The 144,179-nt window shown below is 43.9% G+C and overlaps 3 protein-coding genes and 1 non-coding gene across 4 annotated transcripts in view; 1 reads left to right on the top strand and 3 right to left on the bottom strand.

Annotated features, from left to right (window-relative positions):
* Positions 1–7,378, top strand: part of fbxo30a (F-box protein 30a) — a 7,604-nt gene extending 226 nt beyond the window's left edge. Inside the window, exons 2-3 of the mRNA XM_036542486.1 lie at positions 3,210–5,383; positions 6,944–7,378. Of these exons, the coding sequence (XP_036398379.1) occupies positions 3,233–5,383; positions 6,944–7,147 (2,355 nt within the window). The 5' untranslated portion in view covers positions 3,210–3,232 and the 3' untranslated portion in view covers positions 7,148–7,378. The remainder of the gene's footprint in view (positions 1–3,209; positions 5,384–6,943) is intronic.
* A 22,754-nt stretch (positions 7,379–30,132) lies between these two features.
* Positions 30,133–94,865, bottom strand: LOC118786835 (utrophin-like). The gene is made up of 21 exons (XM_036542168.1): positions 94,693–94,865; positions 72,318–72,490; positions 70,550–70,706; positions 62,455–62,584; positions 61,859–62,127; positions 61,228–61,374; positions 59,785–59,863; positions 58,395–58,455; positions 52,549–52,610; positions 50,961–51,035; positions 47,755–47,956; positions 46,817–46,902; positions 45,695–45,852; positions 43,380–43,546; positions 42,548–42,659; positions 40,451–40,587; positions 39,352–39,390; positions 38,858–38,923; positions 37,372–37,437; positions 30,490–30,684; positions 30,133–30,139 (listed from the first exon to the last, which is right to left on the bottom strand). Exons 1-21 carry the CDS (start codon positions 94,858–94,860, stop codon positions 30,133–30,135), a joined length of 2,556 nt encoding a protein of 851 aa, XP_036398061.1. The 5' UTR covers positions 94,861–94,865.
* Positions 94,866–106,638: 11,773 nt separating this feature from the next.
* trnal-uaa lies at positions 106,639–106,721 on the bottom strand. The gene has a single exon. It is a non-coding gene; the product is annotated as a tRNA-Leu (tRNA).
* Positions 106,722–111,347: 4,626 nt separating this feature from the next.
* On the bottom strand, positions 111,348–117,071 carry LOC118787216 (syntaxin-11-like). The gene is made up of 2 exons (XM_036542696.1): positions 116,900–117,071; positions 111,348–112,763 (listed from the first exon to the last, which is right to left on the bottom strand). The coding sequence occupies exon 2, from the start codon at positions 112,756–112,758 to the stop codon at positions 111,877–111,879; it is 882 nt and encodes a 293-aa protein (XP_036398589.1). The 5' UTR covers positions 112,759–112,763; positions 116,900–117,071; the 3' UTR covers positions 111,348–111,876.
* Between the last annotated feature and the right edge of the window lie 27,108 nt (positions 117,072–144,179).

Here is a 144,179-nt window from a genome sequence, read left to right on the forward strand (position 1 = left end):
TCACCCCGGTCCTTCCAGACGATCAGTCACTCCCAGCACCCGGGGGGACGGCATCTCGCCTCAAGGGTTCATTTCCAGCATCCGACGCTGAACAGGACCAGAACTTATATACTAAAAACGGGCCCAGACATCGGGCTGCGACGTCCCGGGTGGTGGCATAACTTTACGCAGCTCTTACCAAGCTAGCTAACTAGCTGAGCGGCTAAGACGCAGGGATCAGAAGTCTGGATACAGGCAAGACTTCTTTGTTTGTCCCCGTTTGCTAAAGCTAAATTAGCGATCAAGCTTCAGCAGCCAGTCAGCTAACAGTCGCAAAAGCAAGAAGACTGAAGCCTTCAGCGGAGGCCGATAAGTTGGGGCATCATTTTGAAGTTTGCGGCTGTCTAGTCCCAGCTAACGTTAGCTAGCTGTAGTTTATTAAATCAAAATGAATAAACTAATTTAATTAATAAATAGAGAGTTAGACTGATTAGCTCGCTAGCCAGGAGCAGAACTTTATTGCTGACAATTCTTCTGATTGGCTTTCAGTTTTGGTACCATTTTTAGCTAGAAAGACATTCGGTAACTATGTGCAAGATTGCTTCCAGGCATCTAATGCTGTCCTTTTAAATTAGCCAGCTAGCACTTTGCTCGCTGTATTGCTGATAACTGTCGCTCCAGGACCACCTCTTTTGCTTCTAATGCAAAGTCCCGTCGTTTTGGGTTAAAAGTAAACACAGATCTGAGATCAGCGCTATGACGGAATAGCGTCCGGCTACACCTAGCTAGTACGATAGCTACAGTTGTCAGACAGTACAGCTAATGTTACTTAAGTAGTTTATGAAATGTACTCTCAGTCAGTATATGGCACATTTAATGAGGAGTACTGGTTATCTAATGAAGTTTAAACTAGTTATCATATAACAGAATGGCTATGGGGCTGTAGCTAGGTAGCCAATTCGTTAGCTAGCTAACATTACATCAGTTTAGCCCGTACGCTTGGCTAGCTGGCTAGCTATAACGTTAGCAAGATATGAGGTCAAACACATAGGTGCTGGTGTTGGGCTGTTGCGATAAAAGGGGGCAGAATTCATGTACCGATCTTCATATAGCGAATCAGGTAGTTGTTATGTTGTTAGCTAATTAATGCACAATTTTGTGCATTACTTTATTACTGCTTAAGTAATGCACTGCGTTGACAGACATGCTTTCGCCTGATCTAATAAACGTTTGAAAGTAAGAATGACGCACTGCAGGTTGCAAAAGGTTACATGTTGATTATCCAGATAATGTTACCTGGCTTCTGTGTACATTTTCACCTGTAGCGTCATCAAAATAGTTAGCCAACATTAATTATAATAACGCCAGCCTTTTTGGAAATTTATCTTTTGTAATCTTTCCATGAACGCTGGTCCAGTATATAAAATACAGCAAGCTAGCAGTCTGTCTGAATCTTATTCCTATCCATGAGTTTTTTCTTTGGTTATATTGGGTATCAGTAACTCATTTTTTTCTTTGGGTTTCATTTATTTTGGAGATCTTTAGCTAGACAACTTATGACCATGTACACATGCACACATGATATTGGGGTAGTGGCCTGTGATTTAATAAACATCTACCAAGTATATCCAGTAATGCCTCTGCATTACTGACTCATTTGTGTCAGTTCCTGGCAAAATGCACTTCAGTCTCTGTTGTATGGGCACAGGAAATTTCACTGTATCTAAGATTTGTATTTTCAGATATGAGATATTTTTAGTATGGACAATTGGTAACTGTCATGTAGTATTATGGCTAATGTGCTTTCAAATGTTATGCTTTTTTACTTTATTTAAAAAAAAAAAAAAAAAAAAAACATTTTTTCTCATTGTAGTTTCATTTTTTAAAGTAAACATCCACTTCTGTGCTTCGGTTACCATACCCCTGAGGCATTATTTAATGCTGTGAACAGAATTACCTAACCGCCAGCCCAGAAGGCCATATTCGTAATGTCCTGAGCCTTTAACAGCATAACTGACCATGCCAGTTCAGAAGGAGTGTTGTGAAATGTTACAGGATTTCTTGGGGATTTTGCTAACGTACTTGCTGAATAAGCAGTTAAGCTCGTAACGTGGGCTGTTAGATAATGTGTGTCGTTAAAGGGTAATTTCATCAGCAAGGTAAAATTTGATACACCGTGTCGTACCTCACAGCTGAGTTGGTATCCGTGTCGAAAAACAGGGAAATGGCTTCAGAACAGAGAAATCTCCTTTTCTCTCCACACGAACGTCCCGCTCTGCATGAGAACGTGCCTTCCCTGTCTCTAATGAGAAGTAGAGACGCTGGGTTTGTCACTCCTTGACAACTAGGCAGCTTTCTGCAGACTTTGTATTAGATTGCAAAACATGTACAGATGGCTTTCCTCTGTCATTTAAGCCATTCAGTCCTTTGTGGAAATATTGATATTTCTTAAAGTTTTGAAACCAGTTGTAATTTTGACTTTGTACTTGTCCACCTCTAAAATCTGGAGTGTGCTGTAATGCTGTTTATGCCACATCTGCCTTACAGCACAGGACTAGCACATTGATGATGCACAATTTAAAGTCTATATCTACACGATAAGACACAAACCACCGTAATGCCCAAACTCCACACTGATTTAGGCCTGTGTGTTCAAGTGATGCAGTATTGTGCTGTTTAAAGTGACCTCTCACATGGGTCCTGTTTATTTATTTTTTTTTTTTCAGGTTTTTTTTCCTGTTTCTTTTTTCCTCTGCCATTTTATAAAAAAGGCAAAAATCCTAATGGTTTGGTCTAAAAATGCAGAGGGCAAACATTTGCAAGCTTCTGGAAAGACATGAGATCTATACGTGATAAAACATTTTGAAACTAGGCCTCAAGGTGTTTCTATGACATTGGATAATGGAGGAGAGCTGGACTCAGTTCAAATTTAGCCGCTTTTACCATTTGGAGTGGAGATATCACTTAATATCCCTCAAGCTGCTGTACAGGTCTTCCACTCTGAAGCATTTTTCTTTTCATTTAATCAAAGTTACTTGATTAAAGGTTACTTTAATTTTAAGAATTACATTTTTAAATTAGTAAATGCCATTAAATTGCTTCACTGTGCTTTTTTTTCCCTTGTGGCTTTGGCCACCTTGTTTTTCTTAAGAGTGTAATATCAGCAGTTTTTTTAAGATTGTAATTTATGTCTGACAACCTTATTGTTGTATTTTTCCAATATCTTACAGAATCGCTGGCTCCACCCACCAGAATGGAGGAGCCAATGGAGGAGGGCCACACCCACTGCGTAAACTGCGTGAATCGAAGGTGCATGGCCAAGCCAGAGCCTGGCGTTTCCTGTGACCTCATTGGCTGCCCCATGACCTGCGGCGCCATTTTCCACTCGTGTAAAGCGGACGAGCACTGTCTCCTGTGCCCGCTCGAGAGAGTGCCTTGCTTGAACAGCGGCTTCGGCTGCCCGTTCACGGTCGCCCGCAACAAAATCGCCGAGCATCTGGAGACGTGCCCGGCGAGCGTGGTCTGCTGCACGATGGAGTGGAACCGCTGGCCCATCGGCTACGCCGACCGCAAGTCCTACGAGAGTCTGAGCAAGGACCTGGATGTGGTAGACCAGCTGGACATGGCTCTGGCTTTGCAAGACCAGCGGATGCTGCTGGAGTCCCTTAAAGTGGCCACCATGGTGTCCCAGAGTATTTACAGTCAGGTCGCGGACAGCGCGGCCGTGCCCACAAGCGTGCCGGAGGAGGGAGCCGCCAACGGCGCGGTTGGCATGGATGCGGAATCTTACAGTGAACTTTACCAAGCCACAGTGGAGACCAGTAGGAGCTTAGCAGCAGCACTGGATATCCTCAGCAGCTCGACCAAGGAAACGGACATGGGGAACAGAAAGGTAATGGAGGAAAAGTTGAACAGAACTGAAGTGTTGCGTGACCAAGATGAGGGAGGTTTGGACTTGGAGAATGTAGAGATGAAGGAGTGTGAGGGAGACGCAGACCAGGAGCTGGGAGCTGTGGGTGGACTGGACCAGGGGGTCAGAGCAGACCCAGGGGACCAAGCTGTGGGTGTGAGAAGCACACATACAAAGCGGAATCAAAGTGATGAATATCCGGCAGACAGTGTGGACGCGGACAGTATGATGGCTCTTGCCGAGGGGGAGGAGAAGGCCCTGTGTAACGGCTTTCACTTCAGCGGGGGTCACCAAACGGGTCAAGATCAGGACCAAATGGATTTCGACCAGACAGAATTGATGCACTCCGAAACAAACGGGCCCTGTGAAACCAGGCAGCCTGAAGAAGGACCAGATCAGGATCATTCCATTCCAGCAGAGGCACAGGAGCCCTCTGGATCCCCGCTGCCAGCGGCACCGTCACCCATTCAGGCTTCCCTCCCCGACCCTCCCCCAAACAACGGCCCCCAGCAGCCGCCGGCCGACAGCGAGGACGGCTGGCCGGGCTGCAAGCTGCAGAATGTGCAGGTGCTGCGGGGCACCAGCGCGTTCATGGTGAACGGCCGCAGGGCCCTGCTGACCGACTCCTACCTGTTCCGCGCCAAGACGGAGGACAAGGCCGTGGATACTTCGGACCTGGAGGTTCCGGACGACCCGATGGGCCTGCATGGGATCGACCTGATCACGGCGGCGCTGCTCTTCTGCCTGGGCGACTCTCCCGGTGGCCGGGGCGTCTCCGACAGCCGCTTCGTGGACGGCTACCGCGTGGACTTCGGCACGCAGACCTTCTCCTTCCCCTCAGCCATCCTGGCCACCGACACCATGGTGGGCGACATCGCCTCGGCGTCGGCCTGCGACCACGCCAGCCCCCAGCTGTCCAACCCCAGCCCCTTCCACACGCTGCGGCTGGACCTGGTGCTGGAGTGCGTGGCCCGCTACCAGACCAAGCAGCGCTCCATGTTCACCTTCGTCTGCGGCCAGCTCTTCCGCCGGGACGAGTTCTCGTCGCACTTCCGGAACGTGCACGGGGACATCCACGCCGGGCTGAACGGCTGGATGGAGCAGCGCTGCCCGCTGGCGTACTACGGCTGCACGTACTCTCAGCGCCGCTTCTGCCCGTCCGCGCAGGGTTCCCGGGTCGTGCATGACCGCCACCTGCGCTCGTTCGGGGTGCGTCCGGCAGCGCCCACGCTCCCGGACGAGCCCCCGCGGGGGGCAAGCTCCGCGCCCCCGGCCCCGGCCCCGCCCGGCGACCGCCTCAGCCGCCTCCCGTTCGAGGTGCTGCAGCACGTGGCGCGGTTCCTGGACGGGTTCAGCCTGTGCCAGCTCTCCCGGGTGTCCCGCAGGATGAGAGAGGTGTGCGCCAGCCTGCTGCAGACCCGCGGCATGGTGGTGCTGCTGTGGGCCAAGAGGCAGCGGCCCGACGGGACCACATCCTGGCACATCAAGGACAAGGTCAGTTGCCGCTGCCCGATGGGCATCTGCAGTGCATTCTGGGAAATAAGCTCCAGGGAACTTGTGTCTGGTTGGGTGGATCAATCATTTCTAAATCAGCTTTGAAAGTTGCCCTTTATGGAGTGTGTGATGGAGAGTAGCCAGCTTTGCATTGCTTTACCTAAGATTTCAGTTTAAAGTTGCTAGTGAGTTTACCTGACACAAATTATGGGAGGGTTGAGGTTGATGCAGTACACAAGGGTCGAAATTTGGAAATCGATCCGACACCACCTTATAATTGTGCAAAGATGTCAGAGCCGCTGACCTTTCCATCCAGCTGCTAATCTAACTCTAAAATGTGACAGCTGTTTGCAGCAGTGGCTGTTACGGACAAACCCTGATGCTCTCAAAACCGCGTGATAAATTCCTCATCATCCGCATCTGCACACGCTCAGACTCCGTGCTTGTGTCTTCTGCGCTGTGCCTTGCTTTCTCCACAACTCTCTTGCTGTGGTTCTACAGGAACCGCTTATAGATTACAGAAGACAGCTGTCTTTGTTGCCACATTGCGTTCTCGAACAGTTATTTTCTAAACCAAAGTAACCATCTGCAATGCATTGAATTGATGCAACTGCAGTTTTAAGCCATCCATGGTTGAAATCCAGAAATCCAAAATTCGCCAGGACCAAAGTTTTTTTTCTTGATTCCTGTCCAGCTTTTTTGCGTTTAGTTTGCATTTTTGAGAAGCTTCCCTCTTTACCTCGTCCTAAGCCTGACAGAACTTTGTAAAAATGGCAGCATTGAGAGAACGGTTCCTAGGTTAGCTAAGCTAACATTTAAAGGCCTGTAATTCATGCTGGTTAAGAAGAAACATTGTAGTTTTTTAAAACTCATCCAAAAAAACCCAGATAATTTTTTTTTTTCCCCTGGGTGCCTCAAAATGTGAGATGGGCCACCTATCATCCTTGTTATCTCCCAGTGCCTTTTGCGTCTTTTAATTTTTCGGGGGGCATGCTTTGAATATCCCCTCCTCCCCGTCTGAAAGAGGATTGCATCTGGAGTTCATGCACGATGGAAGCTACCCTCTGTTTGCTGTGGTAGTGAGAAATGTACTGTACGGTGTTCAGAGCAAAAAGACAGCAGAGAGAAATATTCACTACTGCCTGAAGCAAACTAAGTTCAAAATGTAGTGCAGGCATATGAGCACAAAGCAGGCATCATCTGTTATTCAGTGCTCTGTGGCTGAAGACAGAGGGAGTTTAGACTTCATTTAATATTGTCTTTTGTAAGATGGAGAGCTCTTGTTAGTAACTTTGGATGTTTCTGAGTGATTGATGTTTGTTCTTTTTTCTTTATTCATCTCCTTTCACTTATCGTTAGTGCTGGGAGAGTAAGGCTTCTTGAACCTCAAAGTGGGCGGTGCTGTTAGTGACATACTGATTTGGACCAATGATATTGCTTTAGGAGGGAGACCGAATTCTTTTAATTGGCTGTTGAAAGTGCAGAGCAGCTCCGTCCGTTATGAGGTTTCAGGATGCCTGGGTTTCCCGCCATCGCTAATCCACGCCCTCCCCTCCCCAGGTGTGGCGGTTCAGCACGGCCTTCGGCACCGTGCAGGAGTGGAAGTTCGCCGACATCGCCAGCATGGCCGACCACCTGAAGAGGTGCCAGTTCAACACGGTGGAGCGCCGGGAGGAGGCCGTCCCGTTACCCTGCATGTGCTTCACCCGAGAGCTCACCAGGGAGGGGCGGTCCCTGCGCTCCGTCCTCAAACCAGTATTATAACAAGACGGCAGAGCCCCACCCACTACTCTCCCAGCAGGGACGAAAAACCCCACGCTAGCTCTTTGTGACATACGACACTTAACCTGATATACTACAGATTTATACAAAATACTCTATTGCTGTGTAAATAAACAGATGTTTTGATGTTAAGTTTATTTTTCTATGTAAGATTCAGTACTGTGCTGCATTGAAGTTGGAAAAGGAGCCTTAATGTATGAAAGAATACTTGACTTGCTGTACATGGATTTTTTTTTTTTTAATCATTATTGTTAATTATTTTCCTTGCAGGATCGATATCCGCACTGTCTTGCAGGGTTTGAAATTTAAGGAATTACCTGTTTTGGGTAGTTTGGTTCTTTTTTTAAATGCAAACTTTAGCTCAAACAATTTTTGTTAAGATATTGACCAAACCGAAAATATGTTCACTGAACGTCATTCGTCTCAGAATGGAAAGTGCATGTCATTATTTAACCATATCTCGTTGTCTTGCATACAGTTAAATTCTGGCAAATAAAAAGTTGAGCTCATAACCCAAGGCATTAGTGTCAGTTCATCCTCATGAAAAAGTAATGTATGTTAAAATATAAAATCCAAAATCTAAAGTTAACAAACTGATACTCCTCAGAATGTGCCACATGTATGAATATAGGTAATTATCACCATTTTCATATCTGTAGCCCTGTATATGTTGTAAAATTACTTGTAGACGCATTTTGCAATTTGACCTATATGGCATATCTGTTTGGCATGTGTTGAAAGGTATGTTTTGGATCACACTGTTTTGTCAGATACGGATTCATTACTTTTTCATAGGATACGGAGCAAACAGCTTGGGGAAACTAAGTGTCCTTGTTCCAGCAGTATGTACGGCTGCATGCACAAAGCTTGCAAGATACTCACTGTTAGGGAACATTATGCACATTTTATTCTGAGAATATTTTCTTGCGGAAGGTCCGTACAGTTACTCTAATTACTTTACTGTAATGGTAAAAAAAACATTACTGAAGAGTTTAAAAAAAAAAAAAACACCTAGCACTTTACTGTAGAAATTAAACATTTTAAGTTCACTTTTGTTGTGCACTTCTGTCAATTTGTGTACATTACGCAAAGCCAGAATGTGTTAATAATGACCTAATAAGTCCCCAGAAGCCATTTTTTTATTTGCAAATTTGGTAACATACAGTACAGTACATAGGGACAGGTGGACTAATCATTGTAGTTCTGTACGAGTGACCAATGAAACGTTGGTAGTGAGCAGGGGGATTCCCCTCCCCGAGGGACAGGCCATTTAGGGGGACAGGAAGCGCAATCTCCAGGTTGATCTCCAGGCTCAGGGCGTTGAGATGCTGGGTTTTTGCGTTGTGTGAGAGGAGGGGCCACACGCACGGCAAGGCCTCAGCGTCTGCAGCAGGGCTGTGGGGGAAAGGCAGCCACAGGCTCCTTAGCAAATGCTTTGTGATTGACAGGTATAACTCAGTCAAGGTTACCCTGTCCAGGTCTGGTCTGCTTACAGTGTTAGCGTTGTATACATGCAGATTAGCTGGCAAAAAGAGTAACTCACTCCTCTTTTCCGAAATGGAAGCTACCTCAGCAATTTGCAGACAAAATATTTCACCACTTTTTGATTAGGGCCGCCAGGCTGTAGCAAGTACGTGTCTCTCTCTGAAAGAGGCCACAAGGCCACAGTATCACACTCTTACTGCCACCTGCATTTACAGTGCATCTTTTTGCCAGTTTAATCTGCGTGACGACATCCTCAATACACCAATCAGCAGGAGTTCCCAGCAGCAGGCTTATGGCAATAACCTGGACTGAGTTGCTCTTACTTTATGAAAGCCACACCTTAATCTGTCATTTGGTTGCTATTTTGAATAAAACAGATGTAGCATCTCTGTGAATTTTTTCCTTGTTTTGTTTCCTTGTTCCTGTTTTGTGTTTGGTCCTTAATGATTACGGTGTGATGGAGACTGCAGGGAGAGCTCTGGCTTTCTTATTTCATCCTTAACGTGAACTCACTCCTCACAGGTCAAAACGAAAATCCACACACTCCTGTACGTCCTTCCATTTCCAAAAGCACAGGTGATTATCTTCCTGCTTAAACAAACCTCCCTCCAGTTATATATTAATCACTATATAACGTCTGTATAGGTTGATTCATTTTTAAACAAGTGGTAAATTTGCTCTTGATTACACAATCTCAAAATCACAGGTCATAAACATTTATAGCAATATACCTTTTTGCAAGCCGTTTTCATATTTCATTTTGTGGGGTGATGCTTACTTTAGCAGAAGGGGAGTATTAAAAAGTAATTGTCCAAGTCTAAAGGTTTGTTGCAAGGTTGTTGCAGCTGAGACAGGCAATTACTGATACATTTAGTTTGCGAGAGATTTTGCATTGACAATCTAATTAATTTTTCTAATTAGGTTTAGGTGGTCTATTTTTGTTTGGGAAGTACAGAGTGTTGAATTTGTATTCCATAAATGTTCCTAAACTATTGCTGTGCAGGTTCAGAAACTATTTGCTTTTGGGAAAGTCATGAGTAGTTAATTTGTGGTGGCACTTGATCAGTGGGGGGTGCTGTTTTTTTTTTGGCGAGAAAATCTTTCCACTTCAGACTTAACATGCAGGGAGATGAATTATTTTACTGACTTTAATAATGCTGAGTTTATTTTGGGAGATGCTTATGCAGCCAGTAATAAAACTATTTCAATACGTACTTGCCAAAATATGCTAGGTATTGTAGGTGGAGACTATGCTTAATTTCCTGTCCCAAAGAGGAGTCTGATTAATTGCTTAAATCCAAATTCAAATAAAGTAAAGAATGTATGTCAGTTAAAATGAATCTGAAATTTGTCAATACACAGAAAGCTCAAAAATGGTAATCAGAAGAATGTCGAACTTCTGTTATAATCTGAGATTATTTTAATGTGATGTAAGGTACTGTATTTGTAAGAACTTTTTGGTTTTAGATAGACATAAATAATTATTAATACCTTTTCTTTCAGAGTTGCCAAAAGAAGTTAAGCTATGACCTTTGGGTGCGTCGTGTTGCTTATATCTCAGATGATCCACAAATCCATGACAGGAGAGGAGATTAAAACTTTTTAAGACCCCAAATCGATTTCTGGACGGGCAAACTTCTGAGAGGCCATGACTAATAGGTCGCTCTTTCCACCCGACAGCCAGAGCCCTTCAAAACATCAGGCAGAAATCCTGCAGTCCAGACGAGTCTGCGCGCGTCTGGCTTAAACCCCCTTCTCTGGCATCCTCCTTCAAACGCCCGTAAATCGTTCCCCGGCACCTTCCCCCTCTTTTGAACTCGGCCCTGACTCCCGAACCGCGGCTTTAGCTTTCATTAAGATGGGAGCCGCAAGGACATCATTGGGGTTAACCAGGCTCTCGCCCAGCTGAAATTTCTGTTGAAGGAGAACCGTCATTAATAAAACCTCTCCTTCTCCTTAGTCCCCTTAATAATTTTCATTCTACCAAAGGAACCTTCACACTTTTCACAGCAGGCTATCAATCTCCTATACCCCCAAGAAAAAAAAAAAAAAAAAAAAAACGTATTCAATATTTCCTATTCCCTCTCACCTCTGATGACTCGGGCTGTAATTGGTTCCAGGGAAGGCAAACTCAGGTGACACACAGCCGATTGAGCAGTTCCAAAGGTGGGGCTCATACAGGAGAAAACCTCTCCCTCTGCCTTCATCAAGGATCGGGATCCTTTGGTGCGTGTGGTGAACAGTAAGCTGCAGCATACCTGCTCTTCCTGGCCAAATGGCGTTGGCTGTCCAGGGGCTGGCACCTGAATAACAGCTTTTGAGTTTGGGGAGGCTGGAAGGCCCTATTGTGAAGCCCGTGGCTTTTAGTCCTGATAGCTGTCTGCACCAGCCAGCTCTTGGCGGCCCCTTTCCCCTGTCACCTCTTCCGCAATTGCATTTCAGCTGAGCAGAGCTCTGTGGGAGATTCCTTGGCAGGTACGTGAGCCTTGGCTGAGCTCTGGCTCCTTGCAGAAACATCCAAGAGCAGGAAATGAAAAAGTTTTTTTGCAATTTATAGCTCTCTCTTGCGCTCAGCAGTCACTCCTGCTGTAGTCTCTATTCATTATTTGCTTCCACTTATTAATTTCTGGAATTAGTGTTACCAAAGACCTTATTTTAAACTGGTGCTGAAGTTAAAACACCTGTTGGTCAAGTAGTCCCAACCCAGAGTTACTTGTATATCTTAAAATTTTTTTTACATATTATCCGATTATACAGTTGAACGTTTACCTAGAGTAAAATAACAATGACCCTTCTGAGAATAGAACCCATAACCATCTGGTTACAAACCTTGACCACAGTGTCACAAGTGAAGCTCTATAGTCTTAACTGTGCTTATGGAAAATAAAACATTCTTTCAAAGTGAGGTGATGGCTGTGGACCAGGAGCTGATCCTTGAATCTCTCTTCATGTGTTCTTGCAATACTAATGTTCACTGGGATGAGACATTCCAGAACACCTGTCACAGGTTTAGGGGTCTATATTAGCAGAAAGGTACAGCATCAAAATGAATGGGAGGCGGATCTACTGGGACCGTTTGGCTTGGAGTCCTTTCCTACCCTCTGGAGCGGAGGGGACCGGTCCCGCAGACAGTGGAGCCCTGGATCCAGTCAGGGAGAAGGGGCATCAAGGCCAGGCAGGAGACATTGGGATGTATGGTAGTGTATGCACTTGGCTTACCTAGGCTGACTATTCAGGTTGCACAAGTTAACTTGTGGTAGGGCATGAATAGTGTTATGCTCACACTCACTGGTCTGACACTGTTGCTCATTCAACTGGAATGGATACCCTTCTGTTCCTTTGAGCAGGAAGTCTCTCTGCATAATACCGTGTGCTAAATGCATGCAATGTAATGTGATGGATGGAGGACAGAGAGCTGGAGGAAGGAGGAGAGAAGCAGGGGGCAGAAAGAGGGGAGGTGGCAGGCCACACAGCTGATGCCACAGAGGAAAGGCTGGTATGCTGTTTATGTATCATCCACTGGTTTGGTGTGGTCTGAGGAGGCTCAGTACGGATATAGGATTCCCACCCTTCTGATTCTGAATCACAGTTATTGAGCTTTCTGTCTGTTCAGACAGGTCTGTGTGCTGAGAGGGAGGGAATTGGAAGGACTGGTTTTGGGTGCTCTGCCACAGTGAGGCGCCAGAGAGCCAGGAAATGAGAAGGTAATGAAGATGAAATTCTGATTTAATCAGTACTACATCTTTATCAGGTGCAGCTGAATGCTATTTGCTTTTTATGCAGAACCATAAAGAGCAAGTTAAGAATTGTAAATGTTGGCCACACAAGCCACAAGTTAGATTTGCACCTTGTAGTGCGGGCAAGTTAATGATTGTGCTTGAAAATTGATAAACATAAATCCGATTTTTGCTTTTTATTATTAAGCAATCTGACCTTTGAACTTAGAACTTTGAACTGAAGGTAAAATGGCAGTGATGGTATCCCAGGCAACAAGCAATCAATTTGATTTAGATGTGTACATGCTATGTTAGGTGTTCCATGCTCACTGATTCAAACTTAACCTGGGGAGATTAATTCCTACTGCAATCAAAGAGAAAAAGAAAAAATGAACCAGTGGCATCTCACATATTTCTGATGCAGGATAAAAAAAACACGATCACAAACAGGCTTTTTATTTGTGGTCATGTATTTACTGTAGCCTCATTCAGGCTTTATTTTTAAGTGATATGCTGGTTTTTTTCTGTTATAAATCTTCCAGCAGGCTGTATAAGCCTGTGGCCATCTGCACTAGATGGCAATTCATCATGAAGGCCCAGTGCTTTTTCATCAAAAGCCCTGCTTCTTTTCTCAACCCTTGGACTCTTATTGTCTGTGTGCTCTCATCTGTACCAGCTCAGCTATCCTTAACTATCCTGTCCAACACATATACACATTCATGCAGGTATTCACACACACACATATTCACACACGCATTCACACAAACACACACACACACACAAACACAAACACAAACACTACAACTACAGGAAAAGTCAGAGGTAAGAAACTATATTAAACAAGTGGCAGAAGAGGTCTCCAATCATTAATCATGTAAAAACTTTTATGATTCATGCAGAAGGCAGAGAGTGGCCATCCGGTTTACACACTTTCTGTGCTTTCCCTACCAGCAGCAGCCTCAGGGCTCTCTGACAGAGCTCCAGAATTACGCCCTGCCCAGGCCCAGCAAAACAATCAGCTGCATTTAAGCAAATGAGGAAAAGTACATTCATTAAAACAATGAGACCCATAGCTCTCCTGATATTTAAGCACATCTGCTCAAAACAGCGATAAAGCTGGCTAGATGCAGACAACAATTCACCTTTAGCTGCCCTGATAAGAATGCATTACTCAGGGCCATCGCTGTCCCGTGTAAAATTAAAGCAGGACTTAACCGATCTGACTCCATTGTTGTCGTATGTTGCACATTATGGTGGAGTACGTGGCTATGGAATGATCACCACATGCTTTTTAACCCAAAGGTTAATCTTTCTCTGCATCACATTAACGCTAACGCTTACAGTGCCAATATCCCTCCGTTCATGAGCATACTGTTTACCGCGTGTGTTCTTTTGAATGGCATCTCCTGACATTTTTAATGTGAAATCTGTAGCCATTTCCTTGTGCCAGATGGTTAAGCACCATAACGATTGGCTGTACAGTCTGATAAATACAGGGGTGAAGTCCTCGCATAACCTTCACCGAGTTTCAAGCAGACACTGTATCCTCTGATTAGCACATTACAGTTGCTTATCTGACTGTCTTATCCGGAGTGATTTACAAAAGCTTATAATCTTTACATGTTATCCATTTATACATTTGGGTATTACTGAGGTAATTCACGTTAAGCACCTTGTCCAAGGGTACGAGAGCAGTGACCCACCTGGGAATCAGCAACCCCTGGGTTACAAGCCCAGCTCCTTACCACTGAGGGAAAAGTAATGCACCTAAATGCTCAAAGAATGAACCCCTCGTGTACCTGTAATTGAATTCAAAGTGCAACCAACTCTATTCCCTTTGACTTACAGTAAGGAGACATCTGTCTACTAAAAGGCAGTGTGGTAGCTTTTCCAGCTTGTATAGCTCACAGTGTGATCAACTTTGACTCTTTACAACTGGACATATAATGAAGCCATTCATATCCTTTACCTCACTAATGGCTACAACTGCAGTGTCTGACCTGTGGACTGAAGTCCAGTTTCACAGCCACTATGCCAGATTGCCAAATAACATCTGTTAAACGTCGCTCAAGGCCCCTGTGTCTCGGAGGTAGGTAATTTGTGTGAATCCCAGCAAAAGCAAACATTTTAATCAGACTAAGAGCTCTGCTTATTAAACATTAATCCTCACAATGAGCCAACAGCTTTTAAGATGGTAAAATAAAATAGCTGTGTGCTAAGGATTAAGGGCGTGCTGCTTCGGGTTGTTACTTACAAGATTTGGGTATAAACGGATCTCTTCTCTCAACGTGCGAAAGGGCCCATATTTCGGATTATTGTTCCCGTCTGAGGCCAATTCCCCCTCCCCGTGATAACAGCACGGTGACACCAGCTGTGGCAGTTTTATGAAAACGCATCCATCATCCCTTTTTATTTGATTGTCCATAAATAGTCGTTTTTCATCAGCGCTTGTGATAACCACTGAATGTGCTCTGGCTTTCAGGCAAACTTCTGTTACTTCCCGGTCACCTAACTGAGTGACAAGGCAGTCCTTTCCCCCGTGGGACGAGAGGTGACCAGGACTTGCCTTGGGGCACCTGTTTGGCTAGTGTCTGTTTGGGTTGTTTGGTTGATGCAGTATAACAAAGTTGGTCACATGGCAACAGCTCTTATCACAGTGACTGAATGAATGAATGAATAAAGGAATGAATTAATGAATGAATGTAATACTCCACTCCGAACCACTCCCCCTAAAAAAAGCAGCCTGCCTGTTGTCCTTCATGAGCTAAGAAGTCCAATCAGCCACTTCCGGCACCACACCCTCTCATATATCCACCTGCCTCTTACACAACCCGCCCACGAGGTCAGGTCCAGCGACGCCCTCTTTCCGAAAGCCTGGCTGTTGCATTATGGGAGAGCACGCTTTCTCTGCTCCGGCCCCCACGCACCTTTGGAATGCACTTACCGCTGGAGATCCGCTCAAATTGTCTCTGCTCTTTAAACAAAGGGGGCGAAAAATCCATTTCTGCTGGCTTGCCTCTACACGGGCTCCTCAAGGCCTCTCTATTGATTTCAGACGGTCGACTTCATCTTGCGCAGGCACACTTTTGAAGTAATTCACTTTAGCTGAATATCTTTGGGATTTTTTTTTTTTTACAATATTTTTCCCCTTGACTGATTTTTTTCAGATTTTAAAGGAAACAGTTTTGGAGATGAAACGGTTTGTCTCGGTGGGCGGTGCCCTCAGCCCTCCGCTGTCTTGGCTATCCCTGTAACCGGCCTACGCAGCCACTAACGACCACATTCTTTATTAAAAAAAGCCCATATTGAATGATATGATATATTTACTGCATCCTATTCATTAAGGATTACTTACGCTAGATTTTGCAGTTGATACTTTACGCAGCTTCTTGCATTTACCATGCACATACAGAGTCAGGCTGTGGACCTTATTAGGATTGTATTAATATTGCATTCTTTTCAAGTAGCTGAGGGGCTGGGCTTGTGATCTAGAGGTTTCAGGTTTGAAACCCAAGTGGGGCACTGTCACTGTACCCTTACAGAAGATACTGCACTTGGACTTAAATTACCTCCATTACCGTCCAGATCAGTAAACAGGTGTACTGTGGTGACTTGAGTTATATAGGTGTGCCTGGATAAGTATACCCACTAAGCCAACGAATAATGTAACTGGCTATACAGTTCAGTAGCACAGGACATAGTTTAGAGGTCAGAGTTCAGAGGACAAAGGTTGCATGACACTGCTGGTTCAGTACATCACGGCTGCACACGCCACAGTGATGGTGGGAAACAGAGTAACTGCCAACAGGATAGCGACATAACAGCAACTGTACAACTGTACAGATTACCTTTATCTAATCCTGTTGTTATATTGCTCATGTCTTCCCTTTTAGGATCAATGTTTATTATTATTATTACTATTATTATTATTATTGTTATTATTATTAAATAGTAGTAGTATTTTTGTTTGTTTGATGAAGATAAAGTGATAACAGAGATATGTGATTTAGCGTGTGTGCCTTTCCTTCAACTGTGTGAGAAAAAGATGAAGCGATACCAGGTAATGATCATGGAATACACGATGTAACTGGCCAGGCATTTCAGCCGTTGAGTCCTGGCAGCTTTATCACCATTACCGGGCTCTTTTACCTCCGTATTGAGATGAATGACAGGGAGGTGGTACACACACCTGGAAGTGCTGCCAGGAGAGAACGAGTTACTTAACTCAGGTGTCACTGTCATTCACTCCAGAGAAGCAGTGATTTAATCTGGCCTCAGAGTGCTTGGCAAGGCGCACTAATTCTTATGGATCTCTCATCTTCTAACTACTCAAGTGTCGAAATTATTCTGAAGGCAGCATATGGAACAATTACAACGAAGAAGAACAATTCATTGAGGAGTCCAAGTCTCTCAAAAATGTGAATAACTTTGGCAACAACTCTGGTGGTGATTGATGCTTTTTTTTTCTATTAATACTTTCACATTTTTTATTCTGAAAGTTGAACTGTTTACTCCAGAAGTGTCCCAACCCCAGAGCAGGAGCCAGAATTTGCATTGTCAATAGCATTGTCTACCCATGGTAGGTGATATGATGGCTGCTTTGCCAAACACACATTGTGTTTCAGTTGGTTTTATGCTTCTGGTGGGATGGCAGGGAAAGCCTGAACACTGCTTGCTCAAGAGCGCCCCCCTTTGCTTGTCTACACTGTAACGGCACTTTGTATATTCGGTATTGCCTCACAGATGGCTTCAGTCAGAGCAGAAATCCAGTTTGCCTTGTTTGTGTTCTGTTGTCCCTCACCTGGGAGCTCACCGAGGAGCAGCGTGAGGCCCACAGGGGCACGGCTCGGTCACACCTCGGTTACGCTCCGTTTTTCAGGATGCAGCAGACCAACCTTCCCACGGGTACGTCTGACCGGACAGCGGTCACCGAATTCACTTTCTCCGCAAGCAAATGAAGCCCCCAGGGTGCATTAGAGTAGTGTTCGTTCCTTCCCCCCTCATCATAGCATCTCACAACACTCTTCAAAGCTCGATTTAAGCATTAGATCATTACATCATTTTTTTTCAAAGTCGTATGAGGAATCTGTTTCACGCTGCATACATAATTTCCTGCCAGTGCCGTACAGAGTCAATCATGGCAATATATTTAGGATGGAGCTGCAAACCACAACGTCCAGAAAAAAATGTATTTAATGTGCGAGTGCTTACGACACGCAATCTAGAACATTTTTGTTAATCTACTAAAATTTGTTTGCTGACATATTTACAACCACTGGGGGGCGATATAGTTACAGAATACTTTTACTGTTTTATAGGCTCAGCTGAACTGAGTGAGTGGCTACCTTTAAACAAAACTGTCTTAAAAATAAGTCCATCAAATTCACTACCTTTATGTAGTTCTTAAAATAAATATGGACAACCAACAGCCCCACCTTTCCATCTAAATGTGAATTCAAAAAACAGGCACTGAGGTACGTCAGATGAGCTAGCTTTCTGTACTGTATTGCATACAAGCAAAGTGAATGAAAGGAGAGGTTAGGGGGAGCAGGTGGAGCAGTTAGCTGGCACAGTGTAGTGTGTGGACCAGGGGAAAAGCACTGAGCAGGTACTGGTGAAGAAGTTAGCAGTGAGTAGGCACTGTTGAAGAGGTTAGCATTGAACAGGCACTGTTGAAAAGGTTAGTATTGATCCGATACTGGCGATGAGGTTAGCATTGAGTAGGTACTGGCGATGAGGTTAGCATTGAGCAGGTGCTGGTGCAGTACAGTGGGCTGAGAGGAAAATAAGTGATCCCTTGCAACATGCTGTGGTTCCAGGACACAGGTCAGGTAGGTAATTAATGCAAGTTCATTAGTACACTAACAACCACGATAAGAAGACTAAAATGGTTGTTCAGCCCTCCTACACTGCACTCTACAGTCTGCCCTTTACGGAGTCCCAAAACCAACATTTTTTAAAGCATAACATCGACAAAAAGACAGTGCTGCTGGAACTAATTTTAGATTTAAAACGAGTCGTAGCTTTCTTACTTTGTTTTACAGTTTTTATTAGAATCGTTTAAGAGATGCTCCACGCAAATAGTAATGACAATGGCAAACAGAAAACGCATTGCTACGCTTGCCTTTCTCTGATCCATCCCAATTTATATCCCACCAAAGTGGTAAGACGTTGTTGAATGACTGATTTGTGTGCCGCAAAAGACTTTCATATTCACATCCACCCCTTTCCCTGTTTTCTGCCTTTTATTTATTTATTACCTGTTTTCCTCTTTATGCTCATCATTTTGAAGGTTGTTTGTGGCCACTTATCTGAACGCGCGTTCATGTGCTCTGTTTCACCCGTGAATTTTTAGAAGGCTCTCTCTTCATCGCCAGCGATCACATTAAGAACACATCAAATCATCTCTTTACACTCAGTTGCGTCTGCTTCAGCATTAGGCTACTCAAACTCCGATCCCCTCAAAATACAATGGTGCGTTACTTTGACGCGGGTGCGCATACTTGCTGTCCGGTATCTTTTCGTGTTCGGTTTTGTGGAGAAAAACTGGAATCCCGGAGCGCATACAGCTTGTCGTTCCTAGCACCAATATCAAAAGCTAACAGCACCCATACCACCTGCACAGTAGATTTCACTTAGAAACCAGTGTTTTTAACAAAGCAACCCGACTGCCATATTGATTGTACACCCGTTATAGACAGTGCCGGGAGAGGAGAGTGGATTGGGGATCTTTCCTTGTTTAACTTAACGAAAAAAGTAGGCTAATGCAAAAACAGCAGCCCTATAGGTAAAACAACAGAATGATTACTTTACTGTTGAATGCCTTCCTCCGCGGATAATGCTCACACATGAATGACATTGCGCAGCTCAGAAAGCATGTGCGAAAAGTTGTTCAAAACTAATTTCGTGATAGCGTGGAGGGTGTAAAGACCTCCTCATTAGTCATTGCTACCGCTGTAAAACCGCACGCCACTGCGCAGGTAAGCGGCCTCCATCACCTACCTCCGTCAGCAAATCCAATCCGGATCGTGGATCTCCCCGGTTCGCGAAGCCTCACGGGAAATGGAATTACGCGGAGGAATGAGTGATCCGCCGATTGCCTCGCTCAGGCGCCCCGTAACGCCGACAAGCAACGGCAGCACGGTCTCCTCCGTTTGAGGGGGACGCATTAGTTGCGGAGAATAAGTTTCAGTTTTAAGTTGAAAGTTTCAAAATATATATTATTAAATAGTTTAATTTCAGTTCTACATTTTATTATTATGTCTATTATGTATTTTATTATGATGTATTATACATTTGACCAACTTATAATTTTAATATTAATCTATATTCTGAGTGTTAATGAATAAAATATTAGATTGCTTTATCGTGGTTAATTTACAGAGTGTTTGAAGTTTAACAGGTGGCTGAGGTGATGCTGCAGATATTTGATTTATGTAGTATTTTGTACACTGAGAAACGGAAAAGCACAGAGTAACGTCTTTTCTTAATTTTGTTTCCAAATTCTTGAACCTCAGCGCGTAATTTCATCCATGCCAGGACGTAGTCTAATTCCATTTTACTGGAACAATTTTACGTCTCTGTGTCATTATGTTATTATTATATTTTTTAAGTAAGGTAAAACCGTGATTGATGTATTTGGTAGAGAAGAAATCATGTGCTAAAAATGTAGCTCAAAGGAGAAGCCATGAAACAGAGGTGCTAATAAACGTTCAACAAACAAATGAAACGGTGACATTATCTACAGAGAACAGTCAACCAAAATGAAAATTGTGACATCAATATCACAGCAAGTGACTTATTTAGTCAGAGAGAACCGCTGCTTAGAAACCATATAATTGTGAGGGAAATGTTTAATGCCTTAGAACTTTTTTTTAATTACTTTCCAAAAGTACCCAATACATGACTTACTCCGTATGCTTCATAGAAGTGAAAATATTCTTGCTCTGAAGAGAAAATCAATTATAATCCCATCTTTATCTCTTTTAAGTGAGATCACCTGAACAGAATGGAGTCTGAATAGATTAACTTCAACTGCAGAGTCCGGAAGAAGATTAATTATACATACCTGGCATAGGAAATCGAAAAGACTGTGCTTAGCCAATTTGGTTTAGACACAAACTTAATTGCGCTGACCAAACGACCAGAAGAAAGGGCCAAAGTTAGTAGCATATTCACCATTAGCTGTGTGTGCGATAACGCCACAGGCTTGTGCCACTGTACACGCTGATTGTCTTTTCCGCAATGCGCCCTTATCTTTCACAGATAACATTTTGCAAGTGTCTCAGATCACCGACAACATGCTGGAGAAAAGACAAAAGATTTGTGGAAAACCAGATGTGGCCTGAGACCTGTGCTGCACCTTTTCTCAATTTCATTTCTCTATATTAAAAAAAAAAAAAAAAAAAAAAAACTGTCTGAAGGGAACTTTTCAGACCAAGGCCAAACATTTAACAAGTAACTTGTATGGTCCTGGGCAGAGAACAATGGCGCCTCTCCTGGCAATTGATTGGCTGTCTAAGCACAAGACCCAGGTCCCTGGCAGCCAATCATTTTTCAGGTGGCTGTTGGGTGAAGTATGGGAATGTCAGCCTCTATAACAGATTACCCTGCACCTCTGAGCTCTGCTACTGAAGGATTTTTGGGCACAGTGTCAAAAAGTAATTAAATACGGACAGAGGATGGCAGTTGTATACTTTCTTTGATATTAGCATAACCGATCCACCAGTGATCAAGCCAGGGAAGAGGAAATGCAAGTGGAGCCTAATGTCATCATTTTTGCGGGAAAAAGGGAAAAGTGTAGTGTGTTCAGATTCATAGGTATAAGCTGTACAAGCTCAAGTATATCAAAGGCTTCTGCTCCACCAGGATGGCAGGCTGATGAGTCTGAGCACTGAAAGAGTTAACCCAAAGAAGGAAGCAGAAAAATGATGAATATACAGAAATAGACTGCTGGATTGTGTGAAATGCTGCACAGCCGATGCTTACTACAGCAACACTGAATTTCATTTGAACTAAAATCTATGAATAAATGATATTGGAGCAGCATTTACATTCAGGGAATCAAAGTTGGATGTTCACACACATGTTAATGTAAGGCACAGCAAAGGAATGACTCAGGGTTTTGCTGGCTGATCTGAAGTGCTTCATTTAGGTGTCTCTGCTGCAGATTAATGACTGATTTCTGCAAGTCTCATATCAAACACTGAACAAAAGAGCTCAACTTAGACTGGATTTCAGGCATACCACTGATTCCAGCAGTTTGTCCTTAAGTGTGAAAAACGAATTTAAGCAAAAGCTAAGATTATGTTCTTTACTTATGTTCTTCACTGAAAAGATTATGTTCTTTACTTATACAACAAACTTATACAACAACCAATGGTTGTGCAAGTACAGAAAAAAATGAATAAAGCTTGAAAATTGCAACTCAGACTCGAGGATATACTGTGATAAAGTGGGGTTCAACCTGGCCTGGGGTTTTATGGTCCCAGTTAAGAATAACTGTGTGTGGTTATTGGGTTTTAACACAATGTATCGTGTTGTTGTGCTTTTTTTCCTGAATTGTGACTCTGCAACAGTTAATTAAACTATGAGAAATTAAGTGGGTCAGTGACTTTAAAGACAGCAGGTACTTGTCCTACATAAAAAAACCCCTGCAGGGGTGTTTGGCTTGCAATATGAATGACTTTGAAGAATACAACCAAGAATACAAGAAAGATGACTTATCATAAAATAATTTATTCAGAGTAGCATATGGAGTGATGCCAGATGTAGTGCGATCCATCTAAACTATGTAACTAAAAATAAGTACACACTGTCATCATCCAAAGACATCAATTTAGGGGTTTGAAACAGTGCATTACACGACAGCATTGCACAGAGTGGGGTCAGAAGTCAAAGGCCGAAATGAACGTGTTCCATTCTTCTGAAACTGTGGACAGCAGTCGAAATTACGAGAAGGTACCATGCTGGTAAGGGCGTGTCTGAGGTAGCAAGGCAGTCATGGCTCTCTTCTTGTGAAATGTTTTTTCAAAAGCTAATAGGGGTTCTCCATTAAACGCCACATGAGGGTTCAGGATCATGTGACCTGTGAGGGTGGTGCAGGAGTGGAAACAGATATAATCACATGTGCAGTAGGTGTGTAATGTTAAAACAAGCAACAGTAAGCCTCTATGTTCCCAAAGCTCCAGTTACAGACTGAACACGTGCGCAAAATAATGGAACGCTATTGTTGTCCTGAAACACTATTCAACTCATTAAAAGCAACATTGGTTTTACAATTAAAAGAAGGACCATTTAGTCACGTTATTTTATCACAAATGTCCCAACACCGCATGGTTTGTGTCCGCCATCTTGGTCATTTTCACTCCAAGAAAGCATGACAAAAACAGGCAGAGGCTTGTCAGTATGACCTGTTAGAAATGGAGTGCAAACTCCGCCCACCTGGGGTGAAACAGCATATAACGGCAGGTTAAGGGAATGAAAGCATCACCTTTGGCCTCCAAAACAGGACACCAGACTGGCAGAACACCAGCCTAGTTTCTTCTTTTTTTTTTCTCCTACCCGCATCTTTGTTTTGAAATTATTTTCATAAATCTCGGCCCCCCTGCCTGGAATGACAACTTTATAGGCACAACAGGGATTTTCAAGAAGCCATTTCTATACACAACGCAGCACAGCACATTGCATACTGCACACTCAGCGAGACAGACTGTTCACTGCGACAGTGCCTTAAAGTGGCAACTTTTCATCACAAATACTATAAAAATAGACTTCAAACAGCACTGTTCTCAAGGCGCAACACACAGATTGACGGATGTGAAATATTGTTGCGATATCATACCCGGAAAGCATTATAAATATGCTTTGTCACTCACACAGGCTCAGAGAGGAGATGGCAATGGCCGCAGAAGAGGATGACTATTCACAGAGTAACAGCTCAATTTCCGGCAATTGCCTCAAAGGTGTATTAAACACCCCCCTAAACCCCCCAAACCTCCCAAAAACCCCTTCATCAGCAAATTCATACAGGTCACTTACAAACCTTTAACCGACTTGACACACCACCCCGAGTTTATAAAAATGCAGAGTTGCATAGTGCAAAACGACGTGGTGAACACCTGTCGCCTTGATCAATGTCTCTGGATCCTCAGTCAATCCCTTCATGGCCTTGTTTGCTGCCTCCTGCAGGTCCATCATTCAGGGTATATTTGAACCATGGGAAGGTCTTCACAACACAGACATGACCTAAACACAAAACACATGCACATACACACACACATTAATATATACTTCAGTATTCAGCTTATTATCATATCCCACAATGTCTGTATATTTAACACACATGCATGCTGATTTTGACATGCAAATGAAAGCAGGCCGCAGGATCTGTATTGTTTGATTAAGCCTGCTTTCACAGGAAGTAAGAGAGGATAATTATGCAAAGGATTCTGGGATTCGTTGTTTGTTGCTGTTCTTTGACGTGAGGCACTTTTATATATTTTTTTTCTTAGGAGTCTTATTCCGGGCAAAAGCAATTAATGATTTAAGATAAGTGGACAGAAATCCCTTTTTTATTTCAAAACTAAATCAGACCAGGACACATTCACACTTCACTGTAGTATTTCTGTTAAACAGGGGCAAACCGCATGATACGCTAAGCAGAAGGGATTAACAGTGTGTAAGGCAGATAAAGGCTAAAGTCACTTTCTCAAACCATTAAGAGTTCAATCATAAAAACCTCTCAAGAAGCTGTAGCGCTCAAAGCACGTTTATGCTGTTATGATGTGTGTTAAGATTAGATGAAAAACGGTAATTTCGAGAAAAACAGGGCCTTGGTAACACACTTCCAGGAAAAAATCATTACTGTGAGGCCTTCGGGATGTAGCCAAGTGTACCGCACTTCTCCCTGAAAGTAGCCTGAGGTTGCCAGTGGCGAGGTAATTTTCTTAATGCGCCCATTAATGAACCCTGTGTCAGTCCGATTCCATAAATACTTGCAGTACACGGAAAATGAATTCGGTTATCGTACGGCATTGAAAGAACAGGTCAGTGAAAAGGAAAACTTTTCGAAAACGGAGGATTTAACCCCAACCGCCAGCGCTATAAAACACACCTCATCCAGTACCGGGTTATATTGATAATATACAGTAGGGGGCGCTGTACGCAGAGCGCATTTTTTTGCACAACGTTTGATCCTGAGATTCAGGTATGGGTTGATCAACTCGGTTTCAGTTGAAAACAGACACGAATAGATAGTATGCCTTCGTATGACTAATAGATGCCATGTTTGAACCCAAGGTCCTTGGGCTAAGGAGACAGCATATCTCAACAGCTATTACCGTGTAGACCGGTGACATTACTTAGCCAGCCAATTATCTAAAAATCTGTCTACAATTTTGACATGTCTTTGATAAACTTCCAACTAAATGAAATTAATGCCATGAAATTACAGTGTTATTCAGCGCGGGGTTGGAATGGTACACCACTTGCCTTGGGAGTCAGGAGGAATGAAATAACAGATTCTTTCTAAATAAGCTAAGAAAAAACAGATTTTTTCCAAAAATAAACTAAACTATTTTGGAGGGCAAAGTCATGTCTTGCAATTCTAAAGCGAGATTCTACACATATCGGTTACATTCCATCTTGACTTAACTCCACTGAGGCACTGAGTAGTTCATTAAAATTGTTTCAGTGACACAAATTGATCTCATGTCAAATAATATTGGTAAAAAATACTAATGCTGCTTCTAATGTTATTTCTTCCAATGAAATTACATGCAAGACTTATCCGAAAAGTCTCCAAACGAAATCTCTCTAAAATAAAATATAGCCTATTGGATAAAACGTCTCGAACACTCCTACAGAGGAGTGCAGTCTTGCCAGATAATATATAACGAAATACCAAATAATATTCCCCTAAAATATATATGATAGTTAACATGATAGGGTCTTTGACAACACTTCATTGAACAAGACACTTCATTTCTTAAAAAGCACGGACCTACAAGGAACCCATTAGAAGCATACCCAGCATGTTTGCCGTTAAGGGAGTGAAAGTATTAATTTTCTCACATAGCTCAAAACCAGCGTTAATCTATATTAAACATATTTTTTGCCAAAAAGTGTAAACTTATTATATCGGAGTGTATTGCTCCTTTGAGATGTTGCGCCAGAGCTTAAGGCGGTGGTCCGTTACCAAGGCGGAGGCGCGCGGTCAGGCCGAAGTCGTCTGATCGTGAATGATAAATCTCTGCTGAGCGCCAATTAATTACTGCTCCCTTGGAGCAGAGCCGTGCAATAAAAAGTGTCAGAGCGTAATCTTTTTTTAATCTAGATGTGGCAACTCTAAAAAATGATGACTTTTCCATCTAACTGTAGACCACTGTTTTACCATTATTACTCAGTTTCTTTTCCAAGGAGTCTAACAGTAGCCGGCCTACACAGTGACATTTCACATTCGATTTAAATTTACCAAAATAATTCAAGTTAAATGCCTCCCTCAAGGTTATCACCGCAGGGAATCAAACCTCAGACCCCGCAGTTACAGACACAGGTCCACCATAGCGCTCCATTGTCACGCATAGTCTCCATAGTCACATTTTTATTGGTTGGGAAAACAGGGACTACAGCAGCTCTTGATTGGAATGTTCCGATGACAAAGTGACATTCATTGTCCTTGTCTAAACGGATTCAGTTAAATTTCAGTTAAACTCTAACCTGTTGTTCTCCGCTCTAGTGGTGGGCAGTGAGAAACCAATAGGAAAGGCAGAAAAGTTTAATAACTAACCTGGACCTTTTACCCCGAAAAATAAACAACTGAGGTTAAGTTTAAAATGATCTCTAATCTCATTGTTGCGATGACAGCAATTGAATGTAACTCGATCTCGTTGTTATAGGCAACAGATATTTCATGTAAAGTACACAAAGGCAATGGTACCACACGATTAAGTTAAGAGGAATCCACAGTCGTCGCGTGACCCTTACTGAAATTGGTCAGCTTTTAAATCACGGAAAAAAGCAGGATTAGGTCCATTATCGGTTTCAGTGCAGGGTCTCTGCCACCCCCGCTGTGCACATTGCTGATGCGAAAAGATGTGCTGCGTCTGGGTGGAAGCGAAAGCGCTATGAGCCGAACGGCCGCGCTGCTGTCAGGCGCAGTAATGACGCAGCGCTTTGAGAGGGAAACTGATAATGACGTCAGCCCGCACGCGGTTAAAAGGCTGCGCACGTCTCTCCCCTCGCGCCATTTACGAAGCCACACTCCTGAGCCCGTGGTAGAGTAGAGTACAGCAAGAAAAAGTAAACACACCGCGATGGAGAATGCTGTGCAAGCTACCACGTGTAAGGGAGTCTGAAAAGCAAAGAACTAATAATAACGCATGCATATTTCAGATTTCACCCAAGTGATAAAAATGCTTACTTCTCTTTGAACAGCTGGATATGAGCTGAAGCAATTCACACTAAGTGCTAAGCTAAAATTCACAAAAGGTATCCCATGAACCTCCTGGTTATATCTCTCTGGTAATGAGCTGAGTTGAAGAATCCCAGGTTTTCAATGCAACATTCTGTGTGAGGTACTTTATATCGCCAGTGTGAAAAATATTTGTAATCAATTTCCACTTGTGTCCTGTGGTTTTCCTTTCACAGAACCTGCGACAATAATAAGAAATAGCCCCCCAGGTAGTTTCAAGAGCCTTTTCTAAACGCACACCCCTTCTTCATGGAGATTCTGTGTTTGGCATTTACTGTGACTCAGAACAGCACCACAAAAATAATTTGATTTTGTCTCATTCAAAAACCGCCTCAAATTGAGACTATTTAAGACATATTTTCTAATGAATTTTCCTATTTTTAGATCACCTTTCTCACCCAGCACCCACGTTTTCCCTTTATGTCATCACAAAGCAATGACTTATTTTTTAACTTACATGATCATAGCTTCAGGACATGATTTGCAAAGTAAGATAATAAATGGGTGTATGTTATAGATGTGTGGGTGTATGTTATAGATGTGTCACTACAATTGATGTAAGGTCAAACAATCAGTTATGACCTTAAATCTAGGTAATACCATCATTTCCATGGTAACACAAGGGAGTTTTGAGGAATCAGAGTTACACACTTCAGGTATTGGATCAGTTAATTTTTGAACCAGAAGACATTGATGCTTGGATATCAGTTGGAATACCAGGTACTGGTGCTAAACGCAATGAGAAACAGTCATTTTCGGGACAAGGCAACAAGTTATGTTCCCTTGAAAACAGTCCAACTCCCACATTAACAAACAGACAACTTTGGTGCGCTTCATCGGTGACAGCATTGGCAGACAGCTCCAAACATCTGGAGAGTAAATTTGTTTACTGTAGGTCTGTCAGACCTGCCTGGTAAAAACAGCTGTTGGGTGGCGGGCGAGATGGCGGGGCTGTCACTGGCCCGCTTCCTTGATGGCTCAGCCTGAGATCACACCGTCTGAGAGGCAGATGCTCCGTCAGCTGCCTGCCAGCGCTAACGGCCTCACGCCCGCACCTTTCGCTGGAGTTTAAACGGCCCCACCTGCGTGGAGCGCAGAGCCAGGCTTTGATCACACCTCCCTCCCACAGCCAGTGTGAGACTCAGCTTTGCACAGCGCGAACAGAGCAATATGTGTTGTTATGTAACCGCTCTGGTTATTTTCTGGCCCTAATCCTAACCCCAACCGTTTTTACTGAGAGAAGCAAAGGCTGACCCGAGACCCGTGTTTTAGGGGGCAGAATCTGCACCCCGCTTTCGTGGAGTATGTGTAGGCTGGTGTAGTTTGTTGGGAGTTAATTCTGGACTGAAGCAGCGCGATGTTTCTCCGTTTAAGGGAGGCACACTGTATGTGATAACACATGGTCTCTATGGAGTGTTAAGTATTTGATGGGGGAGGGGGGTGGAGTATTATTTATGGTGTTAAGTATGCTGGGTTAAGAGTTGTGGTGGTGTGGGTGCAGCATCTGGTTCTCTCTATGGTGTGTTAAGATTTGTGGCAGTATGAAACAGGATCTGTCTGGCGTTCAGTAGGGTTACCTTAAATGGCAAGAGTCGCCCATTCGAAAATTATCAGCAGTTTACTTTACAATTCGCGTTTAAAATGTCATTGTAACTGGAGCTTGAAATTAATGTTAACATAAGTCATTAAGCAGTTGAAAATGAACCCCGGGGAAGGCGTTTAGTTGTGTTTAGGTTTAGTTAAGTGCTTAGGCTGTGTGTGTTTGCTTGTGGAAAGTGGTAAGGAGCAGGGCTTATAACCGAAAGGTTGCTGGTTTGATTCCCCCCCGGGTCACTGCTGCTGTACTCTTGGGTAAGGTACTCAGCCCAGCATTGCCTCAGCAAATACCCAGCTGTATAAATGGGTAACATGTATTACTCTAACCTGTGTAAATCACTCTGCATAAGAGTGTCTGCTCAATGACAGTAATGTAATGCAACGTGTGCGTGTGAAAAAGGAATGTCAGTCCAGCATATCCCTGCCCAAATGTTCAGCACCACGGACAGCTGCACAGCCCCCCCCTTCCACGGCTACCTGCAGCTCCTTCCCCATTTACACAGGTGTGTGCAATGTCACCCTCAGCTCTGTGTCCTTGGAGGGCGGGGCCGAGAACGTGACAGAGAAGCCGCGAACAGGAAGTCTGAGGCTAAGTGTGCATGACCCCGGAACGCGCACTCTCTCTCTCATCTCGCTTGGATTTGACAGGCTCCCCGCAGGGCTCGATCACCTGCAGAGATCAAAGCCCTGACAATGCTTCGCTTGCACCCCGCATTCCATGTCCGGTGGCCTCCAGCACTTCAGTTTGGAACATTTTGGACTTTTGGTTTCTTCATTTGATCCTGCAGTTGCATACATGTTACCAATTGGTTTGAGGGAACATCTGAGATAACTACAGGCTTACATGTTTGGTGTTACATGATAACATCTCCTGCAATTTTACAGGCCCACTACTGAGTTGATTTTACAAATGCCTGGCATGTTCAAACACTTTCCCTGGGTTTTATTTACTCAGTGACCCCTCAAAGGTCCTGAGCTGCAGGTGAGACTCACCTGGTGGGGGAGGCGTCTGAGCGGGCACAGCTGGAGCTCCCCCTGTGTCTCCGGGAGGTCAGGCTGTTCCAGCCTGCAGCGCCACCCCCCCGCCTCAGACTGTGGGAGGGGCTTCTGCCCCTGCACAGCCTGCAGCTGCTGCCCATGCTGGGGCTCGGTGCTCCTGCAGTATAAACAAATGCATACACACACGCACACGCACACGCACACACAGACATAGACAAGCACACACATATACACACACACACACACACACACACACACACACACACGCACACAGACATAGACAAGCACACACATATACACACACACGCACAAATACACACACAAGCAAGTACATGCATGCAAGCATACACATGAAAAACACACATGCATACATGTATACAGACAAATGCACACACACACACACACACACACACACACACACACACACACACACACACACACACAAAATAAAGCATTATCATCAGCAGAGCTATTGAGCTCTTTTAATGGAATTAGCCTGGCAACAATAACCTGGGGATACTTCAGCCATGTCTCACTAAAAGGCCATTGCCACAATGAGAAAAATAATGCACTCACTGTGGGAGATATTACTGTAGCAGCAAGGCCAGAGGGAAAGGGAGAGCTGCGTCAGATTCAGGGCAAAACTGCTGTGACTTTGAATGCTCTCATTTATCTATCTATTACCACTGAATTGAGAGTTAGCAACTGAGTATGGGCAAGGCAGAGTGTGGGTGGAGCCTATAAGCCTATGCAGACTGCTTGTGTGTGTGTATGCCTGTGTATGTGTGTGTGTGTGTGTGTGTATGCCTGTGCATGTGTGTGTGTGTGTGTGTGTGTGTATGCCTGTGCGTGTGTGTGTGTGTGTGTGTGTACGGCCGTGCATGTGTGTGTGTGTGTGTTTTGGGAGGTGGGGGGGGGGCGTTTGCAGTGGAGGTGGTATAGGTGGCCATGCTCCCTTACATTCACTGGGAAGTGAAGTTCGCATTAAGTAGTGTGAGCTCTGAGAGAGAATGTGAGAGAGGGGAGGTGCTGGTGGGCAGAATGATTGACAGTACCTCTGCTCCGCCTCCAACTGGATGCTGTGCTCCTCCCTCTCCATGTCGTGGGGGTTGGGCTGGCTGAATGATGGCTGGGGGATGTGGGTGGGGCTAAGGGGCTGGCTGCTGTCCATCTGCAGGGTGTGGGCGGGGCTGTGGGGCTGGCTGAACGGGGACTCTCCACCAATGATTCTGCAGGACAGTTCATCATCCCTGCGGAAGACACAAGAGACAGCTGTCAATTAAACCTGCACTGCGTACTGATCCAATAATCCAAAGTCAGAGTAAAACTAGCCATATTTCATATACCTGATTAAAAATGTGTGTAGATAAAAGAATGACAAAATGAACGAAGAACATGTTTAGATGGACAGACATCAGAACACATTACATTATTGGCATTTAAAAGACAAACGACAGTCCATTCCTTAAAAACACTGCTAATCTGGAAAGAATTGCTGCTAGGTGTCACTGGGGCATCTCAGGTTCCCAGGCCTCCAACAGCACATTAAATAGGGACGCACTCCATCCTTATTAATCAGAACAGGGAAATCATACACCTTCACATCAAAATGATCCTCACACCCTATTTTAAGGGCCTGTTTATGCTCTCAGAAAGTATTTACTAAAAACATTGAGTGTTATTTATTTTTTACAGTTGTTAGCAATGAATTAGCGAGTGGGTAGTAAGAATAGTCATTAAATGGTATTCGGCAATAAACATCCAATTATTTAAATATGACTGTCATAAAAATGTACCTCTCATATATTTAGATTTGTTTCAAATGAATATCAGGACCTAAAACAGATGTTTAACAGTTAAATATAATTTAGTCGCTCCCTGAAATAAAGTGTTTTAATACCAACAACCACAGTGGAAATGTTATTACTCACTTCCTTCCCACTTAAGATCTATTAAATTTTTTTTTAAAATAAGCCACAATAAATAAGTAGGACCGCATTAATTCAGTGTTTTCCGACAGCGTAAACAGGCCCTTAAGATGGTGTGACCGAAATAAATAATGTGAGAGACACTCACAGACTGTCTCGGTGGACCTCTTTGAAGTGTGTCTTATTAGTCGCGTGGGTAAATGCATGACACCTGCATGGCTGTAATTGCACACATACTGCCTATTGAGCTGATTCAAATTATTCCCACGTCCCATTGTTCACACGAGCCTGTTGTCATGTCAGTTAAAGCGAAATGCTGTCATCTGGTGCTGTGACAACAGAAAGCATCAATTAAAAAAATGGAGACGATTTGAATTATTCATTTTCACATCCCAAATTAAACCAGCAATAGCGGCCGTAATTATGCTGATTATGGTGGCTAAAATACCTATTTCTTTGTTTCAAGGGCTTTCTCTGTACATGAGCATTCGACAGATATTAAACTGGATCACATAGTTCTGTCCTCAACGAGGCAGTGAAGTTGTTTATCCTAAAATGAAAAAATGTCTCCCCATGAAAAAAACAATATTTTGAGAATATATTTTAGACAGTTTATTTTTTAGCTCAATATATTTAAAACATGTAACTTATTGCTGTTTTTTTGGTATATCAGTATATTTCTACTTTAGTTCATTATATTTTACATGTATTTCAAATATATTCTTGAGCTGAACAACATATTTGTCAGTATATTAAATATATTTAATTTCCAAATGTTACATACACTTCTCAGTGCTGGATAAGCTGTTCTGCTTGGTTTATAGAACTTTTTTTTTTTAAAAGAGTGCTTCACACACTGTAGCTCTACTGAAAACTGGCACAGAGGACCAACTCTCCCACCTCTCTTCCCAAAATAAAACGTTGACAGACATAAAGATCTCTTCGTGTTACATTTATCACCATTGTTTAAAATTAGCGTGGGACTGGGATCCCACAGCGGTTGAACAAACGGACTTCATTCCGCTCGGTTATCGGGGTTGGCAGATCAGTCGGGACTCCCTCCTCTCACAGACCGTCAGACGCCTGCGAGTTGTCTGAATGACGTCAGCAGGGTGCCACCCTATCCTCCGATGAGTGCCCCGTGTGACTCTGTGTGACTCTCGCTGAGAAAAACAGCTGCTGGCTGAGTGCGAGCGTACCGGAGGATTGCGTTCGCCTCGACTCGGCGGTCCTGCCCGCGTGCAGAGGTTGTAGCAGCGAGATGAGCCCAGTTTACAATCGGCAATTTGAAAACAGGGCTGCATGAAGCGTAAATAAGCATAAAACAACACTGCATTTATACAGCATTTTTAAGGGTTTCAGGGAGCTTTAGAGAGGGCGGGGCTGGGTGGGGGAGCGATTTGAGTTACCTCAAATGCCACCAATATGAAGCACTGACTTGAGTGCATGGAAGACGTTTTGCACCAGAATGCTCACCATACACAGCTAAGATGTAGATGAAGAGAATTATTTAGCTAGTTAAACTAGAGGATTACTAGTTGCCTAGATTCACAGCGCCTATGACATGTTTTAGGAATGCTGTTAAAATTTTAAAAAAATGCTTGAATGTGTCAGCAAATCTAGACCACAGCCTTCAGACAAAAAAAAAAACCCATGACCCTATTTAATCACACATTTTCACGAGCAACCTTTGTAAAGTGCTAACTAGAAGGATCTCTCAGTACTGATGACCTTGGCAGATCTGTCATTACACACTTTGACAGGCATTCATACACACAAGCAAAGTCCTTTTTTAAAGAACTGTGAACCATGTATGTGTTGACATTTCTGTCATTGGTGTGATTTCCTAATGCAATGTCATCAACACCTCTCTGACACACTGTCAAAACATATCCTTTCCAAAGCTCAACCACCTTCTCCATTTTAATCATGCAGTACGCGCCATTGTCCCGTAGGGGGCACCCTACCATTCCCTCAGCACTGTGATCTGAGCTCTAATGCACCAGGCAGAGAGCAGCTCCGCTCCCATTTGACGACTGACTCAGCATAACGTTGCCCCACCCACCAATCACACAACAACTAGAGATTCCAAGCGGAACATCACCTGTCAGGCTACCTCTAAAACCCACAGGCAGGAAAACTGAGTGTACCAGCAGAGACGCGGAATCAAACGAAGCTCCTAAACTTCTAGGCTAAATTTTGCGCGGAGCCGACGTGAGTCACCCATTCATGCCCCAGGGAGAAACGAAGGAGCCCATTTTTAAGACTGGCACCCCGCTCTTCCCCTGCTCCAACCGCTAAGCTGCTCCCAGCCGAGCTCGTGATGGGCCAAACAGACATCACAAGCACTGCAAACAAGCCAGGCAGTACTTCATCCTGAGAGATGCTCTCCTTCACGACTACAAAGGACTACTTATTTCACCGGCGGCGATTTTATGCGGGGGAAAGTGATGGGGCTGTCTGTCCGGGAGGCTGTATTAAATCCCATTAAACCAGTGCATTCTAGAAGCGCTCTTTTCTACACTATAGCGAAGTAATTGGCAAGTAAAAATTTCTATCAATTTGATCATTGCTATGAAATTAACACATACTTTGGTAATACTTTGGTAATACTGTCCAAATTACTAGTAGTTTCCACTTACTCAGGGGTTAATAATTTGGTAAAACACTATAATATTAACCTCGCAAAGAAATGTAGAGCAAAGTTATGCTTGCAGTGTTAAATGCTTAGAGTACTTAATTTAGTACTTAGAAACTACTAAATTCCCATATAAAAATGTACTGTGCTAATTAACTGTAGCTAATTAATGACAAATATATTACTGATGCATCCTCTAATTTATGTTTTACATTATGAAATGTATTAAAAATGTGCTTCTGTGCTTCTTATATTTCATACTGCATTACATTTTGGTAAAATTGCATCTAAAATTGTACAATTGTAAAATTGTATCTAAATCCCTTACACCCCAGTTTACATTGAAAAGTAATGGACAGATTTCTTGTCAGAATTATCTGTATATATACAATATATATATAATATGCTGTATTAATGCCACTGAGAAACCCTGGCAAACAAGCAGAGTAAACATAAGCCTTTATCAGCCAGCAGAAGGCTGTGTACAGGGGCATATGGAATGATATGTCAAATATGTCATCTCTACGATTATTCTGATGCAGTAGTGCAGTATGTTAGTAATCTCAGTCAGCATACAGAGCAGGGCTACCACTGCATCTTAGAATAAAGAGGGCAAACTCACTGATTTGCTGCTGTGACTTGAATAATTGACAGATAATTTATTAATAGCATTGTATTCTGTTTTCCTCCTGCCGTAGCAGACTCAGTACATGTATGGGGGACACTCTGTCCTCCTCTCCAGACCCCACCCCCTCCCCATGCAAGGGGAGAAGGGCTTGACTGATGTCTTTCTGGTGAAAGTCACATTCTCCCATAAGGCATCCACGTCAACTTAAAATTATTCCACAAAGGTGCTGGGTCTTATGAAAACTGGGGAAAATGATCTATCATTAATCCTACCATATATACATGAAAATGAACTTCAGCAACAGTCTTTATCAGGAAACACCATGCCTGCACCAAGTAAATGGCCCTGAAAAGGCTTTATAAATACGTGATACATCCAAGCAAACAAGTTCCCTGAGTGTTATATTCTTACCCACAGCTGCCTGTTAACATGCTCTATCAAAAGAGCACAATATGGAGCTACCAAGGAGACGCCCGGCCCACTGTTCCCACAGCCCTCTTTCCTGCTTTCGGTTTGATCCTATAAATTATATTTAGCTTACATAATTAAGTCAATAGATTAAACCCTTGATTAAAATATTTCCCATCAGCAGGTCAGGGGGAAAGAAAGCATGATGTCTTGTTATCGCGTGGGACGGAGCAGCATATCGTCTTCCCAGTAGCAGAACTGATAAGCATGAATAATACAAGCACTACGTTGTTGAATGGCATACAGGCGATACTCACAGGTGAAAACCTTTAAGGGCTAGTCTCTCTTTTTCTTTTACTCTTTCTCTCTTACCTATCTCAGTGCTTAATCTGTCCTTCTTTCTCTCTTACTTGTCTTTGTCCTTCTGAACCTGTCCTTCTCCATTTCTCTATCTCTCTCTCTCACACACACTTTCTCCATCCCCTGCTTTGTCTTTTACTGTTTGTCTAACTGTTTCTGTCTTTGCCCTGCTTTGACTCTCTTTCTCTCTCCTGCTTGGACTCTCTCTCTCTTTCATTCTCTCCGTCTCTCTCTGTCTTTCTCCTGATCTCTGAGCCTCCCCCCCTCTCTCTTTCCCTCTTCCTAAGCCCATACATGTCTCCAGGCGCAAGGCTTCTGCATAAGATTCTCACAACGGAGTCAGGGGAGAGGAGAGACAGTCATCAGCTCTGGCAGCTCGAGCGAGTGAATCCAAACTCCACTGGTCACGCAGGCCATTAAACCAATTTGCACTCAGCAGCGTGAGATGCCGACCAAGGGGGGGGGTCACAGGTGCAAATTAGCTAAAGGTAAATTTGACGATGACAAGGATGCCAACTGAATTATTTTTCCTTCTTTCCACGTAGAGTTATTCATGCGTGAATGTTTTTAACAGGATTCGCAGTGCAAGCAGAGACCCCCCCGGACCCCATTTACTAACACCGGTGCAAATGACTGCGCACGGCGACCGAGCTCACACATTCTCACCATTTCACATTCGCTAGGTGTTTGTGAAGAGTAACAATGTAAATGTCACTGCCTGCAAACCAGCCCCTACGGACAGACACTCCCTCTAACTCACACAGCGAGCAGTGAGCAAGCACACGCCAGGCCGAGGAAGGACGCACAACAACCAGCAGGGAGGGTTTGGATTCACAGAGGAAGCGAGCAGACACGTTTCCGCATTACAGCGGAGAACTATCTGCTGGCCAAAGAAACTGCAGTCTGCGATCAGCTACTAATAAGATCTGCTCAATAGGCCAAACAAAAAGAACTGTAACAGAACAGTCAAAAGACTCCCTGGCCTGAGGAGATGCACCAATGAGAAATGAGTAGCAGGAGGGGGTCCGCGCATGAGGCGCCATTAACACCCCGGCGGGGGGGCCCAGTCTGTCTGCGAAGAGCAGGTGGCAGGTACAGAGGGTATGCTAGTGATTTTGGGCTGGAATGACAAGGTATTGCATTTACATTATTGCCATTTAGCAGACACTCTTATGCAGAGTGACTTATGTAGAATATAGTTTTTACATGTTATCCATTTATGCAGCTGGATATTTACACAGGCAATTGTGGGTTAAGTACCTGGCCCAAAGGTGCAGCAGCAGTGCCCCAGTGGAGAATCGAATCAGCAACCTTTCGGTTATGAGCCCTGCTCCTTACCGCTATGCTACACTGTCACCCTACCACAGACTGTATCTCTCAACATTACCCAAGGTTTAATGTCCCATTACAGAAACAGGGGCAATAATAATAGGTTTCCTCTGACAACAAATGTACTCAGCACATGGTCTGCAGTCAAATGAGCTTTGTAAATGTGTACCATTAGAGTATTTAAGATCAGGCTCAACACAGTGCTGGATGCACCCTGCACTATTACATTACATTACTGTCAATTAGCAGATGCTCTTATCCAGAGGGACTTGTATGCGGTACGCTACAATTTTATCCATTTATACAGCTGGGTATTTGCTGGGGCAATTGGGAGTTAAGCACCTTGCCCAAGGGTTCAACAGCAGTGCCCTAGTAGGGATTCAAACCAGCAACCTTTCGGTTATGAGCTCTGCTGCTTTTAACTACACCACACTGCAGCCCACGGGAAAACAATGCCAGACAGTGGGATAAAGAGCCTGTTTTTGTCACAAACTGTTCCTAACCTATTACATTTAGTACCACTGAGGGAGAGCAGGAAGCCATGGGAGGGGTGTGGGGGCCAGGGGGTCAGGGAGCTGGGGGGGGATTTAGTCATCCACAGTCACTGATCTACACAGAAATCCTTTTTTAAATTAGACAGACTCACATGCTTCCTGTGGCAGAGCTGCTGTCTGTGGGCAGGGAGACAGTGGACCTCTCCATTTCTGCCAGTCTGTAAAAAAAGGGGCAGAGGCAAGACATATTTCTGAGGGAGCTGCATTACATATATATACGTTATTGTCATTTAGCAGACGCTCTTATTCAGAGCAACTTTACACAGGTTACCATTTTTTTTCATGTTATCCATTTATCATATAGCCCGATATTTACTGAGGCAATTGTGGGTTAAGTACCTCTCCCCAAGGGTACAACAGCAGTGCTCCAGTGGGGAATCGAACCAGCAACCTTTCGGCTACAAGCCCTGCTCCTTACCGCTACGCCTCACTGTCCCCCAAAAACGGCAAAGAGAAAGAAGAGCAAACACAGAAAGGGTAGCAGCTGAGCTGTGCGGGCGCGGCTCGGTGAGCGGTGCCGTCAGTCTGCGAGTCCCCGACGCCCCTCTCTGCGGCCGGGAGCCGTCGTGCCGGATAACCGGGAAGCAGGGAGCGGGGCTCGTTAAGCCGAGACGGCATGCAAATCCGTCCCCCACCGAGCATGCAAATGAGAATGCAAAACGCTCTGCTTGTCTGGGTTATACTCTCCGGTTTTCTTAGCTAAACACCTTGTTAAAGGACTGCATGGGGGAAGGAGAACCCCCGTGTGGGGTCTGCTGCGCCGAGCCGGCAGCTCCGCCGCACTGAACCGCTGAACAGCACGGCGCAGCCGGCTCGGGCGGAGCCTCCGTCTGTGCTGCGTAGGGGAAGAGAGGTGAGCTACTCTGCTGAGTTGCTCTTAACTGGGTCTGAGTCCTACTGAAATCTCACACTGTCAATTTCAGTTATAAAACATGCTAAAAAGCTGGTGAGGATGTAAATTTTTAGGGGGCCTTTTTATTATCAGTCTATATTTAACTCACTTTTTTTACATATCATAGAACAGAGTTATAGAGCTGGGTGTTTACCTCAGGTCTTTGGGTTTTGGCATTGTTAGGTTTGTTGGTTCGAGTGCATTATTCCACCTGGATTCAAACCTGAAATAATATTGCTCAGCGTTCTCAAAAAAGGTGTGTATATGTGACATCCTCAACACCTGCTGAGGTTATACTGAAAGAGTTATGAAGACATTCTCTAGATGAATTATGCTGACCCAGTGGGTCAGAGATAACCATTATCTCACGTGGGGCAGTTCCAAACATCTGGGTCTGTCTGTGAAGCAATCTCTGCAGTGCACAATGCATTGTGGGATGGAGTGGAGTGCATGGCCTGATGCACCAGCAGGGCAGCAGTGTGGTGAGAGAGGGTCGGGGTCACAGTAGTCAAAACGGTCAAGCCAATCAGAGCAGCCAAAGCGGTCACAGGGGTCTGGGCGGTCAGGGAGATCAGAGCAGTGAGAGTGGTCAGAGCAGCCAATGCGGTCACAGGGGTCTGGGCGGTCAGGGAGATCAGAGCAGTGAGAGTGGTCAGAGCAGTCAAAGCGGTCAGGGCGGTCCCCACCTGTTGGCATACCGCTCGATCCGGGAGTGAGTGTCATCGTGGGAAGGCAGCCGGCACTGTGAGACCCTGAGGGACAGGAAACGGTGTTGAAGAGCGCCGCTCATACAGGGTATGCTAAACCACACACAGTGTGCATAAGTATGCAATCCTCCGGCCAAAACACACAGTGCTAATAGGAATATACAACCCACTCGCTAAAAAACACACAGTGCTCACATAAATACAATCCACCGCACACTCCGAAAAACACAAAAACTGACAAGAACAAGCATGCTTCAAGGAAACACTCTCTGATCACCAAAACGCATGCCAGTCGCTAAAACATAAGCCACCGTGTGAAAACCCCCATCGCCTATGAACAGAAACACCCTGGCTTGTGAAAGCATTTTTTAAACTCCCCCACACACGCGTTTAAAGGTGTGCTTTAAGTTTTAACAAAGGGAAAGGCGCAGGAGGGACACTGGTCTGGGAGCGGGGGGATGGCAGATACTCACTCGTACTGCTCCGGACACATGCTGATGAGGGTGACGGGACTGCAAGAGAAACACAGGGGGTAAGGGGACCACAGAGCAGGACAAAGCGTTTAGGCACACTGCTCACTGGTATGGCCAGCAGGGGGCGTACTGTTCGTATATACAACAACCTATACATATTACCTGCCCTCTCCAACTGGGTGTGTCAAATACATGGAAATAATGAACTGAATGATTTTGATTCTGGCAGCTTTTTACCGGGCAGGATGCTTCGCAAAATGCAATTAAATAACTGCTGTGAAGTGAACTCCTACTAAGAAACTACTGGCACTATCTTACAAGGAGCTGACAGAGCTCTTATTATGACAAGTGGTTCATGCCACTGCTCATTAGAAAGTCACGCACACCATGAGCTCAACTACTCCAGCAATATATGGAAGTTTTCTGAGAGCTGTGATATGGTATTATTGGTATTCATGACAGCAAATATAAATGGTAGGTCTCAGTAAAATCCAATCAGCGCAATTCATTTTAATTGAATATTTTTAACTGAAACAATTTCATCACATACACAAAAACAGAGGAGAAAATATCATTGCACACCAGAGTAATGTTATTAGTCAGACAAGTACTCATTCTACAGAGAATACTGAAAACATGAAAAATATGATTGACATGCAATACATTAAGATGATAAGAAATCAGATTTCCTCACTGGTATTGGATTAACACCTGAGACCATCAGAGCCAAACAATAGATATAACATGGGATTACATTGTGTGTGTGTGTGTGTGTGTGTGTGTGTGTGTGTGTGTGTGTGTGTGTGCAGGCACGCACCTGCATTGTCAGTAATGAAAAACACAGCATGGTTTTTAAGAGCACCTAAAAATCAATGGATGTGCATATGTACTCCTGAGAGACTTCAGTTCAGTTCTTAATGACTATGGTGAATACAGTATGTAGTAAATGTCAGAATAACGTAATGTTAATAAAGAATAATAATAAAAATGATAGAAAGAAAGGAGAGGGACTGAAAGGTTAAAGGAAGGTAAGCTATCGCTCAAAGAAACCAACAAAAAGGTAAACCGAAGGAGCAACAGTGTGGCTTTCAGCGTGTACCTCTCCGTACTCTCCCCTCCCAGAATGCTTTGCACCGGAAGGTAGCCGAGGCGGGGATGCTTGGCAAAGTACTTCTTCGAGCGGAATTTGTTTTTCAACACCTTGGTGAAGTCACGCACATCTTCCCCGGAGGTCGTCTGGAACAGAAATCGACATGTTATTCTCACACTTCCAACATGACGGCTGAGGCCACCCCCAAGAACTGATCCAGGATCAGTTCACCCAATGCGGATTCCTACACCAACTGTGATATTGTAAAAAGCTAAGTCTGATCCAGGGACAGTGGTTTAGTGCATTATCTGTGTACATCAGGACTCAGCAGTGCCCGCAGTGGTCCCCAGCATTTCGGATCTGCCAATCCCCACCTCAGTTTTCCGACCTCAGCCCGACTTTAATGCCCACGCTCGCGTTCTGTTGAGTCTTTAAAGGCCACCCAGGGCTGTCCTCTGAAAAATGATCAGCACTTCCTTTACAATTATCATTTAACATGTATATCCCACTGGAGCTTGAAATTAATTTCACCATTTCGGGGGAGAAAAGTTGGTATCTGAGAGTGAGCCCCAGGGTAGGTTTGTAAGGGGGAATGTTGGGCACACACTAAGTCAATGGCCCTTTGCGAAGCTCACTTTCAAAAGCGTCCGGCCAGAGGCTCTACCCTGCTTTTCTATTTCCTAGCAGGACCACCTCGTGCTGACTTTTAAGTGGCTGCTTTTTCATCACCTCCACCGGCTGAGAACTCCATCAGAGGTGTCAAAATAAAAGCCCCCCCCCCCCCCTTGCCCCTTCATCCGCGGCGCAGATCTCTTTATCTGCCTCCCAGCTGCACTTTACCAATCTGCTTGAAGCCGGTTCCGGGTGATTTGTGCTTTATCACGCGGGGAGAGAGCCAGAGAGACTGCGCCCAAAGGCCTGTTTGAAGGAGGGAAACGCACCCAAGCGTCTGCTGCGGGTAAACAGAGACCTGTGCCTTCCTCATGCATGGCTGTGCCCGCCGTCTCAGTCTTCCTCATTTCACACATTATCATTTCATACAGATGGAGGTTTACTGATGCAAGCAAGGCTGCCTAAGGATAGAACATCAATGCCCTGACTGGGATCGGAACCTACAACATTCTGGTAACAAGCTGGGTTCCTTAAACATCACATTTCTGAGCCATATTAAAGTAATACTGTCACAAAACATTTGTCACAAAAAACATGTCGTGGCAAAATATTTTTCATTGGTAAATTGAAGTCTTCAACGAAATAAACATTGTGAATAGCACACTCGCTAGACAAACATATGAGTACCCCTGTGGAGATTATTGGAACTGGGGCTTGGGTCCCCATTTTGTGCAGTTGAGGACAGTGTGTGTTGATGAAACAAACTGAAAACAGCATCAGCTTAAAAAAGCAAAGCATATCAATGTCTCTCCCACCACCATTAAAGGATATGATATAAATATATGTACACTTCTGATTAGAACTTCATCAAGCCTCTTCAAGCTCAGACATGTTACTGAAACAAGACAACAGAATAAGATATTTCCGTGCTATTTTACACCAAGAGTGCGATGGTGTTAACTATACCACACACTTTGAGCAGCAGTGTGGTGTGATGTGAGAGAACACAATTTGTAATCACACATCAAAAGGTTCTAATTCCAAGTGGGACTGTTATTAAAAGGGAGCATAAGGTGCTCAAAACCAATGAGCACATGGATATTCGGCATTTTTTATATTAAAAGTTGCTAATTAAAACAATTATGGGTGTGTGCAACATGTGCTACACATCATATGCAATGCATTTTATCATGGGGTGTGTGCAATATTTTGTTATGTGCATTTTATTGTTGTGATTGGCACAGCTGGTGCTGTTCTATTTATATGTACTTAATTTATTGTAATTGTGAAGGCATTTTATGTGCACAGCATTGAGTCCAAGACAAATTTCCCTAAGGGGACAATAAAGTATATTGTATTGTAATTATACCAAAAACACTCCAATAGTTCAATATATTGTATAATGGAGATGGGGTGAAGACAGGGGTGGGACTGTGGGCAAGGCAGGGGAACGATTAGGAGCAGGGGTTGAGGACGGAGATTTGGGGCACTCACAGGGGTGCAGTACTCCACCATGGGAGAGCTGAGTTTGTAGCCCTTGGCGGTGCGTCCGGAGAAGAAGCAGCTCTGACAGATGTCGTAGTTGAAGTGCTTCAGGCTCCGGTACCTGAGGAAAGGGAAGGAGAGGGAAGGCTGTGGACAGCGCTTTCAACCACACACCCTTTGATTTCAGCCGCCTGGAAGGTGCTCTCCGGCACTTTAGCGTACAAAGTAGCAGACCTTCATCAAAATGTTTTCAGCTTCTAGTTTTCTTTCTGTAACTTTCACTCATGAAAAGTTTTCTTTTTATCTTTTTTTCTAGTGGTACAGCATTTGGCCCACAGTGTTTTTTCCAAGTACATGACTAATTAGTATGTGTGATGAAGTTATTTAGATATGTATCTATGTAGATACATCATTAAAATGCTTACAGGTGGGTGAAGCTTTTTGAACCTCTTAATTAATGGAGCTGTCTTTATGCTGTCAACCACCAATTTGTTTAATTTGATCGAGAACATGTTCTCCACAGCAAAACAGCCTGATTTATTCAGATTAGTGAGTCATTGATAACATGACAACTCCAGCCATTTTAGGAGCAATACACCCTCACTTACTGAAACCTTTCTGGCTTATTGAACCACCTTCCTGCTTTTCAGGGACCTGAGAACAGTTTCAGACCTGGTATCCAGCATGCAAAGCAGACCTCGGATGCAGTGCCCAAAGAGCACACTGATCCTGGATCAGTGTACCCACTCCTAATTATAACCCCAGGCACATTGTGTAAAAGGGAAATTGGTACTCTGGGCTGTAATCTGCAGACATTGGGGGGTGGGGGGGGAGCAGGTACCTGAAGCCCACGATGGGACACTCCTTGCAGATGTTGCACTTGGCCTGGTGTTTGGCTGTCTCTGCCGCCGCCACGCGGTGAAGGACCGGGAGCCACACCATGGACTGGGGCTCCAGACGCATCCACTCCACGAACTGCCCGGGTTCGAGCGCCACCCTGCTGTTCACCTTAGGGGGGCAGTCCCAGGCAGGGGACAAGATCAGATCACTGGCACATATATCAGCCACACAGAGAGAGATATGGCTCAGGTACATCCCCTCAGAGGGAGTCCTGATACTGTTCCATTCCCCAAGGACAGAGCAACATACTTCCCTGCCTGTACACTGAACCCTGTTCTCTGTTAAGCTAGAACCAGCTCCCATCCTCACGTCTTGTTTAAGTATGCCAAACACCACAAATCCATCTCAACTCAAGCCTGCCCCTCATGCTTTGTCTTTGACACAATCATATCTTCATCTGCCGGTGCTTTTTTACCCAAAAGACCTCTGTTGTCCGACTGACAAACCCCTATCATCGCAAGGTGGTAGGGTGACAATAAAATGCAACCCCAGCTCTGAATCCAATTGCGGCCGTGCCACAACCGCTTTGCTTCAGTTTTAAGTGGAGGGCAGTGATCTATATCTACGAGTCATCTCCCCCGTCAGAACTCAAATATGAGATGCTAACCTTGTTAGCACGAGGACTCCTCATAATTCAGGCGGCGCAGAGCTGCCAGCTGACACCCCCTCCTTCCCCGTTTCACCCACTCTGTTTTAGAGACGTGTCACCGGGGGTTATGGATCGATCACGACAGGTCCATAAAGCACAGGACGCGCCCTCGTCCCACGGAACATTAAATAAAACGTCCCTTGCTGTGACAGGAGAAAAACAGCGAGGCGCAGGGCCGCCGCGTCGCGCAACCCCGCACGGAAGCGCTGTCCGGGTTTATAAATGTCCCATTAAACCGTCTGACGTCCAGGACGTCAGCGCCACTTCATCAGCGGGTATTTTTAGAGCCGGCAGGGAAATTGTGCTAATTTACTGCTAATGTAATCCCCGCGCAGACTTGATAAGAATAGCTGACAAACCTCAAGAAAAAAAAGTAATTGAGTGAATTGGTGTATGTTGAGCGCAGAGGACAAAAACTGTATAAAGCTTTTTATCCTGAGATTTAGCCCTCCGGGGGCCTCTCTGCCCGCCACTCAATCTCTTGAGGAGACTCTTAGGATAACGGTCCAATTTCAGGTCACAAGTGACCGCTCTGAGTGGAACTCTTGCCTCCTGTTGCCTGAGATAGGATAGGTGAAAGTTTTTCGGAGTTTGAACATGGTCACGGCACCAGCCATAAGTACGTGCCGTAGCCCTACCTCAGGCTGCTGTACCTTCAACATGATTAGTGCAGAGTTCCTTCAGTGTTATATACGGTTTTCCCAGTTCAGTGCTGTTTGTGTGGTGTGTGATGTCTCTGTGCAGTGTTATGCTGTGTTTTTCATGTAGTATTGTTCATTTGTACATTTGGTGTCTGCTCTTCAGTGTTGTTATTATCTTCTGTGTGGTGTTGTTTGTGCGGTATCATCCTTGAGGAGTTGTTTTTGTGGTGTCGTTTGTGTGGTTTTGTTTGTGCCGTGCTGTTTGTGTGTTAGCGCTGTATCCTCTGTGCAGTGTTATTAGTGTGTTGTAGTTAGCATGTTAGCATGGTATTGTCTGAGCAGTGTCGTCGGTGCAGTGTCGTTAGCACGTTAGCGCAGGGTCGTCGGTGCAGTGTCGTTAGCACGTTAGCACAGTGTCGTCGGTGCAGTGTCGTTAGCACGATAGTGCAGTGTCGTTAGCACGGTAGCGCAGGGTCGTCGGTGCAGTGTCGTTAGCACGTTAGCACAGTGTCGTCGGTGCAGTGTCGTTAGCACGATAGTGCAGTGTCGTCGGTGCAGTGTCGTTAGCACGTTAGCGCCGTGTCGTCGGTGCAGTGTCGTTAGCACGTTAGCGCGGGGTCGTCGGTGCAGTGTCGTTAACACGTTAGCGCAGGGTCGTCGGTGCAGTGTCGTTAGCACGTTAGCACAGTGTCGTCGGTGCAGTGTCGTTAGCACGATAGTGCAGTGTCGTTAGCACGTTAGCGCCGTGTCGTCGGTGCAGTGTCGTTAGCACGTTAGCGTGGGGTCGTCGGTGCAGTGTCGTTAACACGTTAGCGCCGTGTCGTTAGCACGTTAGCGCCGTGTCGTCGGTGCAGTGTCGTTAGCACGTTAGCGCGGGGTCGTCGGTGCAGTGTCATTAGCACGTTAGCGCGGGGTCGTCGGTGCAGTGTCATTAGCACGTTAGCGCGGGGTCGTCGGTGCACATACGTGCTGGAAGCAGCTGCGGATGCTGGGCTGGACGTTGCTGCCCCCGAAGGCGGCGGCCTCCCCCAGCTGCCGGGGGATCTGCAGAGCGGCGTGTAGCAGCAGCCCCAGCCCTCGGGGGTCACATGTGCTCCCCGGCGACGCCACCTGCCGAAACAGATCTGCCAGCACACAAGGGGTTAATGTCAGACACATAGGGAGAACGTGTACACACGCACAAACACATAATGCACATACGAACACACACACAAACGCAAGCATGTACACACACACACCACACAATGCAGCCCTTTCAGATGCTCCATAACGAAGTTTCTGAACACAGAGCTTGGAAAAAATCTGTGAGATTTTCATACTGGTTTGGTAACATTTCTGCACTGACCTCAAGAAGAAACTCTGTTTTCTTCCCACGTTTGTGTTCCAAAGAAAGTAAACTGTTCTTTGCTACTTTAATCTGCTCTCTGCCCCTATCGGTTTATTTATAGAAGTATGTGGGCATAGAACTTTCAGGGCAGAAATGAACGAGGGGAGTTCTTGCTGGGGTGTATGTACCACAGGGAATAGCAAACTCGGCCTGACAGCTTCTGTCTCCACAAGTGACAGGGACTAGCCAAGCATTCAATTACACATCAAGCGAGGTCTTGCTCTCAACAGCAGTGAAATTCAGTTTTGATCGAAGGCGACTTCCCCAGCAAAATCTGATATGATTATCTTAAATGAGAAAATGGGGCCGCTAATGCAATGTCTTCATGATATAGCATTCATTAGCGTTATCTCTGACCAGACAAAAACCCAAGTATTCAGTCCGCTAACACTGATTTCGCATCCGTACTTAACTTTGCTTTTATTTTACTGCTTAATTAAATTAGCTACATACTAATGCAACACAAAAGCACACTTAGTTTAGATTTAGACTGCTTTGCCTGGAAGCATTTTTTGAAAGATTTGCAATTGTACTTGCATTTCTATTTGTCTTCCAGATATACTTGTGATTGTTCCTGAATTTTTATTCATCCTTCAGGTGCATCTGTGAGTGTGCTTACATTTGTATTTGACTTCCAGATGTATATGTGATTGCCCTTGAATTCGCATTCATCCACCAGGAGTATTTGTGATTGTACTTGCATTTGTATTTGTCCTCCAGGTGGCCCTTGGAGAGAGAGAGCAAGGCGATCTTCAAAGACAGCGCCCGAACCCTCCCACTTCGGCCCCTGTGGGTAGGCATGTGGGAGAAGAGACAGCAAGTTTGTTAAGTCTGCCACATGTAGCACTAGGATGCACTGACAGGTAGGCTCACCTCTTGCATCATAATTTGCAGTTTAGAACTCAGATTGCTTTACTTTTTTGAGTGTTCCAAAGGGCGTTTTTCAAACATCTGTGAAGCTCTTGGAAGGTTCAGCTCTAATTTGATGAAAATCCCCAACAGCACTGTTGGCATCGAATGAAGGAAGCAGCCTCATAAATAAACATGTCACTCACTCACTGATTTGGTGGCTCCCTCAACAGTGACCAGCAGTAGCAACATTTTACAACTAGAGGGCGACAAGGTAAGCAAAATAGTTGCTCAGTAGTTTGTTACGTTCTTGTATTATGATAGGGTAGGTATTTTAAATGTGTATATTCAATGACTGCTGTTATGGCCATATTCCCAATTATGCTTTGACTCCAGAGGCTTTGAATGAGATGACAGAATCTAACTTGAAAAATATAGAGATTCATCTAGAAGCTGGACACTTCACTGCCAAAGTAAACTGCATGTCCCATAGTAAAGGATATCTCTGTATTATTATATTACTGGCATTTAGCAGACACTCTCATCCAGAGCAACTTACATCAATTTTGTTTTTTTTTTTTTTTAAAAAAAAAGACATTGTTATCCATTTATACAGCTGCATATTTACTAAGGCAATTGTGGGTCAAGTACTTTGCCCAAGGGTACAGCAGCACCCCAGTCAACCTTTCGGTTAGGAGCCCTGTTACTTAACCACTATGCTACACAGCCGCCCCCCTATGCATCACCTGCGCCTCGCACATTGCAATCGGACCTTGCAGCAGGGACGTACGTGTCGTAGACGTTGAGGAGCCAGTTGAGACACATGTCCACACACAGAGGCACGTTGACCAGCTCCTTGTGGTTCCACTCCAGCAGGTCGTATATGGAGGTCAGACAGTGGATGATGTCAGGCACGCTCAGAAGCTGGCTGTTCACCATCAGTCCGTGCCGGTCGAAGACCTTCTCAGCCGTGCTCAGCTCCAGCAAGTCCACTAAGAAAAGAGGAGACGCATAACGACATTCACCTCACTTCAAGTGCCTTCCTCTCCTGCGCTCCGTCCCCCACAGGACTGACAGCTCAGAGACGCGTTCAATCACGTCTCACAAAGCACACAATTACCCACGAATTTAGATGCCTCCCTGGAGAGCACGGTAGGTATCGCATAATTACGGTACATACTGTCAATTTTGCTCATGGGGGATTCTGGGTAATTCTAATATTCTATGGATAAAAAACAAGTAGACATAAATAAGCAGATAAATTAATATGGGTGTTGAATAAAATGCATCATTAGTCATTACACGGCGTATCCCAACATGGCCTGAGACCGTCATTAGGTATGCGTGGCCTAGTTTGAGAGCTGTCGCTTTTGTAAGAGCTGAAAGTCATGCTGCTGAGAGAGGCGCTGAAAAGCGGACAGAGCTGTGCTGTCTCTGCAGCCTGGCAGCCGAAGCCTCCCACCATTTTCCCAGCAATCCTTTCACACCTGACTGCTGCCAGCAATTAATCATGTCGATCTACCCTTATAACCTTACAAGAATAATATATGGTAAAAACATGTAGGTGTTGATCCACACTTATACCCTTATGACAAGAATATAGGTCACACATTTTAAATACATCAAATATCATAATATCTATCAAAGCATATAATTTTTTTAATCATATCAGATATTGCTATCTGCTGCCATTAGTCAGTCATATGAATCCACCCTTATGACAATAATATATTGTAAAAACACACAGTCAACACATTAGTAAACATCAAAAAATCTATCAAAACATACCATATAAATCATATAAGACATTAACTCTTTCGTCTGTGCAGATTGATACATATGTTTCAAAATGACACATTATGTAAAATATTCAACAATATAAATGTACAATTACAATTTTACACATATACACAAAATGAGTCTTCCTTGTACATTTGATTTCAGATCAGCGTCGCACAAGGGTTGTAAACTGACAGATGATACTGAAACCGCACCTGAATGTTGAAGGCGAGAGGAATGAGTTTATCCACCGCCAAGAATTTCATTTATCCCCCGCTTACCGCACCTACAGCACAGGAAGCCGTATCCCGACTGCTCGCTCTCATTTATCATTCCCAACCAGACGCACATGCAAATGAGGAGTGACACAAACATGATTTAATGACTTCTGTTCAACACGCTTCCATTAGAAGTTTCTCCTCGCGAACGAGCCACAGCGCCTTTAATAAAGGCAGTAAGGTAGGATTGGCTTATTTATTTATTTTATTTTATTTTCTTAATTGGACCGTCAGCCGCTAATTGACACGGCGGTTGCCTGAGAGGCAGCGAAGCGCGTCTAATCCGCAGTTTGGTGCGGAACCGTGCCCTAATAACGCCGCGGAGTTATCGCAGCGGAGGGAGCGAACCCAACCAGGACCACATTTAAAACGCATCAATCTGCTGAAAACACAAATCTCCCACAAGTGCTGATTTATCAAACAGGAGACACAATTAGCACCGTAATTCACGCCCTACATGCATCTACCTTCAGCGAGCGCACGGGTGGTGACAGACAAATTATTCACGAGTTGTTGTGAGTTATGAAGACACAAATGTGACTTAGAGGTATTTAATGTTTCCTGTTTATTTATCAGCAGTGAACGCATTTCTACTGTACCCTAGAAAGAATTGACACGCTTGTTTTTGATGCTGCCTTTAAGTTGTGGATATCTGATTTATAAGACGGTGTTAACAGTAGCCAACTTAATCGAGTGTTTCATGGCGTCCGTATATTTAACAGTGTGAATTATAAATGTGGAAGAAAACCGTTGCCTGTAGGAAAGCAATTCTAGAAAAAAAAAGAGTGAAGCATTAAGAACTGAATATTTGATTTTTCAAGTAACAGACACATTATAATATTCAACCACGAGAAATATTCAAAGCTTTGTTCCTTCTCATCAATATACATGAAGGATTGCAAGAGAACCTAATGTAACATAAGTTATAAAACAAACGTATAAAACATAAAAGAAAAATCATAAAATTTATATCTTTACCTGAGATATGAAAGAGGCCTCTGCTAGTCATTTCTCTCTAAGGGAAGTTTATCTCCTCCATTCAGTCCTTCTTTTATTCCTTTTTCTTGTTTCTTTGGTGTTTACCGTGTGTGTGTGCGTGCGTGCGTGCGTGCGTGCGTGTGTGTGTGTGTGTGTAGATAAAGTGTTTTTGAGTCACTCAAAGAGAATGTGTGCTATAGTGTTGTCGCTGCTGCAACCCTCTATAAAAAAGCAATTGAAGTCACTGTGGAGTTATGAGACAAAAGTATAAGCACTACATCTTTAATGTAAGTCAACATAGATGACATTTATTGGAGATATATGAAGTATTTATGGTTTTCATTTAAGCAACTGTATGTGTGTCCTGCACAATGCACACAATTTAACAGTATACAGTCTTCTGCAATATATGAGTACAAATACATATACGCCAGTGGTAATAATGTTCTAGTAGGCATGGTACATTGTAATTTATACGCATTTATGCATTTATAGATATATACTTTTTGTTTATTGTCATCTGGACGCTATATTTTAACTTGCATCACATTTTAATACGTAGACCATTACTACACTTGTAACTGAGACTTCCAGCCATCAGGTTTTGTGCACATGCAGTACATATGCAAAACCAGGGGCTCGGCAGATAAGAAGGCTAAAGTATAGGAAGAAACGGTGTCTGCACACTAATGTCACTCCTGAAAGATGAGCAGCAAAGACAAGCAGAGAAACACTGATGCCTACATGGTCTCCCTCACCTGTGGTTGTGTTTGGACATAGTACCTGTCAGGTGTGAAGAAGAGCAGGTTAAATCTCCTTCTGCTCAGGGCAGAGGATCCAGCACAAAGACGTTGAGGAGTACGGTACATTATCGGCTGTCTTTGTGAGTGCTGGGGTGGGGGAGGTGGTGAGTTTCTCTGCGCCGGTTTGTGGTGAGGGTGCAAACGGAGGCAACACTTACAGCACAGGGCTTTCTGAAGCCTGCGGCTCTTCATCGCTGTCCTGTAGGCCGAGAACCTCACGCCGTTCAAGTCAGCTGTGAAAAACGGGAGAAAAAAAAAACCAGCACGGAGCAATGAGAGGACAATGAGAGGAGGCTTTCCTAGAGAGGGCTGAGCCTGGACAGCAGCCCAGTACGGATAGCTGACACCGCTGAGATGCAAAGGAGACTGCTCAGACTCAGCCGCGACATCGGTACATTTCCAGGGAAAACTAAGACTTTGAGCATCGCCTCTCCAGAACTTTCCAAGGGGTAGAAGATCAACATGTTCACAATTCTGAGCAGATTGACAGACACAGTCACAATGAGCTGAACTCAGCTGATTTGCTGGACTCAGTGAACTGGGTGAGCTGATCCACACTTTAGGATTGGTGAATCTGTGCAGAATTTTTGCATAGAACGGCACCCTCGGACACAGTCGTTGGCTGATCAGGCCCCAGGCCTCTTTTGCTGTGCACTTCAGTTGTGTCTGTCTGCAATGTACTGGAGGTTGTGAGGGGATCTGTGTATCTGATCATGTTGAGTGTTGTTCTATTGCTTTGGGAAAAGGCTGAAAAGCAGATAAAACTGAAAGGCATCACCCAGAGACATACACAAGCAATTACAACCACTGTTTAATTGCACCATGCCCACAGCGTGGTGCAATTTCTTGTGATACAATAAACTGAAAAAATACGAATCAGATGTCAGTTTTTCCCAGCTATACAGAAAATGATGTGTAGTTCTGCTCACAAAACCAGTCTTTGGGGACCATGTGCCTAAGATGACAATCCCTGACAGCTTGTCTGAGTCACCTGCTCTCTGGGGACTTCCACAACTCAGTGAGAACTCGCACACCACTGTGGCTCTGGCCAAATCTCCGATCGGATTTCAGTGAGGAAATCAGAACTGCCGGGTAATTACTCATCATCTCCCCTCCGTGGACTTGCAGAGTGTTTGTGCAGATATACCCCTCCGGCAGCTGGTTTCTGAGCTCGCTATCTGCGCTCACAAGTTTAGCTCCGTCTTTTCAAGATGCTAATGAACCTTCTCGCGACACTATTCACGAGTCACAGTCGCATTCCGGGCACGGACACGCATCGATAGGGTGCATTATTACTCTGCAGAATATTTATGTCTTTGGGTAATGCCCTAACGCGTGGTGACTAAGAGAGCATTTAAATATACAGTGCAAAATACAACCTCTAAATATAGCCTGTGGGGTAAAGCTACCTAAAATGGACACATGGACACACCTCACACAAAGAGTGGTTCCTAGACTGATAAAGATGTCAGCCTTAATCAAGACTTGTCTTTTGGCAATCAGCACAGATAAAATGTTAGATCAGTGTCCTTCAAATTATAGTTTAACCTGCAGATTATGACTGATGACAACCGGATTGGGCAGCCAAGAGGTCAGCTTTCAGAATGCAATGGAAGACTATGCAGGGCTCTGCTGCCCTGACTCATGTAGGAATGTTGTTCAACCACTAGGGGGGGCAAGGCTGAACTCAAGCAGGTCCGCTCTGTCTGGACAGAGGCTTCAAGGGCACGCGGTAGCAGGGCGTACCGAGAGACTGGAGCAGCTCTGTCATTTTCGGATGGTCCCAACAGGTGGTCTGGGTCTCGTGGCTGGAAGACAACGAGGATAACGCTGAGAAACAAGAACTCAACAGTTGCAAACATCTAGTGGTGAGACGTTGTTACTGCAGATGCCACTTGCAGTCTTTAGTGATGCCAATATTGTAAAAATGTTATCAGTGTTAAAAGTTATAACTGTTAAAATGCAAAATGGTGGAATGGTGACACAAAGTAGCTATGGTTTATTAAGCTGTTTCATAGTGCTTCAACTTATTTAGTAGTAATGTAAAAAATAAAAAAGCAAAATACAGGGTATATATTTCAAAACATAAGTCATCTGTAAAAAAGATGAATACTTTACATTTTATATATGTAAATGTACTCATATTTTGTACAATCACATTTATGAAGATGACAGTAAATGATATATTTTGAAACATGAAATATATATATATATATATATTTTGATATATATTCATTATATTTATCAGTTGTATGCTACTGGAAGGGGTCTTCAGGACTCCCACATGCAGAATGGAACTGCATGGGTTAAATTACATTTTTCAGGCACAGAAATCAAACTCATGACTGCGATAATGTAGACTCGCTGCGGATAATTAAGACAAATGTTTCCAAATAATTTTCAGTGTCGATAATGAACTGATGTGTAGTCTAATTACTGAAGTACTGAAAAAATAAAAAATAAAAGCAGATAAAAGTTGTCGAGTGACAAGATTAACAGTCATGGCTTAACAGTCATGACATGAAAAATGTGTTTTATCTGAATTTAATTATTAAACATGTATTTTCTCAGATATTAACATTGATTGAAATGTCTTGCCTCAAAGATTAGTGTGAATTCTAGGAGTGCTTAGTCAGAATCGATTGTTTCTGATTTTTTTTTTTTTTACCTGAACGATGAGATTGTAATTCCCATCAATAGACCTGATTCTTAACACCTAATTAATTTCAAAGCTCAATGTAATTACTGGATCCCTTTGCTCTAATGCAGAAGGGAAAAAAAAAACTGTTCAAGAATCATTGAAACACACCTGGCTGATATGTATTTGTTCTGTTGTTTGTTTTAAATAACAGAAGAAAATAATTGCTAGTTTTATGATGCATGAAATCAGCAGCTCTGTTCGAACGCGTTTGCAACAGAAAAACGAAGACACGCAGACGTGCCTTTTCAGTTACTCTTCCCACAGAGTAGAAGCAGCAGCTGAAATTCAGTAGATAAGAATTTCCACACAATAAAAGTGTGAAGCCTGTGATTGAAGTAGGTGTGCGACTGATATGAGGTATAGAGGTATAGAGGTAGCTATATTTGGAGTCCGATGAAGGAATCGCACCTGGTCACAGGCCGATGTTATTGACTTCCCAATTCAGACATCACAAACAGGGGAAAGAAATGGGGGATGGGATTGGAGGAGGGGCGCCATGAACAGCTGACACAGAAAGGAAGTGGTGAGTGTGAATTTTATAGCTGTGGGTGAGACTAGTTTGTCTATGTTTGGTTAATTGCCTAGGGATTGCCTGAAAACTCTCCTCCTGAATCTTCATTTCGAACTTTAATTACTTTGACATTTTTTAAGTATTTAATGGTCATTTCCCACCTCCCTCACTTGCTCATTAGGGATTCAGACAATATTTCATGTTTTCTTGACACTTTGTAATAATAGCAAGACTTCCATAAGATTAGTGGTAATATATTATAGCCAATATCATATTATTAATAGTAATATTTTCAAACCTGTTTTTTAAAATGCTTGTATATGAAAAAAATTCTACATGCTGCTAACACGTTAAAAGGCAACATGTTTTCAAAAGCATTTGCTGGAAATAACAATGAAAAAGGCTTACCTAACCTTAAAAACGTGGAAAGAACAGTATGCAAACATCAGTGATGATGACAGTTTTGATTTTTCCACACCGTTGAACAATGTGAACAGAAGCCCGCTCAACAGCTTCAAAGCACGGCAAATTGCCAGTTAATTACTTCTGCCATTATTGTCCCAGGATCATGTAAACTACCAGAAGGAGGCCTCAGCAGGTGTTATTGTTCATCATTTCATCGTTGGCTATTCATATCACTGGGTGCACAGTGCATTTGGAATACACTGGGATCCTATCATGTTACGTTACATTATTGGCATTTAGCAGACCCTCTTATCCAGATCCTTCCATCGATTACAGGTTTTTTTTTTTTTTTTACAATGTTATCCATTTACACAGCTGGATATTTACTGAGGCAACTATGGGTTAAGTACCTTGTCCAAGGGTACAGCAACAGGTGAATCGAACCGGCAACCTTTCGGTTACGAGCCTTGCTCCTTGACCACTATGCTACACTGCCGCCTGTTTTTAGACACTTTAAACATTGTATAGTGAGATTACTGGTTTTCCCGTCCTATAGCGCCTTGCGGTTTTTGCCTGAGCATCAGGGTAATGCATTTCTCATTCAATCAATGTGTTCCAGATGTAGGGGAAGAGCATGTCTATTTAAACTTCTTTTTACTTTTACAATGTCTCTTTGAACAGAAACAAATGCTTTTTACATTTAACAAAACAAAGCTAAAATAATACGTAAAATCTGCAGACATACCCCGTAATTATACAGGACTCCGGCCGATGCCAGAGCATTTGGACCCAGATACAAATCCCCTGCAAGCCAAAGCTTCCTTACAAAGTTCTAGAACTAATCTCCCAGTATCCATTGCATTGCACAGTCACAGAGCTTAAATTTCCATCACTGCACGGCACACGACAAGGAGGTGGAAAGCAATGTAAATCTTAGCAGCACGCAAGAGGGCATATCTGTCCACCAACAGAGGCAAAATCCAGCTGACGCCATTCAGAGGAAAAACTGCTTTTTACACTGTGTGGAAACAAAACCAGAGGTGAGACAGCTCTGAGTTTAACAGGGAGGACAGCAAATTCCTGTTTGAGCAGCATCCAGAGAACCACCACCACCATCAATCCTCAGAACAAATGTAGTGGATGAGGCATGAAAATGTGTGTCTCTCCACCCCAATGACCTCAACGTAGACGCACCTCAGAAAGTATACAGCACAGCTTACACAAGACATGCTGCTATAGCCTACAACTTAAGTCCTTTGTCTTCACTGTTGGGACAATAACAATCTAGTGACAGACAGCTCTGGTTGACTGGACACGAAATGTCCACAATATATAAAAACAGGGATAAAAAAAGACATGATGTAGTTTGGGACAGTGCCATTTATTTGAAAGAAATATGATCATCTCTCTCTCCCGCTTGCTCTCTCTTTTAAGACTGTTATCGCAGTAACCTCCAAAAACAAGTAACAAGTGATAAATGCTTTTATTTCTGCACTTGGAAAAGTATGTAAGTGTATTCACTTTATCAGAAAAAAAAAAAACAAAACAAAAAAATACAGGATCATTTTCCTTCCTGCGAAAAAGGGCTTAATCCCTTCAATGCCCAAACTTCATTATAATATAAATAGCTAATTCGAGTACAAGTCATCTGAGGCCAGTGCAACAAAGAGCTCTAAATATGTGCCCCTCGTTTGACGAATGCTCCTATCTCTGCCGCAATGAATGCCATCCCTCAGCCGGGCCGTATCTAAGGAGCGCAGAAACACTCGGAGTCGCGCCGCTGGATCCGTCTGACGTAACGGCACCTTTTTTCACCGATTTCCTGGTTGCACATTCGGGGGGGTGTAATTAAATGGTAGCGTCATGGAAACAATCTGAAATTAATGCGCTGTTCCTCACCTCACAAATTAGTAGGTATGCATACTAAAAAGCATGAAACTGGTTTCACAGGAAAAAAATTGGTTTCCTTATGGAAGAATGTCACAGTCCGACATGAGCCTCTGACGTTTCTCCTCTCTAATGACCTCAGGGATAAATGACCATTTCCTGTGTAACTCCAGGTCACAAATCAGTTTTTTCCAGTCCATATCTGAACATGTTTTTAACTTTTGTCTTTGAAAAATCGTGGCTGCCCTGAACCACTTTAGCCATTTGCTTGTCTAGTAAAATGGTGATACAGTGATCAGTGGTTGATTCTTAAAAGTGTGGTTCGAAATGAATGAATATATGAGCTAAAATATTGAGAAAAATGAGGGCCTAAATGTAGAAATTGTTATTGGCGACCAATATAAAATAATAACGCTTTTTATTATTGTTAACAATCTGCTCTATGGTTATCTCAAAAGGGTCTGTCAGGAAGGAGGGGCATAAGGAAGGGGTGACTTAAATGCCCCCTCTTCAATGCAAATCAGTACGTTACCTCACCTACTTGAGGAAATTTATTTTTTGGTAATAATCCTGATGGTATTTGTAACACTGATGTAGGGGAACCACTGGGGTCCAGCTCTTGTTTCAGTGACCGTGACATTGTCACTTTGGAAAGTCAAAGCCATCTCTTTTTATCTGAGCTAACTTTAAGATGAGTGAAAATCAAAGCAGCGTTGACTGGCTAATACTTCTAGACTGCAGACCTGCAGGAAAAAAATTGGAGCTAATTCAAAGAAATTATTTCACCCTGCAAAATGAAGTAATTCCAAAAATAAGGAAAAAGTAATTCAGCAGTCTCAATCATGGCTGAATAAACCTTTCTGAAAACTTTGCAAAACTATTTAAAATATATCAAAAGATGTGCAGAGTGTAATAAGGTCAGCATATTGATATGTGCCAATATGTAGCAATGATTAAAAAAGTATGATTGAGATAAATGAGATTTTACACCAATTTCAGCATTCATTTAACTCCTTTATGCAAAATAAGCATGTTGCTTTCTGCATGTGGTCCCCATATGAGTTTGTCTTTAACATATAGTCCGTGACCTCTGACCTTTGCCGAACCATAATCCTTTGTGGGTATCGAATGGTGCCTTGCAAAATCACACAAGTTCTTCTTAATTATTTATGCTATAAGCTGGGCACAAAACCCGGATCAAAGGAAATACATCCACTTTTTCAGTGCAGGGTAAAAAAAGGTTACTTTCTTCCCTGTGGAGATTCTTCTATTTATAAGTGCTCAGATCTTTGTGCTGTTAAAAAAAGACAGTGCAGTATAAATCAGCATGGTCCATATTGTGGTGACCTCATCACTGCAAGACAAGTGCAGAAACTGATTAAAGGGGGAAATTTTCACCCAGTAGCAGTCTGATATGGCCTGATGAGTGCGGTGATTCAATGGCACCAACAAACATGTTGTCCTCCTGTCTCTTGTGCTGTGCCCCTGAACAGAACTACATCACAAATAGGTACACATGGCCATATTCTTCAGTACCTAACATCTTTATGTCAGGTTTGTATTGATTCCCTTAAATATTTTATGAGTTGGAGGTTTTATTTTAAGGACTGTGAATGTTTGAAGAGTAACTGATCCATAATTGTGTGATTTGTACAAACATTTTGTAGCAAGTTAGGCCAATCTGCTACAAAAGACTGAAGGATATGTAGTTCTTTTTAGCTGATTAGCAGCGCGTGTTGGTGAATTACACTTCAAAAAGCGCTCTTAGATGATTTATCATTGTAATGGGATCATTTTGCAATGTGAAAAAAATATAGATTTAGATTCTTTTCAGGTGAATCAGCATAACAAATTATAGTTTTGCAGTGCTTCACTTTAACATCAAACAAAATTTCTAAATGCTAAATGGAGCTCACATGCACATTACACCTCCACGCTCAGATCTATACGGATACATAAATGGCTTGTTCAGGCACCTCTAATCTACTGAAAGTAACGCTGTCCTTACATAAAGGAGCGTAGAGAACTGCGTCCGCGCGCCGCTGCAGCAGACCCCACAGAGCGAGCGGCAGAGGAAGCGTAACTCACTTGATGTAGTACGGCACCTCGTTGTGGGAGACAGCCCTCTGCCATGGCATCTGTACAGAGGCTGAAAACACAGCAGAGTTAACAACCCTCATTACTCAAAGATGGAGGGACATGGAGGGACACAGGCAATCTGGTACGGCATGCTTCTTCCACAAACATCTCTAAACTTTTTTTTTTTTTTTACTGTAAAGAATTATGTTTAATTTGTGCAACTGCAGAGGAGAGCTGGGGATAGAAAATCCAAGCAACCCCCCGATACACCTGCATGTTTAAAGTGACTGTTTTCCACACTACAATCCCCACAATGCACCACAGTGAAGCAACACCAAATGGAGGAAAGGTGTGTCTCCACTGACATCATCTGAGTGGCTCACAGGTGTCTGATGAGTTGCAGGGCACCTGAGAATAGCAAGCCCTAGCCTAAGCCTTTTCACATCTGACTGAGGTAAAGTACTGGTTAAGTAATACATGCATTGAGCATATTCAGCATATTTTATTGGGAAAGTATGAAAATTCAATAGATAAACACTTAAAGCAATCCCCCTACGTTAAGTATCAGGTACTACAATTAACATATTGGATGTAAAAACGCATCTAATGGCCAGCTATCTGTTCCTGGAATGCCTGGTTCTATATCAGGACAAAATAAATTTCCCTCCCCTGTGTAGACTGGGGGAAATTATTCTGCTGAATAAATAGACTGACAGACTCATATCTAACCCTCCGAAAGCAATAACTTAAGAGATATCAGGAAAAGGATTTGTGACATAGTGAAAAAAATATATCACTGGGTTCCAAACCCCCCACAATATGTCACAGCATTATTACTCTCTCATTGTCTTATTTGTGAAGTTGCTGGTACATTGTGTCAGTACTGGGTAAAATGACAATCCAAAATACAATGAAAATACATTTCAAGTATATGTCCAAATATATGGAATATGTTTCAGTATAAGCTGTTGCCACTTTAATGTAGAATATATTTTTCTTTATGCTCAACAATACAGACTCAAAAGCAGATATATGAAAGTGTTTGTAACTCATAAATTTTCTAAATGTACTCTCGCACTGCTTTGGACAGAGAACATTTTCCAGGGGGAATTAAAACTAAGAACAAAACAGAAAACAGCAAATTGGGGACAAACATGAATCTTTGACCCTTCGTGGAATCCAGGGAAAAACAAAAACACTAACAGCAGAATAGGGACGAACGATGGTCTGTGAATGGAAGCATCCACCAGTTCACTACATAAATCCAGACACTCAGATGCTGTAGATTGCCGTTGGTAGGAGATGGTAGCCTATTGGTAGACAGCTTGGCTGTTCCCACCCACAGACCCTACGAAGCCTAAAAAGCAGGCAGTCACAGGGAGGAGGGGTGCTTCCTTACCGGACAGGAAGTGCTGGGACGAGGGTCCGAGACCTCGCTGGGTCACCTGCAGCTGTCTGAGCCGGTTTCCTGTGGCCTCCTGTGTGTGGGGGGGGGGGGGGGGGGCAGGACACCACAGGGAGGGGGGGGCACAATCAGGGAGGGAGGACACCATCAGGGGTGGCACTGTGCTGTAACAGGGCTTTTAACAGAGGTGTTTACAGGTTTGATCCCTGGGTGAGACGCTGTTGTAGTACGCTGAATTCAGCTGCATGAATGGATGACATTTGAAAGGTCAGTTATACACCGTCAGTTGTTTCCTGCTGGGCCAATCAATTACATCGCAGATGAAATGAGGGTGACTTTAGGGGTATCAAACAGAGTAGCGCTGGAGTTTGTGTGGAGGCATTTACCCAGAGAAGCATAGCAAATAAGAGCCTGAATGTAGGAATTGCTATCAGCCAACAATATCAAATTATAACACTTTTTATTATTGTTAACAATCTACTTGATGATTATTTCAATTAGTTTGCCATTGTTTAGCTGTACTCTGGCACATGGCCAGAAAGCCAGAGAGAAACCCTACAACCTTCCGGCATTTGAGAGGACACTCTCACCACACAGCCATCCACTGAAACAGCGACTGTGTCATTAAGACAAAATGTACAAACAGGACCTCGCTTTATCCAGCCTGCCCACCTCCCCCCCGGGGCCTCACAGTCATTCAGCCGTAAACCAGCGAGGCAACATGACAAGCCCGCAGAGCTCTCATTTATCTGACAGCGAGCTTTTTAACAGCGATGCCTGTCTGGCAGGGACCTCTTCATAGCGCAATGCAGCGCCAACACTTATTTTCCAACACACTTATTTTATTTCTCTGAGCCGTGAAAATGCAAGAGCCCGGGGCGCGGATTGTTTTGACAGTTGTTGCCTGGAACTGGGGGTACGAGGTCAGAGCAGGACAGGGGTATGTTCGCCGGGAGTGCAAGGGGCCCCCCGTGGGCGCTGCTTCGGACAGCCACTTAATTACCGATGTCCTCTGGTCCCTCTGATCAATGGAGGCGGTCAATAACCCTGCCCGCCGGCTTCCTCGAGGACCGCAGAAAATCACAGCCAATCAAAAGGCAAGACAAGGACACAGCGAAAACACAGACACAAAGACCTTCTTCCACACCGGGGGAAGCTGATATCTTGAAGGGGACTTCAATGTTCTGTTGCTTTTTTAAGCCAATGGAGGCACAAAGGGTGGAAGTGGTACAGCACTTGGAAAAAAAGAGACGCACAAACACAGCCAAAAAAGGCAAAGCCTCTTGGGAAACCCTATGCCCCTTGAGGGCTCCGTTAGCCGCATTGTCAAAAGAGGCATGGGGTTTTTGATTTTCCACAGCGCTTCAAAAAAAAAAGATTACACCTGCGGAGTCTGGTGTCCAAACAGAGAAGACTTTTCTCGAAAAGCTACTCCACCTGTAAAAGTTTCCAGCGGAGGTTGAGTTCGCCGAGCTTGGTGGAGGTGTCTGAGGACACCTGAACATTCAGGGCTGACAGCTTGGCCAACAGCTCGTTCACAGCTCCGATGTCACTCTCCAAGGGTGCCATCTTCTCCCTAAAGGCCTGATTTAAACATGAAAGTCACACCACAGCTAACGCGTGGGTAACAATGCAAAAGGCAAGGAGTCATCAGTTTAGCTAAACACAGAGAGTGGGGTACGTTAGTGATCAGTGGGGCTTCATGAACCCCAAAATTGTTATCATCCTTATTAGTGACTCGTTATTTGGAACAATTAATAGTGTTTTGCTATGGAGAATCTTTAGCTCAAACAGCTAATGACTGGTACCCTATGACTACTCTTCTTTGTACGGTTCATGAAGCCTCACTCTCCCAGTACAGATAGAAATGCAACACAATACACAATGTCATGACAGGCAAGAGACATCACCTGACTCATCCCATGACATATAACGATCATGACTTTCTATGAGAGTATAGCGACAAAGGTAATATGTATGCATGCAGGATGTAATATGGAGGTCAGTGATGCAGATGCACAGATTGCACATGTATGACAGCGTGATCTGAGCGATTCTCACGACTCACAGCCGTTGTATCCACGTGCTCCTTCAGGGAGTCGACACGCAGGGCCCCCACCTCCGGCCACCCCGCCCTGGCGTCCTCCGCCTGGGTCAGCCTCACGCCCAGCCTCTCCACGTCCCCCCGGAGATCCTGAGCCCGCCCCAGCTTCCTCCCCACCTGCAGCTGCCGGCCGTCCGTGCGGGTGACCAGCCGGCCCCAGCGTCCCCGCACCTCCTCCGCCTGCTGGCGGACGGACCCGCCCGCCCCCTGCACCCTCTCTGCGGCCGAGGGCTCTGAGGTACGGGGAGAGAGGAGACCCTCACTGAGGGCGCAGTGCCGCACTGGTGGCGTCTGTGCCTGCAGGGGGCGCTGATGTTCTGTGACTGAAAGAACCCCTTGCGTGCACACTGCCTGCTCCTGGAAGTTTTGGCAGTTTACAACATTCCCACAGTCCCACAGCACCCGACAAAAAACACCAATCATTAACTGCTGATAAGAGACAGTTACTGCAATAATATAGCAGGTGGAAACAACATTTGAATGAATGTGTAAAAAGCATAAAATATGCCTAACTGCGGGATATGTGCAGGTTTTCTTTGTATTGCAGTAGCATTCTTTACCTGTCCTGGGCTGTGAGTCTGTCTGCGGGTCCTCGGGTTCTTCAATGGATGGGTCAGCCTCAAACAAGCGGATCTGCTCCAGTGTGCTGACCACCAGCTGCTCCCGGGCCTCCAGCTCCCTCCGCAGGGTCTGAGACAGACAGGAGGACAGAGGAGCACAGTGTTCTGTGACATAATTCTCCCATAATGCAACGCACACGGAATGACAGAGGAGCACACAGGTCAGTGTTCTGTGACATCATCTGCACCTTGCTGAGATTGATGTGTGAGATGAACTGCACAGCAGTTCATCATATTTAAAGCATTTTTTAGCAGAATATTTCAGTTATTTCTCAAAGACTGGCAGAGAGAGAGCATTCTATAATGTTTCTGTGCAAGGCCTTTTCTCAAAATCTCTAAGTATCACACGTTCAAATTTCCCATCTGACTCTCCCAGTTCCACAGGGCAATCCTTTCGATAATAGCCTTTCTAGTATCAAGAGGCAGCGCGCAACCCGTACAGAGGCATTTTGCAAATCTATTTTTCCTGCACCTCAGTACATGCGTTCAGCACAATCGATACGAGGGGCTGCGTTAGAAACCTGCGAGGCGGTTGAAGCCGAGCCGTTCGAAATGGGCCGCCTGATTGAAAGTAAGAGGCAAACGAGAGAAACTGAATCATGGAGAATATCACATTTCCCCAGGGCCAGCGTAGAGTTCTGGGAGTTTCTTTATGCGCTTCCATCTCTATGGCCACTGTCATACACCCTCCAAAGCCTGTTTCTGGAGCCTCTGTACACCCGCGTCAAATTCCCTTGACTCCAACCTGCCTTAACTACCATGCCATAACTACCATTACTAATTACTATTACTACTCATTACATTACATCACATTATTGTCATTTAGCAGACTTTCTCATCCAGAGCAACATAGATTACAATTTTATCCATTTATACAACTAAATATTTACTGAGGGAACTGTGGATTAAGTACCTTGCCCAAGGGTGCAGCAGCAGTGCCCCAGCAGGGAATCAAACCAGCAACCTTTTGATTTGATTACCAGCAACCTTCTCCTTTCTATTATGCTACACTGCCATCCCCTGGGATACCTACCCTTCACCTAACATAACTACTCCATGACCCTGTAAAACCACCCCAAACATCATTCGCATACACCCTGTATTCTTCCCCTACCATAACATCCCACCCTAAAACTCCTACTACACCAGGTCTACCCGCGTAATCCGTACATTACCAAGACGATACTATTAACTGTTACAATGCCAGAAATATTCTACTAACCTTGACCTTATCACTACTATCATATTCACCCTTAACATACTATACTACCCTTTTAACCTTTACCATATCATGCTGACCCTATTGACTGTTGACATGCTGCACCATACCTACCAGCTTACTCTTTAACATGCAGTACCAAACTGTGGAATTCATATAGTCTCAAGCAGAGAATTCTCTGCAAATCTTGGCATTGGTAATTAAGAAGCTGTCCGTAGGCCAACAAAGGAGTTATTAAACTGGAGGAGTTGTTAAACAACGTTGCCACTGTTTGTATAATCCAAATATGGATTGACAATATGACAGTGTAATTTTGCTTTATTGAAATTTCTATATCTGACTCATATCATATTGAGCTCTGCTATTGTTTCCTGAAAGGACAATTTGCTGGCATTTATAGTACTTACAGGTAATGGCTTCTGATTTGACTGAATTGTAATATGTCTTCCTCATTAACGTATCGAAGTGAGACATCATATCAGAGGGGCAAAAATCAAACACAGTAATTGGATTTTTCTGTATCTAGATTGAATCAAAAGTACTGTCAGGGCGAAAATGAGATTGTGAATCAGCGCTCCGTCATAAACTGCCACTGAGTTTCACATTACCACTAAGGTTTAGCCCCAGCTCATTTCAGAGCTTATTAAACGGAACGGCCTCAGTGATCTTTCTACTGACAACCTCTATGTATGGAACGCTCCGATCAATTCGGTAACACGGCACCCCCAACCATCAGACACCAATTTGGTAATATGCAACTTTTAATTGTCATTGCATTACAGTAAATTACATAACATTACATACACTATTGGCATTTAGCAGACATTCTTGTACAGAGCAACTTACATGAGTTACAGCTTTTTACTTTTTAGCTATTTATACAGTGGGATATTTACTGAGGCACTTGTGGGTTAAGTACCTTGCCCAAGGGTACAATGGCAGTGCACCAGCAGGGAATTGAACCAGCAACCTTTTGGATACAAGCCCTGCTCCTTACCACTGTGCCACACTGCTGCCCTATCCTCTCCTGACCCTGGATCATGGTGTAGTGGGTCAGGCCATCTGAGGAACGGTGGTACAGCCCTACCTCATTTCGTAATGGAGACACACAACACTGCTAATTAGCATTCCCCCTATTTTTAGGAATGCCCATCGGGTAACCCCTCTGCAATAATGAAACAGCGCTCTCCCTGTTTTGCCTTCATCAATTTCCATGCCACTGTTGGACCCACTTTGCCCTAAGGTGACTCAGAGTTCAAGTGGAGCCCGGATGGTGGAAGCACCTCAGCAGCCAATCCGAAGACAGTTTAAGAGTTCAGCCAGACAATCCCAGTGCGTGAAAATTAAACAACAGTACCAGGAGCTCAGAGAATTTCTGCGTAAGCCTCTGCCTTCTGCCCTGGCCACCAATCTTGGGCTTACTTGGTCCGATTGAGTGGGTGAAACTATTTTAAAGGATGCAGTCTGCAGAGTGGACTCGGGATAAGATAGATTGCATTAAGGGAAATCAGTGTGAATTTGGAGGTTAATCATGGCAAACTTCCTGGAGGGCACCCTGGGATATCTGCTTTATCCGCCTGAAAAATGCCTTATAAACAGGAATTTGCATCGGCATCTGATTGATTCTTTATGCCGTCTATGAACTTCCAGCAAACATTTAGGCTGAGTCTGTGATTTTGTTTAAATAAAAAAAAACCTAAATTAAATGCTTTGCGAGTGCTGTTTAAAAACACTGCAAAGTCATTATCAAGATTCATTACTTTAGCGACAAGATTAAATACAGCCACTGTTGTGATTTTTCACACAAACACGCATATTGACATGCAACCATACACACACACACACACACACACACGAATGCTTCCAAGACTTCCCTCTTTAATTGATAGCCATGGCAACGCAACCGCATAAAACCATGAACAAATATGAATCCATTAAACTTGGCAGATGTGTGACATACCTTGTGGGGGCCGTGTGATTGGTTCAGGTCAGGATCACACTTGGCAAGGTGTGTCCGTAAAACTAAAGAGACTTCATTAGGAAAGCAGTTGGACCCATTTCACATTTTATTACTCATGGACCCATGCCCAAAAAAATCCAAGGTAACAACCTTGAAATGTAGCATTTAATTTACAAACAGAAACAATGCTTAAAACGTAGGTGTGATGAAGCTTCAGAATGCAACTTTTACAGGTGTACATTCATGCTTCTGTATTGTTGCTTTAATAATGTCATCTTCTGCCTCTAATTCATCTGTAGTCATTCTGAGATACCCACAGCATGTATTATTTAAAATACTGCATTGGGGTGAAAACATTTTAGAGATCAATTCATTTCATGCTATATTCAAACATTCCCATAATGTTGTTCATTGAAAAGAGACCTAGAGGTGTTCTCTGAAAAAATACTTAAATATGCAACTATATGTGTGTCTAATTGGAGTTTAGGACCATTTTTAAATCCTTTTTAAAAAGGACAGCGAGTACTTCATAATGAACCCTGGGTGTACATGAAGCACACAACTGCCTTGATAACACTACTTAATGAATGCTTGGCGCATGCAACCAAAACCTTTCCCTGAGATCTGTTTTATCATACACCCACCCTATGGTGGAAGCCCTTTTAAGAAGATGAAAGAGGAGTGTAATCACCCAATCAGGCATTAAATTTTAGGTGATTAACTGGATGATTGTAAAATCCATTTTGTGCTGCTCTGCAAAGCAGAGTCATAAATCCAAGATCAATACCCTGGCAATGAGAATTTTAAATGTGGCATATTCATATTGTTTTCCCCCACCCTCCTTTCTCTTGCATTTTGCATTTGTTAATGAGAAAGAGAACGAATGCTGATGTCAAGCCTCGCTGACTCAAATCTACACGAAGACACCTCTGAAGTCGTCTTGTGGAAAAACAGAGAAAAGCAAATCAACATTCTGAGGAAGGCGCCACTGCTTATCTCAGTAAAAGGACCGCAGCACAAAGACAGCATTCACTCATGTTGCAACGCACTTTATCCTGCATCCTCATTGGTTAGGTTGGTGTTCACTCCCTGGAGCTTCAATGAGTGCGGTGCCTTTAACGTCCAGCAGTACCGTGAGGTGTGGTCCGGACTGTGGCAGGGCACGGCCAAGAAGAGCCGCTTAGTTTTTTACAGTATCAACGCGTTCGCCTCGCAGACCATAAAATTACGATCGAGCGGAGTGTGTTGAAGAAGCAGGAGCGTCCAGGGCCGCACAGGGAGCTGCTGATGAATCACTCCCGCTGAGCGCTGCAAACCAGCACAGTTTTCTCTGTCTAAAGCACACCGTGCGGTGAATGTGCAGTTTTCTGATGCAACAGGTGTCTGACTGAGAGATCGTTCCCCGCATACAGGGAGTGCTCTGGACTACAGGCAGATGACAGGCAGGTTGCAGATGCGTTCTGCATTTTGCCATAGCTGTCGATGTAGGTTTACAGCATGACATCGGCTTCCCGCTGTGGTCAGGACAGCAGCATTGTTTGCCATGTTCCAATGCAGACTGAAGACTCAACAGCAGACTGGGTCTTGTTTCCCTTCCCATTTCTAACACTAGCACTCCTATCTTTTCTTTATGGTACATACAGTTTTATGTTTTTCTCTGTTAGGGCTTATTACGGATGTTACTGTTTGTACTTTGTATTTTAGTTCTGGTCAGCATAGTTCTGCGTCTGCCAATGTATGCAACATGCATTAGTGCTTTAGTGATGTGACATATTGTATGTGCTTGTCGGCCTGAGAACGTTTTTAACCAGGTCTTGCTATTGCCCCTATTAATCAGGTGAACACACTCATGATCTTTCACAAAGTAAGTCACTCTGGATAAGAGCATGTGGTAAATGACTGTAATGTAATGTAATAACATAATGGTTGTGAGGAACACTCTGTTCTGACCCATGATGTGTATAATTAACTAGACAATCAATGATGCTCCAAGACTACAGCCACTCCAACATGGCACCTTTGGCCCAGGAAGCAATCTCATCCAGAAGATATCATTAGAAACCTGCAAGCTTTTACGATCAAAGTAAGAGTCAAATGATAATGTCCTAGATGTTCTGACAATGATAATGGGCTCAAGGTTATATTATTAGGTTTAATATTTTTTGGACCGCAAGATATTAATCAAAAGGTATGTTAGTTATAACCAACAATGAGTCAGAGGGAACAGCATACACGTCTCTGATTGGACTCAGTATATAGTTATAGGTAGATGACTCAGCACATCAGTCTCTCAAGCATGCAACATGGATACGTAGCTATCTCTTGTAATGCAAGACGTACAGTAGCTGGCTAGCTAGTTGAGGTGTTACAACATTACACACAATTAATAACAAACATTAATATTTTTATTCTTAATACTAAGCCTTAACATTATTTGCATCTTGTTCTGAATATAAACAAAAAATGCAATGAATGTGTTCTTGTTCCCGTAATCTCTGACCTGCCAGTCAGTTTCATTATTTATTGAGCCTACGCTTGTATATTTTGTATATGTTTCGTTTCTGGGAGAATAACTGAGCTATCATGTAGAGCAAGTTTATTTTTCAGATGAAGGTCAGGTTTGGACTGGTGATGGGAGGCAGTCACCCTTGAGGCTGGAAGTACTGCAGATCATAGACTACAGGTCAGAGACCTGTTCCTACACAGGTGGCCAGGAGAACCTTAAACAAAGGAATGAATTCTGCCGATGGAGGCAGGGGCAGAGCAATGTTGTAAGAATGAATGGACCAGCCCGTGTTAACGCATCAAAAGCCATAATCAGTGGGGTACGCTGTGTGGGTTCAAATGGAGTGGAAAGGTAGCAAAGATAACTGTAAGATAACTATACCAGTGTTCCTTTACAATTAGGTAACCACAGAATATATCAGACTTGCTTTAAACAAATATTAGAAAGGGTGATAACATTTTTTTCTTTTCATTAGTCCAGATGGTCATTCATGTTTCCTTTATCCACTGCAACCAGAACATACTTTTCTAGTAAAAAAAAAAAACAATATGTATTTGCTAAACCTATGCCCTTCCCAGAGCAACTTACAGGGTGTGTATGTTATCCATGGATGGTTGAATAAAAAGAGAAAACCAAGGCAAGGCATTTGGCTGAATGTACTGAAGTTTCATAGACCAGAACAGTGAAGGCGATTGACTTGGTGTATACTTGATATGTCAAATAACATTCCTGCCCTGGGGTTCGTTCTCAAATATTTATCGACTTTCTTGAGAAAAGGTGAAATTAATTTCAATCTCAAATTAGAAAAGTTAAATGATAACTGCAAGGTGAACTGCTGATGGAGTTCCAATTGACCGCCCCAGGTACTCTTGAATGCGCCGGGCACCGTGGCGATCAGACTGAGGTTCCTCGGACTGCTCCATCTGCGCCTCTAAACTCCTCGTGATTGCGTCGCACTGAGCCCTCCAGCTGGCAGACATTTCCTTTTAACTCCGCCCTCTGCCTCCGACATTTTCTACATCATCCCGAACAGCAGGTTAGCCACCTGCAGAAATCGACTGTGACGTGTTCAGAAAGCGGTCCCGCGTCTGGCGGGAACGGGGAGAGCGCAAAGGCTTCCCGCCGAGAGAGGCGCGGGCCGAAACGCCGGCTGATCCTCCCGCTTTCAAGTGCGGCGGTTTCGCTCGCATGACTAACGCAGCGTGAAAGAGGTTTAACAGAAAAGTTCTGGAAACGGTGGCTCGGCTGTCCCAACGTCAAGCAATATTTGTCAAAATGTGGTAAAATACAAATCCAAAGTATGAGGAATACACTTTTAAACACGTGTCAAAATATACAGCAAGGATTTTTAAACACAGCACACTGAGAATGTCAATGTGTTTTGCTACTTTTCAGTAAATGTATTAACTATATTCAAAGGTAATACAATATTTTTATAACACTTTTTTGTATATTTTTGTATATTTTTTGGAAATACCACCGGCCCACCCTCATGCAGGGTCACGCACACCTGGGCCCGCCGAGCCACCTGGTCTTTGTTCCAGCGAGGCACTCAACCTCCTGAACATAATGATCTCAGCTGAGCCAGCTTCCCATCCCTCCCTCTCTGTTGGGAGCCCTTCAGAGGTTTAAAGATATACGAGAAAAATAAACCTGCCGGGTTGCTACCAGATACATTTTTTATCACGCTGGGTCTAAACAGTGGATGGGTTCACTGAAAAAGTTTCTCCCAGAGCAAATTAAGCCAGCGTGTGTCATAAAAACAGCAAACACCCGTAAAAATGTTGCTGATTCAACAAAGGCATAACATATACTGTGTGTGTGTGTGCTTATACTGTATATTAATAATATGTATATGAAACTGTGAGGAATCTGATTGCAAAACATTGTAGTGAGAAACTACAGTTATGCAAAACCTTGCAATGCAAACCCTTCTTGGTCAAGAACCAAATTACAGGCAAGTCCAACCTCTTGGACATCAACTATTTTTACAGCTGCCCAATGATGTGTGAGGAGTACAGAGATGTTACACTTCCTCAGACTTTGTACATAAAGCTCAGGACAAACTAGGTGACAGTTTTCAGGTGATAATTAAGAAGGAAGACATGAGCAGCTTCAGCTTAAAGTCCTGTATGTGTTATGAATGCCTTTATTTAGCTCAGAATTGTGATCACTGACTAACATGCTAACTAACAGCAACCCACAATCTTATGTGATTTGCTTTGTTAACTTGTTTCATAGTTTTTACTGCTACACGTCACAGAATTCTGGCTGTAACAGAACACTGGCTTTGCAGAGCCCTGATGTTGTGGACATCATAGCACCCCCGGTGGTGAGACGCGGTACTGACCATGCAGTGGCTGTACTGTTGAAGCAGGGTTGGGACATCCCCTCCGACGGGACTCTGGCCGGCCAGCTCTTCCTCCTTCAGACTCAGCCACTTCCTCAGCTCCTCCAGCTCCCCCAGCAGCCGGCTCCGCCTCTCCGAGCTGGCCTCCAGGTGCACCCTGGGAAAAGTGCTGGCGTCAGTCAGTGAGCTGACAGCTCCTCACTGGCAGCAGTTACATTACACTACATTATTGGCATTTAGCAGACACTCTTATCCAGAGTTACATTAGTTACATTTTTTTTTACATGTTACCCTATAATACAGCTGGATATTCACTGAGGCAATTCTGGGTAAAGTACCTCATCCAAGTGTACAACAGCAGTGACCCAGCAGGGAACTGAACCGGCAACCGGGAATTGAACTGCTCGTTACCACTATGCTACACCGCTGCCCCAGTTGGATCACCTTAATCTCAGAGACAAATGCTGGAGACACAGAATTATGACACATGCATAAATATGGTAAAATAAGGCAAAGAATCATGTCATTTCCATAGTGCCTATCAAGCAAGCTGTGAAATATGTGTGAATTATTTCCGTGATCTTAAGAATGGATGCTAGCAAAACACTTGCGTTCAGTTTTCTTCCCTAAAAAGGTGAGAGGAAAATAAAGTTTTACAGCTTTTTTTGTGGGGGAATTGTTCATTGAAATGCGCATATAAACATTGAGCTTAGATATCTGCTTTCTGCAAAGGCAGCTTTATTACAGTGCACAGTAAGTGTGACGGCAATCAAAAATGGATACTCCTCTGGCCAAAATTATACAAAACACTTCAGTGGACATCTAACACATAAGCTAAAACAAATGACACTTTTATCCTTAGAAACTGGCAAAAAAAATGTGCATCCTGCCAAGCCAAGTATTTTTGTTACCTGCATAAATAAAGCACTCTGCCATGAAAAGAAACAGCCCTTGTGCCACAGAATGCCAAAACCGCCTCTTTGAAACAATCATACTGAAAGACGTTATTAATCAATTAGTTCTGACAGTCTTTAGCGGAGCGGACCGCATTGAGTAATTGGGATGAGACAGCAAATGGCTGAAAACACAATGTGGAGGCTGCACTCTCCAGCCATAATTGTTCATGTCAAAAGAACAGGACTAATTATGCCTGAACGCTGAAGCACTTCAGTGTGATCAAGGACATGTTGATGAAGTGCTTATTTTGCCTTCACGTCTCAAATGTAGTGTTATTGAATTAGAATTGGATTTAATGCACTCCTGAGCTCACAGTCCTGGGACAGCGGAAGTATGCCTGCTTCCGGGCTTTGCTCAAAACTCACGTCTTAATTACTTACTCCCGGTCATTGATTGGATGGGACCTTCAAAAGCCGATTGTTCCAGATGTCACTTAGCTGCTGGTTGTGAGGCAAAACACCGTGGATCTCCAGAACTAGCAGCGGACACCACTGACCTAGTGTGTGACTTTAGCCACTGCCCAGCACTCACACCACTCAATAAGAGGCTGAGAGTAATGTAAATCCAGAGATACCCTGCAGGTGGCTCCTGTGCCTTGTCCTTTTAGCAGCTGTTGTGGGAACATCCAAGGGCACAGACTGTTCAAGTACACTGGTATACCAGGTATAAAGCTGGGGTTATTCAGAGGGTTTGCATAATTACACAAACCCCACAAAGTCGTGTTCCACATTAATTAGTTTGTAACAAGATGTGTACACGCAGAGGGCACACACAGTTCCTGTGGACCCCTGTGTGCTGTCTGTGGACTGACCTGAGGTCGATGGTCTTGGCGCCGAGCTCAGACCAGCCGTGGTTCGTGTCGCAGGGTCTCGGCTGTGGATCCCCTGCCTCCTCCGAACCGCCCAGCGACCGCGTCATCTTCTGCCCGCCGCAATCCACGCTCCTGAAGATGTCGTTGTGAGCATCAATCTCTGCCTGGATATCCTGCAGGTCAGAGAAGAAGAGACACAAGAGATGAGCATGCTGGGATACGAATAACAGGAAGAAAGTGTTGTGGGGGTTGGGGGGTTGGGGGGTGGGGGGGATAGAAAAAGCTTTTAGAGCCCCAGGACCTCCTCTGATTGTCTGAAAATGAGTGCTTTAGTGCAACCAAGCTTCCACATTCTATGCGGCACGATCAACAGTAAGCAACACACACAGTGGGACCCACCAGAAAGCAGCCAAAATCCCTTTTAAACATTTGTGTCACTGGAAGCTTAGCGACCATTTCTGAGAAACAGCTGCATTATTTCATCGGAGCTCACAGGAGTGTGATCGCCATTAAGGAGACACCGGAGAAACGGGGGAATCGCCTGTCATTTATACCTGCAAATCGCCCGCCACTTCTGACTCCAGGGGAAGAGGCAATTTTTAACGGTGGGGAAGGAGGGAAAACACAATGTACATCAGTGTAATGACTCCATTTTTAAAAGAGAGATGGTGCAGATTATGGACAATGGTGCAAAATACTAATTACTGAACCAATATCGGAACCAGAGGCTCACAGGTTCAAATCCCAGTATGCACTTCAGCAAGACTGCTGACCTGAATGGATTTGGTTCATGTCCAGCTGTGCAAATGGACAGCGTGGAAAATGTAAATTTGCAAGCAAAGCTAATAAATAAAATGCAATGGAAGTGTTGGCGAACAGTGCATAAGGCTCCCAAAGAGCTCAAATGTTCAATACCAAAATGCCATGGAGAATACCACACAATAACGGTATGCTACCAATTAATCACTGCATAAAAAAAGTCCCAAAGTCTTACAGTCAAGAAAAAAAGGGGAATAAACTTTACACTGACCAAACGGGATGAAAACAAGCATTGTTTGTTTTATTTGGTTTTCCTGTGCACTATATAAGTCGCGCTGAATAAGAGAGTCTCCTAAATGACAATAATGTAATGCAATTCTTTACAATGTGGCCAGTGCAAAGGCACAGACTTTGGTGAGGTCAAGTACATTTCATTAAGAACACAGGTATACAGGCATACCTTAAAACTAATAGATATGGATAAGCATGTACTGTGTAAACATAACAATAATACAATACAATATGACTTTGGGTTAAAAGTCGAATTGAGGTTGTGCATAATAGTGTGCGTAATTACACAAACCCCACAAAGACGTGTTCCATGTTAATTACTTTGCAACAAGATGTTTATACACAGAGGACATACACATCTACAGCAGTTACAAAGCAAACACACCGGGGACTTGCCTGGTTAATATAAAAGGACGCTTAAATACAGCAAGAGAGAAAAAAAGGAGCTTTATTTTTCAGAGGAACAGATCTAAGCAGAAAAAGAGCTTTACTTTGATCCTTAGACACAAACCCCCGGGGCTTCCCTCTGCTCACAAGGCAGGAGAAGAAAGAAGACATTTGCTTCCTGCAAATTTCATCATTCACATCCCGTTGCAGGTCTGATAATGCAATTCTGGAGATTACATCAGCTGTTTGTATGACTGCATTTCCTTGCTGTTAACAAGCCAACAAGATATCCTCTGCGCCTTTTTGCACCAAGGACCTTTGCACACTAAGAATGGGAGAAATGAGGCTTCGTAAACCTTAAGGAGGCGGAGTGCCATCCTTGAGTCATTGATCTGGAGCAATCACTGTTTTTTTAATATGGAGAGCAAAGTCATTTGACTGGTTGTTGCGAGTCTGTGATTGACAGCAGATGGCAGTTCTGCCTGTGATGGGGTTTGTCAACCCTTTCTTTCCCATCATCACCTCACAGTAAATCTCATCTCTTTCATCGTTTCATCACCAGGTCTGATGAGGATTTCAGTCATTACCGCTGGAGTTACAATAACAAAGTGGTGAAATGTTAGTGTAAGACATGATACTGACTCGGTCTTAGCTTCCAAAAAATACTGAACCATCTGCAAATGAAAATGGATGGTAATTAACTGACAACAGAGAAAATCAATTCTGCTGATGACTCTGATAAAACTGTTGGTACAACTTCCTATCAGACTCTGGGTGAGATTACTGATCATTCTCCATCCCTCCTCCAAAGCCTGATCACTGCCTGGGTCCCAGTATCAAAAAAATATACCTGCACGCCTGTGAATCCACAAAGTGCATACACAAACATAACCAAAACAGTCAAAGCTTTGATTGTGTGTGTGTGTGTGTGTATGTGTGTGTATGTGTGTGTATGTGTGTGTGTGTGTATGTGTATGTGTATGTGTGTGTGTATGTGTGTGTGTGTATGTGTGTGTGTGTGTGTGTGTGTGTGTGTGTGTGTGTGTGTGTGTGTGTGTGTGTATGTGTGTGTATGTGTATGTGTATGTGTGTGTATGTGTGTGTGTGTATGTGTGTGTGTGTGTGTGTGTGTGTGTGTGTGTGTGTGTGTATGTGTGTGTGTGTATGTGTGTGTGTGTGTGTGTGTGTGTGTGTGTGTGTGTGTGTGTGTGTGTGTGTGTGTGTGTGTGTGTGTGTGTGTATGTGTGCGCTTCCACCAAAAAGTTACAACACTTAAGAGTCCCGTCACATTCGACAGGTTTTGGTTCTAACGTATGCGCGTGTATCAAAATGAAACAGAGCGCAATTCAGGCAACTGTCACGGCCGGCTGAGGAAAGCAAAACGCTTTTCCCAGAATGCAGCGTCGCAGCCCGCGCTGTTGGCATCGCTTTCTTCTCCTCGTTGATATGCACTGAGAGTTTCTTCCATTTTAATCTCACACAATGGAGCAGAGAGACCTGTTGAGCAGAACTGAACCCTCTGGAGTCTGTTTTCTCTGTCCCGTTCCTAAACCTAAGCCAGCCAGCACTCTGCGCAGGCTGCGTGCTTTGATACTTCTCTATGTTACACGTGCGTTTACGAAATTTGTCCTCTGGCGAAACTATGTGGTTCTGACCTCATTTGGAGCTCATTTGTTGTTGTAAAATACATTGGTTAGGGGTGTGTATACTTGGTTTGGGGTGGGATTGGGGGTTTGAGGAGGATTTTGATCTCTGGCACTGGAAAGGCAGTCTGTGGATCATCACAGCCATTGTTGAAACACAGCTCAATTCCACAGGTATTAAAGACAATATGTGCACACCTGTACCTTCTCTGGGCTGCTCTCTGTGGCACCCCCCTCCTTCGTGGTTCTGACATGCGATGTCCACAGGGGGGCGACACTCTCTCCCTAATGCAGCCCTGTCCTCAGACTCCAAGGTTAAGATCTCCCAACAGCTTCCACACACTTTTAAGGGCTAAGCTACAACTACAGTCGGTTGACCAAACAAGCTGCAATTTAATACATCTATTTTATGAGTCATAGACCATTGTTTTGCCAACTTTGGTTCAGATCCATTTCATAGTTTTAATGCTGTAAGAAGCCAAACTCCTTACACACATTGAAAGGTTCATACATTTATTGCTGTACATATAAATTCAATTCTCGCTTAAAGTTATTCATTAAACCTTTAAGGGAGATGGTCTTACTGGCAAAGTCTTTCTGTGAAAACATGATTATAGATACAGGAAAGATTTCTCACTAGAGGAGTGATCACAACTAATGTTTTTCTCCAATAAATACATGCCATTTACCTGACACGATGGAGCAAAATACAGTTGCCGTGTTTGGTTTTCTGTGTCTAGCATCTACACTGGCTGCAAATAATGGTTGACTTGTCAATCGTTCCTTAACATTAGAAGAGAGGGCAATGGTGGTCCAGGTTTTTTTTGGGCGGGAAATGCGGACAACAGAATTTTAGTTTTACATTTATGGTTCAATTTCTCCATTATAACTGTAATTACTGCTCACCTGCTCTAGATGATTCTGTCACTTTTGTTTTGGTGAATTGGGGGTATAAGATGGAGTGAGATGAGATATTACCCAGTCATGATGGAGGAAAATTTTACCAGGTGATGCACCAAATAATTTCAACCCAGGAGCTCACCGACAGTCCCCATAGATCAGTCTCTGTAGGGCCCTAGTCCTCATTGACATGAGGTCTTTTGCATACTCCCACGTAAGGGACTGAGGTCTTTTGCATACTCCCACGTAAGGGACTGATGTCTTCTGCCTACTCCCATGTAAGGGACTGAAGTTTTTACTCCCCACCTTGTTGTGCACTCTGAAGTCTTCCTGGTCTCTAATATAATTACCTACTCATTACTCTCAAGAACATTTGGGCAGATCATGCCCCTATTTCCCTCCTCATGCTCCCTCTCAGCCAATCCAGTATGTCCTTCAGGAGCTTTGGACGCTGCCCGCTGTCTTCAGAGAAACTGTGTGAGGTCAAATTCTCCTGCACCAAGAAATTAATTTACCATCTGTCTGCCCCCTGCGTGAGGAACAGCACGGGGAGCTGTGAAAACATATGTCAAGGGTGACATGACTCACACACCCTCTTGTAAGAAAACACTCCTCAGAAACACTTCAGAGATTTAAAATTGTCCAAACAGGACGTGTCTTCTGATAAGAATCAACAACACCCCACCAGACATATGAATTTAACACTGGTCTGTCCAAAAAAGGTAGATTTTGCTGATGTTTAGAGCTGAAAAAAATTTTTAAAAGAAGAGATAGAGCTGGTAAATTTCTTGTTAAGGAGTAGATTGGGGAGGAGACTCTAATACCAAATTCTACCAACAATTCTACACAAACACTGTGAAAGGAGGCCCCTGTATGTGACTCTACCGCCTGAGTCATTATCAGCAAGTCAGAAGATTAAGTTCCTTTTGATTAAAATACATCTCTCACTCCTGACCACGCAACATTTGCTAGATGCGTCTATAACAGAAGAGGAAATTGCAGTTGTAATTAGAAAGATACCATCAGGCGTAGCTCCAAGCCTGGGTGCAACCGCAGCTGAGTTTTTACAAGTCTTTTACTGCTGAATTTCTATGCAGTTGCCTCAGACTGGCACACCTCTTCCTACAATATTCCACTCATTCATTTCCCTCACTCTTAACGAGGATGAGAACCCCTGAAACTGCAGAAGTTTTTGGCCCCCTCTTTCATTAACGGATAGGGAAATATTTTTGATAACACCGGCCGCTAGGATGGAAATAAGTTAATATCTACTCTGATCCACCCTGATCAAGTATCATTCCATTTGTGGTTGCAGATGGCTCTGACAGCATCAGCGACTTTATTAGGCCAATGAGAGCAGCACGATCTCTTAATTTCTTCCCGATGGCCGCTGGTTTGTAATGAAAAGATGGTGTGTGGAAGGGCTCATTTTTCACTCTAGAGACTGTTGATTTTGGAAACTGTTTCCAGTACAGCCTTCCCAAATCAGTGGCCCTAACAAACAGATGAATCTCTCCCCACTTTGGTCCTGGTTGAGACCCTAAACAGGGATACCCAATCTCACTCTTATTTTTTGCTATGGCTTTCTCACCGTGGACAGACCCTGTTTAGGCAGAAAGACACATGCTTACATTTACATTACATTACATTATTGTCATTTAGTAGACACTCTTATCAAGAGCGACTTACATAGGTTACAATTTTTATACGTTATCCATTTATACAGCCGGATATTTACTAAGGCGATTCTGGGTGAAGTACTTTGCCTAAGGGTACCACAGCAGTGCGCCAGCAGGGTATTGAACCTGCAACATTTTGGTTACGCACTGTGCTCTTTACCGCCATGCTACACTGCCGCCCTTTTAGAATACATTATATACTTGCAAAGCAGATGCCTTATGTGTCCAATACCCCTTGACGTAACTAAATCAATTAACATGCAACAGCAATACCAGGTTAAGGTCTGAACCTCTAACCCTCTGGTCACAAGTCAGGATCTGTAACATCATATCGTTCCACTGTCACACTTGACTTATGTCCTGTTCGTGTATGTCTTAATCCTGCATCCAGTTTCAGCTAAACCTGTGAGAGGGACTAGCCCGCCAGAGATGGGAGAAGCCTGGCTACACACCGTGTCCTGCCATAGGGGTGAAATCTACATTGCTGGGAATGTGACAGATAATGACAGTGGGTGCAGTTTGCTAAAAATGTGCTTTTAACTATGCGCCTCCAATTCACGTCACAGCTCCGTATCAGTGCACCAGGGAGGAAACACTCGTGAAGCTTTATAAACTGTTCCCAGTGGGAGGCTCTGACAAAATGTACTGTACCATAAAACTACTGTAGCACATTTCTAAAATAATACATTTTGCAGCTGGGCTTTTCCCCCAGAGAATTTGGTGAGGAAGTACCAATTTGTGAAATCTCAGGAGAAATCAAGAGAGAGGTCCTGGTTTGTGAAAATGGGTTTGTTTCATTCTGATGCTCCTTACAAAATTAACAGACACTAAAATATAGAAAATAAGGAATATTAGAAATATTATTAAATATATTTATAAACAATACTTCATTACTTGGAAAATACTGCAATTTCTGGAATTTGTGCAGTTATTATAACTTCCTTGCAAAATTGCATGCTGTATATTGCTAACCAAACTATCAGTACATACAATGAATAGAACTACATTTGCCAAATAATGTCACATGTTTTGGTATATATTTTGAACCACATTCCTTACATTTTGGAAATACATTTCAACCATATGTATTATAATATTATTTTGGGGATTATTCATAAAAAAACCATTACCAAAATACAAAAATATAAATCAAACACCAAAATCTGCTGAGACCCACAAAGAACTGAGTCACTCTCTTCACTGCTGTGACAACACATGTGGACCTCTCATTGATTGTGGCTAAGTAATGTTGGGTAGGTGGGCAGACATACGCTCATGGCAAACTGAAATGGCGCTAAATGCTGAGGAGAAGAAAAACCATCTGCTTGCTGTAAATCTCCATCTGCTGTGGATTTGGCTCGCAGACCTGAAGGTCTTTCTGAGCAACACAGGCCGCAAGATTCTTTTATAAGCCTTTTCAGAAATGTTCAAACTGTGAAGGCAAAAGTTCACTCCCCCATTTTATGGCTTTTTACCCCAGGCTCAGGTGATCTGCAAGCACAGCAGTGCCGAACCCAGGTTTTGGAGAAACCTCCAAGCCACACAAGCCCCCCGTGGACATAATAAGAAGCCGCACATTGTTTACGCGCTGGAGAGCAATAAATGGCCAGCACAGTCAGCCTTGTCATGGATTTCAGGTGGACAGTGCACTTAAGTGTATGAGAGGAGAAGTAAATCACTTGCTTGTGCTCTGTGGCAATCCGTGCGAGTATTTCGAGGAAGGGCGCAAACAACATGGCAGAGCTGCCATCAGGTTTGATTACAGGGGCACCAGGTTACGCAACTGCTCTACCTCAGTGTATTGGTGTACATATCGGCGTATCCCCACAGAAAACCAAGCCTAATTAGTGGATAGCAGGACAGTACAGGAGGGTCTCAGGGGCATGACTCTGCAAAACGAAACACGTGAATATTGAGAATTGTTAGCATGCTCGCATATTCACCATTGAAATGACTCATCTTATCTATTGACTTCTGAGGCATCCTGGAATTCAGATTTACAAACACAAAAAGGGGATATCAGCAAAAATTGAGAATGCTAAGTTTACCATTTGCCACCATTCAGCTTATTATAAAGAATGATTATATTAAAAAGTGGGGAGTTTTATAGGATCTCTGAGCCTAACTGTATCTTACTGTATGTAAATATAAAGTGTCCAATTAAAAGTACAAAAATCCATAATGCAAGAAAAACTCAGACTCAACTTCTTGCTCCTGGTGGAGTTTTTTCCTGGCCTTGAATACAACGATACGAAACTGGCACATCATTACAAAGGAGGCACTACGTGAGAACTGTGGAGGCGTCTACTAACAGGCTGCGACCACTCACACGCTCAGCAGTCAGGGCGGGAGTGACAGTGATCCAACAACAAACAGGTTAATCCCCACCGGGCTGGCCGGCTGGCGCTGCCATCTCCTGCACTCTCATGCCCGGCGGGTACACATTTCCCATTAACGCAAAACAAATTTGGCTATCGGTATGCATTGCAGTCATATATTACACTCGGCATAAAGGTGAGTGCCCCAGGCAATTTTTTCCCCGCATATATTAGATTGCCAAAGCTCAGCGTGTCATTCAATTACGTTTTAATCCCCGGTTTCCCGTGCGCGCCCGCCTCGCTGATCTGCCCGGTCTGCCTCCGAGGGAAGCGGCGCGGCGGGACGCTCTCCGCTCACCTCACAAGGTCACGGGCGACGCTCCCGAAAAGACCGCCCCCGCCACGCACCCTCCGAAAGGTCGCTCGCTGTGTGCTCTGATTGAGATATCCCGGGCAAATTTTTTTCCCCACCTTGCGTTCAGATTCCCGTTTCGGATGGGGGATTTTCGCATGACCTTTGAGAAGGGGAAACGGATAGTCATTAGGATTAGTCACGGTTCAGCTGATACTGTATACAGCAGGAATGAGGTAATGCTGATACTCAGATACTGTACAGCTAAGCCTTTGCTTCATCCCATCTCGCTTAATGTGAGCATTTGAGAAAATGCCCATGCTCCACAATGTCCTATTGTCCTGAGCATGAACACCTTTAACATTACAGAAAACCCCACTTAAGCAACCTAACAAAGCTGGGCTGATTTTTATTTTATTTGAAATGCAAATGGACCAATACCCTGACAGCTAACTACAACTTGCAATGGAGTCAATGGTTTACGTACCCAAACATATTTATTGCACTAACGAGAGAAGTAGCTGGCACGAATGCAGCACGTGTGTCTTCATAAGTTTTGCAAGGACAGTTATTCAGCTCTGCCTCAAAGACACCAGAGTCCCGGCCGTTTTGTTTTGCTTTTTTGTCATTGCTTTATTGTGGTGTGCTGTGTTTTGAGTTGTTTATTGCAGGCCTTAATTGATTTCCACTGATTTCAGATTCCTTTGAAATGAAGTTTTCCCCTTGTGTGATTTATTGCGGTGCAGCGGTGCGCTGCTTATACCATTCTCCCTTCCGACGTCTCATCTTTCCTGGGTCATCATTCACAGCTGCAAACGATGATTACCGGCTAACATACACCTGCAGCAGTGGAGGATCACTGGCCGCCACTTGTTCGATGTGTCAGAGAAAAGCCTGGACCGAGCCAGGGAGAATAGCCCGCCCAGGGTGTTTTACCACCGCCCCTATGGCCGTGATGGATGCCCCTGCGGGGGACGGATGGTTCAAACGGTGCTTTTTTTTTGCAGACGGATGCAGAAACCAGCAGCAAAGTTTTCTTTTAGTTTACGGACTGTCTCTGGGCTGGGACTGGGGCTTTATTTTGTGTCAGACGCTTGACAGTGGTGGCCAGGAATTCCGAACCTTATGGTCCCGCGTGTTCCATGGGGGTATCAAAGTGCAGCACCAGTGTAACAAATGTGAAAGAGGTAAAACACCTCCACAAGCAAGACCCAAACCACTGTTCTCATCACACAACTAACTTACATCACTACCAGTTGAGCTAAAGGCAATTTGCACCTAGCTCCACGGGCAGCAACGCAAGGAAACCAAGTCTGATGTGACATCACTGCCAAACTGCTCTACTACCTGCTACCATACTGGCTAATTTCAGCTCTGCTACACTCGCCTCCCTTTGACCTCCTCTTTCTCCACAGCAACCTCTGGCAGCTCTTGTTGCACAACTAAACTCTAATGAGCCAGAGGCAATTCGAAGTCTAAAACCACTCTGCTACCTGCTGCCTCACCAGCTCTACACAGAACTCACCGCGAAGCTGCTAATTTCAGCTCTGTTACGCCAGTGTGCCGGAGGGTCCTTCAGGGAACACAGGGAGGAGAGGCGCCAAAGGCCTGACCTAAAGGCCTGCTAAGAGCAACTGCACTTACCATCCATTCACGTGTTGTGCAGAGTGGTGTGCAGCGCTTGGAACCCACAGTTCATCTTGCCTCAGGTCCACTCCAGTCTACGCCAGGTTCCGTTTCTAGGCTGGGTCCAGACTCCAGTCTCTGGGGTGGGCTTTGGGACCATGGCTGTTTTTTGGTAAGAACCTTGCCCATGGTCACAGAGGTTTGCCTTTAGGATATTGGTAGGTTTTATTTTTCTTTTAGCTATGGGTTTGCATGGTGTATTAGTCATTTTAGAGTGATTTTTAGCTTTTAGATATAGTCTTGTTCTCTCATGTAGTTGGAGATTGTTCAATCCTGTGTGTTCCTAGCACTCTTTATACCCTGTGCTAATATCTTTTATGCGAAATGGTGTTTCCTCTGTGGGGGGGTTCGCTTAATGGCCCTAAATGTACTTGACCAGCAATGGGAATAATGCTGTGTGTTCCTTGAGAACACGTTAAAAGCTTGGATTGATTTTTTTTTTTTTTTTTTTTTTAAATGGCTGCACTGCCATTGCAGAGAGAACACACGCCATGTTCCCGTTCTGACTGTTTGCTGAAGGTTACAGCTGTGAGACCTCTGAAAATCTTCCCCAAACACCTCTGTGAAATGATTTGGGCAAAAGCCCACTTTTTCACCACGACAGAGAGCTGACAGCTTGACATGGGAGGCATTTGTGCTGTCATTTCTGAAAGCACCTGAGCACCGTAAACACAGAGCCCATTTAACAGGCAGCACTGGGCGGCCTAGCTTTTCCTGTTCTTACACATACCCCTAAAGGTGCGTGGACGCTTTCACGCATACGTAAAATCGTACATAAAATCACCAGCATGAACAACAATAATCATCTCCTCATGCAGAAATTGGGCTGTCTAAATTGAGCATTTATTAAACATACAGTAAGCAATCAGTCTTGCTTTGGATATAAGTGTATTATACGCTAAACAAATAAATATTTCACGGATATCTGATCCTCGCTGGTGTAGGGCAAATGAATAAGAAATTGGAGAAATCGCCTGTGATGGATTCCACCACACGTGCCGCTTTGATGGTACCAATCACCTGCAGAGTGTGACAGTAGCACACACCAGCTGGGTTTTCTGGAAGGTTCTGGAAGCCTTCGCTGAAGTCCTCAGGGGCTCCTTGTTTAAGACCCTCACAACAGTGGCTAAGCTAAAAATGATTGGCATTGAGCTCTGTTAAGCACCACCATCATAACTTAACTGACTGGAAATGCTTGTTTTTTTTTTTCTCACCAACATAAGGAATCTTTAAATTGATGTCAAACTGTATTAAAGGATTGACTGGTGAGAAAAATCTGGTTTTAGCGAGCGGGGCGTTTGAGTGCTTGCACTGCCCGTGCTGACATAATAAAATGTCAACACAAATCAGTGCATGAATCTCAGTGCACATTCCCACTTCCTGCCCACACAGACATCAGACAGATCTGTGCTGCTCCGTGTTTATTTCCCAGCTCGTACTTTTATAGCTCTGTGGTGCTCAAGCCGGGGAGTAATCGGCTCAAAGAGTCTGAGAAATGAATGGTAGATATGCTAGGAGACAGCATTCCCGTCAATGTAAAAAGAACAAAAACCAAACGAAAACGTACTACATAATTACTACAGCAGACTGTACAGCAAAGGCGACATGCTCACGCTGAACAGAGAGTCACACACTGCACTCTCCCGATGAGAAGAACTGCTGTTTGTAGAAAACGCATTGATGCACAGCCTCCTGCCCTTTGACCCCCAGCAACAGATTTTTTTCAAATGCAGCGTCAGCATGGACAGCTGGACCCATTCATTCCCAGTGGGAGGGGCTTCTGCCTGGTCAGCACTGAAGTGTGACACACTTAGCACTGACTGTTACTGTCCGCTTCTCGACCCTTTGGCTCCCTTCCAGCGATGGTAAGTGACGAGCTGCCTCCCGACAGGTGAGCTGTGATGTTTTTGAGGTGTGACATCATTGGATTCCAATACAGGAACATCAGCAAGCACGCACCATTCATCCCTGTTACTTTTTCTGTGCTGAGTGGACTCAACAAAATCTAATGCCCGTACATTGTTTTAGTTTGCTCTTCAGTTTACTTTAAATTGTAAAGTATGTTGTTCTCACACTCACACACACACACACACACACACACACAATGAAATGCTGAGAGACACCCTGGCTGATGGCATCTTCAATATGACTCGATTATTCTCAAATATTAATTTTTGATAAAATATTATATCAATATATATGAGGTGTCTGGCTGAAGTCAGGAAGTAAGACACCCATCCGCAGGGGTGGCAACGTGTCAGACACAGCAAGTTCAGCATGGAATGACGGAAGTTAGCGCAGACTGCCTCCCTGATAAGTCCCTCCTGATATCTGATAGCGCCAGCACACAGTAATGTGTTATTTGGCTGAGGGAGGTGACAGCCGCCGCTACCGTGACACGTTATCACAGGTCGTCCAGAATTAAATCCCCACCCCACCGTGGTCTGTCCTGAACCGCAAACAACGGATCTGAGCAGCCGTCAAAGGTTTCCGATGCAGCGTTTTCCACGTCCGTACCGGTGACTCCCGAAGTCATGAAGTTGTTTTAAAATAAAATTATTTCAAAAGAAAGTTACACCTGCCTGAAGTCAAACTCAGGGGGGGCGATCCGCAATGCGGGTTGCGCTGTAGCTGGTCCGCAGTTTACATCATTTCATTCCAATGAAGGCCTGCGTTTAGCGTGTGCTCCACCTTTCGCCAGTGTAATGCTAGTCAGCTGAGAAAGACAAATCACATACGGCTCAGCACTCAGTTTCTCTTTACCTGAGCTCTTACAATTTGACAGTTTCCTATCTTGCCTCAGCAGAACCTTTATGATAACTGAAGAAAGCAGAGGCTTCATCCAAAACAGTGTGCTAACAGTCACCATCTGAAGTGACAGCAGAGAACATTTTACCTGCAATTACCACCTTAAATGCCATTCCATGCTGTGTGGAGGGCTCACTGTATGCCCCTAATTACAGGCAGATAAATGTTATTAAATACGGAATGAGATGACATGGCTTATAGGATGCTGACCATTTAAATGTCAAAACAAAACCACAAGGTACGCCTTTGACTCTGCTGCAGTAAAGTGATTTCTCTTCTAATTTATCTGTAATTAGGAAAACGTCCTAATTCATGGCGCTTTTGGGAGTGATATACACACAGACATCTCATTTCTTTCTGAGGTGGTGCAACACATCAACAGTGGAATGAATAATGGAGAGTAACGGAATTCTTGTGATCGCCGATTCAAGATGCGAGACTGTCTGTTCCCTTTAGACAATGCGAGTGAAATTTCAGATAATGAATCCCAGATCAATAGTTCAGAATGAGCTCTGTCTGTCTATCTACGGTTTGTGTCTCTTTCGCTGTCCCTCTCTCTCCCTCTCTCTCTCTCTCTCTCTCTCTCTCCCTCTGTGTGCAACAGGGATTTGATCATTTATCAAAGGCAAGCTCGCCTCCTTAAGGTGATTGAGAGACAAAAGTACCCAATGCATAATGAGTACACCTCAAGCTCTCTGGTTTCTCTGAGCTCCCAAAAGCTCCTCGTGCGGCCCGTGCTCCTCTGAGACCCCCGCCAGGGGACGTCCCCCAACTGTCAGCAGCGAGGGGATCGAACCCTGGATAAAAAGGACCGGGATTTTTAAAAATAGTCCTGCCCGTTTTCCCATAAGCCAGTTCTGCGGCCTTGATCACAGCCCATTACTCCCCTCCCCCCCCCCCACCCCCCCTCCCTGAAAGCGTGCTTCCTGTGAGAGACAAAAGAGAGCACTTTGCACATTTCAGATTTTGGAAAGCCATTTCTTACAATCGAGCCATCTCCTATCTAACAAAAAAAAAGAAATTTTCTATGTTTTGAATCTTTGTCACCCACCATCAACCAATCTGCCCACTCTTGTTTTTTTCCTTCATCTGCGTTGTCCTTGTAATGTCACAAACTACACCTTGATGTACATGACATGTAATGAAGGCCACCATCACATGCAGCTTATATTTACTGTGTCTAGTGCAAACCACTTGTTCAAGGGTAAAAATCACCTCCAGGTGCTACCTCTAAGTTAGAGGGCATGTCAAATATGACTCGCAATTTGTATGAGTGAATACAAACAGCAAGTCGTCATGGCATCCTCTCTGTATGCCATGCACAGTAGCAACGGGGTAGCCAAAATGAGCCTCTGTGATTTTACAGTTGGAATAGAATAGGATCCTGCAGAGTCCAGCCATGATTGGCTGTCAGTCAGAAGGGCGGAAAGCCCTGCTCCTTACCACTACACATTGCTGCCTCAATATGAAGCTTCAACTCTATGGACTTCCTGTTTCTCACACACACACACACACACACACGTGCATACATGCAGACACACACACACACGTGCATACATGCAGACGCACGGACGCACGGACGCGCACGCGCACGCGCACATGCACACGCACACACGCATACATGCAGACACACACATGCAGGCACGCACATGTACAAAAAGCCCCAAAGCCATGCATTTTGAAACTTCAATTACATGTTGCATCACAAAGTTGTCCCACTACGTGAATATTGAACACAAATCACATGACCCCAGCAGGGCTAGGAGAAAAGAGGAGATAGGCGGGTCCTTAAATTGTTTCCCCAGCTCCTAATTAGAGACTGCTAATTAATTAATCTCCTACTTTTCTCAGGGACTTGGGGAGATGCAGAGGAGCACCACTTTAACAACTAGAATACGCCTCCTCTCTCTCATGAGTCTCCCAAGAAGACCAAAGGTAATTGCTTTTTTAATCAAGACTGTGTTCCCACTGATATCTGAAGGTCTACAGTGGGGTTTTTTTTTCTTTTTGAGAAAAGTAAAATTTCAATTTGACCCTCTCTAGCTCTGAGTTATCAGCCTTCTTCTGTGCGCTTATTTCATGATTTATTTATGTTTTTATTTGGTTGAGGCTACCCAGAGCGACTTTAAAGTCCATTGTGCCCAGATAGATTAAAACACATACCGCTGGGGCCATGGGGACAGGCACAGACGGAACAGAACATCCAGTTCCACAGTGACGGAATATCAAGAAGGACAAACAGTGCGAAAATAGGAGCGCGCAGCATAACTGTTCCAGAGCACCAAGCGTCCAGCAATTATCCTTAAAAACAACACACACCGATCACACTAACATGCGCACGGAGCTCAATAACATTTGTGAGTGTGTACTCCAGAATAATTAATAAAGAAAACTATAATAAAAAAAAAAGTTGGTCAGCAGCTGACCCCGCGCGGGAGTAGGGAGAGTCTACAGTGACAGCCACACCGTTTTAAACTGGTGTCACCCTCAGGGCGTTTTAGCCTTTCTACTGGAAAGTTACTATTCTGTAAAGAATTTTATTAGAAACAACTACAGCTGAGAAATTCAAACAAATCAAATGTATTTTTTTTTTATTCCACTTTGGGCTGCTTGTTCCTTGGTATGAAAGGTGTTCTACAGATAAAGTTTATTCATTTAATTGATTAATTAATTAATTGTTACTATTAGTGGTAAATCATTCAGAAAGTTCCAGATTCTACAGAGGGCAAATAACTGAATTCTAAATGTATAATGGGCCAGCTAGCTCTGCGTGGCTTCCTTTAACGCACTGCAGGTGTAATTTCTGGTGGCACAGGGAAGGTGGCGTATGCTACAGAATGCTCAGAGCCAGCAGGGAGGCGGGTGGAGCCAGCTCTGAGGCTTCAGCTTTTATAGGTTATACACCACATTAGTCCCCGCAACCTTTTCGCATGACGCGCCGTGCTGCTTGAAGGAATGACGAATGACACCATAAAGGCGGTATTGATATTCCTCCAAGTTTCCGTCTTTCAGTGATTGATCTATGATGGCTGATTTTTTACTTATGGATCCTTGGCTTTCTAACAAGAGCCGAGAGCATAAATATTTAATTCAGCTCTGGTGGCGGACACGATTCCGCGAGCATGTGAAGAAAAGACTTTTTTTTTTTTTTTTGCCAGTCAGCCCCCACAGAAAAAATATGTTTGTGATAATATAATACCCAAAATGTGAGGCATATATCTAGATGGCAGACGGTGCTACTGGAAAAACAAATTTAAAAAGCCCCAGACAGTAATATTTGTTACTCAGAGGGGAAAATGCATTGCATGGGGAGTGAATCTGGATCTGAAACTGCTGAAACTGCTGAAGCTGCGCAAAAGCTTCAGATCCAAGCTGTTTTACTCTCTCTGTCACTGCACAAAGCTTCAGCATCAGCTGGAGAGCCATCAACCAATGAGCAGTCTCCATGTGACAGTGAGATCCGGGCTCGGCGCCAGGAGAAAATACGGAGGGGTGCGACTGCAATCCACTGCATGCACCCCTAAGCACCCCCACAGCGCCGGGCCTGGTGAGAGCATTTCCAAAGTTGAATCCTGGAGCGTATATATTTTATATCTCCAAATCTTGCAGCTTAGCAAGGCACACTCTGTGCTTTCTCCTGGAGAATTATCAGCAATTCACTTCAAAATGGACTGTAACATTTAAATATAATTTGATATTGAAATGGATTGCAAGTTTGCTGGAAACTGTTGGCAAATCATCTCAAACTGGACCACAGTGAGACAGACGAACTGAATGTGCTGAGTGCACACCAAGCCAGTATGCTTTCTTTCTGTGACTCTCTTTCTTGCTATTATGACTGCTTTGACGCCTTTTCCTCCGCAACACGCTGAAAAGCTTATTTTTGACCCCAGGTCTGACATAACGTTCACATCATGATAAAGGCCGGTCCGCAGATGTTATTTTCAGCTCTTTTTGATGGCCCTCCTGCAGCAGTGCCTCAGTGTACTTCCAGGGAGTGACACCACACACCCGAGTCACACACCTCATAAGCAAGCAGCTGGTCTGCACACAACTGGCAGATGGAACGTCTTAATGTCAAATGGATCTAGGTCACACTACCTGGGGCTTTAGAGGGTACAGTTAGGCTGCACATGGCACATTTGATCCTGCGATGTTTTGGGTTATTGCTGCTGTTATTACGAATGCCTTCTGCATGATACTTAAACAGTAAACATCCCTGGTCTCTACCCCATTTTCAGTTTTTAACAGGGCACAAGGTAACCCGCTCAATCAATCTTTTTTTTTAAGGGCACATCGAGTCCTCCTAGTTTGCACTTATGAGTCTGGTACACTCAGTGAAATATGATTCGTATTTAAATTTCAGTTGTAAATACTGTGTTGCCCTGAGCTGCTCCTGTTGACCTTCCTACCGAACTCCTTATGAAGAAACAGAAGATTAACATGAGATCAACCCTCAGATCACAGCTGCCTTTCATTTTATATGCATTATTATGCACAAAAAGCCAAGGGAAACATGAAATCAGAGGCATGCCATTTTAATGAGCACTGCAACACAGATTTTAAGATTAGTAATTCATTTGCAAAAAGCAAACTACACCACATGTAATCCACTGATCAGATGAATTCACATATAGGGCACATCTCTGTATTAGCCTCCTGATACACACTGACCTCCAGTGGGGGTAAAGATGATCAATTTTAAACAGAAACTAATGAGCCTTCCATGCCCACTAATTTGTTGGCATCATGCTGTGATATTATAGCGAGCTTTCATGAGTCCTGTAATTGGTGGAGCTACCACACAATGTCCACCACTGGTTCATATGAACCAGTCAAAACGCTTTCTTCTCCACAGCCAAACATTTTGATTGGTCGAAATCAGTGGGAGAATCAGTGAGAGAAATCAGTGAAAGCTCCACCCATTTTGTGTGTACATGGGGTCTAGCTCTTCCATCACTAATGGAGTGACCAGTTGGCAGCATCCTGGTGCACCTGCTTGGGAAAATTTCCGCACGGCTGCTCAGTGCGTGGGGACCGAAGAGAGGAGGTGTTTTTGGGACATTCTGGGGATAGTTTACAAAACAGGGAAACTAATGTGGGAAGGAATAGGAACAACGTCCATTGTAACAGGTGAACCACAAAGCTCGGGTTTATTTGTGCCATCAGTGTTAGCTGTACCTGGTTTATTGTTTTCCAGCCTGGAGTCAGCCTGCTTCCTGCTTAGCTGAATGACACACTGCTCTACATACTGTGTTTTGGTGCACTGGCATCTTTGCAGTTGGCCAAACTAAACACCACAATATTGATCACTGAGTGGTTTTGACACATGGCGCCCCCTTGTGGCACATTTCCTCCAAGTTCCCCATCTCATACCATCCTGACCTAACAGACCGATCACACATGCACAGATCTGCTCCAGGGTAAAGCTCTGCAGCAAACAAGTGCAATAGTGACAGGAGGTCAATTAACGGACAATGGACCGTTACAGGATGTGTACACACTTTGATAACTGACTTAGGATCAGCTTACCCACTACTGATTCTGATCCCCATACATTCCGTATTAAGACCAGATGCTGATCCAGGTTCATCCAAACACTATGGTCACAAACTCAAGCAGGAACACACAGAACAGACAACACAGCTAGCAAAGCTTCAATCTTTAGGAGCTGAGATGGAAATAAATAAATAAATAAATAAATGCTCCCACATCTATTTCAGGCACAGCACATGGATGAGAAAGAGGCAGAGGAATCTTCGGTGAAAACCACAGCCCTTGGCTAAGATCAGCCATTAATCACCATTACGCATGGCACAGACAGGGCTGTCCTTACTGTGACAGCAGGAACGGCACATGCCATTAGGCTCCATCCAGGACAGCTCTCTCCCCTATTCATTACATTTACCTCACACACAACCTCATGGAGAGTGACTTACATACCCTGCAGTTTCTATACATTATCCAGAGGTGGACAACCCCGGCTTCAGAAACTAAAAGTCCTGCCACGTATTTGTTCTAGACATTCACTAAACAAGGCGATTTCACTAATTAGCTCCTCTACCTGGCTGAAGAGCTGTGCTAATTAAATTCAGCTGGACGTCCACCTCTGACATTATCCATTTCTGTGTATTTACCAAGGCGACTCGGGGTAAGTAGCTTGCCCAAGGGTTCCATAGCAGTGGCATGCCTGGGAGTCAAACCAACAACATTTTGGTTGGTTGCCCTGCTCCTTAGAAGTTCATTGTAGTGTGATATACCATTAAAAATATTTAAGAAAACAAATGAAATGATAATATTCTGCTGTTTATCTCTGCTGTTTGCTCAGTTCCATCTATTACAAGACATATTTTTCATATTATTCAATTTAGTGATATATTCTACAATGTTACTATAGTTTGAATGGTCACGTGTATGCAGGTGGAAATTGCCCCTTTTCTAATACGTACTGTACGTTGTATATTTAAAATACTGTTGTTGCACATTGAGCTTATAATGCATGTTGCCGTTTCATGAGCGTCGCACGCATGTACGCATACATCAGAAAAAAAAAAAAACAGCTGGAGGTCATTCGCAGTACCCTCTTTAGGGGAGAGGAGAGGAGAAGAGTGTGAGCTTTAAAATGAAAAGTGTGGACATTGTCTGCAAATAGCCTTGCCAGTCCATTTGAGAGAATGAAGCGAGAGGCCCGGTGCTGGAGGCAGCGCTGAATGGATGTGAATATTACGGATGCATTAACATAATTGCCCCTTTCTTTATAACGCAACTGAAGGCTGGAGCAGAGGCGTATTAGGCGTGCGATGGCCGGTGTCAGGGGGAGAGAGCTATGTCCACTCCGGCTCATTATTTCCCATCCTGCCCTCACAGTCTGCATGACCAAACCCAGCAATCTCTGCCAAAAATCACTCCTACGACAGCGAAATTAACTCAAGCACTTTTTCCACTTAGTCTCTTGTTACAGGCAGTATATACAGGCAGTATACAGGAGAGAGTGTGTGTATATTTGAAGATGAATATCCACAGGAAATAAAAATGAAAGCGCAAGATTACGTTGTCGTTGTCTTTCACGAGTCTGGTTGTATTGTGTGACCGTTGTTCATCTTCGTAGTGTAAGAAAGGGCGTGCCGAGCAGGGACACTGAATATTACAATGGCTTCGGCGCTCATTTAACAGATGGGCTTTGTGTTGGGAAAAACAGAAACAAATGCTGGAAGCCGCGTGCTGCAAAACGCTCCCGCGTGGTGTTATCAAGCGCCAACGGAACCGCGATGACAAGTTTCGGCTCGCCGTCTGCCCCTCGGGGGTCACCACCGCCGTGGCTCGACTTGAAGCACGAGACAAAGTCAGACTCCGGACGACGTCACCACAGGCAGCCCGCTGCCCCGCTCGCTGCCGGCGCGCGGGAATCCACGGCTGCCTTCCAATGGCGAAGTTATTACCAAGGTGTCAGTTCCCACCTCGGTGTGTGAAAGAGCACATTCATCATGCCGTCACTCCGTGAAGCAGGAGGTGTCATCTTCATGTGAAAGCAAACAGAAGGACCAACTGCAGAGCCCCTCTGCCAAAGCTGCTGAAAATACCAATTTTCGTGTCACATTTCAGTATGTCACAAAATAGATTTAATGCCTTTTCCTTGCTTATATTTTGAAATAACAGACAAAAATTATCTTAGTAATCCATCACAATGGGCAGAAATGTGATGTATTAAAGAGAAGGGCTTATGTCCCAAAGGTTGCCAGTTCAATTCCTACATAGGACACTGCTGTGGTACCCTTGGGGAAGGTACTTAACTTGAACTGCCTCAGTAAATATCCAGCTGCGCTAATGGATAACATGTAAGCTAAAGCAAGGTGAAACACACAGCTCTACACATCAAGACTTTTGGATTTGTTCTGCGTTTGCCCTAAATCCCTGTCCACCATTAAGCACTATAAACTCCTGCCTGTCAGCTGTGCTGACTGACAGTCTACAATTGACACAGGTACTTCATTGTCATATGGCTCCATGTCACATCCACACTGACAATGCTGGCTGCAGGACAGAACAGCAACTATCAACCCTAGCCGGTATTGTTACATCACAATGGCCAATGTCATAGTTTATAATTCCACAGGGCTGAACAAATCAGGAGTAAGCTGTACAGCCCAGGAAGGGTTAATCGAGTGCAGAGCGATAGGAGCTCTCCAGGCAGACTTATATGAGTGAAGAGTGAATGGTCCCGTCAGGGAGATTTGAACAAATGAAGAGTGATCGGAGCTGTCAAGGGAAACTTAAATGAACAAGGATAGAGGGGCTTCTTTCTTCCTGTGCTCCTTGTTCTTTGCCCTAGACTAGCTACCCAGCAGCAGGGATGCTAAACTCCATAATCCTTAAAATTTGTATCTCTAGCAAGAGCAAGAGCAAGGAACAGGTACTGTGAATTCTTATTGGTCACTTTCCGCCATCTAGTGGTGAAATGAAGGTTCTTTGGGGGAGCTGACGGCTCAGTGAGTGTGGGAGTAGCCGCACTTGCCCGAGTCTCCTTAACCCCAGCCTTATAACGCCAGGCAAAATAAGATGTCCTTTTGCTGGCATTTCCTTACATGGTTAAAAATTAACCTTTTGAATAACCAAGATAATTCCACTCAAATGTCAATCACTAAATTCCAAGGCATTCTGTCAGTGAGCCAGATTCAGCATGCTTGGTATGAAACCCTGCAAATACTTGTGCCAAAGGGGGCAGTTGGAGAAAGGGGCACTGAGAGAGAACCGCCGTGCTTCCTCACAGAATATACCCACACTAAAGAGAATGCACAGCCCAGTCCCCTCCGGGACCACAGCAGGACCTCATCACCTATCCAGCGGGACAGGGAATCGCCCGTCTCCCCTCCCACCGCTGCCACCGCCAGAATCTCACCAGCGACACACCTGAGACCGGCTTTGTCTGCATCCTCATTACCTCCTCATTACAGCATTGAAATCCACTGGTGCCCAAAATACTCTTAAGTCTACAGCAAAGTGTGGCAGGACTTCATAATGCAGCACATATCCATTCAGAATTGTTCCTTTTTCCCCTTCTTCCGTGGTAACTGTTAACAGGTAAGAGGTAAAGTGCCAAACCACTCATCTAAACAAAAGGCAAATTCTACTCACATGTGAGCTGCACACATTAAGAACTGAATATTTTAGCTAAAACATGAACCCTCAATTTACAGGATATTGGCTTCCAAAACAGATGTCAGGAGCCCTGCTACAAATCATTGCTGTCCACATCCACAAAAAATATTGCATGAATACTATAGGTGAAGTCAGAACTGGAGTTAACATCAATGAATAAAATTTGAACAAAAGGCTGTTCAAAAGGCTGCTCTGTCATTCCAAAAAACACTCAGGTTCTCATACAGAATAAAGCAAATAAGTTGCCACAGGTTACACTTCAGGATCCAGTTTGCAAAAACTGATCCAGGATCCACTCACTGGACCTGAATCCCAATTCACTTGATAATGTGCAAAAAAAATCAGAAACTGATCTAGGGTCAGCCCTCAAGTGGCACCGTCTACCCGCACACTCACCTTGCACAGTTTCTGGTAGCGGGGGGACGAGATGGCCATCCTCTGCAGGCGATGTAAGAAGACCACCACTTTCCTGAGGGAGGTCCTGACCATAGCCATCATCTTCAGCCTGCCCGACTTCTGCAGACTGCTGAGGATCTGCATCATAACCCCGGAGCGGACGCTCATATCCCCACGCGTGGATCACTCGCCCATCTGAGCGCGCTCCTGTCCGCCCGCCCCCTGCCCAGCCTCCCCCCGCCCCCCACCCCCACCCCCCCCGCGAGAGGTCAGAGGTCGGCGTCGGGGAGGGACGAGAGGTGGGGGGAGACACGAGGACGATGCACCAAGACTGGCGGACGAGCCGTGACTCCTGCTCCTCCGGCGGAGCGCGCCGTCCGGACGGAGGAGGCGATTAACGGGGACGTTCCAGGAGAGGACGCGAAAGGAGCCGTCCTCGGGGAGAGAGGGAGAGAGAGAGTCCGGAACGCTCCCCGACAGCTCCTCTTTCAGCCCCACAGGCGAGACGCCAATTACTCCGGCAGGGGCAGATGAAGGAGAGAAAGAAAGAGAGAAAGGGGGATGGAGAAAGAGAGGGAGAGAGAGAGAGAGAGAGAGAGACAGAGAGAGAGAAAGCAATGAGTGCAAGGGAGGGGGGAGAGCAAACGCACAGGAAAAAGTCCCTCTGCCACTGCTCTCAAACAGTTGCGGAGTGAGAGGCAGACAGCCTGCTATACGCCTCTGAGTGTGAGAGGGAGCACGAGAGAGAGAGAGAGAGAGGGAGAGAGAGAGAGAGGGAGAGAGAGAGAGAGAGAGAGAGGGAGAGGGGCTGAGAATAAATGAGGCTGAGAGAGATAGAAAGAGAGCAGTAAAGATAGAAAGAGGGAGGTAGAAAGGTGATGAATACAAGGTTTAGACAGAGAGAAAAAGAATGAGGCATAGGGAGAGAGTGAAAGAGAGGCTGAGAGAGAGAGGAGGGGAAGAAGGGCAGGAAAGATACAAGGAGGGGAGGTAGAAAGTGAGTAAATAAAATATTAAAATATAAAATATTAGACAGTGTGGAAGAAAATGAGTTTGGCAGTGTTAAGGATGGGATCCGCTGGCTACATCACAGCAAACGTTTGCACTCACCTGCTCAGAGAGGCTGCCCCGATGGCACAGGGACTCAATCAGTTCCATTTAGCAGCACACCTATGAGCCTTTCAACAACGTCAAGAATGTCTTTCCACGGAGAGCTGGAGATGGGTTTATTTTTTTTTTTAGCAAAAAAGACACAAATTTACAGATGCTGTCATGACGTATCGACTTCTCAGAACCAAGCATTCAATGCCAGTTTACATTTTAGGTGGTGCCAGATTCATCTTGCAGTTTGATAGCTAATTTGCATGTTCATAAGGGATTATAGGGATTACTATACTTGCTGTTATTACTCCAATTAATGGGTTGATGCAGAAATACTTCCCATTTCAGGCTTAATGTGATTTTGATGATTTTTAGTGGAGTAGATTGAGGTGGTTTCAAGCAAAAGCTTAAACATATTTCGGGCTCAATTACAAGCATCAAGCATGTGGTCTATCGCTATATCAACTATAGTAACAAACATCTGGTGACCTTAATAAATCTGCAGGGGTATTAAATCATTTGACATGGTTATGATGTGCATCAAACAGTACTGACTTGGGGCCAGATTCAATCAAAGCACGGAACCTTGTTCTTAACTTTGGGTGACACATGTAAGTATGTGTTGCTTTTTGCAGTTTCGCATATGCAATAACTTTGAGTTTGCCACACTTAACACTTGCTTAAAAGCAATTCAAAAGGTAAAGCACATTGTGTTTAGACTGAATTTGCGGCTTACCCTATAGACTCTTCGGAAGCTTTTATTTATAAATATATGCATGTTACTAAGCACGCTGTCAGTGCTTATTTGGTACACAGCTGTTTGGGGCAGTTTCAGGGGATCTTGGGAGGAACATCATTTCCTTAGGACCCTTGTTTCACCCCATTTTCCAGTCAGCGTTGACTGACGCACAAGATGAAAAGCTGAATCATGTTTCTGGGTGACACTGATTAACAGAGGAACAGGCTTGTGAACATGCGTCATGCTTTTAATAACTGGCAGGTTTTAAAACACTGAAGTTGAAAATTAAGGAGAGGTATGTGATAGCCTCATGAGAGTGATTTCTCCTTTTAAGGAGGGAAAAAAAATGACGGAAAATGTGGACAATTTTAAGTGGGCTCTGACTTCCTGACAAACCATCCTGCAATAAACCTCAAAGTAACAAATTTGCTTTTTAAAGGATACTAAGATATTAATCAAAGGAAGCTGAGGAGAAAGGCTGCCCTCTCACACCATCTCCTCGGCTCCTTTCAGCTCTAAGTGCAGGCAATCAATCAGAGCCCAAACACGGAGGGTCTGTCTAATGAGCACCATGTGAGTACTGCACATCCTCCCGTCTCACCAGCTTCACAAATTCCGTCTCCAGAACTCGGGGGATTTAATGACCAGGAACCACTAATGGGCATGAGTCACAGAACAGACATTTTCCTATACCAAGTTATCCAAAACACGTGTGCTTACATGTAGCCGTTGCATACTCTTTCATCCAGAGCAATGCAAGCAGGAGTGCATCTTACTTGTCACAGGGAGAAATGGTACATGCGTGACACGGCAGACCAAATTCCAACGTGCATCCGTTCCCCCTACAATGCTGTGATAGCTAGCGCTGTCAAAAACATGTTAAATTTGCGAGTGCAACATTTAAGTACATACATTCATTTGTGCAACACAGGAATAAAACATACCCAACAGTAACATGAAGACGACACAAATATGGGGAAAATGTGTCATCGCTGGGGAGGGGAGCGGAGATACAGGCTGAAGGGGTGACTTCTCGATCTGTAACGGTGGATGACCAGTGTCTCTGCTGTCCCGACCACTGTGGAAACCTCATTCCCCTGCATCACCAGAACAGACAGAGGACGCGGCCGTAACATGTGACCCTGTAAGGGGGGGGACAGGCAGTGACCCTGAGGTTGCAGAGTTGAGTAACACGGCCAGGTGTGCATGGTTTGCTGATACAGAATACATTAATACTGGGAACACTGGAAATGCAGACCCCCCCCCCCCTCCCACAGCTCTACTTCTAGCAACTTCTGTTAACAAAAAAACAGAAAGTGAAGGACAGATAATACTCCGCTGACGACACTCAAGCAACTTGCAGGTACGTGACGAATCGCAGGGGGGTCTGAGAGCTGTGTGACATGGAAGCCCTGGCTGAGCCAACAGCCCCCATCCCCAATGGAACAAACCAGGTGTGTTCCGCTGCTTCTCAACCCTGGTAACTGTCTGCAAATGACATGGCCAGCTTCAATTATCAGCTTCAGCTTCAGGACTCTGCAGAAAGTGTATGTTCATACTGTTGTTGCGTTTGCGTGTTGAACAGCACTCAGGCTCAAACAGCCACAGATATCAAACTGTAATTTCATGGCCTGCTCTCTCAGATATTTTGGATATAGATTTAAAAAAGGCTTATTTAAAATTGTCGGTTTAATAAGGGGAGTGAAATCTTTTTCTAGACGAGTGATGCGGTGCCATTGGTCTTCTGGCTCGAGCAGGGAGCGTGACTGTACAAGCGGAAGACGGATTATCTGGAGGTAGTCAGGGATGTTTAATGCACGCTTATCTTTTTAAAATAAATGTGTAATCTGCAGCAACAGCATTCCCACATAGCAGAAGTCCCAGGCCTTTCAAAGGAACTGTGTTATGATATGACAACCTAATGTTTTATTTTATTATGATGTACATATTCAAAAATGTGTCACGCGCTGCTGCTTTCATGTATGTCATTTCATATCTTCACATACGGAGGGAATGTAAAGCATGTTCTACAATGTGTGCCTGAGGTGCTAAAATTATGACAGCTGATACGTTTTAAATATTTAAACATATTAGCTACAATGTACGCAGAGCAATCTCAATTTCATGGTCAGCAATGTTTTGTGCATACATTTTTAATGGGGAAGTATTTTTTGACAAGCAGTACACAGCTTTTCTTCCCCCTCAGATTTTATACATCAGGATTCCATAAAACATTGAGTAAAATGTCTCCAATTTGTTGTTTCAGAATGAATTTAGCATTACAGTTTTTGTATTATTCAGGAGCTGAAGGCCTTGTGAACTGAGGCAACTCCATGCAGCTGTAAACAGTTTGTAAGACTTTGCACAGTTTCCATCTGGAATAAAACCTCCATTCTCATTCCAGGCACATGACTGCTTTTTAAAAGCCTTATAATGCTGGAGGTAATCTTTGGTAAAATGGGAAAAAAAAGCTATGACGAAAGCCTCGTTGTGGGTTATTTGGGATTGGGAGATGAAGGGGGTGAAGCACCTCCATAGCTCTCCTATTGAGTCAGCGCTGAGTAGGTTACGGCTCGCCTCCCACAGGCTGGGGTATCATCTCTGAGTCACACAGAGATCCCGCTTCTCAAGAGCAGAGCCGGTGCCATCTCTCTGCCTCTGCTCTGATATTCTTACCCAGCATCTGCGCATCTCAACCCAAACCGTCCTACTAACCTCTGTGCATTTCAACCCACACTGTCCTACCAAAATCTGCGCATCTCCTCCTGTACGGTCCTACCAAAATCTGAGCATCCAACCCTAAACAGTCCAAATAACATCTGCGCTTCTTACCCCAAATAGTCCAACCACAATCCTCACATCTCACCCCAAACCATCCTACCAGAATCTGCACATCTCACCCCAAATATTCCCACCAACATCTGTGCATCTCCACCTGTACAGCAGTGCCCAGAATCTTCGCTTCTCCAGCAAGTGTCTAACCCAGCATCTGCGCATCACTGCTCTGTCCTACCCACCATAAGCCGGTCACACAGTGTCCTATTGCATCCTCTGTGTGTTCTGACCCTAATGTGGTGGAGTGAGCTCCCCACTGCTGCTCAGGACTGCGGAGTCACGGGCCGTCTTCCCCCCCACAGAATGAAGACCCACCATCTCAGGCTACTCCTTAGCTCCCCCGCCCAGCCATAACTCATCCAACCCTTCTGTGCAGCCTGCCAGTCACTTTAGAGTATACCGAGTTGCATGTTTGAACTGATGAACATGTGTATGCGCTTGCTAATTTACTGCAGCACATGTGCACTCTCTGTAGCGCTGGTCACTGCAGCGCTGGGTCGGGGAGTGACTCACACCCGGGCGTGGTCGGCTGTGATCAGCATGCTCCATTGTTCCGGCCGCTTTGTTAGATGCACTCTGCGAGTTGCACTGCAAGTCGCTCTGAATCCGAGCAGCTGCTAAATGGCTAGATGTAAATGTAAGTGCACCCCCTCCCATACGCCCCCCCCCCCCCCCCCCCCACACGCCCCCCCCCCCCCACAGCTGTGCCTGCTCGCCCATGCCCTCCCCATCCAGAGGAGGCTTCCTCCAGCGAGCTGCTCACACACAGCGTCCCGGAGCAGAGCCAACGCCCTACACCTTGGGCGGGAGTGTGGTGTAGCGCTACGGAGCAGGGCTTATAACCGAAAAGTTTCCGGTTCAATTCCCCTCTGGGGCACTACCCTTGTACCCTTGGGTTGTATCCAGCTGTATAAATGGATGACATGTAAATATTGTAACCTGTGTAGGTCACTCTGGATAAGAGCATCTGCTGAATGACAATAACGTAATAGCCTGACCTGTATGTTCTGTTCCACTGAGCTGCCACTAGATCCTCACCTGTAACACCACCTTGGAGAGACTTGTATTCCTTGTATACAAGGACTTGTATTTGTCATCGTTATCTATATTATCAAGGCACTTAATGGCAAAGGCAACACTAAAATCCAGCAGGATCATTCTAAGCACAAGGCCTGTACGATTGCTCAGGGAATCAGATAAGCGTCGAACTGGAGACAGTGCGCTACGTCTGTAATCCATTATCAGAACACACACTCAAACCCTACCTGACTATCAATGACACTTTGGCGCCCTCTACTGTCCACAGTACGCTGACCAACAATTGTTCTCTGAGAAACGCCAAATGCCTGACATTTACTTTTATGGGGTGCCGGCAGTGAGCAAATTAAGACCCTCGATCATATCAATATCCCTCATCCCAGGAAAAAAAAAAATGTTGAAAAGACATTTGGTTTCATCTTTAGCACAATAATTATATGGAGATCGTGGATCAAAAAGCAACCCATAAAAATGCACATCCAGAGCTGTAGCATTTTGTTTAATTCATTAGACAGTGCCATCACTTTTAATAACAGCAAAGCGTTCCGGCCAGACGTCCTGATCGATTGAAGTTCCTTCACCTTCACTTGAACCCTGTCAAAAAGATTTCCTTAACCCGCTTTTAAAACATCCAGAATAATCCGCCAGAGGAAGTAAGAGAACAGAGTACAGTATGAAGTCACCTTCTCCTGGGGAAAGTGGCCCGAGATCAATAAAGACATCAGTGGATTCAGCAAGAAGCGTCTCAAGTTGTCTCTAATGTTATTTCATTGAGAGCTCCTCTAGCTGCAAAATCACTCAATCAATTGATCACATTTTATTCTGTTTATTACTCTTAACAAAGGGATGTCACAATAAAACAGCGCCGGTTATTGCAGCCACAACATAAAGTGGATGGAAAACACAATTATAAGTCAGCAAAACAACACTTACCGCAAAGAATATCTACAAAAACACCTACAGAGACATATGGTGAAGCTGTGCTGGTGTGCAGAAGGAACAGAGATACAACATTAAAATGCACTGATGAAAATATAACCTTTTTTTGAAAGCCAGATGGGAAAAAAGCAGACTTAAGTTCACTCAGCTGAGAATTTCTTTGTTGCTTTTAGCTTGCACATCCTAAGGCTAGAGTAAGAAACCATGGTCCTGGAGTGGTACAGCGTATCCTTCCCTTTCATCTCCTAATCACATACTTGGATCAATTATCACACTTAACTAATGCAGGTGACCATGTGCGCATGATGGAGCACCTCCAGCACCTGCATTAATTTAGTGTAAAATGGATCCAACCATTTGATTAAGAGCTTGGATGGACACATCGCTGGCTCTCTGGGACCAGGGTTTCCTGGCAGGCTGATGGTCCAGCAGCGGCTTCCCAGCAGGGGTACAATCTGGCAGGCTGCAGGATACAAGCCCCGCCCCCTGCACATGACTCCAAACTGCAGGTGGCTCTGAGCCAACCCCCCCCGGGTCACGCACTCACCCTCTCTGATGGGATGAGTCTGTAAACCCACTGCTTTTGTCCGTCTCCTGTTGACCCAGACCTGTTCCCCTGGAGGCAGCTTTCCAGGAATTCATTTCCTCCTGCAAAGCATTCTGGGAGGACAGGAACAGCAGTGAAACTTTTGTATGAGTGAGTATCGTCACCTTCTGTGATAACAGGGACTTTCAATGCCCCCACCGAAAACAGAAGGGCTCCATTCCTCTTTGAAAGACGGCTGGATATCAGATCAGGGCTCGGGATGGAGGAGATAAATCCTCTTTTATCAAAGTGTGACACGCCCGGCTCTCTGACAGGGAGAGCTTTATGTCTGTGATGGTAATGGAAAGATGCAATCGGGGTGTGCAAAGTGCTGTCACACCCTTGGCTCCATCAGGTACTTATGCGTACCAGTGATTGGTTGATGGTCCCATGCCCCTCCCCCCTCTGCTGTTCCCTTCTTAAAACTTCCAAGTGAGACAGGGAGGGGGCATGTGATCACCTACAGAACACAGCAACAAACAGCACCATGACAGCTTGAAATGCAGGCATAGGGGTCAGCAATACAGGAGAGTGTGGGCCAAACACTCCGTCAGACAGTTCAACATGGAGATGGATTTCAGGTTGCATGTACTGTGTCAGACTATGATCTGACAAAACAAATTGAGCAAAATCCATATTAAAGGGAGATTTTTCAGATTTAAAAAGTGGTGCAAGGCTACAGTAGTTAATAAGACTAGATCACAGAGAATACAAGATGCTGCTCATATACAGACACTTAGCAAGCTTACAATGCATTTGTTGTGACGTTGCACAGGTTCAACTTGTATGTTTGTAATTTAACGTACAGTGTGGTCATAACATGTGGTCACAGAGAAATTGGTGCAAGTTCAGCGCAAACCATGGCGTACGTCATTTTCCATGTTCAGCACTGAGAAAGAGCTATACTCAACCAACCTCAAATCAGGGCACTACCAAAAAAACAAAACTGCAATAAACAAAAAAGGTGCAACACTCACTTGGGGAAAAATATTAATGGCCTTCTCATTCTTCTGGTGTTCCTCAGAATACATCAACCTCACTAGACATAACTAGCATTAGCGTACATAATCAATTATAATAAAAGGCCTTTTTTCAAGATAGTGTGGCGGCTACATCTTTGTATTTCAGGGTGAAAACATATGTGCAAAGGTCACAATGTGCCACATGCCTTCAATGCCTTTGTTTCTAGTCTAGCTAGAATTAACTACAAAGGCATTTAAGGGGTTAAATGATTAGGACTTTTTTTGCCAGTCCCTCTGGCCATATTAGAAGAACATATTTTTCCTAGCTGCATTTCAGGTGAAGAAAGGAGACGACAAATTTGCTGACTATAATAATTCAGAGGACTGAAAGTCGGAAACAAAGGTAGAGTCTTAAACTTTCACGCACAGTATCATTGCTTTGTAAAAATGCAGTCTTATCTTAGGTTGTATTTGAATGCAAAATTGTTGCTAAATACTATTCAAAAATGGTAAAGGGTGTAAATGGTACATATTTAATATAATTAATCATTCTTTGTTGGAACTGCATGTCAGATTACACTTCAGTATATTATTTTTGCCATGAATTTTAGGGGTGAAGGAAGGTACGACAAAAGTGCCAACAATACAGAAAAATGAAAATAATCAAAAATTAAAAGCGTTTAATGACCCTGGGAGCAAAATATAGCTGGAGCTCTCGACATAACCATGCCCCCTCTGTTACACTAAAGTCGATACATGACCAGTTTACGCTGTGGTTTCCAAGTTGCACTATAAATGATTAAGACTCCCTTGGCTCGAAAACTGGTGAAAATGTGTGTAAAGGAAGCGGCCGGTGTGACCTAACTGTGTACGTGTAAAGAAACAAACCCAAACATCACACGAAGGGGACTGCTACCCAACCCCGGGTAGGAAAGGTGAACCTACCGATTCTGAGGTCTCCCGGCGGACCAGCTCGATCTTGTGGGCTCTAACGCCCCCCGGGGCCATGGTAGGCGTTTGTTGCGTTTCGTTTAGTTTTACTTAAAAAAATGGCGCGGCGGCTTTTAAAACTGACGACCGGCGAACTGTTGACTCCCAAAATGCCGTCCTCCGAGTCCCAGGGATACTAACCGCACATACAAACGACGAAACGAACGACCTAAATTGGATAGACCCCCAACAAATGCCGTACTGGTCTCCCCACACAGACAGCTTGAAAATGTACAGACACCAACGCCTTCGTCGTGTTCAAAATTGCCGCTACTGTTTTTCTCAAGCCTCCCCTCCCAGTCAGTGGTTCGCCTTTATCGGCTTACCTGAACGGACGCGGTCTCTAGCTGCGTGGTTACGCGCACTGTCCGGCGCCAACGTAAAAACAAAAGCGTGTGCGTGTGAGAAGTGCGTGTAGCCCTAAACACAACATGCATTATTTTTGCTGAGCAGAAGACCTGAGTAATAATATTACTCCACTGCACACAGAACAGCACACGTGGTGGTTTCGGAAATCACTGTAGCCCTGCCATTCATTTCACATTGATACTATATCTGCAGTCATTTTAGCACCGCGGTTGATTGGGGATCAGATAAATGTGATAGGTAGAAATTAATCATACATAGGCGGGATTTCTTTCTCTTTCTTTCTTTTCGATAACAGATAAGGTTTGTTTGCTAGTTACTTTAGCCAATAACCGTGCATGTGTATTTCTGATTAGCTCAGTTCATAGGGCAGGGGATCCAATAACACAACAAAAAAACTAAAAAAAAAAAAATTAAAATACATAAATAAAGAAAAAAGACATTTTTCACAAATGTGTCAGCCATCAGTGTGCTTGATGGCGTGGTAGTGGCTGCCTGCTTGGTCCGCAAACAGGGAAGTGAGAAATGGATAACTTCTGCTGCAGTAAGCCTTATCTCCCTCTCTCTCCTACATAAACCTTACAGCCATTTCTACTCCACATCATCCTACTGTGTGCCATGGAAGCACCAGTGAAACAAGGGCGTTTGGGGACAGTAGCATAACCCCCGCCTGACCCGCCAATATGGTAACACGATCCCCGACGATCAGGAAGTGCATTTCTGTATAAACAGGGGTATCTCTTCTGCCCGTCTTTTGTTCTTTCGAAGCTCATTTGTGTAATATAAATTTAGTTTAGCTGGGATGTAAAGCTCAGGGAGTGACTCAAAGTGGAGTGAGGGGCAGAACGTGTTCATGTGACCAGCAAACAGATGTCACTATTTACATTTATTCATTTGGCAGACGCTTTTTATCCAAAGCGACTTACATAGGTTATAGTTCTTTACAATGTTATCCATTTATACAGCCGGATATTTACTGAGGCAACTGTGGGTTAAGTACCTTGCCCAAGGGTACAGCAGCAGTGTCCCAGCGGGGATCGAACCGGCAACCTTTCGGTTACGAGTCCTTAACCACTATGCTACACTGCCGCACTATTAAAGAGGACAGGCCACCAGCTGACTGAGGGCACAGGCCCATCGGAGTGCCAGTGTGAGCTGGATTTCTTCATCGATGGGCACCGGTAATGTCAAAATACAATGCATGAATTTCAGAATCTATAAAGCACTGCCCCATTTATCAACGTTAATTTCATCCACATTTTATCCATATATTTAGAAATGTGTGTGTAATCTGGAGTGCGTGTCAGATAATTTCAGTCACTTCATGGAATTAAATGAAATTCAATGACTGAATGTGCGATTTTCTATTCATGAATTAAATTTCAATCCATTTCTTGAATTGACTGAATTGAAATGTGATTGACCGCATCTGTTTTTTATGACTGAACACGTCATCATGGGACTGCTGACTTAAGGGTAAACGGAACCTTGTTGTAACCGTATTTTCCACTGAGTTACACTCACACTGAAACCTGAAGATGTAAGGGGAAAGCACACTAACCACCGGTTTAGCCTTAACAGCTACACAGCACGCCAAAGACGACTCCTCCAGAAAAAGAAAAAAAAGTTTGTCTAACATAGGCCTATAGTACTATGAACATTTTGGTAGAATTTGTCAGCTGATGTGCTCTTACATATCTTGAAAATCTACACGCTGTTATATGATATTTACTGCGTGTATTTGGGTTAAGTAACATGTAGAAGGGTCCAACAGCAGTGGACCCTTCGTGCAGCTTTTATTTACCAATGTCGCCAGGCAACGACGCGAAAGGGAGGCAAAATAGCGTTTACTTCCTGGTTTTAGTTGGGTTAGCTTTCACACCAAATGCGAACCGCACTGGAGTTCAAATGAACCGTACCCCAGACCTCCGTTTTCTGGAGGACTCGGGTCCGCACCAAAAGCTCTGGTGTGAAAGCACCCAAAATCCAAGGAGCAACCTTTGTGTAACGCGCCCTGCTGCATACCTCTACTCCACGCCGCCGCTATAAGTGTGGTGAACACGTAATGTATATTATACATGAAAACAATGAAAAGATAACTTAGTACCAAAGTCAACTGTTGGTTTTCAGAATCGGTTAAAAAACGGACATAAAATAATTATAATGTCTCGCGTTTGAGTGTGCGCCTTTGCGTCGGTTATTACGGTAAACATGCGTCAGGATTACAAATATGATCAAAGAGCGTTTACTTCCAGGCGGGAAATGTTAGAAAGCAATTTCCAAGTCTCAAATGGTTTAGTTATGCCGAATATTGCGTGGCTATAGCGGTATGGCCATGCTTACTGTATGTCTGATCTGAAATGACACACACATAACAAAATGCAAACAACTACCAGGAGTGGGGTTCGAACCCACGCGGACATGCGTCCATTGGATCTTAAGTCCAACGCCTTAACCACTCGGCCATCCTGGTGAATGCGGCCTACTTTCTCCAGATCTTTCTAGAAACCGTTACCAGACAGTAAACAAAAATTAACCCGTTTCGGTTTTGCTAATGACCGCTGACAAGTTTGACATTTTCTAAGTAGCTACCATGAACTAGCATGAAGTCCGATTCAGCACAAACTTGCCCTGCTAGATTTCGGCAGATGATAAGCAAGCCATCTCTGGCATTTTGCTAACCCACAATGGTTGCATGCAGCTAACTCAAGTTATCTATACAAATCAAATGTAATCTAAATTTTGAAGCATTCTGCGTGAGCCCACAAGTCCTTCTGTACAAGTCCAGTTCGGTATTACCCGCTCTCACGAAAGCACGTTGCATTATACGAGCGCTTGCTCCGCGCGTGCTGTGACTTTACACAACAACCAATCAGATGCGATCTGCGGGGTTTTACCCTAGTTTGCCCGGGCGAGTGGCCAATCACATTAATCGTAGGCGAATACTCGCTAACATTTTACCAAACGCGACCTGAGCAGCAGGCTAAATTTAGCTAGTGGCGCACGCTGGTGGGTTTCTGCTGCGTGTTAAAAATAAAAAAGGAAAACACATGTGGTGGATTGCATTTTTTTAACACGGACGTGTGACCCCCGTTACCAGTGTGTTTAATTGTCTTTCTCGGAAAACAATTGAAAGAAAATAATCTTAAAGTCTACAAGTGTGTAAACTGGCTACGTTAGCAGCCTAGCAAGCCATTTCCAACTGAAATAACTACGCTAGCAAGCGAAACGTAATGCTTACGCTGGAAACACTTTTTATTTGGTGGATAGGTTAAACTAGGTTAAAGTCGCTAGTTAACCCTATTTATGATGTGTATTTCGGCATCAAGCACGGTAAGCTATGCCAAATGTAGCCGGCTAGCTATACGTCCATGTATCCTCAGGTTCCTTAAAAAGGAAGTTCTTACTGATGCAATTTAAAAATTAATTTATTTTTATTTTTTCTACGACACTAAAAGCTCCGCGCAAGCATATTCTTTGTCCAAGGAATATTAAGATGTAGACCGATCGAATTACAACATTTGATAATGATTTCCGAAAATAAAATGGAAATATTAATAGCCTTGCCTAAAGTTAGACGTGCAGCACGTGGCTCAAAAGCCGTGCTGTGAGCAAGTCTTCTAGCTTTTTTATTTACAGTAGCTGCAGGATAGGAGCAAAGCCCCTCTGGTTTTAAAGTGTCAGTTGTCGTTGATCTCTTCATAAAGCTCTGTTAAGTCTTTACCACCTCCACTTTCACTTGTTCACTTGCTTTAGCTTCTGTAAATAACTGCATTTAGAAACGCATTTTAGGTATCATCAAGCCAGTATACCGCATGGTTAGCCATCCGCGCATGGTAGCCATCGGTGCACACTATAGCATGCAAGATGAAGATAAGAGTTTGATACTATCTGATGGCAGTTCTTTATTTTCAGCTAAGTGCTTTTAAAGTTACACCCATGGGCAGGTCAGCCTGTTTCTTGCAAAATATTTCTAGTAGCATAGCGACCTGGGAAGCAAACACATACCGTGTTTTCCACTGTTCACCTTGCAGTAGTTGAGAGATCTGATTTTGCAATCCAAGTTTTGCAAAACCGAATCCCGATCTGGCTCATCACCTTTTGGGCAAGGTACTTGACCTGAATTACTGCAGTCAGTTCTCCGCTGTCGAAATGAACAGTATGCAGATGGACATAACCGTAGGCATAATGCTAGGTTGCTGAATGTAATTTAATAAGATACTTGCTTATTTAAATATCACAGATAAATAGTAAGCCCAAAGCTAAGAATCATAACTAAATTAAAGGGAATTTCCCTTTAATTATTCCTTCCAAAGTGCCTGGCAATACAAACTGAAAACTGGCTAGTTCATAACAAGCTTACAATATGTCCCCAGAAGGTTACATCTATCATAACAGTTGAAATACAAACCAGATTTTTGAGTGTGACTCATTCAGTACACTCGCCTTCTTGCAGAGAGGGAAAGTCCAAGTAAAACTTACACTTGTATATGTTTTATAACACCTATCAAGCAGCTGCCTGCACAATTGAAAATTGTAGACCTCATCCTGTCAGCCCTCGGCCCCACCATTCTCCTTCAGCTGGTGACTCTAAGGGGACTGAGAAATCAGCCACTGCTTTTCATTTGAGCTAGCAAAGAAAAATAAAGCCCTGTAGAGAAAGCTCTACAGCCATGTTCAGAAACGCTGTTTGAGTACACCGTCATGTGACCTATACAAGGTGACAGTTTCATTGTTTATAAGTTGAAAGGAAAGACAGTTGAAGCAAAGGTGAAATTAAACCATGAGAACAGTAGAGAACTGGTTAGTGCAACCAGTGGCCCAGTTATCTGCTCCTGAGATTATCAGTGGACTTCACTTACATGCCAAATACCATGAAGTATATCAAACAACACAAAAATAGGTTTGATTTTGAGGTTTAAGAATGTTTCTCTCAGCATGTGAAGCCTCAACTGAAATCCTTAAAAGGCTAGATTCACTTTCAATGAGTAAGAGATCTATTTAGGACAAGCACGGCTAACAAGGCAACATAGACATAGGATTTCTCTTTCTTTTTTTGTATGTCAAAGACTTTTGTGTCAAGGAGATTTTAAAGGTAGCAGAAAAGGATGGTCACTGAACCACAGATGTTTTACTAACTCCAAACATAAATAAAACAGGCACCCAATGTTGAATGGTCACCCAAGATAAAGATATTTAAATTTGTTACAAGAACCAATGTTGACACAGAATTCAAAAAAGTAAAAAAAAAAAAAAAACAATTTAAAATGCTGATTTTTCCATTTAAGTTGCTTTCAGTTATTTTCAGTCAGCACAGAGGCTTGGTGCTTGAAACTGGCTTGCATCAAAGTGCCATCTGTCTAGAGAAGCACCCAAACCACAAAACATGGTGATTCAGAATGTCAGTCCGGCCATGCCATCCATTTCCTGTAACTGCAGTCATTCTGAAGAAATGGTTTCTGTAGCTAACCCTTTAGTGTTCATTAGTTTCTTGAGCAAAGGTGTTTTGTATGGTGTTCTTTAGCTGACTCATAGTCTATACGCAGATGATACATACTGTACCTATGAATAGGTTCTAATGCTTACAGTACTAGTGAAACAGCTTTTACTTCACAATGTGGTTTGGCCTTTCCGTTAACTCGAGTACTGTAATTCGATTCCCCAAATGCAGGAAATCAGTATTTAGTTACAAAGTAGGGGCTTTCAGATCTTTCAGTTTCAGCTGTTTCATAAGGTCTTATGGGTGCAATTCAGCTGGATGTTCTACACCAGAAGACCAGCCATCATTTCACCGAGTGGATAAGAAGATGCCAAAATGAAACAGACGTGCTAACGGAAAATGTGTCTTAATGCCCCAGCAAGCTGTTTCCCCTGAGAAGCAGCAAACTGTAAACTAACCCCCCCCCCCCCTCTCTCATGGTCCTAAGACAATCTCATTCACTCATGCTTGTCAACATTTTGACTTTATTGCAGTACATTTGAAATACATCAGGAACTGTATGGAGCATAGCAGTAACCGTGCCAGTGTCTCAGCTATGGTAGAGTAGCTAACTGTGTCTAACTGTGGAGATGGGCGCAAGACTTGGTAACCTGTATTTAATACTGTTACTCCTTGTTCACCCATAGAGCATCACCCCCCCCCCCCACACACACACACAGGGAACTGGCCAAATCCTGCCAAATCTGGAGAGGAGCTGAATTCTGAACGGGCATGGAGACACGAGGACACTGCCAGAGGACAACCTGTCCATCTGACCCTCTGTGACCAAACTGAAGGCAGCTTCAAATCCTCATTACCTATAGAAATATTTAAAGTACTATGACAGCAACTGCTAATAAGAAGATAAATAACTCTCCCAGGGTGTTTTGTTATCTTTTTTGTGGTCTGGGGTAGAGCCACTGTTTATGATAGTGTGATACTCTGTATGAAACTGTTTTTCCTGCTTGCATGTCCTAAGGATGAGATCATTTAGCTACTGTGCTCACAGGTTAAGGAGAAAGAGCACTGGGGAAATAACTGAAGACAGAACTCTTGCCAAATGAATAAATGTAAATGTATGGCAGCAGTTCCCCAGCAGGGAATCAAACCAGCAACCGGTTACAAGCCCTGCTCCTTACCACTACGCTACACTGCCGCTCATTCTACCAGCATGCAAGAGACATGCACAACCCAATTAAGACATCTTATCAGATACAGCACATGTTTCCCTGTCATGCTTTACTGCATGCAAAATGGGAAGTTACGCCTCGCATGTTGCAACCTCTGTATGGCGAAACAGTCAGGCCTGAGCTTGCCCAGTGGGCCTGCTGGTTAGGATCCAGTTCCGCTTCTGCTGTGCCATTAAAAAGAGAAATAACACCAGTGGGGTAATTAAGCACTGAAACACAGTTTCACAACAGAATAGTGAATAACGGAGAAGAATAATCCAGGTGGACCTCAATGTTCAAAACAGTAGCAAAAACATACCTACTGTTCCCACTAAAATACCTGATTGATTTTGAATGTTCCGCTGTTAAGTGAAGTGTGATTCCCTCTTATATTTTTACTGTTCATCAGACGTTTCACATTTATGTAATGCAGAAGTTTGAAATGGAAAAAAAACACACATTCATTCATCAAATAGCAAACCATCGCAAACCATTTTGTCATATTAAGGTGGCAAAAAAAAATGTACAAGTTCATGAGCGTAATCCCAATTAAAAAATATTTATAATATGACACGTGAATACAACTGACCAAGTCCTTTTACTGTGCATCTAATACAAACGTTTGCGGCACATGCCAGTTACACATTGCCACTAGTCTTCAAAGCCCGAGGAAATGTAGCACAGCGCTTCAAGCTTATACACACGGCAGTAAAAACAACGCGACACAAAGTCACTAGTGCTCTTCCCTCGCACCATCTTTCACGTGTGAAGTCATGTAATGCGTTTATTTAGAATATCTTTCATGTGAGAAAGATCTGCGCAGTATTTTCAATCAAAACCGCTTGCTTTTCTACCCGCCTGCAAGTTCCCAGGCCTGTACCGTATTTCAGTAACACTCTTCCTCCCCCATGCATGAGCGTGTTGTGTCGAGTAGCTCTGAGGACGTGCAGTCAGGGAGTTTCCTAGGGCTTTTTTCTTGGCTATTTGCAGCAGGGGAAACAGCAACAGCACAGCCGTTTGCAGGGGTTGCTCTTCTTGTACTTGACGGCCTTCTTGATCTGGATGACGGCCTCGGCCGCGTAGTCCTGGGTGGCGGAGACGTTGGCCTCGATGTTCTCCAGCATGGCACCCTGCTCCTCCACCAGCATGGCCATCTGCAGGAAGAGGTCGTGGATGTCCCGTATGCGGCCCTCTAGCTCCAGCAGCTCTTTGTGCCGGTTCTCGATCTCGTTGAGCGCCGAGCGCGCCGTCCGCCCGTCGGTCAGCAGGTTCTCGGAGAAGACGTTCCACTTGCCCGTCTCGATCATCTCCTCGATCTGCTCGCCCGTCACCTCCCGGCCCATGATGCCCACCTGCCGCTGGATGCGGGCCTTGCAGTTCTCGCGCTGGGCCTCCTCGGCGCGGTTGTACTCCGCCATGGCCTCGTGGAAGCCGCTGGACAGCGAGGTGTACTGCGACCGCACCATGCGCACCAGCGCTGCGTTGACGCCGTACTCCTCCTCCAGCTCCTTGCTCAGGGCGCCCAGCTTCTGCAGCCGCTTGTGCACGGCCTCCCCGCGCGCCTTGATGTCGCGGGCGATGGCATTGGAGTCGCGCTTGATGCTGCTGATGCGGCGCACCGAGGTCAGGAAGCGGGTGTTCTGCTTGCCCAGCCGCTTGACATCCACGGCGAGGAGGCCGATCTCCTTCCGCATGCTCTGCGCCTCCCGGAAGACATCCTCCATGACGCCCTCCCCCCGGAACACAACCGCCTGCTGCTCCAGCTGGTCCTCGTCCTGACCCTTGCCTCCATCGCCCGGGTGGGCCCTCTCGCCCTGGGTGGCCTGGGTGATGGCCTGAAGATCACACAGCCTGTCTCTCATTCTGCCTGCAATGCACGAAAAGACACATTTCAGCATTTGCCTGCAGTAAAGGCCAGCTTGGCCTGGATCTACTCAAAAGCAGAAAACTCTGGGAAAGAGTTCAGTTGGACACACCACTGGTTTACTGTTTATTCCGCGTGTGTTGGTAGGCCTGACTGACACTGTAAAGTTCATTTTCAGATTTTCCAGGAAATGCAAAGCATCTTTCAAGCTCCAGCTAGACGTACATGTTAAACAGTAAGTGTAAAATGAGCTGCTAACACTTGTTTCTGAGAAAAGCGCAGGGCACCCTTTATGCTATTGACTGTGACATGACCATCGTGATTCATTTGCTTACTGGGCACACTGCACCCACACCTTGCACTGCCAGCTGCCTTTTCCGTTCTGTTTCCCCAGTTACACATTCTGTTTCCTCTGAATCAAACCAGTATGACTCCAATTCCCTGCTCAAGCGTCTGCTGACTCTACATTGAGCACCATGAGCACTTCAATGAGTCAGGAGGCCACACTGACCAAGATGGCAGTACTTACTGGTGTGTGTGTGTGTGGGGGGGGGGCTATTAACAAAGAAACAAGTAGTTGTGTAAAGAAATATTGAAGCAGGATTTGAATTTCAAATGTGAGGGAAACACCCATTTGACCTCATACGGCAAGGCCTCTTGCTGGGGTGAAATCGACCGGGCCACGCTGACTTCCTCATTTCTGTCTTGTTAATTATTCACCTCTGTCACATACAGAACCCACAGACTCACCAAACCATCTCTGTGTCTCACTACTGAGATGTTTCTATTTCCACTACGGACAACAGCACTAAAAGCTCCGTTAACCTAACAGTATCCCTTTAAGCAAAGCAGGTTGTAATCTTAGTAAGATATACCACAGTGACAACTGTTCCACCTTGCAAATTGAGCAATAGCATCTACACTGTTAGGCCACGCAGCTTTATTCTGTACCTCAGAGCAGCTGTGTGGGTGGAGTGCATAGTTTTACTTGGATACAATAACATCATTTTGCTTCCTCACCCAAAACCACCATAAAGCATATACCAAATAGAGTGACAGCATCCAGATGACTTGATCAATGACTCATTAACTCCCCCCCCCCCCCCCCCCCCCATTAAAGCAATGCATGGTAACACAGAAGACCAAATGTCAAAGTCATTCAAAAATGGAATGCAGAAATAGTATGCAAAAATACATGTAATATATAACTGCATATGTTGAATGCTATCATTATCATAAATGCAGTTGTGTGCATGTAGTTGAGAATATCCTGTCTTATATACTTTTGCAGAATATACCACAATATATGCACCACTTTGCATTTATAAAAGTGGTAATGATTGATATACAGTATTTTCTACTTTATGCATATATTCATTTTATCATATATTTCTAGCCTAAATTCTTTAGATTTTGGATTACTTGTTTTAAAACATATTACTTTTTTGGCTGACAACAGTGGAGCTCAAAGGTAAGCAAGACTGGTGAAAAGAGAGATGAAGGGCTGCTTTCAACACCTGTTTGACTCTCCAAGCCACCCTTTAAAGTGTTTACCAATGTGCCCGGGTTCACTTAGAGCCATTTCACAAACTGCAAGACAGTCACATTCTAGCCTTGTGATGTGTCTCTGCAGGTGTGAACAGAGGTGTGAGAAAGAGCAAGAGAAACGCTTGCTCTGTTGGCCTAGTTAAGCAGGTACTGTCCCTGAACTACAGTTCCCAGCATGCAAGTGTGTTGCTCAGAGTCTCCTTCTGCAATTCTTACACTCACTCAGGTCAGGCAGTTCCATTTCAATGCAAATTGGACTAACAAACCCTCATTATATAATTATTTCAGCCAAATTCCTACTTTGATCAGGCTTTGTACAGTGTGTCTGGGCCACCATAGTGCTGCTCAGTCAGAGTATACCCTCCTGCCTTCCATGCTAAGTGTCTGAGACAGTGTGTGATTACAAACATCAGTGTCCCTTTTCATTAACCTTTGGCTAACATAAACCATTAACTATTACTTCATGACACTAAATAAAGGTATAGGGATGGGAAAGTGTAAGCATAGGAGGTGTGTTCTTCCAGCAACTGTGGCCTTTTTGATGGATTTCCTGCAGGACCTCATGTAACTTGCTACATACCCTGAGGAGTATGGATAGAGTAATTACTAACAGGAGTGTGTTTGCAAAAGAATTCACTTTCAGATCCACCTCAGATCCACAGCCATCAATACTCACTTCAAACAAAGGCTGACAATGCAATCTTATCAAAGTTAAACTGTGTCCACAAAGATAGTTTCTTTTATTCAGGACATGGCCAACCACACAAATCCAGGAAGAGGTTGCCTGACATTCAGAGACAGGATGGATGCTGGAGGTTTTACCAACACCGCAAGAGCACCACAAACAGTAGACATCCCCCCAAAAAATGAAATCCTAACACCACCGAAGCACTGAAGAAACAAACCTGGACAAAGACATTGAGGATGGCTAAAGTTTTCTTACCAGCAGTTCACTGGTAACACTGCTTACCTCCTCTTCTTTCTTCAAATACACATGGTTTCTTTCACTTTTGACATTTTGGATATGTCAAAGAAAATACTGGGTTTGTTTTTCTTCTCCTAGCTCTGAATTATACGAACGATGAAAAAATAATAATCTCACCTTGTTACAGACACTTCCTCTGAAATTAAAATGTATAATACAGTATAGCATCTGGATGCGCAAATGAAGTTTGGGACCATGCAAAGGCAGTAACTCTGGCAGTGGCCTTGTGCTCAGAAGTGGCCTTTGGCTGCATGAGTGCTGTTGTCACCCATTTGCTTTGCAGCGGTTATCGACAGCAATTTACATTTTAAGGTGTGATCCACCTATACAGACGGATGTTACCTGAGGCAAGTCAGGCTGGGTGCATTTTCACAGTTAAAACGGCAGTGCCAAATCACAATCATGATGCCACATAGTAAATCTCAAGGTTTAATTTACCTCCATACTTTCCCACGTTATAGCTAACTTGGCAACGTGACAGATGGGCAAAAAAAATTCCAGTTAACGGCATAATGTAATTATGTCCTAAAACCACAGAATAGGTAGAACAGCAGTTTTACATGAGATCAAACTATGGCTACCAGCTCTGATTATCTACTTTTGCTTCGATGCCATTTGCCATATTTATGAGTTTTCAGTTACCTTTCTCCACAACTCTTGCTCCTTTCATGTGATCATTACTGACCGTTGGCTTGTCATGCACGCTTCCTTTTTTCCATCACGCTTGCTTAGTAGTACAGAGACATTCGCTGGCTCGGATTTTGATCGCAGGACAGATCAGTTCAGTAACAGTTAAGTCGACCGACTTCAACACGCCTTGGGCGCAGCTTGACCACGGTGGTCAAGTGAAGTGTCGGGAAGCGTGCTGATTACCACACTTTGCCACTTGTGCCAGGCGAAGACAGACAGCGTGCCACATCAACCGCCAGTAAAAATACGACTTTCCTAAACGTGCAGGGCTGTGGCGCGTCCCTGCTCGCTGGGCTTTACTTGCAACCTCGTCTGTGCTATGTCGTATTTATTGAGCAAGACAACCTGGTGAAGAACTACAGCCATTTCACCAAAGCTCTCCTGTCACAGGCTGTTGTTACTCCTGTTTAGCTTACATCTTATATTTTAACTCTGAAAATCTGAAAACCCGAAACGCCTGATGTACATGATACTGTAGCTATTAGTCTGTCACGGTCTATCATGAAGTTGTCTGTGCACAGATCCTTGATCAGTAAACACTTTTTTTTTCTTTTTTCAGAAAATGTGCAAGTAAAGAGTAAGCGGTGATGGTGTTGATTCTGGACCGGTTATCATATCAGAAAGCCCCTGCGTGCACCAGAAGCAAACGCACACGCTGTTTAGTAGCTTAATGTACACGCATATAGTTGATGCAAAGTTTTTTGAGAAGCAGCGATCTGGATCAAAGTAGTTTATATACAGCTGGCTAAAAACCAGTGTTTATGGTTTGCGTAAACCGTGAGATAAATATTCAGAAAGTGTGCCTTCTCTTTTGCCTTGGCGAACACACTAACACGGACGATAAATCACCAGGACACTGTCGAACATTATGATAAATCAAACTATTTTAAACTTCGAGAAGAGAAACGTACAGTACCTTATCTCATCCTCTGTAGCCTGTTCAACGACGCAAATTTAAAACAAAGCAGATAAACACTCGAGGGAACATTTTCTCTTGCCTTTCAGAATAATTATATTCGGTGTGAACAAACCTCTATACAGACTGATTGGGTGGAGCTGTTCAGCGCTGCTTCTGAACTTATCCTTCCTGCTTGCCTTATACTCTATGCTGACAGACAAAATGCGGAAGGAGCGTTCACGTCAAGCTGCTAACTTTCTACTCTGAAAGAGACAGAGGAGCAGGTGGAACGGAGCAACCGTGGGAGAATAACGCGGCAGCACATGAGACGCGACCACTGCCGAAGGATTTCGTTTATTTAGAAAATAGTCAGAGTTGTCAAATGTTGCTTCCCAAGCAAGAGTAAGAGGCATTCGTGACATGTGAGCTTATCATGGGATCTGTAACTGTAAACGGGACCCAACTGAGCGTTCGGATAGCTCAAAGATACATCATACAGTATATATCAACAACAGATATTTGTCAGACATGTAATTGCAAACAATTGTATGACAAATGTTACTTTTTCATTGGGTATGTATTTGTGTGTACTGGGTTTAGCTAGGCTCATCCAAGACTGAACAAGCAAATACTTGTCTTTTCCCCTGATGATTCACACACCACCAGATTAAATCTTTACACATACAGGGCTGTCATCAAGTCAATTTGTAGTCAGATGTAGTCACATGATGGTGTCTCAATGTCAAACCGATTGAAGACTTTGGCGGTTTATGTTTGCAAGAAATGAGCTGACAGTTTGTGAGAAAAGGCACCTGCACAGAAAACCCTGAACTCGGATCACTGAGCTTATTTTAAGGTGTCATCCAAAATAAGGAAGGAGGTGATGCAGACGATCCCCCAGAGGATCTTTGGAAGGTTCAGTCTGCCGCTGCTTCCTCTTTCTGAGCCCTTGTGTTGTCCGAAGCGTGCCCGTGATGCATACTCACACAGACCGCAGGGCGATGACTCGGCTGTGCTGGTTCGAGTTTGGAAAGGGTGACCCACAAGCTGAGGCCACTGACAGGTTATCATACCCGCATTACCTGGTCCTCCCCATACCACTGGGAGAGGAATCAGCAGGACTCTATAAGTATGAGGAACTATGGCGCAAACTTTTCCCACACACAAATATTAGAAGCTCACGTACGTTCACATTACACTAAATTACATTACATGCATTTAGCAGACGCTCTTATCCAGAGCAACTTCCAGCACAATAGAACATAAGTGTATCCACTCATGCTGGATTCCCCTGGAGGGGAATTATACAAAAAAAAAAAACAAAATTGGAGATCAAATCCAGTCAACACACAACATCTCTCATAGCAGCTGGTTGCAATTTTGACCATATTTTCTGAACAAACCAGTTGATTTCTGCTTTGGGAGATTTCTACAGTCCATATAATGCCCAAATAAAACATGTCACATAATAATCATGATCACATATTACACCCTCAGGGTAATTTCCTGCACTATACTAGAGAGGTAGAGGAAGAAATCCGGCCCATTGCAGTGCAATGCAGTGCAGTTAAAGCGGCATGTGGGTGTAGAAATGATTGAGACTTAGTGTTTTACTTGCACACCCTGCCAGCAGCCACATCCACTCCATGCACTCATTTGCTGCAAGTGAAGCAACCGCAGAGCGTTCCTCCTTGGTGTGGTTCTCGAATCTCTTAAAGGTGCCCACTCTGGCCCCTGAGGGCCCGGTCCAGGTGCTGTGCATGATGTACCCTGCTCCTGTCTCAGAGAGGCAGGTCCAGGAAAAGTCTGTGGCCTTTTCAAATGCAGTCCCCAGGTCCAGGAGGTGTTTACGCTGGTTCTCAATCCATTTGTGTGCAATGTGGGCAGCTTTGGCCTCTTAATGATCTCCACACTTAATGCCCTCCTTTACCCTCCTTAATTTTAGCAAACTCCTTGACCTGTTTCCTCCCCGCCCACCAACTCCACCTGCCTCTTGATGTTCTCTCCCCGGGTCCTCTCTGTATTACCATTGCCAAACATGACATCCTGTTGATGCGGGTAACAGAAGAGTTGTCAACCATACCAGGCCTCCAGCACCTTGTGTGCATCCAGAGTATAGATTCATCATGACTTGGGTTCACAGTCCCACTTTGTGGCACTCATGTGTAGCACCTTGTTTAACATGTAGAAGTTCGCGCCATCAGTTGTCCAAGATGAGGAGAGAGAATCCCTTGGACCCCTCTTGTGAACGTTGTGTCCAGGCCATTAGGTGTATCCGACCCGCTCAGACACCATGCTCTGGATGCTGTGGTTCTTTTATGCCATATCCTCCTGCAGCAGGCCCTCTGGGGCCACACTGCAGAGGAAGCGAGAAGCTGACATTGGACACTTCCTGCTGGAGAAGGAGTCTGTGCCTAAAACAGAGACAGGCAGCCAATAGGTAATCACAATGTACAAACACATGCAGAATTACTTTCAATACCTAACTCCTTCAGTCTAATATCTGCATTTTCTCAAACTTTACTGACTAAATGTTATGATTCTACATAAACGTGTTTTCAGTAAATGGTAACCTTATTCAGTTTTTATCATTATTTTGAGATTTACAGGATGTATCAGTGGAAGAATCTGATGTGGTTCTGGCAGGAAGTTTTGCTGGATTTATCGTGCTTACACCAAGATAATAATCTTTGCAAATACACTGAATGCTTGAAGAGATCAACTAAATGATTTTAGTGGGTTTATCTTTTTTTGGTGAGGAATCTGAAGTGTCCTATGACTTTATCAGCAATACATTTAACAAGATATCATATTTTTGCCCTAAATTCTCCTCATTCATTCAGTGTTTACTTTTTATATATTAAAGTTCCTTGAGGGTCCAGTGGTTTCATGAGGTGGCATATTATTGATAGAGGATGATATAATACAACATACATTTAAGTGCAAAATGAAAAGTGTAAAGCTTGCCTAAAATCATTCGCCATTATTCAGAGTCAAGGAACAAACATCTTTGGCCTGTCGACAGACTGCGAAGCCTGAAATCTGAAACTGAGAAACGTTTGCGTTTCTCACCGTTTGCTCTTGACAATAAAACACTTTTATGAAGAAGAACATGTTTTATGTTGTGGTTCTTTTTAAAACAGCTGCCGTTACCTGTTCGACAGGAACACAGACCCTGCATGCTCTTCCCTGTGACCTGGCACCTCTCCCAGAAATCACGGCTGTGGTAAACTCCGATCTGGTGGTGGTGTGTGACGCAGCTCACTAAACAGGTTTGTGCTGAGGATTAGCCCTCATGAGCTGTACTACATATTAGGCCTTTTTGTGAATATAGGGGGAAATGAGATTTTAAAAAATAAGGAGTTTGTGTTTTTGTGTATGTCAAAATAAATGACACACATCAGTTTTTGACATGTTTTTTAACACAGTTTTATGCATTAAATCGTATACATGAAAGCACCACTATATAGTTTACATAGTTTTTAATATGTGCATTGCATTTTGAAATATTTAGAAGTATACTCCTTAGATTTTACATTATATATTTTAATTGCTGATCATTTTCCATTAGGAAGGTTTGATTTTATTACTTACAGATGGAATCCTGTTTTTAAAAAATTATAAGTACACATAATGCTACAAAATAGGAAAATTAAATGACTACCTAGTCATCCTTTGGTCTATTGTTCTTCTATTTTTGTGATACTGTCTGATTATTAATATAGTAATAATGTCATTTTTTTCTTCAATATATCTACCTCTTGTATCCAAATCTGGGCACCATTTGAAAAGGTCTGGATCAGATTCCTGAAAATGAACATGAACTTACCATAACACTGCTGTCCCATCCAAAACCCACCAGAGGAAGAAGGAGAGTAAAAATATTACAGCTGGTATATTCACTATCTACAGACTGCATTTACCCAAAATCAATTGAGGAATCTGTAAAGAATGAAGTTACTTATTCAGTCAATGTCTGAACATAGTTTAGATCAGATTTATCCAGCATGGGCCCTGTTGAAAATGGTTTTAAAAGAGAACCCTCATCATTATTCCTTCTGTCTTTAGCTCTGAGAGAGTGCAGGAAGATCTACCAGCCTCTAAGATGCAGACAGAGTTTTAAAAGAATTTCCTCATAACCTTGGTGGGTGTGGAAGAATGGTTGGGACAATTTTTAGGTGTAAACTGTCGCTGAACTTGCTGATAAAGAGAAACAAGGCAATGCCGTCTTCTCACCCCAGCCATGTCACTCTGGAATGTGGCTGGGTCGGTCTGGTAACACCCTCACACTGTGTGGTGCAAGTGCTAAGTGATGTAAACATAGGATGCAGGGGCCCGTGACACTGGAAGCCGGCGGTTGTGTACGATACAATGTTTGTCTCAGAGAAAACCCCACATTGCAAAAATCATCAGCTTAACTTATTGGGTTCTATGCCTGTGCCTGAATTTTCGTGGCCTGATTCTATGACCAAAGTCAGTTGCTCCCATTCATACCTGTCTGCCTCTGTCAGAGCTCCCTTTGGATAACAGAGTACCAGACTGATCCCAGTGCAGTCGGAGCCTACTTGACCCAGCTGCAGGGCTTGGGAGATAAATGTGTAGTCAAAGCAGCTGCATTCGTAATGCTGATCCAGGATACACCAGTGGTGATTGCTGGGCCGAGGGACAGGGGATAAAGGGGGTTGGTTTTGGGGCAGCAGTATGATGTTGTGTTTTGGAACAGGGCTCATAACCCAGTGGTTGCAGGTTCAGTACCCTGCTGGGGCACTGCTGCTGGACAAGGTGCTATCCCAGATTTGCCTTAGTAAATATCCAGCTGTATAAATGAATAAGATGTAGGAATTGTATCCTGTGTATGCCATTCTGGATGAGAGCGTTTGCTAAGCAGCTACGATGTAATGCAAGGTTTTGTGTTTTAAGCACCAATTGAGCAACACTAGATTGCATGCAATTGCTTAACATCTTTTAATCAGTCTGCCACTTCCTACAAGCTCATACTTAATATGGATGTTATTTGTTCCCTGTTTCAGATGCTTCCTTACAGACATACTTGCGTTGTGTCATTCACTGTTCCTTAAGAAATTGCCAATGAAATGTAATATATGCACATTTTTACTTCACCTCAGCCTAAACTTCGGGCATGTTGCATTTTCATCATGCGCGGCAGTTGTCAGTGATACACGTCCTAATGTGTATCATTGTCTTAGGAATGTATAAAATCTATGGAGGGGTGTTTCAAAATGAACGCAGAACTGAACGCGATCAGAGATCAAATCTGTTCATTGGTATTGCCTCAGAAAGGCTGCAGCTCATGATATGAGTCATGTTTCATTTCTCAGGGCAGCGCGTGCTATAGGAAGTGAAGCCAACGGAGTGAGCTGTGGGCAGGTCCCGCCGACACTTCTGTTTTTTTTTTTTTTTCATTTTGCGACCTATGGCCCTACGACCCACTCTGCTCAGAAACAGGGACGGAAGGGGGAATCCCCCCTCCCCCTCCCCACGGAACCGCACCGTGGCCTAGAAGCTCATTCGTTGTAGGAGTGTGGAAGGAGGTGTGCTTTTCCCTCAAGATTCAGGGGAATTTATCTCACCGCAGCAGAAGAGAAGAACACAGAGCCGTGATTGGCTGCACTCCGATGGTGTAATATGGCAGCTTGTGCCAGGTGTAATTACATACTCGTCTACTGAAAGTATTCACTCAACCCACAAGCTTCAATACCCAAAGCAAAGAGGCAGAGTTAGAAAAAAAAAAGTTATTTCATTCAAAATTTCACAAACAAAAAGAAGTCATTACAGGTTCACTGCAATAACCTCTCTTTCCTCACTTTCTGTGCAACTTGCTGTGTAACAGATGTGGCAGATGTGTTAATGTGATTCCTACACAACCGGCGCACAGGATTTCACAAGCTTTATCTCCAGTGAGACAGACGCTGCTTTGTGTGAAACCACAAGGTGGCGCAATGGCTAAGCCCATGTGGCCACTCCTCAGGCAGATTTCAGCAATCCATACCACAGTAGGGAAAAAGGCTGTGCTGTTCTGGGCAGGACTGAATGTGATTCTGGATGCTGCACTAGACTGGAAATATTCAGTATGAAGCAGAAGTGACTGTCATATGAAAAGCACAGAACAGAAAGTGGGATTGTGAAAGTTAGATAATGTATACAGAGAAATAGAAAGTGTAAAAAGGGTATAAACGTGTTTGCTAGCAGTGAGGTCCAGGCTGAGTGAAACAGTCATCTCTTGGGTAAAGAGGCAGCAGGAATATACAATGGACAATGGATGTTGCTTTAACTGGGTTTGGCGTTCTGGGGAACCCTGAAAAGATTTGAGGCCATGCTAGAGAGTGGAATGTGAAAACTGTATTAGCACTCCTTGTAACCTTGATCTTTGACCTTGTGTGCTGAAAATCGAGAGGGGTCTGGGGACCAATAAGGACAAACGTTATGTCACACTTAATCAAAGTCTGTGCATAACAGACTGAGTTAGATAGCAGAAATCCAACACCAGCCTGTGTGACCTTGACCATTTGACCTTGAGACCTAATGCCCTTTTTTTCAGAGCTCATCAGCAAGGTGTTAAAAATGATATTTGCTGACATGTGTTTTGATTTCAGCGGGCGTATATATATATATATAAAGTTTTTTTCCTTAGGGGCAGTCCAGTTTTTTTGCAAGGATGTTGGAAAAGCAGAAGCACTGGAAAGAAACCCCTGCGGTGCTAGTGGGTAAGCCACGGGCCATTATCTGACACAGCTCACATGGCTCATAGTCCTACAGCCGGCTGTTTTACTCAGCCACTCCATGTACCTACTTCACAATAACCGCAACACGCAGTAATTCGCAAATTTTATTTCTGTTTTGATCGTGGGCTAAGCTCATAAACAGCTCGCCACCGGTGTACTCTGTAGATTGCAGCTGGTTTGGAGTTGATCAGCTGCATCAGCTAATCAATAATCAGTCTGAACGATCACATGGAAATTGTGATGCTGTGAGTTAGCCACAGGCACACAATATGTTAAAGCAAATATGATTAGTAGCTGGGAGTCAGATGAGGCGGATTATGGTATTGATATCGGCTGGAGCTCTGGGAGAAAGGGAAAGGCTGTCTCTCCCTGCCAGCCAGCTGGTTTAGGATCATGTGGTTACGGCATGGCGCAGGGTTATATGGAGGTCTGGAGTTCTGCCATCACTGGTGCTTCCTACATCTTCCTTCACGCTGTCAGTTTAAACGACTGTGTGTTTAATGATCTGTTTCACCACAAAGAAGGATCCCCAAGAGTTCCCGTGTGTGTGCGTGCATGTATATGTGTGTTTGTGTAAGTGTGTGCTTAAATGTGTGTGTGTGTATACACCCACTCCAGTCTCTTCTAGGTGTGGTGGTTATGACACACAAGGGGCACACTGCTCCTATTTCCTGGGAGCGTCTGTATGCATGTATGGGTTCATCCAGTGTGAGCTCGAAATTAAAGGGATTACACTGAGGTGTTAGACGAATCCTGTTCTGGCCCGGAGCATACTCACTGTTATTCCGTGATTCTTTGGGTCTGTACAGATAGTGTTGTCCTTGTTCCAATGTACAGATTAAAGTAAAGCTTTCACTTTTTTTTTTGCTTGCATCCTCTAAACCAATATGTAAAACAGGACAAAAAATATATTAAATCAATCCAAAATAATACATTTTTGTTAATTCACTGCTCTTTGCCCTACAGAAAGGAACGTAAAAACAAGCCATTTTTAATTAAGTGAGCGAAATTAAATTCGATTGGAATAAGATCATCACATCAGTGTGTCTCCAGACCCGTGGATGATACACACTGCAGTCTGGGATGTTGATTGGCTCATCTCCTGTGGAGTACGCTCTTTGCCGTGCTCTCCCCACAGTAAGCGAGACCGTATGTTATGCTCCTCCTTATCGCCATCATAAGGCTGTTTCCAAACAGCGCAGCATGGTCAAGCACAGTACAACACACTAATTTAGATAACATTCAAGAGTACAAAGGTTTTAGATTAGATTATTTAGCAGACGGTCTTATCCAGTGCAACTTCCATAGGTTACAGCTGTCTTTTTAAATGTTACCCATTTAAATGTTACCCACTACTGAAGTGTAAATGAGACTGAGATCAGCAGAGCGTGTTTGAGGAACTGAAACTCTTTTCTGCTCCCTGTCTGATGCTCTCAGACAGCCTTGTAGACAGAGGTTAGAGGTTTCTGTGAATGTGATTGGACAGCTTTGACATCCATTGAAAGGCAACGCCTCCTAGTTTAATTGGCAACATAAGCGCTTTCCTCAGCTTAAGTGTGAAGTGTTCTGGCACAAAATGGCTGCAGTGTGTGTGTGTGTGTGTGTGTGTGTGTGTGTGTGTGTGTGTGTGTGCGTGTGTGTGTGTGTGTGTGTGTGTGTGTGTGTGTGCGTGTGTGTGTCTGTGTGTGCGTGTGTCTGTGTGTGTGTGTGTGTGTGTGTGTCTGTGTGTCTCTGTGTGTGTGTGTGTGTGTGTGTGTGTGTGTGTGTGTAGATGCCACACATTGGTAGTGGTTGAGGTCCTGAGGTTGAGGCTGATTGTCACACTGTCTGTGTGATAAGCTTCTTAGTGTTTGCAGTGGAAACCCAATGCAAAGTCATCAATTGTATCAATGGCAAAAACTCACGAGGCCTGCAGAGGTACCACCAGATGGCGTTAGTGAGAAAGCTATCCAATATCCTCCGCTGTATATATTAAGCTGTAAGTTTTTTGATGTCATGCACCCAGAAATTTTATACTTTGCACGTTTGATGACTGCAGTGTAAATTCTGCAGCGATTGGCTGTTAAATAAGTAAGTACCCTGTCACCGCTGCAGAATAGAAGTATATAACTTGTTACATAACTCATATTTTTAATTCACAGCGAAATACAGAGTTGTTTTGACGATGTGTCTTACGGTTACAGCGTTGTGGTTAGGTAAAGAGGTAGAGCTGGATTCAGGTCAAGTGATAAGGTTAGAGGCAGGGCTAACCTTATGGTTATTCAGACACTCTTAACAATTACATAAACCACAAACACATGCTCCACTCTCATCACTTCCCTGTAGTACACAGACACATTGCTTACACATTCAGCACTAATGAGTGGTCTGTTTTGGCAGAAATGTGGATACACACTGGTGCACATTCAATTGGATAAAACATTGCAGGAAGAGGTGTGGACACAAGTATTGACCTCGACGTGTATTTAGGAGTTCCTTGTGATGCAGTACTGCGGTAAACTGTTAGCGTAATGACGTCTTAAAGACGTCGCGCAAGACCCCTCCGTGGGTGCAGGAAGTGTTCTAAGCAAATGTTTTAAATGAGATGGATCCTCATAAGAACACACTGCCTGCCAAGAATAGGCTTCATTTTATGGCCACCTGCATTCTGCAACACATCAGGCCATTAAAAAAAGAAACTTGCAATCGATACCTCTGTGGTTACAGCCACAGTCCAGCAAAGATGATTGAGTCATCCCTCAGAGATAATTGCTGCAGCAGAATTACATCCTATAGCTGCAAGTGTTGCCCATGTTGGCGTGATTTACAGCGAACTGCCGCGCTACATTTTTTTGGCCGCATAATTTTGGCCTACTTCAGGGCTCAGACTGCTACAAACCATCTCTTGCTCAGCAAGAGAAGGCCATTTGAGAATACAGGGTCCATTTTGTACAGCACTCACGCCACAAGTTTATTTATTTGTTTGGTGCTTTAGCTTTCCTGCCTTCTACATGGCAGAACGTAGCTGAAACCACAGTGCAGGTGCTGACTGAATGGAAATGTTCTGAGTACAGTACGCTCTGTCTGATATTTGCTCCTCATCCTCTATGGCTCTGCATTAGGGTGCCTGTCAAAAAATGAAGAAAAATAATAATAGGAAGTAATGCCTGAGTGACATATCCTTCACAAGGAAACAGTGCGGGTGATTTGTTTAAGTGCAGAGACAAAAGGTAAATACCTGCTACCGGCAGAGTGTTATTACAAACGTGAAATATGTAACACAATGCACAGTACTGTACTTACATGCTTAGCTCACGTGTGATACACTCCACACACTAAATCACAGCTTTAATTTCCAGAGGAGTCTTTTTCAATTACATAAGAGCTGTGCGATGTGGTCCTCGGCACGCACAATTGTTCTGTCGGTTTAGCATCTGTGGCTTGTCATTTGCACGAAATGGAGGCCTGGCCTGACATCAGTGCACTGCCATCTGAACTGTGCTCTGTTTGTTTTTCCTAAATGGCTTATGTGGTAAAAATAGAAAAAAATGATATTGTTAAAAGCTAAACAGTTGCCTGCCATAGTTATAAATCAAGACTTTTGACATGTATGGGTCATTACTTCTAAATTGCATTTTACAGAGTGATCCAGTTTTGAGTCTTGCTGTAATATTTTTAGGCATAGGACGTTGGGCTTTGCGGCCGGGTGAACAAAGAGGACATCACTGAGGCTGGTTCAGCAACCACAGAACCATTTGTGGCACATGTATCCGGCTCTAGACCTTTGAGCCCAAAGCATTGCTGCTCTTGGACAGTGGAAGCTCTGCTTACCAGCTACCGTGTGACTCAGTTTCGTTGAATTGTCCCCCTTTTCTCTTTCACCACATTAGAGCAGACAAACACTTGACTTCCCACCCGTGCGGAAACGTAATTTAACAGTAACTAGGCCAGGGCTGTCTGCAACATGCTGTTAGTAATTGCTACATAAGTGTGTTTTTCGCCAAGCTTTGAAGTGTCCAATGTGCTTGAATCAGTTAGCGGTACTGAAATTAATTTAATTGTGGTAACCAGTGGCAACGGAACCATTCCACACCTTCGGCAGGATGTTGTCGCCACTGTTCCATGCCGCAAAGATCACTTCCTCTCACAGCGGAGCATTACGCTGTGGTTTGTGCGGCTCTCTTCTGAAGCTGGGCAGGGTCATTTTTTACACCTATCGTTTTTTCTTCAAGCACCGAGACTCGTCCCACCGTGGGAGAGCAGGCCAACATGAGCCCTCCAAAGTGGGTGGAGCTGTCATGTGACTTACTTACTTACTTAACAGTGGTTCACTGGTTTGAACCAGTGGTAGTGTTTCACTGTGGAGTGCCCCTGATCTGCTCATTCTCTTGCCACTAGGATCAACACCATGCTCCTTGCTCTTTTTAATTCATCACATAGTCAATTCAATCATTTTTCCATTCCCCGTACAACATGGGTGTCAAGCTAAGGCAAGTGGGCTTACCTAAACTAAATAAACAAAATAACTTTGACTCGCTCTGAATCCGGGCCCTCAAGATTTACCATCTGTTGTCAGTGACCAGATCTTACCAGCACTCAACACCGCCATACCAACGCCGTTTCCTCTATCACATGAACAAGTATTGGGTGTTTTTAGCGCAGTTTATTCATGATATCCACACTGCTACTGCTCCCTCTAGAGGTCATTATGCACACAGCACCCACAAAATAGGCAGGAAAACACTCCTCTGTGACCATAATGTTTTCACAGACAGTGAGAGAGCAAACGCTCAGTTGGATTGTTTGGATATGGAGACCAGAGGAGAGCCACAGAACACATGTATGAAAGGGGGTCGCAGACCCCAAAACCCACAGATAATCTGCTGCTGTTCTCCAGACCCATTGGCAGCTCAGTGGCTGTAGAAACCAGAGCTGCTCGAGCATGACCGTACACTGCTGTCTGATATTCATTACAACATTACTGTACATTTGCTTAGCAGATGCTCTTATCCAGAGCAACTTAACACAGTTTGCAATTTTTACATGAGATCCGTTTATACAGCTGCGTGTTTACTGAGGCAGTTGGGATAAAGTGGCTTGCCCAAGGGTACAACAGCAGGGGCCCACCTGGGAACTGTACCCTTATGACACAGTGCCCTTAATGTTATGCATGTTGATGCATATTCAGGTATAATATTTGTAGCCGCACCCTCATATGGAGTGCATTAACAGTCACGGGTGCATATTGACAAGGGTTGAAAATGCACTATAGCTGCATGTTATGGTTGTATGTAAATTGTGAAATCTGTTCAGAATAAGTGGTCTAGAGCCTGTGGCTTTCTGCATATGCCAGACATACCTGGGCATGTAGAGGACACAAACTCACAGCTCTCCCGAATCTCAGGTACAGGTCATGTGACCATGGCACAGTAGCCAGTCGGCACAGTGTTTGACAGAGAGTTTCTCTATGGCTTGGCAATGGCGGCTTCTCCTCACCTTGCTTTTTAAACATGGATGCCTCGGACAGGCTCTCCCCATAACTGAAAGCCATTCAAGCTGGGTGCACACAATCAATTATCAGTCCAAAACTGTTGGTTGTCGACCATCACCTGTAGTCACCATGGCGTGTCCCACACGCAGCCTGCAGTTACTAGTGTCTAGTTGGACACTGCAAGCACACACCGATTCAGAGGCCATTGCTTACCTGCCTGGAATGTCCAACCAAACACTTTCCCTGTGTTTACACTTCTCATACAACAAACTGAGTGCATTTTTTCAGGGCACATACAGAGAAAAGACAGAAAATGTTTTGGAAGTTTTCCTGCCAATAATTCCAAACTTCCTGTGTGTGTGTGTGTGTGTGTGTCTATGTGTCTGTGTGTGGGTCTGTGTGTGTAGTGTGTGTGTGTGTGTGTGTCTGTGTGTGTCTATGTGTCTGTGTGTGGGTCTGTGTGTGTAGTGTGTGTGTGTAGTGTGTGTGTGTGTGTGTGTGCGTGCGTGTGTGTGTGTGTGTGTGTGTGTGTCTATGTGTCTGTGTGTGTGTGTGTGTGTGTTTGTGTGTGTCTATGTGTCTGTGTGCGGGTCTGTGTGTGTGTGTGTGTGTGTGTGTGTGTGTGTGTGTGTGTGTGTGTGTGTCAGAGAGAGAGCGGGGGAGGGAGAGTTGGGCCCTGGTTGGCGGATCCGTGGGAATTTTCCATTGAGAGGGCTCCTGGGGTCCTCCAGCGCTCGGGGCAGGGTAGCCTCTGTTTTCACAGATGGATTTGGGGTGCTGCCTGCCAAGAGCAGGGAACGGGTGCCAGCCTGGCTCTGCACACAGGGTTCGACTGCCTAAAAACACGCCGGACCCTCAGCTCATGTGAGGTCCGTCAGTCTCAGGTCTAAACATTGGACCGTGAGCTTCCGCGGCGTACACCGGGGAGTTTTACTCCTTAGATGTAATTAACAATTATGTACATGTTTCTGCGGGAAAAAGGAGACTAAGAAAAAAAGTAAAAATATCACAGACAGAGCACTGCCCTAAAGCTGTAGGACTGGCATCTTTCTAAAAGATGTGCTCAGTTGGGGAGTTGGCCCAAAACTTTACAGTGTCTTGTTTGTAGAGGATGCATGCCATATCATCGCTCTATTACTAGGGGGTGCCATCTCACCCTGGCTGAAATCTACGTACGGGTACCGTTTCTTTTACTTCTGAGAGATCACAGGCGTGTCTAATCATTAAGGGTACTCAGACTCTGTTCCTGCAGGGCCGCAGTTCTCCTCCCAACCAGGCACTTAATCAACTGGTTTAACTAATCATTCTCTTGACTGAACCAATTTAGCTTTCCTGCCCAGTTCTAGGAGCACTGGTGTTTTCATGAGAGCTGGAATGCCTGCTGGCTTTCAGCCCTCGGGTGCGAGTAGCTTCGAGTAGCACAGCAGGACAGGAAAAGTATCAGATATGGCTGCTGAAACTAAAGCACTGTGACCTCCAGGTTGTTATTGTCAGAAAAAGGAGTTTTTTTTTTCTCAGATGAACTACCTGATTAAAATAAAGGTTTAATAAACAAATGAGCATGAGATAAATGCACTTCACCGAAACTCACAAAGTTACAGTGGAAAAAAAACAAATACCAGATGGAAAAGTAATTAAAGTCCCTGTGAAGTCAAAATGTGATTTTGTGTTTTCCATGACAATCACATAACTGAAGGATTATATTAATGTAACTCAACACAATCCACACAAGCATTCACTTTGCTTCTTCTGGACTCTTATTTGATTAATTTGGCGAAGGAAAAATATGGCAATGGCAGAGAGAGAGACTGCCTTTAATGGCTACCGTATCTCAGATATGTTGCCTGTAAAATAAGATTTTACTGAGAAAATAAATGAAATAAATTAAATGGTTTAATATGATTGTAATCGAAACCCCTGGAGAGGTCCAAACACAGTTCAGCTACGGAATAATTCTTAATTATTTGAGGTTATGCTTTAATTTCTCCATCCAGCTTTCTGTCTGTCTACATATTTCATTATCAGGGAGACAAAGTAACAAATCGACTAGCACATCTGCATTAGGTAGATGATAATTAAAACAAATTATGTACACATGTAGGTACTTAGCAACATCTAGTTATCTAAACGCAATTAAAAGGAACCAAGGCACCTTAAGAGGTAAATGCCAGTTTATTATTTAATCAGTCACATTCCTCTTTATGTTCCTCATTCTATCTATCCCGTGTCATGTATACCGTTATATCCCTGTATGTCTCCATTTGTAGCTCCCTGAAAATAGTTGGGCCAATGTCATAAATAACATTAAGCTGATGATAATTACATAACTGCTTTAGCTCCTTTTTATGAATGTGTAATAACACAGATTTTTTCTCTTACACGGATTATTTGATTGCAAAATGATTTACTGTCTCTTATTAGGGGCTTGTATGTGATTTCATTTATTTTTTTGGATTCTTAAATTTTTAACATTGACACTGCACTCCTGATCCCTGAGATGTCATCTGAGGTGTCTCCCCAGTGAGGAATCATTAGATTGTCGCGTAGCTTTTGAACGGCAGTGTTTCCGTGATTATGAGGGAATTGGGCTTGTGACCAGAAAGTTGTGGGTTTGATTCCTGGATGGGAAACTGCCTATTCAGACTTGATCAATGTTCTTGACCTCAGACACTTCAGTGCAATGTCTAGCTCTACAGATGTATTATGCAATATGTGATGGACGTCCTTCTGGGACAGGGGAATTAGCTACGATAATAAATAAACACACATAAGCCTTCACGTATTACTTCCATATGGTCACCCTCCATATCTCTCCACACAGATACTCCGTTATGTAATCGACTCACTTTTTGTGATCTTGCTCTATTGTGTGTTGAAACCATCTGCATTCTCTCTCTTCACTCGGTTTTGAAGTATATTGCAGTTTCAATAATGACCGCCACACATGACCAACAGCAATGAAAGGTCTCAACAAGTACAACAGCCACCTAGGTTCAACTTGTTGGTGAGATTCCACAGTGTGCAGTAAGATCAGTGGTCTTTGCCACCGCAGCTCATAGTGAGATCATTCTTTGAAAATGACACGTTGTATTTATGTGATAATCCTTCTGCAATGTGCCCAAGTATCCCCAGTAGCACTTCAACAACCTTCAGCTGTAACCTTAGTAACTCTTTCTGCATACGTGATTTAGCTAATTCCGATACAAATTTGGCTCGGGGCAATGTTCTAGGTTGCAGCTGTGTAGGAACCATGGGAGCCTTCAGCCCAACTTTATAGTAATGGTAACTAACCATTTACTTATATCTTTAGTTAGTTGAGGATGACTGAGGCTATTTGGAGATCTTCTGTAGAAAGCACAGAAGGCCTACCTCAAGTGACACCAGATGAGAACAGGAACATCATTCAAAATTGTTGTTTTTAAGAAAGATAACGATCTAAATGGTAGCTTTTTTTCGCATGTCATTGAAATTGCCCCCTTAAGGGTCTGCATGTTTGGAAATCTCTGTATCACTGTGCTGTGACTCAGGGTCTTTTGCGAGCGTTTAGGCAGTGAAAACACATTAATGCAGGGGGAGTCAGAGCTTTCTCCCGTGATGAAGATGATTTGGAACTCCATGTTTCCATGACTGAAGTAGATCGGATTTTGCATGCAACGCTTCAGAATTTTCCCTCAATGAAGCCAGGCAGTTTGGGAACACAAAATTTGTTGGGGCATGGGATGGGAAGCCACAAACAAGAGAAGCAGAGAACTGTGATTATAAAGCAGATGCAGTGCTGATCTGAAAGGATCTCTGGTTAGGTGCTGGCTCTTTTTTTACTTGAATGCATCTAGTTTGTGTACTAGTCTGTGCGAACTGTCTGTTCTGTGCATGCAAAAAATTCTGTTTATTGTAATAATCACGAATGAAAATACCTATTTTTTGGAGGTGAAACGTGCACACACTGGAAGAGCACATAAGCTGGCCAGGTGTCACAGATCGCAGTGAGAGCTGTGGGTATCATGGGCCTAATGTAGTGGCCTGTCTTTGTAGCCTTTGGAAGATGTGCCAACGAGGAGACGGCGAAGGACGAAATGGGCACATTTCCACAAAACTGATTACCAAAGGAATGAAGAAAACACCCCATCCCTCTCTGCACCTCCATGCTTTCACCTCATCTGAGGCTTCACGGAGAGACAGGGGCTCAGAGGCCAGAGTGGTTATAGATGTTAATGCAGAACCACGAGATTGCAATACTGAGCCTATTACAGAAAACAATACACTTTAAGACCTCCGCAGTAATGATGAAGGTCTGCATATGTTTTATCCCCAATGACATTATCATGCCATTATAAGGTGTAGTAGGTGTAGTATCTGACTTAAATTGATTACAAACAGCTAGAATACCCCTCCTCCATATGTGCATAATAAAAATTGCTGTCAGTTCATTATTGTGGCATTATAAGGGATATGTGTAGTATCTCACCAGAATGTAATACTGAATTACAGCAATTTTTATTATGTGTATAAGGGGTGGGGGCAGTATTCCAGCTGTTTGTAGTAGATTAATCAAGCAATTAATTATTCTGCTACATACCAAAGGAAGTACAAAGTCATGTTTCCCTCCTGTGATCCCCTCCAGCATACCAGCAGTGACCTTTCACCTTTGCCTCCTGTTCTGACCCCTCTCTTTGAATGCAGGCACAAGTGGTTGCTTCCAGAATGCTGAAAACACAGCGGAGTGACATCATCGTTTGACATCACCTTTTTCCCTCAGAGGAAGAGGGTCCTCTATCTTGTTGATGCAGAAGGAGCGATGACCTCACACAAAGGTGTTGGACATGTCAGGACTGTTTACGCACCGACAGGCGGTCAGCCTGTGGAAATAGCTGCATGAGATATGAGCACTTTACGTCTGTGAGATTGATAGTTTAGCATATGAATAGGAGATTTATGATGTAATTTAACACAACAGAAATGTCTGCAATGCAATCTGTATTCTCTGTGTGGAGGATATTGCTTGAGGGACAGTATTACAAACACTTTGTCTGAAAGTTGATTACTGGTACAAACTCCCTGTAATAAAAAGTAATAGATCATTTGTTAATATATAAACCTCAAAATAAAAGCTATCTTCATATATGATGAAATATTCTGTTTATATTAGAAAATATCAGTTATAGTCACTTTCAGGTATGTAATTCTATACAGCATGAGCATACTACACACAGACTGCTGCCCCGCCCTAGTGTCAGGACTGGGATATGATTGGTTCCCCTGCCTAGAGACCTGGGTCTGTAGCTCATCCAGGCTATAACCACACCCTCACTCTGCCCTGCAGATGGGTCAGGTCCTCAGCAGATCTGCCTCTCTTACTGATCTTAGTTCAGCCACGAATCACCAAAGGCATAAACCTTCAACAAGAACAGGCTCTGTCTACTGGCCTGGACATGCAAAGATTGACTTTTAAACAATCTTTTGAGTCAAGGACTGTCTGCCTACGACAGTTCACAGGCTTGAGTACTAAAGGCTTTTGAAAGGAGGCAAACAGCAGTCCGAATGAGAGGGCAGACCTCGGGACTTTAGAAGGATTTTTTCTGAGGTTCCTCAGACATTAAAGAATGTGAATTTGAGGTAAAGGAAATGAAAAGCGGTTTGTCCACAGACTGGGCCAAGCTGTTAAGTGTTTTGGCTGGGTTGCAGGCTCTTGTGTACTTCTCAGGGCCAAATTACATTTCCTCTTATGACACAGGTGATATACATGTTAAATGCTAAATAAAACGTCTGAGGGCAACACTTTCTGCCTACAGTAAGGATATATTATATATATATATATATATATATCCTAAATTGGACACTATGGATAAATGACTAAGAGCTACTGCGTGACTGAGTCCAGGCAATACAACTATTCACAGGTGGCCCTGACAACCAAAATCATTTCCCTCCACACGCACTTCTGAAGAAACTCTGAACGCTCAATTGAAGATACTTCAAAGGGGAGCAAACCGAAACGTCAACAAAGCTGTGTATTTTTCTTTTCACTTTAAAACAAACCATACGCCCCCCCCGCCCCCCATGTCCACATGCGAGAGTTGTCATTATAATCCGGTCCCTGGGAGCGTTTGGTTTCGATAAATATCAGCTGTTTCCAGTTACAGAGCTCGCAAGTGGTGACTTTAATTAACTGATCCCATTAGCATGGAGCAGCGGGACATGGACAGCCTCCCAGTATCTCAGGCCTTTTATTGCATTAACATCATGCCTGTCATGTGCCTAAAGATGCTCTTCTACCCCAAGATTTATTACTGCTGTGTCAAATGCACAAAAAAATCCTTGTTGTTGTTGTTGTTGTTGTTGATGAACATTACATGCCAACCGTAATTATTACAATTAACAATTTTAATCATTATTTTTTGTAAACATGTTATGTAAAATAACGGAGACTGTGAAGCCTGACCACACCCTCCGTGTTTTCATGCGGGTGTCCAGTGTTTGCTCAAAGCGCTTAGCAACCGATCTGGAGCGGCCAGGCCCACTTTGCGTGTCCTGTGATCCTTCGTGTGTGCTGCGTGAGTTGTGTGGTTTTACACTAAAAAGCCTTGCTACTCAGTAACCACAGGGTAGAGTAAAGGTACAACCATCTCCCTGCAGTCACGCAGGCTTTGGTCTCTGTGTCCCTGACTGTGTGATCCAGTGGCATAGAGGTCCCCAAAAAACAGAGGCTCATTACAGGCATTGTTAGAAGGATTATTTGAACGAAATTCGATGAGTCTCGTGTGGATCGAGTTACTGGTGACTGAGGTCACAGGCTTTTATTTCCCGATGAGAGAGACTGTGCATTGGCACTGAATGCCCCAGCCAACACACCACCCACATGCAAGGTCACACTGTCCTCAGTTAACAGCTGGGGCAGTCTTGGGATACTGAACATTCCAGAGCCTTGACCCTTGACCCTCGACCCATGACCCGTCCTCTGTTCTAGGGACCATATTGATAACTGAGGGGTCCGAGGGCAGATGTGACATGGGCAGAGTCATAAGGTGACACTGCAGCCCCACCAGCGACTTCCTCATGGCATTGCAAGGCACCAATTTCCTCAGGGAAGGACTGAAGGACCCCTTTCCTGATATTGCTGCTGTGATGTTCTGTTGTGTGTATTCATGTTGACTGCCCAGGTTGGTTCGTCAGAGGAGATATTTTTGATTGGGCTCCTGGTCTTGCAACTACAGGAATACTACAAGGGCACTTCACAGTCTCCAACTTTAAAGAAGCCAATGGTTTTTTTTTTATTATTTGGAATAAAATAAAAATATTTATTTGGAAAGAAATTGATAGTTGTCATTTTTACCTTTCAAAGAATGTTAAAAAAAACATTGCTCAGCAGTTTTCCATTGCATCTGTTTGAAGTCACAATACATTATAGTCATTTAGCACTCATATCCAGAATGACTTACGCAGTTTACAATTTTATTCATTTATACAGCTGAGGCAATTGTGGGTTAAGTACCTTGCCCAAGGGTGAAATGGTAGCACTCCAGCAGGCAATTTAAGCGGCAACCTTTCGGTTACAAGCCCTGCTCTGCACCACTACCCCACATTACTGCCACACGACTGACATGACATAATTTTGAGGCATTTAGGACATAATTTTGCTCTGGCTATGTTTATGTCTCACACGTAAATTGCTAATATTTAGCTTGAAACAACTTTTAAATAAGAGAAAGAGACTAAAAATAAGGTCATGTGCACAACCAACAAGGCTAGCAAAGTATCCCCCAGATGAAGATCCACAATCCTGAAGGTTTTAGGGTTGCCTCTAAGCCAGTGGCTTACTGACACCAGGAATCAGTGATTCAAGCTTTCAACCAATCAGTGACTCCCACTGAGTAATTAGGACCTGGGTCTGAGTGGCAGCCAGAAATCTGTGGATCTTCAGCAGATGCATCTATACTCATATTTGTCACAGAGGATGGAAATGGCCGTTTCTGTGTTACAGAAGCTTGCTGTGAATAGAATAGAATAGAATAAAAGGAAGTGCCTTGTATTGTTGTAGTGCAAGTGTTAATTAAGTCAATACATTTTGTTTTAACTAACTAAGTGAAAATGACTTTGGTGGTGTTGCCACCTCAAGCTAAACGGACCTGTAGCCCTGTAGCGTAGCCCTTGCCCGCTAAGCGCCAGCTCACAAATTGATTAAATTGATCAGGAAATCAAGTCAAACAAGACTTCCTGTCCTTGGCTGTCTTGTTGACTTTAATCTACCACGGTCCAGCACTTATTTTTTAGGCTGCATTAGTGCTGTATTGATTTTTCATTCTGCGGCAGTTATAGTTGTCATCTCCAATTCATCAGCGCTGAGTAGAGTTTTTTTATTGACAAATGCTAGAGCAAGAACACACTTAGCAAGATGGCCTATTAGCACCGTATGACTGAGCTCTACACCTGCGCTTGTTGCCTCCTCCGCAGGCCTGGAAAGTTTTTTCCTTTTCTTTTCTTCTGTCAGTGCAATTTATTTTAATCCAGATACGATGGTGCACTGGTCATGTTGGCACATTGTAAATCAATTTCCTTTTGTGTGAGGTCACTTAATCCTCCCTGTTTTTGCTGCTAACTAATGTCCTGCCAATAGCTGGATCGCTAACTCACAGTCATGATTGCATATTCTGATACTAGCCCAGTGTAACGGGAAGTCACCTGCACCATATGCACAGGGGCTGCAAATCAAACTATCAATATCAAATCAACTATCAACAATCAAACTATCAATATCAAAAGCAGCACTTTATGCCTTCATATACCATAAAGTGATGACAATACAAGTGGATCATATCGCCTTGCAGAAAGGGAGGTTTGTGAGAGGCTGAGCTCACTAAGCCCTGTGTACATGAAGGGGCCCATATCTAAATCGCATCTAAAGGGCGAGATAGGGCTGCGAGAGACAGTGCCAACGAGACAGTGCTGCTCTTCAGGGGTGCACGAAAACGATGCGACGTTCCAGATCAAAAATGAAAATAACAGCTTGAAGTATTTAAATAAAATGATTGTTTTTTTGGCTGGGAATCTCCTCAGCTTGCATGGCCTCAATGTCCAGGAGCCCAGCTCTGGACCCCGACAGCTGCACTGGGTTCAGGTTTTATCCATTTAAAGGCAGAGCTCTGGCCCTCTGGTGCCCCGCACTGGGGGCGTTGTTGTTTTTCGGCTCCCTCTTGCGTAAATCGATTGATGTGGGCGCTCCCAGACGCACAGGGTTGAGTGTTATCAGGGCGCTATCTGAGCCAGAGAGCGCCGTGGCTTTGAAGCAACGCTAACATGGCCCTGATCCCGGACGCATGTCAGACTGATCCCGGGTCGGCGCTCTCTGCCTTGCAGGTGGACGGCCCATGACCCTCCCCTCCTGGGTGGGTTCGGGGGGGGGATGGGGTGCGGAGGAGGAAGGTCTTGCAGCTCACGGTCAGGAAAAACAATGATGTCATACTCCAGGGACGGGAGGGCAGAGGAAGTGCACAAACAATGGGAGAAAGAGGCCCTCCTTTTTTTGCCTTTGCCAATAGGTCTCACTGAAACGCGCACATGAAAACACGTGCTTCTGCGCCCCCCCCCCCCCTTCACCGCACCCTGTCCACAGTTCCTTGCCCCGCCCACCCCAAACCCCTCCCCTCAATCTCTGCTGCCTGAAAGCATGGGACTCAAAAAAAACAATGGGAGAAAGAGGACCTCCTTTTTCTGCTTTTGCCAGTTGGTTTGAAATAAAATCACATGTGAAAACATGTGATTTAGCCTCGCCCCTTTCACCACGCCCCCCACAACCAGCTCCCTCCCCCGCCCACCTCTTACCCCTCCCACAACCCCTATTGCCCAAAACAGTGAGATATGGATAGGCATAAATATGCACAAGCACACACATTTACACACATGAGTGCATGCGCTTGTATGTAAAACCACTCAGGTTTAGAGGAAACAGTAGTACAATGTCAGTTCCAATAATCAGGTATGCACATTATTACAGCATGTACTGAGAAGAGGCCCACCTTTGATAGACCTGGATTTAATCTCCCATTGAATCTGAGTGATGTGAGAATCCCCCAATTCTCCCCAGACCACATTTTTACCGCACAGTCACTGCCTGTACGAACTTTCCTCCCTTCCAGTCCACTGGAAACACTGGGGTCATTGTAAGGTCAAAGTGATAAAAAGGCCACATTTTACTGTATACTTTTCTCTGGTGTCTTTTAGTTATTGATATCGTGTCCCTGAAAGTACCAAAAAGGCAATTTTATGCATATAAGTATTTATAAATAATGTATTTTGTCAATAATTTATTTTGCCACGTTTGCAATGCTACCACAAATGAAAAAAATATTTTTTTCAAAATGAAAACAATTAATATTTGATCATCTTGACATGAACAAATGCATAATTTGCAAACATATCTTGTTGTTGTAACTGTTACATGGACTATTGTTATTAGGAGGACTCAGAATGATCTTGATACTGTAGGAAATGTCATCTTTTTTGGCCTAATTTATATCACTGAATAGAGAGGGTAATTTGTAAGATTAGAGCATGTGTCCTGTTATGGACATTATAGACATTATAGCAGTGGTTATTGCAGCTGTGATGGGTAGGAGTAAGGAGGGAAAGAGGACCACAATGGGGAGAAGTGGGGGATGTTTATGGGCTGTGATTGGGGAGAAGTGAGGAGGTGCAGGGACTATGATGGGGAAAAGTGGGGATGTTTAGGGGCTACGATAGGGGAGAAGTCAGGAGGAGCGAGGACTCAAGCCATGCAATCTGCCACCCGAGGCCTCTCCTTTCCAGGGTTGTGAGGGTGAGTGGTGCTGGCTGATGTGGATTCCCATGTAAGAGAAGCTTTCTTCATTTACAGCACACGTCTTTCACTGAGACTGAGCCTGTGTGTGTGGGTCTAGTCAGCGAGATTGGTTATTTCAGAAATGAAGACCAAAGGAAGTGGTAGCATTGCTCAAAAGGGCTGTTGACTTAGCATGCGCTTAGCATGTCAGCCCAAACATTTCCCAGGGGAATTCAAAAATATTGACTTCTTTTCTTGGAACTTATAAACTAATTCTGATCCCCAATTAGATGCGCATGTTAGACAATAATTGAAGCACAAACCATTGATTATTTGAAAATTGCCAGTGACTCACAGAAGGAACCAAGGTGCTTAAAGTAGATCACAAATGCATTTACAGATGTAGCCCCTTGATCTGTTAAGAGGCGGTTCTATGTGAGACTAAGTGAAAACAACACTGATATAGAGTGCTACAGTTCAGAAAGCCGACGATGCCCGTCCAGCCACACTGAGACTCCTACCTCCAGGTGTGCGCGAGACAGGGGGGTGAAGGGGCCTCTTTGTTTGCAGTGTATGACTTCTGCTGATTGTTCCCACTCACCCCCCCCCCCCCCCCCCCCCCCCGGGACTGGTGTCTCCCACATCGCTAGTGTCTTTGGTCACACCCACCTCAAGGGTTGTGAGCTGCACAGAGAACAAAAATAACCAACAATGGTCGGGTTTCACACGTCGCACATGCAAGCACGGACCTGTACCAAATTATTTTATTATTAATTATTTTAATTAATTATATTTCAATATTTTTTTAAAGCAAGCTGTACATTTTTCCCTAAAATAATCTGTGAATTCCACAAACTTGTTTCCCAGTAAAAGGCAAAATCCTTCTTCATGAGATTTCTGTGATTGTATTTCATACCTGGCTTATGTGTATGACTTTTGAAAAGAAGCTTTTAGTTACACCTTCCACAGGATCATGGTCATCTGGTTCACTGACGGATGAGAGAGACCAAAAATGTTCTGAGCGGGATCACTGCAGTCCTTACAGCCCTGAGCTACATTACTGAAACACTTAGTAAATGAAGCATCAGCAAGCTCCAAGGAAGAAAATCTCTCTTTTTGCGGTCAAAAGTTGTATATGCAAAATTCCTGCTTGAAGCTTATATGGAATTCTAATTATAAAGAAAGCTTTTTGACCATACCTATACACATATTTCAGAGATCCCTCCACAAGTCATTATTATTACACTGGCTTTTTATCTGATGAAATAAAAATGTTTTATATATTGTGGCTCAATACAATTTCACACTTGAACTGACTACTGACTCTTGTCTCCGTATTCTTTTTGTGAAATTCTGTACACCTCTAGTTGCTTTGCACGTAGGTCTGTGCACTGAGATGTCAGTCAGCGCTTCAGTGCAAGCGGATTCAACAGAAGATTACTAGAAAGGGTCACGGTTGTTCTGGGTTGGGTACTCAGCGGTTAATTTTTTTCTTAACAACCCATGAATTCATTTTGTGCGACCGAACATTGAATTATGGTAGAAATCCTTGGATGCGACAGCATAAGAGGACGTTTCAGTCCGCTCTGGAGCGGAGTTGTTTACCACACGCGTGATTCCCGTTTCACATGTCCCCTTTTAATCTAAATTTCATTAAGACATTCGAGTTTCCCCCCAGAATAACATTTGACCAGTCAGTTGATTTCAATTCTCTCTATTTTCGGCCGTCCCTTCGACCGCCCCTGTTTGAAACATTTGGTTTGAAGAGTCGCCGTGCCCGCTTCCCTGCTGGACGAGCAGACAGGGCTTTAAATTCGCTCGGCTCGAGAAACCGATGTTGCGACGGCCAAGAGTTTTTAATGAGGCCGTTAATTTGTTGGCGGGTTTTTAATGAGGTTGTCAGTTTGTTGTTGGCCCCAGTACGGATAAATAATCACGGCGGGGGCACGTACGCATGCATCACTTCGATGGTGAACGGCCGTGAGCTCGGCCCTCTGAGTGCGATCCTGGAGTGGCACAACAATCGGCAGTTCGGCACAGTGAGGTTTGAACCGAGAGGCGTCGGAAACCTTGTGTTTTATCTGGTAAAAACAATGACACGGTCAACTGAGGAAGGGAAAAAAGTTTGATCAACGTATAATTACTTAAAAAGAAACCACGAGGAACCTCAAACCTCCGGTTGGCATCAACCTGGTGGGCTGTCCTCTAAATCAGTATTTCCCCGTCCCGGTCCTAGACACCTACTGTGCCTGCTAGTTTTCATTCCACTTGAACTCTCACTTGTTGAGATTTGATAGGGTTGTTAGCTGAACTCTGTATTCGAACAAATGGGTATATTTATGACTCTCTTGTTGAGTCATATAAATTCTTTATAAATGAAACATGGTGTTACAGCTGTTTGTCAGATATTCACAAAAATATGTGCTTCAACATATTTTTGTGAATATCTACCCCTCAGCAAATTTGGTACATCTGTCCCGATTAAGTATAATTCGTTGTTCAATTTCTTGTACTAGGCCTCATTGAACAGCTAATGTCTCTTAATCAAATACAGTGAATACTTGTTTGTATAACTAATTTGTTTAAGAGACTCGTTGAATAGATTTTTATCTCTAACAGAGAACTGACAGCAGATATTTTGTATAAAATCAGAGATCAGTACCTATTTATGAGTTTGATCAAGCCTAATTAATTGACAGCTTAGCTCGAATGAAAACCACTGTACACAGTGGGTCTCTGGGACCAGGTGAGGCAAACATTGCTATAAATAGATGTTGGGTTGTTGTCTCACACAGACATTCATTTGAAGACTCACAGTCTTAGCCTCTGGCTACATTAAAGAAGCGGGGCCTGTCTTCTGAGATAAGCATCTTCGATGTTCCTGCCATTAAAAACCCCAAACTCGCCCTCACTTTTGCTGTGAACATTTTAGCAGTTAAAGGCCTATGTGCATTTCTGAAACTTGAACAATGACATCATAGCTGTTTTTGTTTGCCTTTGTGAGGATTGTCTACAAATGTAGATGCTTTTATAAGTAAGGTTTCTGAAAATATTAAATCTTATCCGTGCAAACAGCCACCCATTTGTGTCATATTGGTATTGTTTATTAGAAAAATTATACATATAGTACTATTCTATGGAATATGATAATACTATATAAAACAATACTGTAACACCAGAGGTATTGCTTTTATTTAATAATTTATTTTCAAATCAGGGAGATTTTTTTCAAAACTGGTCCAGTTTGAACCTCTGCAATGACTTCACACAAGGAGGGTTCCTCACAGTTACCTGAACCTGACTCTCAGGTACATAATATGATGTATAATCACTCCATATGTGTAACATATGGACATGCTGGATGACCTCCTAGTCCAGGCTGAATGTGAAAGACCTTGATTGACTGACAGAGTAAATCCACTTCTTTTTACTGTTTCAGAGGAAATGTTCCACATCTGAATTCCACGGATGGTGTCTCTGTGACGTTGAAACGTCGTTTGCGCCTTCCCCTGGTGTGTGAGGACTTCTGTGAACCTGTATGTGGAATGAATGCCCAAACGTTTCGTTTTGTGTTATTATAACATTTTCTGTATTTCGCTAGGTGCATTTACGAACTGTATCTTTATCTGTACAAATGTAAGATTTCTTGGAAGCTGAGGTCATTTGTAACTGTGACGATCAAGTTTTTTTGGTGATATGAATGTGGACCTCTGTATGATAAAATCTGCTCCAAATAACATGGAATGTGTTTTATTTCTGTGAAAACAGCTTGTCAGCCCCCTGCAACAATGTCCAGTGCCATGATAAAAATCTATCAATAACTGTTTATTTGAGAAGAACTTTTATGTAAATTTATTGAAGAGGAATGCTGGTAAATTGAATGAGGCCTTCATAATAATCAGACCCTGCCACTGGCATTCATTCTTAATAGGTGTATTTCAGTGTCAAAACAACATGGCGAAAATGACTCAAATGCCAGGGAGGCAAATCACATTTGGAGTCGTTATAAAAACTGCGATGCCCAAACTCGCACACAAAGGCTGTTGACTGTAATGTCTCCAAGGCAGTTTAAGCCTAACTATGCATCCCAAATACACTGCTGAATGTGAAAATGGACAGTGTTGACACGAGGGGAGATTGTACTCATTAAAATTCCACTTAATTAAAAAATAAAGTCCTCGCATCTGTTTCCTGGTGATTAAATGTCATTCGCTATATAATAAATGCGCATTCCGACGCAGAAAACCAGTCCCCATTTCGTTCTGTGCTTGTTGTTTTCCTGCTTGCAGTTTA

Source organism: Megalops cyprinoides, chromosome 12, assembly GCF_013368585.1.
Source record: "Megalops cyprinoides isolate fMegCyp1 chromosome 12, fMegCyp1.pri, whole genome shotgun sequence".
NCBI lineage: Eukaryota > Metazoa > Chordata > Actinopteri > Elopiformes > Megalopidae > Megalops > Megalops cyprinoides.

Bases quoted from the DNA above. Each gene is read 5' to 3' on its own strand.
- LOC118786835 (XM_036542168.1), bottom strand. From the start codon at position 94,860: ATGAGCGTCCGCTCCGGGGTTATGATGCAGATCCTCAGCAGTCTGCAG. The intron at 61,375-61,858 runs GTGAGTCGTGAG...TGTTTAAATCAG, and splicing joins AGCACGTGGATACAACGGCT to GCCTTTAGGGAGAAGATGGC. The intron at 59,864-61,227 runs GTGGAGTAGCTT...CCCCACACACAG, and splicing joins TCCGCTGGAAACTTTTACAG to GAGGCCACAGGAAACCGGCT.
- LOC118787216 (XM_036542696.1), bottom strand. From the start codon at position 112,758: ATGAGAGACAGGCTGTGTGATCTTCAGGCCATCACCCAGGCCACCCAG.